This window comes from Schistocerca nitens, unplaced genomic scaffold (genome assembly GCF_023898315.1).
Source record: "Schistocerca nitens isolate TAMUIC-IGC-003100 unplaced genomic scaffold, iqSchNite1.1 HiC_scaffold_376, whole genome shotgun sequence".
Classification (NCBI taxonomy): Eukaryota; Metazoa; Arthropoda; class Insecta; order Orthoptera; family Acrididae; genus Schistocerca; species Schistocerca nitens.
Genome location: NW_026045910.1, coordinates 3,463,098 through 3,607,276, shown reverse-complemented (window position 1 = coordinate 3,607,276; position 144,179 = coordinate 3,463,098). Strand labels below are relative to the sequence as shown.

The following is a 144,179-nucleotide window of genomic DNA, read 5'->3' as shown; positions in this document are numbered from 1 at the left end:
CGGTGTGCCATTACAGACAACACCAGGCCTGTCTTTAATTTTGCTCTCCAGATCGAAAATTCTGCCTTGAATTTTCGTAGTATTCTGTTCACAGTTTCGAACACATCCGGTTACTTTTTTATCTAAATCCCTTTCAGTTTCTAAAACTACCTTTTCCAACTGTGATATTCCGTGCTGACATTCGTTTACGATCTCAGTTTTAAGACCGAAAACTTTTTCGTCTATCTTAGTTTCAACCAGAGGTTCTACTTTCTCTTGGATGTTGAGAATTTCAACATCGAACCTACTGTTAATGTTAACAATTTCCCCCTGCATAGTATCCATATTCTTGTTAATGGTATCAACTTCAAGTTTCAGAGTATTTACCACAGAATTTAAATTACCCACTTTCTGTTCTACTTGTTCTATTTGTTTACTAATTTTAATTCCCTGTCCTTCGACCTGTGCTTTAATTTGATCCACCTGTGTTTTGAGTTGCTCGTCAACGTGTGTTTTAAGCTGCTCATTCTGTATTTTGAGCTGCTCACTCTGTCCTGCAATTTGTTTGGTTAATTGTTCAAATAAGTCGTTCATACTTAAAATTTTTATACGTTTTTGTTCTACAGGATCGATGTGTTCCGATTCTACTTCAGAAGTTTCTTTCGGTTCTTTCTTTATCTGCGGAGAATCAAACATGTCAGTGGATTCGTTGACGTACCCACTATCATCTACAAAGTCACCCTCTACTTCCTGTTTTGTCCCTTGCTGTGTTCGAGACGATCTCGACATTTCAATCTGTTCGTTGACGTGTTCATGGTACTGTATGTACGCCAATTGTCTTCCGCTAACGCCATCTGTTATCTGGCCGCGTAAACTCCTGCTACTGCCAGCCGCATTCTCCATTTCGCTTGGCGCATCTACCCTGCCTACGTTTCTGTCCATATTGAATGTCAACTACACCACACTATTATACTTGACTCCCACTGCAGTTTATTTTACTGAATTTTATTGCTATTCGTGCCACTGAACATCCACTGTTCGATCTTCACGTTAATTTGTAATCGACAACAACTGGACGTCCTGTCACCGGGAAGCCACGTGTAACGCTACCGCCCTAAAACGGACGTGCGTTAGCTGTATAAAGCCTGTACTGTAATAAGTTCACGGGCTTCACCTTATAACCAAGGATTTTAGTACATAAATTGACCGCGTGTACCTAATAGAAGCAAGATCGGACTTGTAATCAGTCAATAACTACAGTGATTCACCAAGCATATGTAAAGTATAATTACTCGTTCGCATGGACAAGAAGTACACACAGTAGATGCTACCGTTAATTAATAATTCGGTCGCCAGCCTACTTAGGCAATGAGTGAGTTTTTCCTTGTACAATTGGGTGCATGTACAAGCATAGTAACACGTAGTAAAGATGCGTTATACGGCAAAGTTTGGCACCAGAAAAATCCACTGAACTAAAGCTTTCTCTTTTTGTACTAATTTGGACGAGCTAAATTCACACAACACCACACATCAATGATTACTACGAACTGCATTTTGTATATTGATCAGACTGAAATCGGGCATAGATTTTCCTAGAATAAGCAGTTCTGAAAGCACACATACAATGTCACTATTAAAATTGGAAAACAACACTAATACACTTAGGATTAACATAGAATTTAGCTTTACTGGTCAAATCTGATCAGCACATTTCAAGGTTTGAAAGAATGGACAAGAGAAGAGGGGGGGGGGGGGGGCCTGAAACTGTTATGGTCGTTATACTGAAACTGTTAAGTCTTAAAAGGCAAATTAACACTCAAAATTATCTATTTATGGATAACTACTCTTTTGTCTTACTTCTGAATAATTTAACTGTCATTAGTTCTGTCTCAAATTAATTAAATAACATCGCTAACTCAATTCAAAAAACTCTCTTCCAAGTTAGTCATACTATTGTTCTTTACCAACTTTTACAATAACACATAGACTTTTTAAACTTCTTTATAGCATAGAGAGATCTACTGATAATTCTTATTAACACTGATTTTAGATTTTCAGTTCAGGATACTCGGGTTGCACAATACGAGGTAAGGATCCTGTCTAGGTCAGTGATCAGGATAAGACATGGCTAAAGCAATTCTGGTAAAAGTCACATTATTATTGAACAATTAGAAACAGTTTCGACACTGGTCCACACAGATACACTTCTAAAGATGAAATAAATGTTTGACCTGTGCAAGTCGGTGCGGCGGTTGGCGGGCAGCGAGGTAGCGGGCAGCACGGCACACATACAAGCACGGCTAAGGCTCACACCACATCGGCACTTTCCATCTTCTTAGCGTCGTAATCTTTCCAACTTTGTGCCTCAGAATATAGCCATGCCAAGTAGTCATCGGAATCGGTGCATCCGAGGCTCAATGGAATCCACTTTTCCTGGGTAGCCGCCTCGGTACAGTACGTGTTCCTCTGACCAATTCACCACTCCGACTCTTACTGATGCTCGCCTCCGACTGACTTACTGAGCTCGTTGTGCCGAACCGCGCCCAGTGTGCGTTTTCCCGCGCTCGCCTTTTCCCGCTCCCCTACAGGTAGGGTATTCACCACAGGTTTTCTACTACACATATCCTACTGCATTACCTACGTATGGACCAAGTGTTTAAATTACAATTTTCACATCTAACAATAGTTTTAACATTAAATACACTTCCTTTTGATTATCACATTATTTGAAATCTAACATAAATAATAATATTCATTACAAAAGTTGCTCACTGTTTCTTTAACATGACACGAAAAGAGAAAGAAATGAAATCACACTTTGTTCACACTAATTTATCGAAATTCATACAGAAAAAAATTATTATATGTACAGTTGTCGTTACAGTCTCCATTCGTCCCTCTATTCACGCCTGTCGCGACACCACTGGAGGCGGGCTGCACGATGTTGGGGCGTGAGCGGAAGACGGCCTAACGGTGTGCGGGACCGTAGCCCAGCTTCATGGAGACGGTTGCGAATGGTCCTCGCCGATACCCCAGGAGCAACAGTGTCCCTAATTTGCTGGGAAGTGGCGGTGCGGTCCCCTACGGCACTGCGCAGGATCCTACGGTCTTGGCGTGCATCCGTGCGTCGCTGCGGTCCGGTCCCAGGTCGCCGGGCACGTGCACCTTCCGCCGACCACTGGCGACAACATCGATGTACTGTGGAGACCTCACGCCCCACGTGTTGAGCAATTCGGCGGTACGTCCACCCGGCCTCCCGCATGCCCACTATACGCCCTCGCTCAAAGTCCGTCAACTGCACATACGGTTCACGTCCACGCTGTCGCGGCATGCTACCAGTGTTAAAGACTGCGATGGAGCTCCGTATGCCACGGCAAACTGGCTGACACTGACGGCGGCGGCGCACAAATGCTGCGCAGCTAGAGCCATTCGACGGCCAACACCGCGGTTCCTGGTGTGTCCGCTGTGCCGTGCGTGTGATCATTGCTTGTACAGCCCTCTCGCAGTGTCCGGAGCAAGTATGGTGGGTCTGACACACCGGTGTCAATGTGTTCTGTTTTCCATTTCCAGGAGTGTATTATAGAAATTACTCTGGTAAAGTAAAAAATATATCTAGGTACAACATGGTCATCTGTCTAACCACAAAAACTACATTGAAATTTAAAAGTTTTGGAATCGAGAAAATTTTGTCAGTATTGTGGTTAATAGTCTATCTGTTACATTATTACTCTACTACACACCAACAATCAGTAGGTGAAATCAATTTAAGTAGAGGTAATATCGAAAACCAGTTAAAACTCAAATACATTCTGCAATAAAAGCTATCGTAAAATAACACAGATTTCCATTCTCAAGGCTGATAAAATTGTCTAGACATTAAAGAACCTCATATGGAAGAAACTTTATGCCCACAATTGCAGTATAATATTCCTACTTATAATTTATCTTCTTTGGTACCACGAAATTTATCAGACACGAGAAGTATTGTACTGTGTTCTTGGTGCTCAAATAATACAAAGAGACGTAAATTTCCTATTCAGATATTTTGGAATTGATGGATATAATATCTGTAAGTGCAGAACTGGTTTATTTATCTAAAGTCGAGCAAAGCTGTTATGTAGAGTTACACATTTCGTCAAATCAAAAAAGGTATACCACATCCAGCTGAAGGCGTCCATTCGTGATGAGATCCCGTACAGCCACTGAATTGCAAGGCTGTTGATTGTTACGTTTTCATGCACCGTTCCAAATACTCCCAGGCGTTTTCTATGGGATTAAACAGGATGAATAAGTAGGTCTGTAGGAGTGCAATAGTGTGCCTGAGTATTCATGAAATCAGGAACATACGTGTGCAGCCATATAGGGTATGTCCAAACATGACAGCCCCTCTCTGACATTTTGTCACGTCTCCACATTGACCATGTTACTGCGCCGATTCCATACATCTGATTGGCAGAAACACAGCACTCCACTACCGTTACTTACGACAGTGGTGGAGGGTCACAAGGTTGGCAAGCGGGGTGCACTCAGCCCATGTGAGACCAATTGAGCGTCACTGGTCATGAAAACTGACAATGGGTGGGAGTACCACATGTCTCTACACACACGCAACCGATAATGCCTTAAGGCTAAGGATGACACGGAGGCCCGTCGGTACTGTTGGGCCTTCAAGGCCTGTTCGGAAAGTTTCTTTTTATAATCTGGAGGGTCACGTGACTGCACGGGACTATTCTGCACCATGTACAGTCCTCCAATTGGACGAGTGTGCTTTTTTAAGGAGGTGACAAATTATTTGTCGTTTGTTGCTTTCCAATGTTTGTCCCAAGAATGTACATAAAGTAACGCCTTCAATGGGCAGTAGAGAGGACACTAGGTGCTGCAGGAACCATATGCATTCCCAACAGTTGTAGCAACAATCACCAACGTTGCCGCCACAGCTGTCACCAACTCGCGCTCACTTCCACCTCCACAGCTGCCTCCAAAAACCCCTGCTGTCCGTCAGAATCACGACAGCACCAGCGGACATACCATGCTCAGCATACCTCGTTCTACCCTGCTCGATCCCACTCACCTACGCAGTATTGCTGCCAGGTACCTTGCAGAAAATTGGGACTTACGAACTGGTGGTGGTTAAAAATCGGCGGGACCAGGAAATAAAAGTTCGGAGAAAATTTGGTATAATGAAATGAGTTATTGTTCTGCTCTTGAAAAGCACCAATTATATTTTGGTAATGAAAAAATTCGTCATGCTTCGGCAAAAGTGCGGCTAGCCAGTGGGCGAGACGGGGAGGGGGTTACAGAGGTGCAGGATAAGTTGAAACACTCTTCCGAAAGCAGCGGCGTATTAATGGTACAACAATGGAACCCATGCGGCTGAGAGTGTTCGAAACATAGAGTTTTGGCACACGCTGAGGCGATCCTTTTAGCTGAGTGGTTCCGAACCTGGGGTTTTATTCCCTGAGGGTAAAATGTCATTTTCTGAGGGGCAAAAACAAAAGGTTAGATTCTTTCTAAAAATCATTGCTGTCATCACTATGTATAAGGCTGTAATGCTGATTACATAAATTGCCAGTAATTACATATCTCAATATTAGTGCTGGGTTGCCAGAAGAGCCAACACCGTGTTACTAGAGGAGGCCGAAATGCACGCGTTTTAGCTCACGCAGGCTGGCGTGAGGAGGGAAGGACTATACTGCCGTGAGGTCTGGAACATGACAAGGAATTAGAATCCAGAAAGCGGACGTAATTAGTTTCATACTTAACTTTAATCCATTAATGATGAACGTCGCTCTTGACGGTACATGATTCACAATATTATCTGTTCAGAATAGTAACTGAATATGGCGCCTTGCTAGGTCGTAGCAAATGACGTAGCTGAAGGCTATGCTAAACTGTCGTCTCGGCAAATGAGAGCGTATGTAGTCAGTGAACCATCGCTAGCAAAGTCAGCTGTACAACTGGGGCGAGAGCTAGGAAGTCTCTCTAGACCTTCCGTGTGGCGGCGCTCGGTCTGCAATCACTGATAGTGGCGACACGCGAGTCCGACGTATACTAACGGACCGTGGCCGATTTAAAGGCTACCACCTAGCAAGTGTGGTGTCTGGCGGTGACACCACAATTAGCATTAATGCATAACACAATGTGGTCGACATTACAGCTTGTGAAAATAAAGTATTAACATCTTTCTCACATAGTTCACTGACTAAACACAGACTTTGTACTTTCCATCATACATCTTTCAACACTCCCCTTGCGTTAGCAAGACGAGTCACAGAACCTATTGGTCATAGGTCGTCTGAATTCTGCGAGGTTGCTGGCAGAGACACGCACGGCCGTAGTATCTCGCTGTAGGTACCTGAAATACCCTTACCTGCGACTTTTAGATGATGATGTCTCCACTGCACAGCAGAAGCGCTAGTCGTGGATTCGCTGGGCTCAGGATCTGGATGAATGGCTGTAACTGCTAGAATTACGTAATGTCTGACAGGGTCGAATAATAGCGCGCAAGTTTTCTGAAAGGTCACAATTCTTAATGCTAGTAATTTCCTTTGTAGTGATTTACAAAACACGCTTACATACTTATCATCCATCTGCGCTTTAAGCAAATTACACTCGCGTCTCCCGCTAAAACAATGAGAGTTACATTTAGCAAACTCTGCACAGTGCCACAGTTTAAGTGATGAGGCATATTCCACCGTGATTCGCAGGATCTACACCCAACACACAACCTATTACCTCCAGCATCCCTTCCCGACTGCTACTTTGTTACCCTGACACAGGGTAGGAATTGCTTCCTTGTATTTTGGGCCAATCGGACCCCTCCGTTTTGTTGGCTATATATATGTTGCCTTCTGGGGTCGACCAATGGCGATCTGCTTACATGGCTCATGTAATGCTATGGTACAGGGATGATATGGACGAACTCTCTGTCCCTCCATTTATTTACTCTCTCGCTCTCTCTATCCAGTGGCAACACATTGCCCAACATTGCGTGATCTTAGGTATTACTCATCAAGTATCCCAATATTAACATAATCATTATAATCTGTGACAGATATACATCACATACGATTAAATGCCTCATGAAACACTGTTACAAAGCACCCTCTGCCACGCATCACCAGTAGGAACAGCCCTCTGCCTAAGGACATTGTTACACAGCACCCTCTGAAACGCAACATCGGTACAAAGCACTTTCTGCCACGCAAAACCGGGAGCACCGCCTGTCATGCAACATTGGTACAGAGAATCCTCTTCTACGCAAAATTTGTATGAAGCACCCTCTGTCACGTAAAACTGGTACAAAGTACTTTTTGCCATGTAAAGTTCGTACCCAGTTGACAGCATCAGGCCATGGGAGCTAATGAGAATCCAAAGTGTTCTTCCATTCACGCTAGACGGAAGTGTAATCGTTTTCACACTGGTGGGGGACTTTTAATTCATCACCTTTCAGACTTTTGGCACGAAACCAGTCTACGTATTAGGTAAAACCATATTAAAATCCATACTGTTGTTCCTAAGATTAGCCTGAATACACAGAGAAAACTGCAGTAGAGGACTTCAGTTTACTTGTGTAAAGACAAGACAGAACAAAGATACAAGAAGAAGATATACAGGGTGTTAACATAAAGGTACGGCCAAACTTCCAGGAAACATTACTCACACACAAAGAAAGAAAATATATTATGTGGACATGTGTCTGGAAACGCTTACTTTCCATGTTAGAGCTCATTTTATTACTTCTCTTCAAATCACATTAATCATGGAATGGAAACACACAGCAACAGAACGTACCAGCGTGACTTCAAACATTTTGTTACAGGAAATGTTCAAAATGTCCTCCGTTAGCGAGGATACATGCACCCTCCGTCGCATGGAATCCCTGATGCGCTGATGCAGCCCTGGAGAATGGCGTATTGTATCACAGCCGTCCACAATAAGAGCACGAAGAGTCTCTACATTTGGTACCGGGGTTGCGTAGACAAGAGCTTTCAAATGCCCCCATAAATGAAAGTCAAGGGGGTTGAGGTCAGGAGAGCGTGGAGGCCATGGAATTGGTCCGCCTCTACCAATCCATCGGTCACCGAATCTGTTGTTGAGAATGTGCAGGAGCTCCATCGCGCATAAACCACATGTTGTGTCGTACTTGTAAAGGCACATGTTCCAGCAGTACAGGTAGAGTATCCCGTATGAAATCATGATAACGCGCTCCATTGAGCGTAGGTGGATGAAACTAAAATGAGCTCTAACCTGGAAATGGAGCGTTTCCGGACACATGTCCACATAACATCTTTTCTTTATTTGTGTGTGAGGAATGTTTCCTGAAAGTTTGGCCGTACCTTTTTGTAACATCCTGTATAAAAATCTTCTTCATAAACCAGTCTATGCCGGCCGCGGTGGTCTAGCGGTTCTAGGCGCTCAGTCCAGAACCGCACGACTGCTACCGTCGTAGGTTCGAATCCTGCCTCGGGCATGGATGTGTGTGATGTCCTTAGGTTACTTAGGTTTAAGTAGTTCTAAGTTCTAGGGGACTGATGACCACAGATGTTAAGTCCCATAGTGCTCAGAGCCATTTGAACCATTTGAAACCAGTCTATACCCGCTCCCCAGGGTCCCCCTTTTCCTCTCCCCTCCTTCTCCCAGAGCGGATTTCCCTCCTTCCCCCTGAGTCCCTCCACCCCCTCCTTGGCTGTTTTCCTCTCCCGTCCCTTCACTCCCCAGCCCTCCTTCGGCGTGCCCCGAGATTAGCCCAAATACACAGACAGAACTGCAGCTGGAGACTTCAGTTTATATTTGTATAGATAGAAGATGAAAAGAAGAAGAAGAAGAAAAAGGAGAAGGAGGAGGAGATAGATGGACAGATAAATAGAAGATGACAAGATAAGATTAACTTTATGTCATAAATAAGATCACCTGAGAACAATTAAATTTTACAATATTTTAAAAATTACTCATTATTTTTCTCTAAGAATAGCTCTTGGCTCTTTAAACAGGTCCATTTTAAAACATATTTGCTCATATCATTCGTTCATATAAAAGTGAACTTAAAATTTTATGAGCTCCTCTTAGTTCTCATTATGTAAACAATCTTTATATCAAAAATTTGGTTCTGTTATTGTAACAGTGCAGAGTAACTGTTAGCTTAGCAGTATGTGATTTCGTTTTAAATTTTATACTAAAGGGAGACAAATGTCCCGTTCGTCTCATTATTTAAAATAATTTTATCTGGTGTGATAGGCTTGAAACCAATAAAATAAAAATAACAGAATTGCCCCGTTTGCAATATGTCGCTGGAACAAGAAATCGTTCCACGTGACCGGAGAAAGGCGCAGAACTGACGTGCAGAACTGTAGACTCATTTACCCGATGGGAACTGAAAAATACATTATGGCCATTATAAGGACTACTGGAGACAGAAATACTCTCACGAAGAAATCAACACCACTTCTGCAAGCACCAGGTAAAGTTCAACTTGTTGAGTTCATTCATGACATCCAGCAAGCAGTTGTAACGGAGTTCCGTTTTTTGGCGTCCAGGAAGCTCTCTATACCGTTTTGCATTGTCACCTAGCAAACGAAATATTCCCTTACAGCATATCCTAACAGAAATGCGATTAGATTGAAGAATTCCTTGCGAATACAGCTCAAATGTTTGCCATTCAGAAACTGCACGAGAATGTTGGTTGTTTGCAAGAAGTTCATGGTATGCCTCATCACGCATCTGTGTGTGACATACAGAAAACAGAGCAAACACGCTGCAACTGTAGAATATGCGGTTAGAGGTGACTGGATGCACTCGAGTACAGTACTATGCTATGCTGCCCGACCAGAAAAATAGTGCATTTGCGCTAGGTTTGGCAGCTGTATTACATTTACAATCAATTTAAGAACACGGAACGGGAAGTGATGTGATCGCATGAACAGAAGTGACATGAAATCGATAAAATAACAGAAAATACGTATAAATTAAGGTTAAATACGCCTAAATGCAGGGAATTGAGGTAGTACTTGCATGTCTTCTGATTGGTGCAGAACAATTCTTGTACATGGGAACGAGTGTACGACAGCAAGAGGAATACGGGAAGACGTTGAAATGGAAGCACCGGGAACTGGGGAAACAATCTTTTATTTTTCGTCGAGGCAACATTCTACTGTACACCTGTTGAGGTAATAGTGACACACGCGAGTTGACTGCTGTCTTTGATGCTTTCCTGGAAAAAAAGAGAACCACCTGCCTCTAAACTTACTTCCATACGCGTTAAAGGATGACAGACAGTGAATGGACTGATCGGTTGAGATGGAATTGTGATGAAATAGGATTTAATGGTAGACTGATGACGTATTCTAGAGAGAGAGGAACATGTTGCTGTAGGTCATTTGACCATTTTTTTCCGTTGTTCTGTCGGGATGCTTCAGTTGTGAGACATAATCTGCGTTCGACTCGCACACAACTGCCTGTTCTGTGTGTGACGTAGAGCACTGTCTACTTGCGATCATTAACAGCAAACCTCTCGGTCATCAGAGGACTTCCATCCTGAATGAGATTTTCGCTCTGCAGCGGAGTGTGCGCTGATATGAAACTTCCTGGCAGATTAAAACTGTGTGCCCGACTCGGTCGGGCACACAGTTTTAATCTGCCAGGAAGTTTTGACTTCCATCCTGTTTCGACACATTCCTCTAGACGAACGAAGATTTATGCGACGTAATCCATCCCCCTGCCGCATCTTGGGCATAAAATCGAGTCTTCAGTTTCAAAATTACAGTGATTCTAAGTTTGCGACAGGTGTTTGTGAGGTACTACAATCCCCTTACATACATACATCTACTTGACAGATGTCCTGTTTACAGAGTTAGCGACCGAGCGAGGTGGCGCAGTGGTTAGCACACTGGACTCGCATTCGGGAGGACGACGGTTCAATCCCGTCTCCAGCCATCCTGATTTAGGTTTTCCGTGATTTCCCTAAATCGTTTCAGGCAAATGCCGGGATGGTTCCTTTGAAAGGGCACGGCCGATTTCCTTCCCAATCCTTCCCTAAACCGAGCTTGCGCTCCGTCTCTAATGACCTCGTTGTCGACGGGACGTTAAACACTAACCACCACCACCAGAGTTAGTGGCGGCCTGACGTGTAATTTCATATGTCAAACACCGCTGCTATGCGTTTGCCTCTTCTCTTTAAGAGGCATTCTCTGTTACTAACGATCATTTTATATGGGACTGATGCGAGCATAGTAAAATTTCTGAACCGTGATCGGATGTGAACAGTAGGGGCTTTACGCCTCTGGAAAGCTATACTGTACATTTATCACAAGGAATGTAGTCAAACATTTTACAGGTTGTCGCCATAGTTTATCGTAGAGAAACCTACAAGGAGAATGTGTGTTATGCGCTGGAAATACACTCCTGGAAATGGAAAAAAGAACACATTGACACCGGTGTGTCAGACCCACCATACTTGCTCCGGACACTGCGAGAGGGCTGTACAAGCAATGATCACACGCACGGCACAGCGGACACACCAGGAACCGCGGTGTTGGCCGTCGAATGGCGCTAGCTGCGCAGCATTTGTGCACCGCCGCCGTCAGTGTCAGCCAGTTTGCCGTGGCATACAGAGCTCCATCGCAGTCTTTAACACTGGTAGCATGCCGCGACAGCGTGGACGTGAACCGTATGTGCAGTTTACGGACTTTGAGCGAGGGCGCATAGTGGGCATGCGGGAGGCCGGGTGGACGTACCGCCGAATTGCTCAACACGTGGGGCGTGAGGTCTCCACAGTACATCGATGTTGTCGCCAGTGGTCGGCGGAAGGTGCACGTGCCCGTCGACCTGGGACCGGACCGCAGCGACGCACGGATGCACGCCAAGACCGTAGGATCCTGCGCAGTGCCGTAGGGGACCGCACCGCCACTTCCCAGCAAATTAGGGACACTGTTGCTCCTGGGGTATCGGCGAGGACCATTCGCAACCGTCTCCATGAAGCTGGGCTACGGTCCCGCACACCGTTAGGCCGTCTTCCGCTCACGCCCCAACATCGTGCAGCCCGCCTCCAGTGGTGTCGCGACAGGCGTGAATGGAGGGACGAATGGAGACGTGTCGTCTTCAGCGATGAGAGTCGCTTCTGCCTTGGTGCCAATGATGGTCGTCTGCGTGTTTGGCGCCGTGCAGGTGAGCGCCACAATCAGGACTGCATACGACCGAGGCACACAGGGCCAACACCCGGCATCATGGTGTGGGGAGCGATCTCCTACACTGGCCGTACACCACTGGTGATCGTCGAGGGGACACTGAATAGTGCACGGTACATCCAAACCGTCATCGAACCCATCGTTCTACCATTCCTAGACCGGCAAGGGAACTTGCAGTTCCAACAGGACAATGCACGTCCGCATGTATCCCGCGCCACCCACCGAGCTCTAGAAGGTGTAAGTCAACTACCCTGGCCAGCAAGATCTCCGGATCTGTTCCCCATTGAGCATGTTTGGGACTGGATGAAGCGTCGTCTCACGCGGTCTGCACGTCCAGCACGAACGCTGGTCCAACTGAGGCGCCAGGTGGAAATGGCATGGCAAGCCGTTCCACAGGACTACATCCAGCATCTCTACGATCGTCTCCATGGGAGAATAGCAGCCTGCATTGCTGCGAAAGGTGGATATACACTGTACTAATGCCGACATTGTGCATGCTCTGTTGCCTGTGTCTATGTGCCTGTGGTTCTGTCAGTGTGATCATGTGATGTATCTGACCCCAGGAATGTGTCAATAAAGTTTCCCCTTCCTGGGACAATGAATTCACGGTGTTCTTATTTCAATTTCCAGGAGTGTATATTTCTTATAATGGGATAGTAACAGCGTTGCATTCCATACTATTAATAGGTCGAAAACTGCAACGATCTAACATTATAGCGTGTTTTAAGTGCAGAACCTTGTAGCCTTAGGAGTGCATGTGTTTGTGTTCTCTCCTACATATATCTCCTTGGTAATGACCCTAGAGACTAGAGCAATACTTTAGAATCGATAGCGCAGTTCGTTTACTAAAAATGCTGCAAACTTCGCCCGCTGGAGCTCCATCATGCATAAAAACCACCCGTTTCTTGTTCTTAACTGTCTGTTATATCATCACAACAGTGTCATATCTACTATACACCGATAAGGGGTGCTAACCTCCTCGACATTCGCGCATCTGGAGAAATCTTTGAATGGGTGCGGGACACCAGTTACGGCCTCGGCTCGCACTATTCCTACATGAAACGTGGAGTGTAGCGGTTTACTTCTGGTCAGCTGCCGATTAAATCAGTACCAGTGCCGCAATGAGCGTTTGTCAAAGACAGTGCGAGGAGATCTTTCGGTCTTTAACTTTATCCTAAGAATGTGAGAATGCCCTGCGACTCCCATTCACATAGAGAAAGATCGTAAATTACGCACTACGAGATATGCAGGTCGCTGTCTGGTATACTTTGGTGTACATGTTCGAGAATTAACAATGAATAAACTTGCTGCAGTCTTCTACACTCCTGGAAATTGAAATAAGAACACCGTGAATTCATTGTCCCAGGAAGGGGAAACTTTATTGACACATTCCTGGGGTCAGATACATCACATGATCACACTGACAGAACCACAGACACATAGACACAGGCAACAGAGCATGCACAATGTCGGCACTAGTACAGTGTATATCCACCTTTCGCAGCAATGCAGGCTGCTATTCTCCCATGGAGACGATCGTAGAGATGCTGGATGTAGTCCTGTGGAACGGCTTGCCATGCCATTTCCACCTGGCGCCTCAGTTGGACCAGCGTTCGTGCTGGACGTGCAGACCGCGTGAGACGACGCTTCATCCAGTTCCAAACATGCTCAATGGGGGACAGATCCGGAGATCTTGCTGGCCAGGGTAGTTGACTTACACCTTCTAGAGCACGTTGGGTGGCACGGGATACATGCGGACGTGCATTGTTCTGTTGGAACAGCAAGTTCCCTTGCCGGTCTAGGAATGGTAGAACGATGGGTTCGATGACGGTTTAGATGTACCGTGCACTATTCAGTGTCCCCTCGACGATCACCAGTGGTGTACGGCCAGTGTAGGAGATCGCTCCCCACACCATGATGCCGGGTGTTGGCCCTGTGTGCCTCGGTCGTATGCAGTCCTGATTGTGGCGCTCACCTGCACGGCGCCAAACACGCAGACGACCATCATTGGCACCAAGGCAGAAGCGACTCTCATCGCTGAAGACGACACGTCTCCATTCGTCCCTCCATTCACGCCTGTCGCGACACCACTGGAGGCGGGCTGCACGATGTTGGGGCGTGAGCGGAAGACGGCCTAACGGTGTGCGGGACCGTAGCCCAGCTTCATGGAGACGGTTGCGAATGGTCCTCGCCGATACCCCAGGAGCAACAGTGTCCCTCATTTGCTGGGAAGTGGCGGTGCGGTCCCCTACGGCACTGCGTAGGATCCTACGGTCTTGGCGTGCATCCGTGCGTCGCTGCGGTCCGGTCCCAGGTCGACGGGCACGTGCACCTTCCGCCGACCACTGGCGACAACATCGATGTACTGTGGAGACCTCACGCCCCACGTGTTGAGCAATTCGGCGGTACGTCCACCCGGCCTCCCGCATGCCCACTATACGCCCTCGCTCAAAGTCCGTCAACTGCACATACGGTTCACGTCCACGCTGTCGCGGCATGCTACCAGTGTTAAAGACTGCGATGGAGCTCCGTATGCCACGGCAAACTGGCTGACACTGACGGCGGCGGTGCACAAATGCTGCGCAGCTAGCGCCATTCGACGGCCAACACCGCGGTTCCTGGTGTGTCCGCTGTGCCGTGCGTGTGATCATTGCTTGTACAGCCCTCTCGCAGTGTCCGGAGCAAGTATGGTGGGTCTGACACACCGGTGTCAATGTGTTCTTTTTTCCATTTCCAGGAGTGTATTTACATTCGCAATGGTACTCGCAAGTAGTGGAGGGAAACTGGGAAGCATGCTGCCGCGTCATTACTCGGTGCTGAAATTACGGTAAAATTGCTAAAATTGATCTCACTATCAACTGTGATGCTTATTATTGAAGTACACTGACGGTGCCTTTTCCATCCCATCCAACCACAAGTACACTGCTGATTACCACATAATGACTGACTGACGTCGCTTGTCTGAGATGGAAAAAGAGTCCTGGTGGAGGGGGCTATACCTTCTGGGGGGTGGCTAACACCGAAACAGTGATGGTGTACATGGCAGCCATATGTGGAGTCGATCAAACGGAACACAGCGCGATCAGCTATCTCGTCACCGTAAATGATGAGTTTAGATGTAAAGGTCGTCAATCGCCTTCGGACAGCAGTTTGGAAATGCTCCACAACGCCTCAAAACTCTTCCAGTTTCATTGTGTTGTGACTGTCTTTTATTTCAGTCACTCAGTGTGTGTGTGTGTGTGTGTGTGTTTATTGTGTGTGTGTGTGTGTGTGTGTGTGTGTTTTGTGGGAGCAGCAGCAACAACATGATTTACACTGTGCAATGTCTAGTTTTCTGTGAGAGCCAATAAATCAAAAGATGTTAATGTCAGTTTAGAGCCTGAAACATACGTCGAAGTTGTGGCGGAAAAAACAAAATGTGTGGTAGTGTACAAAGCGTGTTACAGCAGAAAAAGCGGTATATCAAACAACAAAACAAGGACCCTCTCTTGCGACTGATAATCTGTAGGAGATGGTCCTCGTACAGATCAGGCAAAGAAATTTTACACTGGTCTATGCAAGCGACGTCGATCACTGGCCACCTGCTCCTGCTTGGGTCTGGAGCGAATTCGACATTCTTGTTCATCCCAAAGGCGATCCATCGGTTTCAGGGCGGGATTTGGGCTGGCCAGATCATTTCAGGAATGTTCTTGTCCACAAATCATTGCCTTAAAGATTCCCTGTTCACGACAGGGTGTATTGTCAGTCTGATATGGTCTATCATCGTCTCTGAATGGTCTTCTAATGTATGCAGTGTTGTAGATTGTGTTCATATCCTTCCGGATTTAGCAATTTCTTAAGTGCAGTAAGGGGACTGCAGCCTAACCACGAAACACAACACCATGTTGTTGTTGTTGTGGTCTTCAGTCCTGAGACTGGTTTGATGCAGCTCTCCATGCTACTCTATCCTGTGCAAGCTTCTTCATCTCCCAGTACCTACTGCAACCTACATCCTTCTGAATCTGCTTAGTGTATCCATCTCTTGGACTCCCTCTACGATTTTTACCCTCCACGCTGCCCTCCAATGCTAAATTTGTGATCCCTTGATGCCTCAAAACATTTCCTACCAACCGATCCCTTCTTCTAGTCAAGTTGTGCCACAAATTTCTCTTCTCCCCAATCCTATTCAACACCTCCTCATTAGTTATGTGATCTACACACCTTATCTTCAGCATTCTTCTGTAGCACCACATTTCGAAAGCTTCTATTCTCTTCTTGTCCAAACTAGTTATCGTCCATGTTTCACTTCCATACATGGCTACACTCCATACAAATACTTTCAGAAACGACTTCCTGACACTTAAGTCTATACTCGACGTTAACAAATTTCTCTTCTTCAGAAACGATTTCCTTGCCATTGCCAGTCTACATTTTATATCCTCTCTACTTCGACCATCATCAGTTATTTTACTCCCTAAATAGCAAAACTCCTTTACTACTTTAAGTGTCTCATTTCCTAATCTAATTCCCTCAGCATCACCCGATTTAATTTGACTACATTCCATTATCATCGTTTTGCTTTTGTTGATGTTCATCTTATATCCTCCTTTCAAGACACCATCCATTCCGTTCAACTGCTCTTCCAAGTCCTTTGCTGTCTCTGACAGAATTACAATGTCATCGGCGAACCTCAAAGTTTTTACTTCTTCTCCATGAATTTTAATACCTACTCCGAATTTTTCTTTTGTTTCCTTCACTGCTTGCTCAATATACAGATTGAATAACATCGGGGAGACGCTACAACCCTGTCTCACTCCTTTCCCAACCACTGCTTCCCTTTCATGCCCTCGACTCTTGTAACTGCCATCTGGTTTCTGTAAAAATTGTAAATAGCGTTTCGCTCCCTGTATTTCACCCCTGCCATCTTTAGAATTTGAAAGAGAGTATTCTAGTCAACATTGTCAAAAGCTTTCTCTAAGTCTACAAATGCTAGAAACGTAGGTTTGCCTTTGCTTAATCTTTCTTCTAAGATAAGTCGTAAGGTCAGTATTGCCTCACGTGTTCCGACATTTCTACGGAATCCAAACTGATCTTCCCCGAGGTCGGCTTCTACCAGTTTTTCCATTCGTCTGTAAATAATTCGCGTTAGTATTTTGCAGCTGTGACTTATTAAACTGATAGTTCGGTAATTTTCACATCTGTCAACACCTGCTTCCTTTGGGATTGGAATTATTATATTCTTCTTGAAGTCTGAGGGTATTTCACCTGTCTCATACATCTTGCTCACCAGATGGTAGAGTTTTGTCAAGCCCATCAGTAGTTCTAATGAAATGTTGTCTACTCCCGGGGCCTTGTTTCGACTCAGGTCTTTCAGTGCTCTGTCAAACTCTTCACACAGTATCTTATCTCCCATTTCGTCTTCATCTACATCCTCTTCCATTTCCATAATATTGTCCTCAAGCACATCGCCCTTGTATAAACCGTCTATATACTCCTTCCACCTTTCTGCCTTCCCTTCTTTGCTTAGAACTGGGTTTCCATCTGAGTTCTTGATATTCATACAAGTGGTTCTCTTCTCTCCAAAGGTCTTTTTAATTTTCCTGTAGGCAGTATCTATCCTACCCCTAGTGAGACAAGCCTCTACATCCTTACATTTGTCCTCTAGCCATCCCTGATTAGCCATTTTGCACTTCCTGTCATCTCATTTTTGAGACGTTTGTATTCCTTTTTGCCTGCTTCATTTACTGCATTTTTATATTTTCTCCTTTCATCAATTAAATTCAATATTTCTTCTGTTACCCAAGGATTTCTATTAGCCCTCGTCTTTTTACCTACTTGATCGTCTGCTGCCTTCACTACTTCATCTCTCAGAGCTACCCATTCTTCTTCTACTGTATTTCTTTCCCCCATTCCTGTCAATCGTTCCCTTATGCTCTCCCTCAAACTCTCTACAACCTCTGGTTCTTTCAGTTTATCCAGGTCCCAACTCCTTAAATTCCCACCTTTTTGCAGTTTCTTCAGTTTCAATCTGCAGTTCATAACCAATAGATTATGGTCAGAATCCTCATCTGCCCCTGGAAATGTCTTACAATTTAAAACCTGGTTCCTAAATCTCTGTCTTACTATTATATAATCTATCTGATACCTTTTAGTATGTCCAGGATTCTTCCAGGTATACAACCTTCTTTTATGATTCTTGAACCAAGTGTTAGCTATGATTAAGTCATGCTCTGTGCAAAATTCTACAAGGCGGCTTCCTCTTTCATTTCTTCCCCCCAATCCATATTCTCCTACTATGTTTCTTTCTCTCCCTTTTCCTACTGACGAATTCCAGTCACCCATGACTATTAAATTTTCGTCTCCCTTCACTACCTGAATAATTTCTTTTATCTCGTCATACATTTCATCTATTTCTTCATCATCTGCAGAGCTAGTTGGCATATAAACTTGTACTACTGTAGCAGGCATGGGTTTTGTGTCTATCTTGGCCACAATAATGCGTTCACTATGCTGTTTGTAGTAGCTAACCCGCACTCTTATTTTTTTATTTATTATTAAACCTACTCTGCATTACCCCTATTTGATTTTGTATTTATAACCCTGTAATCGCCTGACCAAAAGTCTTGTTCCTCCTGCCACCGAACTTCACTAATTCCCACTATATCTAACTTTAACCTATTCATTTCCCTTTTTAAATTTTCTAACCTACCTGCCCGATTAAGGGATCTGACATTCCACGCTCCGATCCGTAGAATGCCAGTTTTCTTTTTCCTGATAACGACGTCCTCTTGAGTAGTCCACGCCCGGAGATCCGAATGGGGGACTATTTTACCTCCGGAATATTTTACCCAAGATGACGCCATTATCATTTAATCATACAGTATTGCTGCATTTCCTCGGGAAAAATTACGGCTGTAGTTTCCCCTTGCTTTCAGCCGTTCGCAGTACCAGCACAGCAAGGCCGTTTTGGTTAATGTTACAAGGCCAGATCAGTCCATCATCCATACTGTTGCCCCTGCAACTACTGAAAAGGCTGCTGCCCCTCTTCAGGAACCACATGTTTGTCTGGCCTCTCAACAGATACCCCTCCGTTGTGGTTGCACCTACAGTACGGCCATCTGTATCGCTGAGGCACGCAAGCCTCCCCACCAACGGCAAGGTCCATGGTTCATGGGGGGCACAACACCATACCTTAACAATTATCAAGTTGATATGAAAATTAAGGAAATTGATAAATTAATTCCCTCAACCACACCCACCTCCACCACGAAGATGACATCACGTGTTTTTCTCAGGCTGCACGTGGGCCCCAGCACCCTCCCCCTCTCCTCCCCCATGTATCCTATTGGTGGAAATTTCGAATTTTGGTAGGAATTTCTTTGTCCTAGGGCAGTGCTGACGTCCCACCCCACCCCTCACCCACGAATTGGCGGTAAATTAAAATTAGCGGTGCCCTTTCTGGGATTCAAACCCTGGTCCTCCTGGATGGAAAGCCCAAGTGCACCCCCCTAACACAGTTATACCAGCAGAGGTGCTTGGAATTGATGGGAAATTAAAAATGGTAGTGCCATTTCTGGGACTCGAACCCTGGTTCTGCTGGATGGAAAGCCCAAGTGCTCCCTCCAACACAATGAAACTGTCCAGATGCAGAAGAAAAAGTTAGGTTTAGTGTACTTTATTTATTTTGATCGAGAAAATTAAGTAAAGATAGGTCCTAATTACATAATTAATCATGAGGATTGGGCCTAATTACACAACTACATCTGTAGCGCTACACAAGGAGTGCCTAAAATCGTAATACAGCTCAAAAACTGACGATACCATACAACTGGTGTTATCGTTCTGGGAAAAATTTCACAGTACCACTTGAAATTAGTGACAGACACACTCAAACCCTACCCTTCGCCTGGCAGGAAAAAGGCAGGGTATAAGGTACTAGCTTTATTCTTTTTGGCTGGAAATACGCTCAACTGACAAGATGCTGGTGTTGGACAGACAGGAGTTTAAAAACTGTATTACCTGTAGGCATACAGTTGAGGACAGTATTTATCATTGTTTGATGTCAGAGTTTGCTACAGTTGCCTGCTCAAAATCCACCTTGCAGCCCAGGTAACCAAAGCCTACATACTATCACAACGGATGGAAAAAATGCATCACAGCTCTAATTACACTTCGAAACTGTCATGAAAAGACCAGCACTCATAATGAATGGATCATAATGCAACACATGTACTGGGGAAAATCGTCCTCCTAAAAGACTGCAGTAGTCAAACATGCATTATCGATAGGCGTCCACAAACTGCCGAAAATCGAGGCCCTCTTCCTCATGCCTCCCCTCCCTCCCTCCCACTATCCACCTATGGGGGGGGGGGGGACAGGCTTTTTTAAATGGCCAGCTGCTCCACCGAGCATCTCGTAGTTCTTCTGCGGTCAACAGCCAACCCCAAGTGGTCACTGGTCACACTTGGCCTTGAGGCGGCGGCCTTAGCCAACACAAAACGGAAATTTAACAGCACCACCACACGCACCTCTGCAGACCATTCTACATGGATTTTTCAAAAGTCGGCTGCTTGCGGAACAGGAAGCCTTCCGCCTAAAGCAACCGCAACCTCAAACCACAGTGTCTTCAGTTCAAAGCACTCCCGCGAGCACATTGCTGGGTGGTCAGTGTTATCGATACCGACAAAAGCTACACATACAATAGAGCGCGACGCCGGCATCCCTCAGAACAAAACCGTGGCAAATGAGGGCTATCAAGACCATGGGTTGTTTCTCTAAAGGGACAGCCACGACCTCTTAGGGAACTCGTCCACCATGCTGTTCCGAGCGCTGGACCGTAACATTTGTATTTAACATCAATGTGACTCCTATAATGAAGCAACTAGCAGAAAATGAAAACACAATGGCGACGATAATAAATGTCCTCTTTCCAAAAACATAGGCACAGTCCATTTTCTTTTAGTTTTATGAGCAAAATCAGTATAGTTTTTACATTCAACTGCGGGATACAATTCGCATCTCATTATTTTGCGACATCCAGCGAAGTGCACCGCCACCGATCACAGATGATCACCTGTGTATTATAAACATTTCAGACACGTGAAATAACATCAGAGAATACAATCTTTCACGCCATTAGCTCACATGTCGGAAAAAAACACTATAATTTTAATTAATTTTGTGTTTATACTGGTTGCTGCTGAGGAGGAAATTTAGTTATTAGTATTTTATTAATGATCTCATTTATAAGCAGCCATATCACAGTCATCATAGTCGCTCTCGAAAGTTATAATTAAGCTTTACTTGTTTAATCAGAATCGGACGATGACTCTCCATGTCCGCAGTCTCGATGTTTGGAAGCGATCTGCAATCCTGTGTAAATAAAATTTCCTGGTTTTCTTGCGTTGCGTAGTCAGTCGGGAAACCTCAGATCAAGCGGAAAGTTTGCATTGATAGAGTTTAATTATCCGATGAAATAATGGAGGTCTTGGATCTAATAATTGCAGGTTCGTTTCCAATTCATCGGATGTTCCCTTCTGATTACCAACGAAACGACACATCCGTGCAAATTTCCAATTAGAGAAAACATATACAATTAAATTCTTTACAAGACTTTTTATGTAAATGCTCAGTATATATTCTCTTGATTAGCATACAATATATTTTCAATCACTTTCTTCCAGTAATCTCGATAGCAAAATTACAATTATTCAATGCGGCTATTCGGCACGGAGAAGATCCTAGAAGTCCTCTCAACACACACCAGAGTGAATATTACAAAGAGTAATTATGCGCTCATGGAATAGTAATAGTACTGTACTACTTTTCGCATCCATTCTGCGAGTACATAGATGGTCAAGTAGGAAACGTAATTCACTCATAGAATTGTGCAGGGATAATTAATAGAATATAAAGAGATATTACAACACAATCATTTTACGTTCAACAACCAGAAGCTATAATTCAAGAGGACGTAGATGGTTTGCACACTATGTCAGGTTCCGTTTTACCATTATGATACAAATCGTGGGAGTGTGCTTTATAATAGAACCTCCTATAACAGTTTACCACACGTGTCTTCCGTTGCATCGAAACCATTTACCACCTGCATGCATACATTTGACATTTTTGATGCATAACGCACCTCTTCCAACATGTCTGCAAAGTTTCTGTCGTACAGCATCAGATTCTTGCGTTCTAGTTTTGTAAGCAATTTGATCATCACAACCTGTTTTACGCAAACTCCACACATGTCAGAAAAAAAACAGTATCATCTCTAGATTTCACAACGAGCTATAATTCAAGTGGTGTCTGCTTTATAATTAGAGGCTATGAAGTACGAAATAACACCTACTTTTTAAAGATACAATCATGACGATAATAAAAGAAAAAAAAAACAGTCATGAGTCGACGAGAATAGAGACAGCCGATTCCTACTAGTTCAATGAGCAAAGTCAGTTTTAAGAGAACTATCTGCTTCAAGACTTTAACCAGTTGTAGCACTCCTCGTAATAGTACCTCCTATAAGACTTTAACATGTTTCCCTCTCCCAATACATCAAAAAACAATTACGATCTGCGTGTTGTCATTGAGCATATTACATATACCGTATTGCTTCAATGGAGCTGGAGGCCAGTGCTCAAAGTCCTTTGCGCAGATCTGCACAACATTTTGACATCTGTACTGGAGGAAGACCATATCCAGCAAACTATTAATCACACGAGAGGGTTTCTGTATTGTTCCCTCATAAGCAGTGTAAAAAAAAGAAAAAAAAAACTTTCATTCTCCTTACAGCCATCGCAGTTTTCCACGTCAAGTCCTTATCTTCCCTTACGACAGGACATAGTAATTTTCTTTGCACATGTCGGAACACCCATATACTTGTATCACTCATCCCCTACTACTACTAAGTATAATACTTCACCAATACTTCAGCATAACTGAATGCCGGCGATATGAAACAATACTGAGCGAAAATCAGCGATGGATGGACATGTCTGATAAGTTTTTTCCTTGCACATGGTACCACTGTGTCTCAGAAAGAGAGGTGTAATCGTCTTACAAGCCACCAGATGTTAAAAGCACGATTGCAACAGGCATGTTACTGTCACATGCGGTCTTGGTTCTACAGGTGCTCACAAGTATCACTAATGATATCCATGTTAAAAGCTATAAAATCCAAATAAATCAAGGTATGGCATTACCTTGGCACTGAATATAGACGGTGAACGACGGAGTGTGTATTAACGGACCGACAGTGCTGTTACACGTCCCCAAGAGTGTAAGCTCGTAATAAAATCACCTAATTTAGACAGTGATTCGGCTAAGGAACGCATTATGAAGCCAGTATTTGCAACTCCCTCATGCCGCCGCTAGATGTTTCTCCGGTATTTGTAACTCATTGTGTCTCGATACCATGTCAGAGGTAATGCGATACATCCACTGCGTTATAGGCGATGGTTCATTGAGAATGTTTACATACAATAGATGGTGTGTTGATTGAGGTCGTAAGAAATGTGCACTGGCTTTCCGGTAGAAATGCTGCCTGCGATTGGGAATCAAATCTTTCCAGTAAACCACATTCATGCGTTGGATCCTATGGAGAAGTCTTTTAATGATTACAGCCACTAGTGAATCATATTCGTGGTACTCTCTTATCTCGAAACGAGTCACCTTTTTCGAACTTCCTGTTACAGTAAAATTACAGAATGGTTTTAGATAGTCTCTATGCATCTTGTAACTGCTCCTCAGACTCAGCCCCACCATCCCTGCACCATTATGCATGTGATCGTCCCAGTTTAGGTCAGAACTGAGCTTGGTGGAAATGGAAACATGTTGTCGTAGCTTCAATGTGTAAGGTCAGCGCCAAAAGAAGCCTGCTCCTGCGACATGAGGTAGTATAAAAGACAATACGAACATTTGCGGTGGTGTTTATAATTGGGAAAATTAGGAAGACGCAACATCATACAAGTACTGCAGTCTGAAGCTGATTTGGGTCCCTCATGGTCCATTCACTTCCATCACCCAAACATTCTGTCATTGTTATTCTGTACCATCCAACAGAGAAAAATTACAAACTATAAAAGCTCTGCTAACTTCGTTCAATATATTTTTACTGCATCTCTTTCTTGTGATATATCGAAAACAGATACTATTTGCGTGCTAGCGATCCTATTAAACATACAGGTATGAATGTCGAATTCGCTCCAGACCCAAGCGTCCTACATCATTATCTTCACCAAATTCGTCTCTTGATGGAGAATGGCCTGCCATTTCTCAAATCAGACACACTGAAAGTTTCGTTGGCTGATTTCAAGTCGTCATAAAGGCTAAGGATGGACACACCCGATATCAATGTCGACTAATATTTGTCTGATACTTTTGATTAGGTTTTGGAAGTGATTTTGACAAAAACCACGTTGTTACGGTCCGAAGCCTGGCAAGCAGCATCTCGGAAACATTGGAACTGGTCAGTAGATCACACTCTGATGTCTAGGGCATCTATGAAAAGTGGTCGAACGGCAGTAAACGTTTCTTGTTAAACCATGTTTATGGCTGTCTGCAGTTACGCTGTCATCAAGGCGAATGGTTGGTAGAAACATGCACTGTGGCATGGACACAAGCCAGTGGGTGCTATTATTTTATGGGGGAGATTCACCTCGGCTTCCATGGGATCTGTGGAAGTAATCGAAAGCACCATGACAGCTGTAGACTAAGTGAACATTATTGCAGACCATCTGTATCTCTTCATGCCTTATTTTTTCCACTAAGTCGATGGCAGCTGTCAGCAGGATAACTGTCGATGTCTCAAGATCAGACTCATGCTCCAGTGGTTTGAGCGACGTGACAGTGAACCCGATGGAACACATAAGGGGCGCTGTCAGGAGTAATCTCGGAGCCAGCAAACCACTAGCTCTTAATTTACGGGAACTGCATGTCTGCATGTACACATGGGATGCCACATACTACCCCAAAGCTACCAAGGACTTGCCGAACCTATGCTGCCCAGTGTAACCTCCCCACAAAAATTTTAAAAGTCAATAATAGTGAAATTGTAACCTCCCAGGAAGAATATGAAAGTCAATGTTAAGTGGAATGTTGTCTTCCCACAAAACTGCATAATAAAAAATGAGCCATGCGTAACCTCCTTGCAAAATTAAAGAATAACAATGGCCCAAATGTAAACTCCACACAAAAGTTAAAGAATGATGATTGATCATGAACCCACAATAATATTAATTAAATAATGAAGCATGAACTGTATATAACATGTGAACAGGAATAATTAAACCTGAAAAATTTTATAAGGGCAGCAACGCTGACCTTCGGCCCTGTGAAATAATTAAACCTGAATAGGGAAACCAGAATTCTTACCTCAGTAAAACGGCATCTATATCTGCTCTTATTATTCGGCACAGCTCCGTGCAATGCTGGCCCATGTTTAATTTTGATTCTTGGAGGGAATGCATAGGAAGTATTATTTAACTTGAAATGAATCTTTTTGTTTAAAACAGTTACTTTATAAGAAAATTATTATTGGGGGCAATTCTTGAACAAATTAATTACAATTAACATATGTTATTAGCTGAGCGCAATGCTGCTTCATTACCTTCGATAACAATATACCTCGTCCTGAATCGTGACCAGAGGTGCAAGTAGAGCACGCCGCCGACCCATGTCGACGCCCGCTCAGTACAACCGTCCACTCCCTACTACTACTGCCGACACACTGCTACGGCAGACAGAGTGCAACTCGCAACTGACAACTCGCAACTGACTACTCCCTCTGCCGACTCCACACACACTACTGAACTCTCGCGCGGTCAAGCGCAGACTAGCAACGATAAATAACTCTCTGGTCAGAGATTCTGTCATGCCTCGCCATCGCTGGTACTGAATACATACAGGGTGTTTCAAAAATGACCGGTATATTTGAAACGGCAATAAAAACTAAACGAGCAGCGATAGAAATACACCGTTTGTTGCAATATGCTTGGGACAACAGTACATTTTCAGGCGGACAAACTTTCGAAATTACAGTAGTTACAATTTCCAACAACAGATGGCGCTGCAAGTGATGTGAAAGATATAGAAGACAACGCAGTCTGTGGGTGCGCCATTCTGTACGTCGTCTTTCTGCTGTATGCGTGTGCTGTTCACAACGTGCAAGCGTGCTGTGGACAACATGGTTTATTCCTTAGAACAGAGGATTTTTCTGGTGTTGGAATTCCACCGCCTAGAACACAGTGTTGTTGCAACAAGACGAAGTTTTCAACGGAGGTTTAATGTAACCAAAGAATCGAAAAGCGATACAATAAAGGATCTGTTTGAAAAATTTCAACGGACTGGGAACGTGACGGATGAACGTGCTGGAAAGGTAGGGCGACCGCGTACGGCAACCACAGAGGGCAATGCGCAGCTAGTGCAGCAGGTGATCCAACAGCTGCCTCGGGTTTCCGTTCGCCGTGTTGCAGCTGCGGTCCAAATGACACCAACGTCCACGTATCGTCTCATGCGCCAGAGATTACACCTATATCCATACAAAATTCAAACGCGGTAACCCCTCAGCGCCGCTACCATTGCTGCACGAGAGACATTCGCTAACGATATAGTGCACGGGATTGATGACGGCGATATGCATGTGGGCAGCATTTGGTTTACTGACGAAGCTTATTTTTACCTGGACGGCTTCGTCAATAAACAGAACTGGCGCATAGGGGGAACCGAAAAGCCGTTGCAGTCCCATCGTCCCTGCATCCTCAAAAAGTACTGGTCTGGGCTGCCATTTCTTCCAAAGGAATCATTGGCCCATTTTTCAGATCCGAAACGATTACTGCATCACGCTATCTGGACATTCTTCGTGAATTTGTGGCGGTACAAACTGCCTTAGACGACACTGCGAACACCTCGTGGTTTATGAAAGATGGTGCCCGGCCACATCGCACGGCCTACGTCTTTAATTTCCTGAATGAATATTTCGATGATCGTGTGATTGCTTTGGGCTATCCGAAACATACAGGAGGCGGCGTGGATTGGCCTCCCTATTCGCCAGACATGAACCCCTGTGACTTCTTTCTGTGGGGACACTTGAAAGACCAGGTGTACCGCCAGAATCCAGAAACAATTGAACAGCTGAAGCAGTACATCTCATCTGCATGTGAAGCCATTCCGCCAGACACGTTGTCAAAGGTTTCGGGTAATTTCATTCATAGACTACGCCATATTATTGCTACGCATGGTGGATATGTGGAAAATATCGTACTATAGAGTTTCCCAGACCGCAGCGCCATCTGTTGTTGAAAATTGTAACTACTGTAATTTCGAAAGTTTGTCTGCCTGAAAATGTAGTGTTGTCCCAAGCATATTGCAACAAACGGTGTATTTCTATCGCTGCTCGTTTAGTTTTTATTGCCGTTTCAAATATACCGGTCATTTTTGAAACACCCTGTATGAAACGTACACGTTTCACCAGAACTGCTGCAGTAGTGCGTAGTAAAAGCGAAACAGGAAGTTATTAAGCAGTTGGTCATAAATTTTGGGTTAATATATATATATATATATATATATATATATATATATATATATATATATATATATATATATGTGTGTGTGTGTGTGTGTGTGTGTGTGTGTGTGTGTGTGTATGTGTGTGTGAGAGAGACTATAGGTTTTCCTATGCTGCCATCTAGGATAAGTCCTGGAGAGTTATACCACATTTTCTTATTCGGCATAAAATTTGTTTTCAACTTGTTTTTACTTCTGGTAACATGTTCGTATAGTGTGTCACATAAACTTAAGTGAAATATATTACTGAGACACTGTCACTTAAAATACAAGAGATACGATAAAATGAAAATATACATTAGTGGTGCATCTCGCACATATATTGTATGGGTGAGATGAACCAGTGTACTGGGAGAGATGGACCATACAAAAAGAGTCAATCAGTGTCTCGTATTTTTAGTTTAAATATGTTATAACGAATACAGAGTTATGTTATTAAATATTTTAGTCCAAAACAATTTTATCAGTTTATTATAAATTTTGACTGAACATTGGCTTTCGTAATGACTTGATGGTGTTGAAGCATTAGTCCGTCTTTCTCTCACCACAACAATTCCACTTATTGCCAAATAATGAATAACATTCGTGTGACTTCATAACAGGAAATATACTTTTTTTTTTACAGATTTAACATTTTCAGCAGAGGATAGCCCTTTGGATACGGTTTCTGCATCCCTCTTAAATTTCACTTTTTTAAGAATCAGTATAAGGAGCAGGTGATACTTCTTCCAAAAGATTTGTATGTGGAGTCTGAAGTGTCAGTGAAAGAATTTGACTTGTGCAGATAACTCTGCCCTTTCGGTGTGGTTGGGATCAGTATGTCTTTTGACGATCTTTGAAGTGGTTGGTGGGCCAGTGTATCAGATTTTGCTCTTCCATTTGTTGCCACAGACATATCTTCCGACAAATAAGCATTGTCTGAGACTTTGGCCATCTTCAGTGGGATAATTGCATAAGGTTTGAAGTTAAATTTAATTGTGCTCCATTTGTCTCATTTTAAAACAAGTGTTCAATTTCTCCCAAATACACAGACGGGAAAAAAATCAAAACATCGAAAAATAATCAGTAGAGAGTAATGAAATTTCGAGAACACATTCGTCTAAGTAGCATATTTAAGCGATTAACATAGCAGAACCACAGGTTAATGTCTGTGCGAGATAAGCCATGTTGTTGTTGTGGTCTTCAGTCCTGAGACTGGTTTGATGCAGCTCTCCATGCTACTCTATCCTGTGCAGGCTTCTTCAACTCTCACTACCTACTGCATCTACATCCCTCTGAATCTGTTTAGTGTATTCATCTCTTGGTCTCCCTCTACGATTTTTACCCTCCACGCTTCCCTCCAGTACTAAACTGGTGATCCCTTGATGCCTCAGAACATGTCCTACTAACCGATCCCTTCTTCTAGTCAAGTTGTGCCACAAACTCCTCTTCTTCCCAATCCTATTCAATACCTCCTCATTAGTTATGTGATCTACCCATCTAATCTTCAGCATTCTTCTGTAACACCACATTTCGAAAGCTTCTATTCTCTTCTTGTCTAAACTATTTATCGTCCATGTTTCATTTCCATACATGGCTACACTCCATACAAATACTTTCAGAAACGGCTTCCTGACACTTAAATCAATACTCGATCTTAAGAAATTTCTCTTCTTCAGAAACGCTTTCCTTGCCATTGCCAGTCTACATTTTATATCCTCTCTACTTTGACCATCATCAGTTATTTTGCTCCCTAAATAGCAAAACTCCTTTACTACTTTAAGTGTCTCATTTCCTAATCTAATTCCCTCAGCATCACCCGATTTAATTCGACTACATTCCATTATCCTCGTTTTGCTTTTGTTGATGTTCATCTTATACTCTCCTTTCAAGACACGGTCTATTCCGTTCAACTGCTCTTCCAAGTCCTTTGCTGTCTCTGGCAGAATTACAATGTAACCTCAAAGTTTTTATTTCTTCTCCATGGATTTTAATACCTACTCCGAACTTTTCTTTTGTTTCCTTTACTGCTTGCTCAATATAGAGATTGAATAGCATCGGGGATAGGCTAATTGCAAATACGAAATGCCGGTGCATTAATAATCGGTGTAATCACCAGAATGTTGAATACAAGCATGCAAACATGAATGCACTATTTTGTGCAGTGCCGGATATCACATTATGGGACGGAATTCCATGCCTGTTACACTTGGTCAGTCAGTACAGGGACGGTGAATGCCGTCTGTGGATGACGCTGGAGTTGTCGTCCGATGATGTCCCATATTTCCTCGATAGACGAAAGATCTGGTGATCGAGCAGGTCAAGGCAACATGTCGACATCCTGTAGAGTATGTTGGGTTACAACAGCGGTATGTGGGCGAGCGTTATCCTGTTGCAAAACACCCCCTGGATGTTGTTCATGAATAGCAGTTCAACAGGTCGAATCACCAGACTGACGTACAAATCTGCAGTCAGGTTGCGTGAGATAACAACGACAGTGCTCCCGCTGCCATACGAAATCACACCTGAGACCATAACTCCAGGTGTAGTTTCAGCGTGTCTAGCACGCAGACAGGTTGCCTTCTTCTAACCAACACAGGGCCATCACCGGCACCGAAGCAGATCCAGCTTTCATCAGAAAACACGACAGATCTCCATCCTGCCATCCAATGAGCTTTTGCGTGACACCACTGAACTCGCAGATGGCGGTGATTTGGGGTGAGTGGAATGCGCGCTACAAGGCGTCTGGCTCGGAGCTGTCCTTGAAGTAACCGATTTGCAACAGTTCGTTGGGTCACTGTGGTGCCAAATGCTACTCAAATTGCTGCTACAGATGCAGTGCGATGCGCCAGATCCATACGCCGAACACGATGGTCTTCCCTCTCTGTAGTGACACGTGACCGTCCAGAACCTGGTCGTCTTGCGACCGTACATTCTCGTTAGCACCGCTGCTAGCAATCATGTACATTATCTACATTCTTGCCAAGTCGGTCTGCAGTATCGCAGAAGGAACATACAGCATCTCGTAGCTCTATTACGAGACCTCGTGTAAACTCGTTGACGGGTTGATAAATGCGTCTTTGTCGCCCTAAAAACTGTGTTGCATTCTTGACTAACATAAACTCACCACGTCCAAACTCAAAGGTTACACGACTGGCGTGAAATCTGAATGACACCATCTTTCTTTCTTTCGTTTACGCCATAGTCTCGCAGCGATCGCAGGGTCGGCGTGGTTAGAACGGATTTGGCAAGGTTAGTTTTAGGGGTGGCCAGATGCCCTTCCTGCCGCCACCCCGCACCCCAGGGATTTAATCCGTGTACCCCAGCTGTCTGCATCTAGTGTATATCGTGAAACAGTGCGAACGTGTTTGAAATGTCAGCGACGCGTGTAACTGAGGCGGAACGTGGGGACCAGCCCGGTATGCACCTTGCGGGATGTGGAAAACCGCTTAAAAACGACATCCAGGCTGGCCGGCACACCTGCCCTCATTGTTAATCCGCTGGGACGATTCGATCCGGGGCCGGCGCGCCTACCCGAGTAGAGGAAGCAGCGCGTTAGCGCTCTCGGCTACCCTGGCGGGTGAATGACACCATTTTTCAGACGTAGAAACACGCCTACCAACCTTCATTTATGTCATACGACTCCCTCTTGGTGCTGCTGGTTTTTTTTTTTTTTTCGGTGTACCACCGGTCTGTGTCTTTCGATAGTCTGGACCAGATAGACTACCCCGACTTTTGTCTGTAAGCGGCGAATGTGCAAACGAAGCCTGAACACTAAAATTATGTAACTACACGATAAAACTTTTCCGGGTTACCAGAACAAAGAACGTGATTTTTTACCCCAGAATTAACACGGCAAAGACAGAAACACTTCTACACCATGTTCGTTCACGAAAGAGTTTCCTCGCAAGTAGAGAGCCTATATACAAAGAGAGAGGAGAGAGAGACAGACAGAGAGAGAGAGGGCAATGCTCCTTAGACCACAGATAACACGCGCAGGCGGCCGCCATTTTTTGCCACGATTCGAGCGGGATATACTGCCACCTGTAGACTATTACAAGACATGAATTTGACGAAGTTAGTAGGCTCTAATTTTTAGGAATGTCTTTCCTTCCCACCTTAATATACTATGAAGCGCCAGAGAAACTGGTATAGGCATGCGTATTCAAGTACAGAGAGATATGTAAACAGGCAGAAAACGGCGCTGCGGTCAGCTTGTACCTTGTCAATGTCTGTTCTCAATTGATTCTGACCTGTTATTAAGTTTCCTATCACTTCTCGAGATTTTTTTGCCTCGTCTTCAATATGACTTAGGAGTAACTGAATTTTTTTGTTTTGTTCTTTAATCTCACGCATTTGTCTCATAGTTTGCGCAATTTGTTTCGTCGTTTCTGCATTCTGAATTTTAATTTGGTTCGCAATTTCTTTATTTTGTCTTGTCATGGTTACCGTCATTTGTTGTAATAATTCTGCCAGATTGGTGGGTCCTATTGCGTTTTCTTCCGACGTTCTACGCTCTGTACTTTCGCTCAAGTGTTGGTTTGCAACCGATTGCATTGAACTGTGCGGTGACACGTTTCTGCTCGAATTCCTTGTACTCTGTGGTGAGGGAGCTCTGATTACTTGTACTATGGGTTCTACGTATTCAAGACGCAAGTTAGAATCCTCATCGGCTGTCTCTCTACTTTCCTGTTCCTCTGTCGTATGCTGACCTAGGTTTTCTGTGCCTTGGCGTACATTATCCTCGTTATGGTGCGTTATCTGTCCTATTTCTCGCGATACTGCATCGTCTGTTGGACTGTCCTCTATTCTCTGTCCATCTTCATGATGGGTCTCTACCTCAATTCGGTCAATGTCTCGATCTGCCATTGCTAATCTTTCCGAATCCCTTATTTTCTGTTTTAAAAGCAATTCACGCGCCCTACTTCGCGTCAACATGCGCTCATACGATCCCACGCGTTTCATAAACTTTATGTACACACGACTTGACACTTATTATACCCAAGACTGACAATCCATTCACTTACTTGTTGGGTCAGAACAAACTTGTCAACGATGTATCCGTCACCTGTGCGCTTGCATTGGAGAGAAAACTTAATTCTAACAATATTAAAATTCATAACTTTATTATGCTATTGTCTCCGCTAGAATGTCTCACTTTCTACTGAATACTTTCTTACTATCTATCGCTGCAGCTACTGTTTTTGACTATTTATGCCTTTCAAAAAAAATTTTATTACGAAAATTTTTTTAACAGGATATTTTTCTGACCCAGTTGGGCATGTGGTCGACCTTCAATCATGGTATTTTACCATCCTGGCAGGGTCGCCATTCTCTAACATTCTGCGTGGTGTCTGTCTGTTCTAAGTAGTGTCTCCCTACCACTTTCGGGAAACGACGCTCTGAGCGTGTTTTTTAGGGAATGGACTAGTTTGAACCTGAGACCTGTTGCTGGTAAGGAGACGCCAGACCACACGACATGTAGAGTTCAGAAGAGTTCAGTGAGACTAGCGATGATATAATCAAATACTTAATGATTTCAGCGTCAGCTCCACTGCACTCCCTGTAAAAGAATCTTAATACTAACTAAATTTACTGGAAGGGGTTCAAGGCATTATTATTTTTAGTTAGCTGGTAAAATAACGTCAAAAAAGCAGTTAAGTTTACCATTCGAAATTTTATTCTACTCACAAAACATTGTTTATAAATTGCACTATTGATAAAAGGAAATATTTTAATACAGGATGATAAAAACCAACTGCGTTCAACAAAAATGTGAACGAATATTCCCTAAATGGGTTTCCAAGTTCTACAATGGATCGAAGGATGACCTATGCCATATCACATCTATAATCTAGATTTAAGTTAAGTTTCATAAAAGAGAATACTATCAAAATTATCTACAGTGACCCTCAATTACCTTTAATTACTTATCTAACTTGTCGTAAATTACAGTGGATGATGTGGCTTCTCAATAATTGTTGTTGTTGTTGTTGTTGTCGTCTTCAGTCCTGAGACTGGTTTGATGCAGCTCTCCATGCTACTCTATCCTGTGCAAGCTTCTTCATCTCCCAGTACTTACTGCAACCTACATCCTTCTGAATCTGCTTAGTGTATTCATCTCTTGGTCTCCCTCTACGATTTTTACCCGCCACGCTGCCCTCCAATGCTAAATTTGTGATCCCTTGATGCCTCAAAACATGCCCTACCAACCGATCCCTTCTTCTAGTCAAGATGTGCCATAAACTTCTCTTCTCCCCAATCTTATTCAATACCTCCTCATTAGTTACGTGATCTACCCACCTTATCTTCAGCATTCTTCTGTAGCACCACATTTCGAAAGCTTCTATTCTCTTCTTGTCCAAACTAGTTATCGTCCATGTTTCACTTCCATACATGGCTACACTCCACACAAATACTTTCAGAAACGACTTCCTGACACTTAAATCTATACTCGATGTTAACAAATTTCTCTTCTTCAGAAACGATTTACTTGCCATTGCCAGTCTACATTTTATATCCTCTCTACTTCGACCATCATCAGTTATTTTACTCCCTAAATAGCAAAACTTCTTTACTACTTTAAGTGTCTCATTTCCTAATCTAATTCCCTCAGCATCACCCGATTTAATTTGACTACATTCCATTATCCTCGTTTTGCTTTTGTTGATGTTCATCTTATACCCTCCTTTCAAGACACTGTCCATTCCGTTCAACTGCTCTTCCAAGTCCTTTGCTGTCTCTGACAGAATTACAATGTCATTGGCGAACCTCAAAGTTTTTACTTCTTCTCCACGAATTTTAATATCTACTCCGAATTTTTCTTTTGTTTCCTTTACTGCTTGCTCAATATACAGATTGAATAACATCGGGGAGAGGCTACAACCCTGTCTCACTCCTTTCCCAACCACTGCTTCCCTTTCATGCCCTCGACTCTTATAACTGCCATCTGGTTTCTGTACAAATCGTAAATAGCCTTTAGCTCCCTGTATTTTACCCCTGCCACCTTCAGAATTTGAAAGAGAGTATTCCAGTTAACATTGTCAAAAGCTTTCTCTAAGTCTACAAATGCTAGAAACGTAGGTTTGCCTTTTCTTAATCTTTCTTCTAAGATAAGTCGTAAGGTTAGTATTGCCTCACATGTTCCAACATTTCTACGGAATCCAAACTGATCTTCCCCGAGGTCCGCTTCTACCAGTTTTTCCATTCGTCTGTAAAGAATTCGCGTTAGTATTTTGCAGCTGTGACTTATTAAACTGATAGTTCGGTAATTTTCACATCTGTCAACACCTGCTTTCTTTGGGATTGGAATTATTATATTCTTCTTGAAGTCTGTGGGTATTTCGCCTGTCTCATACATCTTGCTCACCAGATGGTAGAGTTTTGTCATGACTGGCTCTCCCAAGCCCATCAGTAGTTCTAATGGAATGTTGTCTACTCCCGGGGCCTTGTTTCGACTCAGGTCTTTCAGTGCTCTGTCAAAGTCTTCACGCAGTATCTTATCTCCCATTTCGTCTTCATCTACATCCTCTTCCATTTCCATAATGTAGTCCTCAAGTACATCGCCCTTGTATAAACCCTCTATATAATCCTTCCACCTTTCTACCTTCAATAATTATATAACAGAAAAATCATCGCGTTTCAGATTTTTACTTCAAGTAGGAAATGTGAACACCATGAGATTTAATTGACGATCGACACTAGTATTACGCAAAAAGGGGATGTGACAGATGAGACTTCTGCAGTTCTGAGTGAAGCCTTATGCGCTCAAAAGTTCGGCATCACGTGTGTTCATTACCTTGTCGGTGTTCAGGCAGTGTCAGGGGAACACCATGAGATTTAATTGACGATCGACACTAGTATTACGTAAAAAGGGGATGTGACAGATGAGACTTCTGCAGTTCTGAGTGAAGCCTTATGTGCTCAAAAGTGCGGCATTACGTGCGTTCATTACCTTGTCGGTGTTTAGGCAGTGTCAGGGGACGGCGGGCGGCACAGCTCCATACAGCTCGCCGTCTCGGAAGCAACTCCCTCCTAACTTCTCCTTACTACAATTTACCGAAGTTGGTTTAAAAAAAGCTATCTGGCTGTGTTTTCAACTGACCAATCAGGGTCTCAATGTTAACCTTAAGCACCGCCTACAAAAATTCTGTCTATCCAATGAGAAACATACTTTTCGTGGTGGGGCAATGTTTTTATCGTTTGCAACGTAACAGAGACGCGGAAAAGTCTCTCGCTAAAACTTGCAGCTGGTGTGGCCCTTTTAGTGTTATCGTAAGGTCTATAGTGTTCTTCTGGAGGGCTCTATCTTTTAACATGGGCTGGGGGGGTGGTTCGGACGGTCGGCTGACGACGTGGGTGTCCGACCCTTATCGTAGGACCTCCCAGCCTACACGATTCTGCTCTCGGCTTCTGTTCTCATTTCTCCCCTCGGAACTGCGTCTGTCTCACGGTGGGAAGGTATGACATGCATTTAGGCATTCTTGTGTTAGTCTGTGGTATTCCATTTGCTCACTCGTTACGCGTATTACTTTGGTTAATTTAATGTCACGATTTATTCGGAGCTATGTGACATATTGCCAGATTTGCTTATCATGTCAGGGTTTTAGTGGAAGGTGTTGGATTTGCCTGACACCTTACAGGGTCATCAAAAAGTGCCAGAGTGCGAACCATTCAACGAACCATAATCGATATGGGTTTTCGGAGCCGAAGGACCATTCGTGTTCCCTTGATGACTGCATGACATAAAGCTTTACGCTTCACCTGAGCCCGTCAACACCGACATTGGACTGTTGATGTCTGGAATCATGCTGCCTGATCGGACGAGTCTCGTTTCAAATTGTATCAAGCACATGGAGGTGTACGGGAATGGAGGCAACATCATGAATGCATGGAATCTGCATGTCAGCAGTGGACTGTTCAAGCTAGTGGAGGCTCTGTAATGGCGTGGGGCGTGTGGAGTGATATGGGACCCCTGATACGTCTAGATACGACTCTGACAGAGGACACGTACGTAAGCATCCTGTCTGATCACCTGCATCCATTCATGTCCACTGTGCATTCCGACGGACTTTAGCAATTCCAGCAGGACAATGAGACACCCCTTACGTCCAGAATTGCTACAGAGTGGCTCCAGGAACACTCTTCTGAGTTTAAACACTTCTACTGACCAACAAACTCCCCTGAAATGAACATTATTGAGCATATCTGGGAAGCCATACAACTTGCTGTTCGGAAGAGGTCTCCACCCCTTCGTATTCTTACGGATTTATGGACAGTCCTGCAGGATTCGTAGTGTCGATTCCCTCCAGCACTACACCAGACACTAGTCGAGTCCATGCCACGTCGTGCTGCGGCACTTCTCCGTGCTCGCGGGGGCTCTGCACGAGTGGATCTAGAAACTACGTCTTATACCGGAAAAACACAGAAGACGTACTTCCGTAATGATGTTTATAAGCGCTGAAGAATTAAAGCATGGTAAAACAATATCGCAGTAGCTGACTTTCCAAAACTCATCTTACGTATTGCCAAATGTATTGAGGTTGACGGACATCATTTTGAGAATTTATTGCATTAATGTGGTATTTACAGGTAATCACGCTGTAACAGCATGCGTTCTCAGAAATGATAAGTTCACAAAGGTACATGTGTCACATTGTAACAACCGAAATAAAATGTTCAAACGTACCTACGCTCTGTACTTTAATTTAAAAAACCTACCTGTTACCAACTGTTCGTCTAAAAGTGTGAGCCACATGCTTGTGACTATAACAGCGCCATCTATCACAAAGCGAAAAAAGTAGTCAAAATAAAACATTCATATTTCTTTACGTACTACACGAATATGTAATAAAAATGGGGGTTTCCATATAAAAAAAACGCAGTTGTTGATATCCGTTGAACCTATGGCAGCGCGATCTATCGGGCCAACCATAGCGCGATCTGGTTTTCCCCTTCAAGCTAGACGAGTTTCGTTCTTTGTAGTTTTTTGGTTTGATGCTTATTTCGTGAGATATTTGGCCCAGTGACTATCAATGGACCACCCTGTATAATCTTGAATACTACACGCTACACGCAACAATACGACCGGCAGGCTAAATGTTTTGTAGCTAATAGCCTGTGTTTTTCCTTCACAAGACAAGAAATCTGTAGACGTGCTTTTCCGAAGGTCTTCAGAACAATAATATAGCTGCAATAAGCACTGCGAACTTAAGATTCGTGAGAGACCAGTGGCAAAAAAGGCGTAGCAGCTGATCAGCCAGTCACGTACGATTTCACCAATGGCCTCTCTCTCTCTCTCTTTTTTATATATATATATATATATATATATATATATATATATATATATATATATATATGTGTGTGTGTGTGGAGTCACCTAACATTACCGCTGGATATATTTCGTAAACCACATCAAATACTGACGAATCGATTCCACAGACCGAACGTGAGGAGAGGGGCTAGTGTAATTGGTTAATACAAACCATAAAAATATGCACGGAAGTATGTTTTTTAACACAAACTTACGTTTTTTTAAATGGAACCCCGCTAGTTTTGTTAGCACATCTGAACATATAAACAAATACGTAATCAGTGCCGTTTGTTGCATTGTAAAATGTTAATTACATCCGGAGATATTGTAACCTAAAGTTGACGCTTGAGTACCACTCCTCCGCTGTTCGATCGTGTGCATCGGAGAGCACCGAATTACGTAGGGATCCAAAGGGAACGATGATGGACCTTAGGTACAGAAGAGACTGGAACAGCACATTACGTCCACATGCTAACACCTTTTTATTGGTCTTTTTCACTGATGCACATGTACATTACCATGAGGGGTGAGGTACACGTACACACGTGGTTTCCGTTTTCAATTACGGAGTGGAATAGAGTGCGTCCCGACATGTCAGGCCAATAGATGTTCAATGTGGTGGCCATCATTTGCTGCACACAATTGCAATCTCTGGCGTAATGAATGTCGTACACGCCGCAGTACATCTGGTGTAATGTCGCCGCAGGTTGCCACAATACGTTGTTTCATATCCTCTGGGGTTGTAGGCACATCACGGTACACATTCTCCTTTAACGTACCCCACAGAAAGAAGTCCAGAGGTGTAAGATCAGGAGAACGGGTTGGCCAATTTATGCGTCCTCCACGTCCTATGAAACGCCCGTCGAACATCCTGTCAAGGGCCAGCCTAGTGTTAATTGCGGAATGTGCAGGTGCACCATCATGCTGATACCACATACGTCGACGCGTTTCCAGTGGGACATTTTCGAGCAACGTTGGCAGATCATTCTGTAGAAACGCGATGTATGTTGCAGCTGTTTGGGCCCCTGCAATGAAGTGAGGACCAATGAGGTGGTCGCCAATGATTCCGCACCATACATTTACAGTCCACGGTCGCTGTCGCTCTACCTGTCTGAGCCAGCGAGGATTGTCCACGGACCAGTAATGCATGTTCCGTAGATTCACTGCCCCGTGGTTTGTGAAATCTGCTTCATCGGTAAACAGATAGAACTGCAACGCATTCTCTGTAATTCCCATTGACAGAATTGCACTCGATGATTAAAGTCATCACCATGTAATTGCTGATGTAGCGACACATGAAACGGGTGAAAGCGGTGACGATGCAGTATGCGCATGACACTACTTTGACTCAGTCCACCGGTTCTCGCAATGTCCCGTGTACTCATGTGTGGGTTCACGGCAACAGCAGCTAACACACCAACTGCCCCCGCTTCTCCTGACGGGCCTGTTACGGACCCGTTTGCGTGCTACGACCTTACCTGTTGCATACAGTTGGCGGTAGATGTTTTGCAATGTGCGGCACGTTGGATGCTCTCTGTCCGGGTACCGTTCTGCATACACCCTGCAGGCTTCAGCTGCATTTCGTCTTTCGTCGACACTCGCCATAGGTGAGTATCATCTCCGCCTTTTCAGAGTTCGAATACACCATGGTCACAGTTTCTACAACACTACACTATCACAGACGTCTGGTAACACGGTGTACTACAGTAGGTCTGCGTGCGGATACGAATGCAGAATAATAATAGCACCAAGCGCTACATGCGGACACTGCGACAGCTAGACCAAACCACAACAGTGCACTACAGCCACACTCGTAAACATGGTCGTCATCGTAAACATGTCCCTGCAGATGCTGCTCGCCGAACGTGGCCCGTGTTTGTTACAACACGCAACTGAACGTCGGAGGTTTCAAGCGTCAAAAAATGGTTCAAATGGCTCTGAGCACTATGGGACTTAACATCTGTGGTCATCAGTCCCCCAGAACTTAGAACTACTTAAACCTAACTAACCTAAGGACATCACACACATCCATGCCCGAGGCAGGATTCGAACCTGCGACCGTAACAGTCGCGCGGTTCCGGACTGAGCGCCTAGAACCGCGAGACCCCCGCGGCCGGCTCAAGCGTCAACTTTAGGTTAAAATATCTCCGGATGTAATTAACATTTTACAATGCAACAAACGGCGCTGATTACGTATTTGTTTATATGTTCAGATGTGCTAACAAAACTAACGTGGTTCCATTTTAAAAAACGTAGGTTTGTGTTAAAAACATTCTTCCGTGCATTTTTGTATGGTTTGTATTAAACAATTACACTAGCCCCTCTCCTCACGTTCGGTCTGTGGAATCGGTTCGTCAGTATTTGATGTGGTTTACGAATATATCCAGCGGTAACGTTAGGTGACTCACCCTATATATATGTGGTGAACATAATAAAACCGACAAACTGCAGGGACTGATTCCTGACTGGAAATGAAGAAAAAAAGCCCTATGAACATGTGTCCGGAAATGGATGGTGTGCATGCGACGACAACAAATTGTCTCAGAACACACTACAGAGCAGCATCCCATCCACAACAGATGCTCAGATTGGCCTCCATGGGATTGCAGGCAATACGGATAGTAGCCGCTATGATGCAGGATACACATAATCGTACTTTGCCTTACACCATGTTGGTGGGCAATTTGCCTGAAGCATGTACTGGGGTTCGTCTCAATAACCCGTAGAACCCTGTCCTCTAAATGTGGTGTATGCATAGTCCGCCGCATTCTAGCAGGTTCCTCTGTCTGAAAGGACCCATGAGCACACAATCGCCCAAGAACTGATGAAATGTGAGATGTGGTTGGAATCCTTGAGGATACTTGTTTGGTATAGCCGTGCTGCCTCTCGCCCGTTTCCATCTGCTTGGCAGTACACGAAGACCGTCTCGGATTGTTCGCGACATGAATAGTGAACCATTCTGCTGCTTACAGTATGCTGCGTCAATCACATAGCCTGCAGCACACAAGGAACACACGGCATGTGGTCAGAGAACCTCTCATTCGTCAGCGCCATCTACCGTGGCAATGATGCATTCCCGGACACATGTCCATAGGACCCATTTTTCTCAGTTTTCAGTCATGAATCCCTCCATGCAGTTTGTCGGTTTTATTAACGTTCGCCCTGTAGAATACCGCAGTTTTCCTAAAGTTTTCAAAACCATAACCCAACTTCAGAAAGCACTGCGAAGCACATGTCCGAAAGAACAGACGCCATATGCGGAAAGCAAGAGAATGTAAACCAGTTTCATGCATGAGAAGCATATATTTCGGTAATTGTCTGTTGATGTTATCACAGGCTCTTTCCATGGCATTTAAAATTTTTTTGTGGAATCCAGCAATTCGCCGTTTCTTATACGGGGTGATCAAAAAGTATCTCCGCAGTTCCGTATGATAGCCTCGCGTGCCGTATGCCGCAGTGAATATCAGCAAGAAGTGAAATTGAAACGCGAGATGTATGCGTGGTTGCACCATCTTGTTGAAAATAACCGTTCAGTATTTCACTTTCACAAGTTCTCCTATGAATGGGTACAGAATATCACTGCAGTGTCGTTGTGCGTTTATTGTTTCGGTTAAAAATATGGGACCCACAATCGACGTCTAGAAATTGCAATCCCAACTCCTATTTTCACAGAATGAAGTGGTTCCTCATGAATACGCAATGAATTTGCAATACTCCACATACGAGAATTTTTCGAGTTCATGTACCCGGATAAATGAAACCACGTCTCATCAGTGAAAAACGATTCATTAAGAATATTCCTTCCATTTTGTTGAACGAAATTTTTGAACCATTGACAATAATGCAGTGTTTTGCCATGATCAGTGTTTTTGAGTTCTTGCACGACTGTCTCTTTATATGGGCACCAACATCGATTTCCTAGACGAGTTTTCTTATTGACTTTTTCGGACTCATGGACATTTTATCGGAAATATCGAATAGTTTATACTCAGACAGAACGCTAGGACGACCACTTCTCGGTGCATCTATCAACCCGTACTTCGAAATTTGTTAAGCCAAATCTCGCACAGTAACGCGATGTGGGAGTGTTGTTTCCGGGAAAACTGAATTAAATGTTTGATGAACTGAAAATGCGTATTTACCGCCAGCTTTGAACATTTGTTCGACTAAAAACACACGTTCTTCAACGGTAAGCATTTTAACAGTGACAAAAACGACCAACGAACAAAGGAACTAAACTTATATGTTCACGTCAACACGTAACGACACACACCAACGATACTACTGACGCTGGCTGAGTTAAACGAAACATTGGAATGTTGGGAGAGTCCGCTCATAGACTTAATAAATAAAGAAGTCCGCTTGAAGGGAAGTAACCCAGGCAGGTGAACAATCACACGCTACGCGCGGCTAACAATCATACGGCACTGCGGAGAGACTTTGAAACCCCGTACTTCACTCGATTTTCTAATACACGAGTATTTTCGTGAATTAACTTTTGCTTCAAAAGCGAATATGTCGAAGATCCTTGCCTTTTGTGGCCAAGATTTAGCAACTATTGTGGAATTGGTTTCTCGTCTGTTGGAAAACAGTTTCATTGCTTTTGACGGTTTATTATCACGCCTGTGAGGTTCTCTCTTAAGCTACAGTTGTAGTGGCTTATTTGATACGTTAAATAATGTAGGTGTTACATTCCATATAGGTTTCCTACGCTCCACTTCACTGATTTGGCCGAAAGTGCAGTGAACAAAACTGTACTTTATTGGATGGATAAACGATGTCTTTGTGTAAAATGTCAGTTCTTCTGGTGTTTCATTAGTATTTTTTGTTATTAACGAAAAATGACATTATTTAGTAAATGTGTGTACGTTACAAGAGAATCGTAAATAAGCTATCCTATAATTCACAATTTCGTATCTCTCAGGGCGCTTACGAAACTAATTAACCACAAATCTTGTGTAATTTTTTTAGTTATTGTCGATTTTTGTGGCATTACCTACACTCCCTATTGTAAAAACTGTGTAACAAATAAATACAAACATTAGTATTCGCATTCAACCGATGTCGTATTCAGAAGTGTTGCTTCCTGGCAACTTACGGCGCTGCTGTCGCTGGCGGTAACAAAAACTAGTGTCGTGGCTGTTACACTGTGCAGCGAATTAACGATTCGAGAGAGACGCGTGGAAAAAACAAATGGCGTAACAGCTGATGAGCCAATCTCGTGAGACTTCACCAGCGGCTCATCCCCCCCTGTGCCTCCTCCTCCTCCTCCTCCTCCTCTCTCTCTCTCTCTCTCTCTCTCTCTCTCTCTCTCTCTCTCTCTCTTTGTATATACACTACTGACCATTAAAATTGCTACACCAAGAAGAAATGCAGATGATAAACGGGCATTCATTGGACAAATATATTATACTAGAACTGACATGTGATTACATTTTCACGCAATTTGGGTGCACAGATACTGAGAAATCAGTACCCAGAACAACCACCTCTGGCCGTAATAACGGCCTTGATACGCCTGGCCATTGTCAAACAGAGCTTGGATGGCGTGTACAGGTACAGCTGCCCATGCAGCTTCAACACGATACCACAGTTCATCAAGAATAGTGACTGGCGTATTGTGACGAGCCAGTTGCTCTGCCACCATTAACCAGACGTTTTCAATTGGTAAGAGATCTGGAGAATGTGCTGGCCAGGGCAGCAGTTGAACATTTTCTGTATCCAGAAAGGCCGGTACAGGACCTGCAACATGCGCTCGTGCATTATCCTGCTGAAATGTAGGGTTTCGCAGGGACCGAATGAAGGGTAGAGCCACGGGTCGTAACACATCTGAAATGTAACGTCCACTGTTCAAAGTGCCGGCAATGCGAACAAGCGGTGACCGAGACGTGTAACCAATGGCACCCCATACCATCTCGCCGGGTGATACGCCAGTATGGCGATGACGAATACACGCTTCCAATGTGCGATCACCGCGATGTCGCCAAACACGGATGTGACCATCATGATGCTGTATACAGAACCTGGATTCATCCGAAAAAATGACGTTTTGCCATTCGTGCACCCAGGTTCGTCGTTGAGTACACCATCGCAGGCGCTCCTGTGTGTGATGCAGCGTCAAGCGTAACCGCAGCCACGGTCTCCGAGCTGATAGTCCATGCTGCTGCAAACGTCGTCGAACTGTTCGTGCAGATATTTGTTGTCTTGCAAACGTCCCCATCTGTTGACTCGGGGATCGAGACGTGGCTGCACGATCCGTTACAGTCATGCGGATAAGATGCGTGTCATCTCGACTGCTAGTGATACGAGGCCGTTGGGATCCAGCACGGCGTTCCGTATTACCCTCCCGAACCCACCGATTCCATATTCTGGTAACAGTCATTGGATCTCGACGAACGCGAGCAGCAATGTCGCGATACGATAAACCGCAATCGCGACAGGCTACAATCCGACCTTTATCAAAGTCGGAAACGTGATGGTACGCATCTCTCCTCCTTACACGAGGCATCACAGCAAAGTTTCACCAGGCAACGCCGGTCAACTGCTGTTTTTGTATGAGAAATCGGTTGGAAACCTTCCTCATGTCAGCACGTTGTAGGTGTCGCCACCGGCACCAACCTTGTGTGAATGCTCTGAAAAGCTAATCATTTGCATATCAGAGCATCTTCTTCCTGTCGGTTAAATTTCGCGCCTGTAGCACGTCATCTTCGTGGTGTAGCAATTTTAATGGCCAGTAGTGTAGGTTCTCTGGTCGCAAGTAGCAGGAGGTTCTATCCAGTGGCGCATTTGTGAAATACGCCACTGGCCTGTGTCACACAGTGGTCCAGTTCTCCCCGAGTTGCCCTATTATTTCAGTACCTCTTATCTGTGAATGTGTGCGGTGGCTGCCTATGGTACGTTTGTGTGGTGTCGATTCATTTAGCTACGACTACGTTTCGTTTAAGAAGGCTGATAAATGGGCCCCATCTTCAGAAGAAGGGGAGGGACGTCGGCACAGCGCTGTGACAAGTACGAAGCGTCGGATCGTGCTGGCGGACGCGGCGAGGCGATGGGGCCACAGGGGTGGCGGTCACGTAGTCGCCATCAGCCATCAGCGCCAACGAGACCCAATTGGCGCAATGAGAGAGGGAGATCGCCGCAGCGGCTCGCCCACACACCTCACCTCACTCTGCGCCGAATCGCCGCCCGGGCCGCACACTCGCTCCTCCTGATCGACGCCTACACGAGAGCGAAAATAAAAGGACAAGCCGGTGAGTACCGCCGGGGCCCGAACACGGCTGCAGCTGGCGCCTCGGTATTGACTGCCGCTGAGCGGCGCCTTCAACTGCTTGTCGTGAGATGACTAGAGTAGCATCTGTCGCGAGATCTTCGTGCTGTCCTCAACTTAAGCCGGGTTCACACAGGCAACAAAAGTATCGCCACTGCTAATGGCGAACTGCAGTTGTTTTGTAGTTGCATGTGTGAACTCCTAGTTTTCGGTGGCGCCATTTAAGAAGCGCAACTTTTGTCACGCCACCAAAAGTTGAACTTGGTTCTACTTTGTTGCGCCATTTTGCCTCTACACAATCGAATAGCGTCATTCGATTGCTACCTCGCGGCTGGATTCCAACCTTTCTAGTGCGTATTCGTTCGCAGATAGTGCTTTTGTTTGTGCGTTTGCTGTTAATATGTCGACAAAGTGGTCAACAGCGGCAATTATGAGATTCTTGGAGGTGTATCAAGAACGAGAATGCCTTCGGAACCACAAAAGCGAATCATACAAAGACAGAAATTTGAGAGATGCTGCATTAATTGGCTCAAATGGCTCTGAGCACTATGGGACTCAACTGCTGAGGTCATTAGTCCCCTAGAACTTAGAACTAGTTAAACCTAACTAACCTAAGGACATCACAAACATCCATGCCCGAGGCAGGATTCGAACCTGCGACCGTAGCGGTCTTGCGGTTCCAGACTGCAGCGCCTTTAACCGCACGGCCACTTCGGCCGGCTGCATTAATTGAAATAGTAAACAGTATGCGTGAATATGTACCTGGAATTGATGTAGCTACAACAAAATTAAAAATTCGGAGCATTCGAAATCCTTACACGAATGAACATAAAAAAGCACTGAAATCACTTAAGTTTGGTGCGTCTACAGACGGTGTTTATAAACCCAGCCTTGCTTGGTTTGAAGCTGCAGACCGCTTCTTAAAACATGCAGTCGAGACAAGAAAGACGAGAAACACTTTGGTAAGTAATATTTTACATTTATTATGTTTCCAAAACATCTTATTTAGTAAGATGTACAGCCGTTTAATCAGCTGAGATAGGTGACGCCATTTTGCAAACTGCGCAATTACGAAGAATTTGTGGCGTCCTGTGTGAACGGTAGCTCACAGCGCCACTCCAGAATGACTTCACTTGTGGCGATACTTTCGTTGCTTGTGTCAACCCGGCTTTACTCCAAATACTGTTCCTACCAGTCGCGTTTTGTGCGCCAACTCTGGCGCCACAGACCAGAAGTAACTATGTGTCAGTAGCATCAGGACGTCAGACGGTTAATTTGTCTGACATAGCTCACGTAAATAATAGTGATAAACGAGTAAAGGCGCGTTTCCATTGAGCACAGAACATGTTTTTGTCCGGAACATTGTGTGCAACTTGTTCCCTCAACATGTTGACAACATTGTTCGCATTCCCGTTTACACTAGCAACCAACATTTCTACGTATTCGCATAGTCTGCTGCGGTGAACTGACAGGTTACTTTGTGTATTCACATCAAGAGATACGCTATGTCAAGTGAAGAGGAAGAATTAATGACATTTCGTGATGCATTAATAATACTTAACGAAATGAACAGACGAAGAAAACGACGTAGTCGTCGTTGGTGGACCAAAACATACTATAGAAGACGTGGCGGGAATGACATGCTTAGTGAGCTGAATTTGGAAGACGGTTCTGGCTTTTGTAACTTCACGAGGATGTCGCCGTCAGATTTTGAAATGCTGTTGAATATTATAGGACCAGTTGTTTCAAAGAAAGACACAAATTTCAGAAAAGCAATCCCTGTGTACCAAAGACTTGCTGTTACTCTTCGTTTTCTGGCATCAGGAGACTCCTATCAAAGCCAGCCTTATCTGAAATAGTTCCAAATCATCCAGGAAACGTAGATATTTAAATCCAAACCACTTCGTTTCGTAAATTGTGTCAGTACCACATCCAGATTTTTTAATTTCCTCTATTTTTCTTTTCTCTCGTCAGTACTCAGACAAGAGACATTTAATTTTTTTGTCCACGTCACTGCACCAGCAGCAACTTTTTGTAATGAATGATGTTTGATTTTAGTATTTTTGTAACCTGCGCAACGTACATTCCACAGGCACTCCTCTGCCTCATAGAGCGATATCAACTGGAAAATTTTGTCTCGTGACCACTCCATTTCAAATAAAAATGAAGGGACATAAAATAACCGCACCACTACACTCCAGCAAAACAAACACCAAAACACTCACTCAGAGCAAACGAACACTAGCGCTGCGTAGCGGAATTTAGTGGTAGCAGGCCACGAACAACGTTTCTTTGATCTCTACCGACGCAGCCGTAGAACACTGATTTTATGTTGCGAACATGTTGCCAACTTGTTGCGAACATCGGTAGTCTATTACTAGCCACGAACAATGTTGCGAATAATGTTGCGAACTCAGTGTAAACGCGCCCTAATACGTGCAGTGTAGGCAGCAGCGGCAGTCAGAACGCCAACAGTGTCCGAGAATCCAGCAAGAACAGCCCCGTGGGGTAGCCGCGCGGTCTAATGCGCCTTTTCACGCGGCTCCCCCTCGTCCGAGGTTCGGGTCCTCCCTCGGGCATGGGTATGTGTGTGTGTCGTCCTTAGAGTAAGTTAGTTTAAGTTAGATTAAGTAGTGTGTAAACCTAGGGAGCGATGACCTCAGCAGTTTGGTCCCATAAGGCCTTACCACAGATTTCCAGAATTTTTCCAGCAAGATCTCAAGAGAGTCGTACTCTGCGAGTTTAAACTTCTCGTGTAGAGAGTCGCCTCCATCTCTCGATAGCTATTCGCCGTATCTCTCTCACACAAAAAAAAAGCTACACCGGCATTGTCGGGAGAGCAGAGAATACTCGGAGGGTGCAGAATGGCCATAATGCGTCCCAGATTTGTGCCGTATTCCACATTTTGTACACTACCATACCCTGGTAATATACTTTGCCGTACTCATGTTCACTTTAAATAAAAGCACCCACGAAAGGGCGTGTTTTGAGCCATAATATGTAGCCGTGTCATGTTTCTGAGCGAAAAAATCGCCCGTTTTACCTCCTAAACGAACAATGCCAGCAGTTAGCCTGTTCCGAAAGTTCCAGATTTAAATAATGTTACGCGGTAAGTATCATATAAACACTTCACAGACAATTACATAGAATTAACAAACGAAAATAAAAAAATTGTCGCTGAATATACTCGGTCTCGCGTTATGTTACGACAATGTGAAAGAGAGACTGGTGCGCTACGCACTGTGTCACATCGACTCTGTAACACGATGCTCTAACAATGTGTACCGCCATTGCCGGGATACGCACAGTGAAGTGAATATCAGCGATGAAGAAAGAGGCCAAGAAGTGGACTCCGGGCGAAGTTTCGCATTTAATTAGTTTGTACGAGGACGGGCCAGCGTTATGGAATGTACAATTACTCAGGTACAAGAACAGAGGTAAGAAACAAAGTTTGCTGGCCGAAATGGCTACAGTTTTTAACACCTCCACAGAGTAATTTACCATAATATGAACACTTTAATGAATCAGGTATAAGAATTTTATAACTTAAGTTAATTAACATAAACAAGTGAAATTATCTTTGAAAGTAATCGTTTTGGAACTCGGAAAACTGCCGTTTAACCTCAGGTGACACAGTTGTATCTACAATTTTATGTGACATGGTGTTTATTGATTATATTATTGTTCTAGGTGTAGAAAAACAGACCTTCAGGAACTGACGAGCGATTCCTTAAGTCAATACACGTAAAAACGTTCAAATAACTGTATGTCCAGAAATTCTTCATATATCAAATATCCACCCTATTTGGAATTTGAACGTCTATGGGTATCAATATAAAATTGCTGTAATGTTATTTCGTTACAGTTGTTACTTCGCCAAATATTAATGAGAGTAAACGACTGATGCTGTAAATATTAGTGTCACAAGCCGTTTGTCATTAATAGTAATGGATTTACGAGTACTAGTATCCAGACTGTCAATTTTGGGCCAGATTATAAAAAGTATTTCTTCCTTCTCCATCGCTAGCATTTTCGTGCAGTTTCGATATTGTGAATTTTGCGTCACAAGCTCTGCAATGAGATTCTTGCGTGTTCTCAGCACGAAAAAGGTAGTTTATGTTTTTCTCTTGCCACTATAAGTATGAAAAGTGCAGCTGCACCCCGATGCTCTTCCATCGTCAACCTCTCCCTTCAAGCACGTAACTACGACAGAAAAATCTCGCGGAGAGTGAGCTCTCAGCTCTCACAGACATTCTCACCCTGTTGTGTATAAAAACTTCTGACATCATTTCTTGGAAGACTCACAGGCAGCTCTCACAAAGAAGTATCATACAGTAATTATAATCGAAAATTCGTCCCGAGTATAAACCGTTCTGCGAGTACTATCTGAGAGTACCAAAGTGACTGACAGCAAAATACTCCAACTATGATTGTCTAAGCTGCGTACAAATTATTTACTATTCGATCGGTTTTCGTAATAGCCTATCATCTGGATCCTTAGCACTGGGATTTACGTGACATGTTTGCTCTCAGTCAGTTCGATACTCTCAGACTGCACTCGCAGATTTGTTTTGTGCTAGGCGCACATTTTCGCTGATAGTTACTGTCTGATAGTTGCTAGTACTTCTTGTAAGTGTCTGAGAGTCTTGCGAGAGCAGATGTCGGAAGCGTTAACACGTAGCAGGATGAGAGTGTCTGATAGAGCTGACAATCACGTTCAGCGAGATTTTTCTGTCGTAGTTCTGTGCAGAAGCAAGATGTCGCGATGGAAGAGCGTTGGGACACAGTTGTACTTTTAATACATCTAGTGGCAAAGAAAAAAAACGTAAACGGCCGTGTTCGTGATGGATAAGAGAGTGAATTAGGCAGCGGGATGATTTTGGAGCATGCAAGAATCTCATTATACAGCTTGTGATGGAAGATCCACAACAATATCGAAATGTTACGACAATGACAGCGATGGAGATGGAAGAAATACTCGTTGTAAATGGACACAAAATTGCCAAACAAGACACTATTATGCGTAAATCCATTATTATTGAAGACATACTGCTTGTAGGACTAACGTTTCTAGTTTCAGGTACGTTAATTCTCTTTGATATTTGTAAGGTAACAATTACGATGAAACATTATTATACCAGACTCCATCATGATACCCATACCGCTTCAAAAGCCAGTGCGGATGTCTGATAAATAAAGTATTTCCGGACATATATTTATTTCAATGTTAGGAACCACTTGTAAATTCCTGAAGGTCTGTTCTTCAGCATCCAATATAATAATGTAATCAATAAATAAGTCATAAAATAATAGATACAGCTACATTACTTGAAGTTACATGGCAATTTTTCGAGTTCCATGCCGGGTACTTCACTTGTTTCTCCGTGTTAATTAATCTATGTTACGAAACTACTTTGCCTGGTTCCTTAAATTGTGAATATTCTGGTAAAGTTCTTCTGCGGAGCTGTTAAAAGCTACATCTACATCTACATTGTTACTCTGCAAATCACATTTAAGTGCCTGGCAGAGAGATCATAGAACCACCTTTAAAATTCTCTGTTATTCCAATCTCGTATAGTGCTCGGAAAGAACGAACACGTATATCTTTCCGTAAGAGTTCTGATTTCCCTTATGTTATCGTGGTGATCGTTTCTCCCTATACAGGTCGGCGTCAACAAAATATTTTCGCATTCGGAGGAGAAAGTTTGTAACTGGAATTTCGTGAAAAGATCCCTCCCCAACCAAAAACGCCTTTGTTTTAATGATTTCCATCCCAAATCCTGTATCATGTCAGTGACACTCTATCCCATATTTCACGATAATACAAAACGTGCTGCCCTTCTTTCAGCTTTTTCGATGTACTCCGTCAATCATACCTGGTAAGAATCCCACGCTGCGCAGCAGTATTATAAAAAGAGGACGGACAAGAGTAATGTAGGCAGTCACCTTAGTAGACCTGTTAAATTCTCTAAGTGTCCTGCCAATAAAATGCAGTCTTTGGTTAGCCTTCTCCACAACATTTCCTAAGTGTTCCTTCCAATTTAAGTTCTTCGTAATTGTAATTCCTAGGTATTTAGTTGAATTTATGGCCTTTAGATTTGACTGATTTATCGTGTAACCGAAGTTTAACGTTCCTTTTAGCACTCCTGTGGACGACCTCACACTTTCCGTTGTTTAGGGTCAACTGCCAGTTTTCGCACCATACAGATATCTTTTCTAACTCGTTTTGCAATTTGTTTTGATCTTCTGACGACTTAATTAGTCGATAAACGTCACCTTCGACTGCAAACAAAGACGGCTGCCCAGATTCTCTCCCAAATCGTTTATATAGATAAGGAACAGCGAAGGGCCTGTAACAGTACACTGGGGAATACCAGAAATCACTTCTGATTTACTCGATGACTTCCCGTCAGTTACTACGAACTGTGACCTCTCTGACAGGGAATCACGATTCCAGTCACATAACTGAGACGATATTCCATAAGCTCGCAGTTGCTGTAGCCATTTCAGCCACCAAACGTAGCTTCTTATCTCTGTTCCTGTTGTCCAGTAACAGTACAATTCACAACGCTGGCTTTTCCTCGTAGAAACTAATTAAATGCGGACCTTCTTCCCGTTTCCACTTCTTGGCCGCTTTCTTCATCACTTTGTTTTTTATTTTATTTTTATTTTTTTAAGTCGTCACCGACTTTCCTGACATTCACTTCAACATGCGTAGGGATCGCGACAGTAGATTCAAGTTTCAACTGTCCCGACAATTCCGGTACACGTTTACAGAACAGCTGCTTGCACTGTGTGTGTGTCGCAATGGGTGATGCGTTATTCTTTCGTTCAGTGTAAGTTCGAATCTCCTCGGCGACAATTTTTTTTCTGTGTGATATGTTTATGATGATTTTACAGGTTCTTTCTTGCGTTGCATTTTTTAAGTCTAGAACTTGCGAAACAGGCTAACTGCTCGTGTTGTTCGTTTAGGATATGAAGCGGTCAGAAAGATGCCACGGCCACAAATTATGGCTAAAACACGCAGTTTCATAAGTACTTTCATTTACTGTTTGCGTAAGTATGGCAAAATATATTATTTAGGTGTGGTAGCGTAAAAACTGTTAAATGCGGCGCGAATCCTGGACGCAATATGGCCTCTCTGCACTCACAGGGCACTCTCTTCTCTCCCGACGATGCCGGTTTACTTTTTCTTGTCTGAGAGCTACGGCGACCAGCTCTCGAGAGATAGAGGTTGCCGTCTAGACGAGAGTTCTAAATTCACAGAAAGCGACTATCTGAGGTCTTCCCCGCTCTATGACACTGCGGGAAAGCTGACTCTCGGCGGTGTTTACACGGCATTTAGCTACATCTACATATATATACTCCGCTAGCCACCAAGCGGTGTGTGTCGGAGGGCACAATAAGCACCAAAGTCGTATTCCCCCCTCCCCTCTGTTCCACTCGCGGATCGCGCGAGGGAAAAACCACCATCTGAACGCCTCAGTACGAACTCTAATTTCCCTTATCTCTGAATGGTGATCATTGCGCGATTTGAAAGTTGGTGGTAATAATATATGCTCTACATCCTCGGTGAAGATCGGCTTTCGGAATTTAGTGAGCAGCCCCTTCCGTTTAGCGCGCTGTCTATCTGCAAGTGTGTCCCACTTCAAGCTTTCTATGAGATTTGTAATGCTCTCGCGATGGCTAAATGTACCAGTCACGAATCTTGCCGCTCTTCTTTGGACCTTCTCAATTTCTTGAATCAGACTCAACTGGTAAGGGTCCCATACAGACGAACAGTACTCTAAGACTGGACGAACTAACGTGTTGTAAGCTATTTCCTTTGTTGAAGGACTGCATCCCTTCAGGATTCTACCAATAAACCGCAATCTAGAGTTTGAGATCATTTCGAATAGTCACACCCAGATACTTGACGGATGTTACCGCTTCCAAAGACTGGGCATTTATTTTGTACTCTTACATTAATGGGGATTTTCGCCTTGTCATACGCAGTAGGTTACACTTACTAATATTGAGAGATAACTGCCAGTCATTACACCACGCATTTATTTTCTGCAAATCCTCATTGATTTGTTCACGACTTTCGTGTGGTACTACTTTCCTGTAGACTAGAGCATCATCGGCAAACAGTCTAATGCCGCTGTGAATACCATCAACCAGATCGTTTATGTATATCGTAAAAAGCAGCGGACCTATTACGCTGCCCTGGGGCACACCTGAAGTTACGCCTGTTTCTGTTGAAGTCACCCCGTTCAGGACGACATACTGCTACCTGTCTATTAGAAAACTTTCTATCCAACCACATATGTCATCGGATAGACCGTAAGCGCGCACTTTTGTGGAGCAAGCGACAGTGCGAAACTGAGTCGAACGCCTTTCGAAAGTCGATAAATATGGCATCAACCTGGGAGCTGGCATCTAGAGCCTGTTGTATATCACGCTCAAAGAGGGCCAGCTGTGTCTCACATGACCGCTGTTTCCTAAAACCGTGCTGGTTTCTGCAGATGAGCTTCTCAGAGTCTAGAAAGCTCATTATGTCTGAACACAAAATATGTTCCATGATTCTACAACAAATCGATGTCAGTGAAATTGGCCGGTAATTATGTGCATGCGATTTTCTACCCTTTTTATAGATTCCCATGACCTGGGCCTTCTTCCAGTCCCGTGGAACTTTCCGCTCTTCCAATGATTTATTACTCGCAAAAGCTCTCTGAGAGTGCAAAACTCACACGTGTATGCATAGCTTATACTCGTACTAATAATATCCAAGTGAGCATCACATGTACTGACTTAGGAGCCGCCAGCGTGATGCTTGTCAAGAGGAAAACTTTAAAAATAACTCTAAACCAAAAGGGAAAAAAACGATGCATCATGAAGGAGTTAACCGAATGGGCCGGAAATCTAGATGTGAAGTACATGTACAGACAAACAAATGATTACCATTTCAGAAAAACTGGATGATTTATTCAAGAGAAACAGCTCCATAAATTGATCGAGCCAATAACGCGGAGGTCCACCTCTGGCTCTTCTGCAAGCAGTTATTCGTCTCCGCATTGATAGAGTTGTTTTGACGGATGTCCTGCTATATTCTGTCCAAGTGGCGCGTTAGATCGTCAGAATCTCGAGATGGTTGAAGGGCTTTGCCCATAAAGCTCTAAACGTTCTCAGTTGGGGAGAAATCAGACGGCCTTGTCTAACGAGGCCTGGTTTGGCAAGCACGAAGACAAACAGTAGAAACTTCTGCCGTGTGCGGGCGGGCATTATCTTGCTGAAATGTAAGCCAAGTAAGGGATGCCATGAAGGGCAACAAAATGGGGCGTAGAATATCGTCGACGTACCGCTGTGCTGTAAGGGTGCGGCGGATGACAATCAAAGGGATCTTGCTATGAAAAAAGATGTCACCCCAGACCATCACACTTGGATTTCGGGCCGTATGCTGGGCAACAATCGTGTTGGTATCCCGCCACTGTCCGAAGCGCCTCCAGACGTGTCTTCGGCCTGGAATCTCACGGGATAGAGTAGAACTGTCTTCAGTGATGAGTTCCGCTTCCAACTGAGTCCCGACGACGTGTCTGGAGATGCTTCGGACATCGGTGGGTTACCAACCAGACTGTCGCCGGCCATACTGCCCGACAATCAGGAGTGAAGGTCTGGGGTGGCTTTTTTTTTCCACAGCAAGACCTCGTTGGTTGTCATCCGCGGTACCCTTACAGCACAGCGGTACGTCGAAGATATTCTACGCCCCATTTTGTCGCCCTTCATATATATAAAAGCGTAATAATGAATAGTAATTGAATACCGTTCCAATAAAGCGGGATTTGTATAATTACTATTTATAAACGCTTGTCAGATACTGAAAAATTTTAGGAAATGTGTGTTTGTTACGAGGGTCACTCCAGAAGAAATGCACACTTTTTTTTTAATCCAGCTTTTATTCTAGGTGGTTGAAAGTTTTACAGTGTGTAGATACATCCCTTAGGAACAATATTTTCATTTCTCTACATAATTTCCATCCCTCTCAACTGCCTTATGCCATCTTGGAACCAGGGCCTGTATACCAGCACGGTAAAACTCTGGACCAACCTGTTGGAGCCACTGTTTGGCAGCGTGCACAAGGGAGTCATCATCTTCAAACCTTGTTCCACGAAGAGAGTCTTTCAGTTTCCTAAAGAGACGATAGTCACATGGATCCAGGTCAGGACTGTAAAGCGGGTGTTTCAGTGTTGTCCATCCGAGTTTTGTGATCGCTTCCGTGGTTTTTTGACTGAAATGTGGCCGTGCATTGTCGTGCAACAGCAAAACATCCTGCTTTTGCCGATGTGGTCGAACACGACTCAGTCGAGCCTGAAGTTTCTTCAGTGTCATCACATACGCATCAGAATTTATGGTGGCTCCACTTGGCATGATGTCCACAAACAAGAGTCCTTTGGAATCGAAAAACAACATAGCCATAAATTTTCCAGCAGAAGGTGTGGTTTTGAATTTTTTTTTCCTTGGGTGAATTTGCATGATGCCACTCCATTGATTACCTTTGTCTCTGGTGAAAAATGATGGAGCCATGTTTCATCACCTGTCACAATTCTTCCAAGAAATTCATCTCCACCATTCTCGTACTGTTCCAAAAGTTTGCTGCATACCGTTTTTCTTGTTTCTTTGTGAGCCACTGTCAACTTCCTGGGAACCCAACTGGCACAAACCTTTTTTAACGGTAACACTTTCACTATTCTGCAAACACTTCCTTCCCCTGTCTCAACGTAGCGCGACAATTCGTTCACTGTGATGCGTCTGTCAGCAGTCAACAATTCGTTAACTCTCTGCACATTGTCTGGAGTGTCTGCAGTACGAGTCCTGCCGCTGCGAGGACAATCCTCAATATTGCCGTGCCCGCTTTCATCACGTAACCTGCTTGCCCACCGACTAACTGTACTGCGATCGACAGCAGCATCTCCATACACCTTTTTCAACCTCTTGTGGATATTTCTCACTGTCTCGTTTTCACAGCACAGGAATTCTACGACAGCACGTTGCTTCTGACGAACGTCAAGTGTAGCAGCCATCTTGAAGACATGCTGCGACTGCGCCACTCACGGGAACAGGTTGAACTAAGTGTGAAAACAAGGGAATTATAACTATGTAATATTTTTTAAGTATTACTATACAGAATATGATCCAACTCTGCTTGTCTAATTTACGATCCGCGCGCTTTAGGAAAGGCATTAAAACGTCGGACAAATCTTTTCTGTTGAAAAGAAATGTGGAACTTGTTGTGCGGCTTCGTGAAATGTTTCTGCTTCAGCGCCTTTAGTTTCATGAAGTTCCGATAGGTGGCGTCTGTACACTGAGTTTCTTTTGGCGGCAAAGCAGAGCAATGCAGATATTCACAGACACTTATAGAATGTCTACAGAGGCCTGGCAGTGAAAAAGAGCACGGTGAGTCGTTCGGCGAGGCATCTTTCATCATTGCAACACTGTCGTGCAAATCCTTTCGATCTCACTCGTGCCTGTGACTCCTGTGTTCGTGGCCACAGAAATGCAAACGAACTTTCTCTATGGTAACGCAAGGCCTCACACAAGTCTGCCCACCTGAGAGGAGCTCACAGAACTTCTTTGGACTGTTATTTATTTATTCCTCATCCATTCTATAGCCTCCATCTCGCACTTTTCGACTTCTGTCTGCTTTGCCCATTGCAGGATGCATCAGCAGAAAGAAAGCAATATGTGGATGATGGGGAGGGGGGGGGGGGGGTTATTGATGCAGCAAGACGTTGGCTCCGAACGTCGACCAATAGAGTGGTATTATACGTACATACTGGATCTCTTAGTAAGACGGCGTAAGGTCGTCACATTGAACAGAGATTATGCTGAAAAATAGGGTCTTGCAGCCAAAAGAGTGAGGATTAATATGGTGTACTGGAATCCTGAATAACACCAACCTGCTTGTAGAAAAAAAGGGTTGCATTACTTACTGAACGCCGCTCGTAAATCGGGCAGGCAAACTTACGGAACATACTCTTAGCTTTTCGAGTCTAAGATGACGGTTCAGCTGAAGAAAATAATTTTTGATCAGTGTACGCTACCAGTAATAACTTAAGGCTATGAGAAATGAGCATTAACTGAGTTCATTATTAGGAAACTTATAGTAGCTCAAAGAAGAATGGAAAGATATGTGCTAAGCTACGCAAACAGAAAGAAAGCAGTAAATACCAGACGCAGGGCCGGCGCTAGGATTTTCGTGCACTGAGTAAGCGTCTTTAGGCCCCTTCCCCAAATCTTTTATTTTAAACTTCGTTTTTTTTTGCGTAAAATCAGAAAATTTTAATGTAAAAACCAAAACTCATCTTTAAAGAAACTTTTTAATGCTCACAGCTTACATAAATTCGATACCTTACAAAATTATTTTTTCTTACTAGCATTTTTAGATGCAAACTCTTTCATAATTCAGGAATAATATAATAAATATGTTAACTGTGACTGTATTGTGATCAGAGCTGATCCAAGAAGCCGTTATTGCCCTATTGTAGTTCTCAAGCAATTTATTCTTAGCTCCTCCAAGAAAGCTGAATGACCGCTCTACTTCGGCAACAACAGGCAAAGTGCAAAAATACTAAAGGCTACCATTATATCTGGAAACAGCATATGTTACTGAAACTGTACTTATGAAGACCCTAGAGAGGGCGCAGAGGGAAAGTGGCTCCGACCCGAAATTAGCTGCACTGATCTTTTTTAATTGGATTTTTTTTTCTTTCAGATCTTGTTTATTTACTTCTATGCTGTAAAAAGGTTTTGGAAAAAACGACATTCCGTTTGCGGAGACGGTGATTGCCTTATTGTAAGGCATCATCTTTTTTATTTTTTATTCAATCACATTCTTATGATGCAGTCATAACCTGTTTCGGCCCTCAAAGGCCGTCTTCAGATGGCTTGGGCGGCATCTGATAAGTTTCAGTTGACAACTCATGAACGCTTGTTCATCAAATACCGCCTGTAGCACCTGAAGATGGCCTTTGAAGGCCGAAACCGGTTATGATTGTATCGCAAAAAAGTGATTGATTCAAAAATAAAAAATACCTTACTGTAAAAAGATGCCATGTTTTCTGCGCAATCTGATAATGAAGAATCGTCTAGACATTATATGGTTCCATAAGAACCCATATGTGTGCATGGCAGCGTAACTTATTGCCAAGTTTCCTGCAACTGAATCTAGAATAACATTGAAATTATTTAGTTTAAAACTGTCCTTTGGGGGTCACGTAAAATATTCTTCTGCTGTTTAATCCACGAAACGTTTTCTTTTGCGTTTCCGTTTCTGTGTGCTACGATTAGCTACAAACAAGTTAGGTTATATTCCCATACTTTCTGCTACCTTGCATCTTTCTGCATAAACAGTATCCCATCTCTTTCTTTAGTTTATTTAATTCTTCCGCTAGACTCTTAATACCGGCACTGTCTATATCTGCATCCACATACATACTCCACAAGCTACCGTGTGGTGTGTGGCAGCGGGCACCCTGTACCATTACTAGTCATTTCCTTTTGTGTTCCACTCGCAAACAGAGCGAGGCAAAAACGACTGTCAATATTCCTCTGGGCGAGCCCTAGTCTCTCTAATCTTATCTTCATGGTCTATACATACATGCTGGCGGCAATAGAATCGTTCTTCAGCCAGCCACAAAATTCCGGATCTCTAAATTTTCTCAACAGTGCTTCGCGAAAAGAACGTCGCCCTTCCTCCAGTGATTCCAATTTGAGTTCCCGAAGCGTCTACGTAATACGACGCTTGGAACGTAAATAGTGGTAGCTATTTATTCACAACCGATACAAAAGATTTACATGTTTGCACCTGTTACTGTTCTTCAAAGTAGTCACCAGCGTTGTGTAGAACCCGTTGCCAGCGATGTGGGAGGCGTAGTATACCGTTAGCAGAGCCTGTTCTGTTGATGGTGCGAACGGAGCGGTCTGAAGTTATGATGATTCTCGTGTACGACTGTGATGGTGTTATCCTAACGCATTACGTTCCTCCACGGCAGACCGTCAATGCACAGTATTACTGTTCGTTTTTGGAGCATCACCTGCGACCAGCTTTGCGAAACAAGCGGCGACACTTTCTGCGCAACCCACTTGCACGATAATGCGCGGGCACATACAGCGCAAGCTGTGGCTGCTCCATTTGGTTGGTGGGACTGGGAAGTACTGTACCATACACCATACTCCCGGACTTAAGTCCTCGTGACTTTGATTTGATTCCGAAGATGAAGAAACCACTTCGTGTCATTCGCTCCAGAACAGGCTCTGCTAGCGGTATACCACACCTTCCACACCGCAGGCAAAGAGTTCTACACAACGCTGGTGACTACTTCGAAGGACAATAACAGGTGCAAACGTATAACTCTTCTGTATCGGTTGTGAATACACAGTTGTCACTATTTAAGTTCCAACCCTAGTACTTGCGTGTTCTTCGTACCTACCGATAACAAATCTAGCAGCCCAGCTCAGAACTGCTTTGATGTCTTCGATTAATCCGACACGGTGCAGATCCGAAACATTCGAACAGTACTCAATAATGGGTCGCACTAGTGTCCTATAAGCTGTCTCCTTTATACATGAACCACACTTTCCTAAAATTCTCCCAATGAACCCAAGGTCACCATTCCCCTTCGCTACTGCTGACCGTACGTGATCACTCCATTTCATATTGCTTTGCGACTTTACGCCTAGATATTTAATTGACGTGACTATACCAAGCAGCAAACTATTAATACTGTATTCGAACATCATGGGTTTGTTTTTCCTACTCATCTGAATTAACTTACATATTTCTACCTTTAGAGCTAGCTGCAATTCATCACGCGAAATAGGAATTTTGTGGGAGCCATCTTGTATCCTCCTACCGCCACTCAACGATGACACCTTGCCGTAAATTACGGAATCAGTAAGCAGCCGCTGCTTACCCTGTCCGCCAGATCATTTATGTACATGGAAGATAACGGCGGTCCCGTCATACGTCCCTGGTCACTCCTGACGATACCCTTGTCTCTGATGAACACTCGTCGTCGAGGACAACCTACCGGGTTCTGTTACTTAAAAAGTCTTCGAGCCACTCACATATGTAGAACTTATTCCACATGCTCGTACCTCCGTTAACAGCCTGCAATGGGGCACCGTGTGAAATGCTTTACGGTACTCTAGGAATATGGAATTCGTTTGTGCCCTTGCTCTACGGTTCGCAGGATCTCATGAGAGAAAAGAGCGAGCGAATTTCCGCACGAGCGATGCTTTATAAAACCGTGCTGATTAGTGGTCAGAAGCCTTTCCCTCACAAGGACATTTATTGTATTCGAACTGAGAATGTTTTAAAGGATTCTGCAGCAAAGGGATGTTAAGGATATTGGTCTGTAATTCTGCGGGTCCGTTCTTTTACCCTGCTTATATACAGCAGTCACCTGTTCTTTTTTCCAGAGTCTTGGAACCTTGAGATAGACGAAAGATTCTTGATAAAAGCAAGGTAAGGAGTCAGTGATGCAGAGTATTTTCTGTGAAACCGAACTGGCATCCCATCAGGACCTGGCGACTCATTTGCTTTCAACTTTTCAGTTGTCACCCTACACTAGTGATGTTTATTATACGCTCCTGGAAATGGAAAAAAGAACACATTGACACCGGTGTGTCAGACCCACCATACTTGGTCCGGACACTGCGAGAGGGCTGTACAAGCAATGATCACACGCACGGCACAGCGGACACACCAGGAACCGCGGTGTTGGCCGTCGAATGGCGCTAGCTGCGCAGCATTTGTGCACCGCCGCCGTCAGTGTCAGCCAGTTTGCCGTGGCATACGGAGCTCCATCGCAGTCTTTAACACTGGTAGCATGCCGCGACAGCGTGGACGTGAACCGTATGTGCAGTTGACGGACTTTGAGCGAGGGCGTATAGTGGGCATGCGGGAGGCCGGGTGGACGTACCGCCGAATTGCTCAACACGTGGGGCGTGAGGTCTCCACAGTACATCGATGTTGTCGCCAGTGGTCGGCGGAAGGTGCACGTGCCCGTCGACCTGGGACCGGACCGCAGCGACGCACGGTTGCACGCCAAGACCGTAGGATCCTACGCAGTGCCGTAGGGGACCGCACCGCCACTTCCCAGCAAATTAGGGACACTGTTGCTCCTGGGGTATCGGCGAGGACCATTCGCAACCGTCTCCATGAAGCTGGGCTACGGTCCCGCACACCGTTAGGCCGTCTTCCGCTCACGCCCCAACATCGTGCAGCCCGCCTCCAGTGGTGTCGCGACAGGCGTGAATGGAGGGACGAATGGAGACGTGTCGTCTTCAGCGATGAGAGTCGCTTCTGCCTTGGTGCCAATGATGGTCGTATGCGTGTTTGGCGCCGTGCAGGTGAGCGCCACAATCAGGACTGCATACGACCGAGGCACACAGGGCCAACACCCGGCATCATGGTGTGGGGAGCGATCTCCTACACTGGCCGTACACCACTGGTGATCGTCGAGGGGACACTGAATAGTGCACGGTACATCCAAACCGTCATCGAACCCATCGTTCTACCATTCCTAGACCGGCAAGGGAACTTGCTGTTCCAACAGGACAATGCACGTCCGCATGTATCCCGTGCCACCCAACGTGCTCTACAAGGTGTAAGTCAACTACCCTGGCCAGCAAGATCTCCGGATCTGTCCCCCATTGAGCACGTTTGGGACTGGATGAAGCGTCGTCTCACGAGGTCTGCACGTCCAGCACGAACGCTGGTCCAACTGAGGCGCCAGGTGGAAATGGCATGGCAAGCCGTTCCACAGGACTACATCCAGCATCTCTACGATCGTCTCCATGGGAGAATAGCAGCCTGCATTGCTGCGAAAGGTGGATATACACTGTACTAGTGCCGACATTGTGCATGCTCTGTTGCCTGTGTCTATGTGCCTGTGGTTCCGTCAGTGTGATCATGTGATGTACCTGACCCCAGGAATGTGTCAATAAAGTTTCCCCTTCCTGGGACAATGAATTCACGGTGTTCTTATTTCAATTTCCAGGAGTGTATGTCCTCCCATGCAGGAGTCTGTGCGATGGTGAAACGACGGTATGTTTGTACGGTTCTCCCTCGTGAACGATTTCTTAAACGCGAAACTTAAACATCGGCTTTCCTTTTGCTCCGTTATACTGGATAGAAGCGTTCGAGAATGGAGGAAGGCCATCAGTACTAAAGGGATTCAACTAGGAAGGAATCCAAACAAGATCACTGTCGACTGTTCAGCCTTCGCAGATGACATGGCATTGATTACAGATAGATAATGCCCAAGAACAAATAAGAAGATTGCAAAAACAAGCAGCCAAAGTAGGACTACAAATATCCTTTGAAAAACAAAGTTCATGAAAAACATTTGTGATGCTCCTCAAAATATTGCAGTTGACAACAGTACAATACACAAAACAGATTCCTTTAAATACCTAGGAGAGTGGATTACATACAATACAAAAGAAAAGACAGCTATAGAAACTAGAGTGCATAAAATGGAATGAGTGTTTCATATGACCAAAAACGTTTATAACAAAAAATCCTTGTCCTGGAACATGAAATTAAGACACTACCAAACAGTGGCCATACCTGAAGCTCTGTGTGCGGCAGAAACACTTAAACTAACAAGAAATGGAGATCTTGAGAAACTAGAGAAGGTAAAAAGAAGAATTTTAAAGAAAATACTGGGAGCTAAAAGAAACGATAATGCTGAATACAGGTTAAGGCCAAACAGAGAGCTATGCTTGAAAACTGAAAAACTAACTGATGTAGTGAGGAAGAGTAGACTACAGTTTTTTGGACACAGAATGGATAACAACAGACTAACCAAGCGGATGTTCACATTGGTCAATAGCTACAAATCCAAGTCCGCGTGGTTCATAGAGACCGAAAAGGACATGGAAAACGCTGGAATTACAGTAGTCACAATAGAAAACAGAACATATTTCAGAAAGGCAGTTAAAAAGGCAGAATTTCAGGAGAGAAAGAAAACTAGGCGAAAGTGGACTCAAGAAAAAAGGAAACAACACTCTAAAAGGATGAAGGATATTTGGAAACTACGGAAATCTAACATAATGAAGAATAGCCAAAGTTGATTCATCGTACCCTCAAAATGGATTATTCGAAAGAAGAAGCAGCCTTCGACCCACTTAGCTATTAATGAAACTTCCTGGCAGATTAAAACTGTGTGCCGGACCGAGATTCGAACTCGGGATCTTTGCCTTTCGCAGGCAAGTGCTCTACCAACTGAGCTACCCAAGCACGACTCACGCCCCGTCCTCACAGCTTTAATTCCGCCAGTACCTCGTCTCCTACCTTCCAAACTTCACAGAAGCTCTCCTGCGAACTTTGCAGAACTAGCACTCCTGGAAGAAAGGATATTGCGGAGACATGGCTTAGACACAGCCTGGGGGTTGTTTCTAGAATGAAATTTTCACTCTACAGCGGAGTGTGCGCTGATGTGAAACTTCCTGGCAGATTAAAACTGTCTGCCGGACCGAGACTCGAACTCGGGACCTTTGCCATTCGCGGGGCGTGAGTCGTGCTTGGGTAGCTCAGTTGGTAGAGCACTTGCCCGCGAAAGGCAAAGGTCCCGTGTTCGAGTCTCGGTCCGGCAAACAGTTTAATCTGCCAGGGAGTTTCATATTAACGCACACTCCGCTGTAGAGTGAAAATTTCATTCTAGAACCACTTAGCTATTTTTCGTAGTACCAGAATTTTCTCGGGTTTTCGGCAAGGTCTGCTACTAAGGTGTGACTCTGGTAGTCGTATGCTTCAGGCATCGATGCTTTTACAGACGTTGGAACTCCTGTAAATTTTTGCGACTTTCAACACTTGTTGTCGTTTCCTTGGCTTGAAGCACAACGTTACGTATGTCTATTGCATGTAATAATTTGTACCACACTGAAGACCTCAAGATGTACTGAAACGATCTCAAATATTTCGGAATGACCTTTAGTTCAACATGCGCCTCCACATTCAAATTAAAGCTAAAAGCAAGTTCATTCGACTTTTGTAATCCTAGCGATTGCTTAGCAAACGGACCTGTGGCATCCATCCGTGCGCACCAACTCGTTTCCAGCAGCGCGTGAAGGGGCGATCCAATATTTTCTTTTCAAAGTTTCCATCTTTGGAGACTAGACTGATACACTTCATCAGTATCACTTGATGGAAATTGATTATAACACCTCCATGTAGGCCTAGGTAGCAACAATATTTTTTTCTGCAGTGTCTGACGTACTGGTCGCGCCTTACAAGCAGAAACATAATGTTTTGCATTTATTTAACGGCTAGTTATGTAGGTATATGATCTTTAAAAACAATCCAACATGAGCAGTGAGGGCCTCCAGCGCTCTCGCCTCTTATCCAAAACCATATGTGTAGATTTTAAAATTTGCGTTTGATTCTTATTTGTATTGTGTATTGTACGGGTGACCTAGAAACAACGGAGAGGCTTCGTCCTGGCATAGCCCTCAGTGGTTCACAACCCCACAACAGGCCGCAGCTGTTCACTCACCTCACCGCCGCCCCAACATGAACCGAGGGTTATTGTGCGGTTCGGCGCCCACTCCCAGTGGACCACACCCCTTTCCCGGGAGGGGGGGGGGGGAGGGGGGAAGTCTCATACCACACAAGTGTAGACCCAATGTTTGCGTGGTAGAATAATTATGGTGTACGCGTACGTGGAGACAGTGTTCGCGCAGCATTCGCCGACAGAGTGTAACTGAGCTGGAATAAAGGGAACCAGCCTGCATTCGCCGAGGCAGATGGAAAACCGACTTAAAAACCATCCACAGGCTGGCCGGCACGCCGGACCTCGACACCAATCCGCCGGGTGGATTCGTGCCGGGGACCGGCACGCTTTCCCGCTCGGGAAGCAGCGCGTTAGACCGGACGGCTAGCCGGGCGGGCGTTGACTCTTACTTAGTCAGACACCTGAGGCCCGAATCACACATACAGCAACAGTGACGTAATAGAAGGAGTAAACGAATGTATGAATTCTCCACCCTGCGAACTTTCCGCCCCACTAGAAATCTGCGAATTCTCCGCCTTGTACCTGCGTCCATTGTGTCCCGTCCTACCTGCAGCCGGACCGTCCTATCACCTTGCTCTACCTTTTCCCTGGACTCGGCCGAACTCCACCCGCACTGTCCCGTCTGCCTGTTAGCATGGCTCTAGTTTTCGTAGACTTCACATCGTGCCACTTGGATATTACCATCTCAGTAGTTGTGGTATGGAATTTTCAACGACAATTCGTGGCAAGCCTAGTTGCCACTATGAAGGTTATTCTTACACACTGAAGAAAACGAAGGAAGATGGGACTGTGATTTGGCGCTGTTCAAAACAGAAAGAGAAGCATTGCCGAGGAAAGCTTAAAACGAAGGAATCTACAGTGCTCTTTTCGCACGAGCATCAATGTGGAGCTCCGGATGACGCAAGGTTTCAAGTACAGAGGATTCAACTTCAACTAATACACCGTCTTCTTTTGCATGACAGTTATGTGCAAGATTTTCTACGTTTTCTTTAAGTCCTTCAGTTTTATCAAGAACGACCTCCTTAATAAATGTTAAAAAATGACGAAATTCCTCCAGCTGTATTAAGGTGTTGGTTTTATCGGCAACTAGTTTCGATGTTGTTACATCATCATCTTCAGGCCCATACTTGTTGACACAACCGTATGTGTCTAACACAGTAGTCAGTGGTGAGATAGGCGTGTTCCATGGAGAAGGCAGGTAGTAATCTCCTTAATATGTTCTTCATTTTTGTTAGTCTCGTCAATTTTTTGATCATCTACAAATCCACTCTTGAACTATAATATTTTTGCGCCTTCTTTCATATCATGTGGGTCGAGTGCTTCTCTGACCTAAGTTTAACAAATTTCAGCATTGAACCAGCCAACAAACGGCCCTTCAAAAACCTGACCGCAATTAACTTCCTTAAATTTATTTACTTATTTTGTGTTCCACTTGGGGCAACGTCGCTGTGTATTTGTTCGAAACCAAATTTCTGCATAAATTAATAGATTTTTTTTTACTTTTAATCAGTAAGAACTCTCTACGTAAAAACATATACATATCAGAACTATAACACTGAAATTGTTACATGCAACATATTGTAAAGACTTGTGCCGTATGGCTTGACCAAGCTAGCTCGCGTCCCCAGGGGATTAGTGGGCCCTTGCTAGACCTTTTCTGGGCGGAAATTTCACAGGGCAGAGAACACACGGAGGATTAGTGAACCCTTCCTCGACCTTTTCTGGGCGGAAAATTCACAGGGCGGAGAATACACGACACCGGAGTAAACACCTTGGAATGCCAGTGGGCTCGTCATGTCGCTCGAAGAAAGGTTGTCAGACGGTCAAAACAAACAATAGACTGGAGCCCAATTTACGAAAACTGTTCGAGGGGAACGCTATCGGACAGATGGGAGACAGAGACTTACGAAAAACAGCTGGATCCACTTAGCAATGAGAAGCCTGAGATCGGCAGCCCGCCGACTCAGGAAGGTCACATCACCAAGAAATTGAAGTGGCTGATGATGATGATGGTATGATGACCATATGATATGAAATTTAGGAGGTTAGGGACGTAGCACTCACTCCCCAGATACTGTCGTCATAACTGATTCACCGTTTCGTCAGCGCAGTGGTGCACGCTGCGTGAGAAACCTCCCACTCAGCAATTGCCGCCGGCGTGATTATGTACTTCTGCACCTCGAGCGGAGTGGAGTGAAGTGGTGGGATTCATTTATACCGTGCACCGCGAATCACTGCGCCTCACTGGTTTGACCTCCACACGTGTCGCTGATGGAATTAACCTTGCCGCGCTACGAGGCGACGGGGCAGGGGGCAGGGGAGGGGGAGAGCACCTTCACATCTACTTCTGCATACAATGACGGAACAAAAACGCAGTAAAAAAATGATTAATGTAGAGAGGATAATGGAATGTAGTCGAATTAAATCGGGTGATGCTGCGGGAATTAGATTAGGAAATGAGGCGCTTAAAGCAGTAAACGAGTTTGTCTATTTGGGGAGCAAAATAACTGATGATGGTCGATTGGATTGGATTGTTTGGGGGAGGAGACCAGACAGCGAGGTCATCGGTCTCATCGGATTAGGGAAGGAAGCCGGCCGTGCCCTTTCAAATTAACCATCCCGGCATTTGCCTGGAGCGATTTAGGGAAATCACGGAAAACCTAAATCAGGATGGCCGGACGCGGGATTGAACCGTCGTCCTCCCGAATGCGAGTCCAGTGTGCTAGCCACTGCGCCATCTCACTCGGTGATGATGGTCGAAGTAGAGAGAATATAAAATGAAGACTGGCACTGGCAAGGAAAGCGTTTCTGAGGAAGAGAAATTTGTTAACATCGAGTATAGATTTAAGTGTCAGGAAGTCGTTTCTGAAAATATTTGTATGGAGTGTAATCATGTATGGAAGTGAAACGTGGACGATAAATAGTGTAGACAAGAAGAGAATAGAAGGTTTCGAAATGTTGTGCTACAGAAGAATGCTGAAGATTAGATGGGTAGATCACATAACTAATGAGGAGGTATTGAATAGAATTGGAGAGAAGAGAAATTTGTGGCACAACTTGACTAGAAGAAGGGATCGGTTCGTAGGGCATATTCTGAGGCATCAAGGGATCACCAATTTAGTATTGGAGGGCAGCGTGGAGGGTAAAAATCGTAGAGGGAGACCAAGAGATGAATACACTAAACAGATTCAGAAGGATGTAGGTTGCAATAGGTACTGGGAGATGAAGAACCTTGCACAGGACAGAGTAGCATGGAGAGCTGCATCAAACCAGTCTCTGGACTGAAGACCACAACGACAACAACAACAATGTAGAGAGACGAAATTTCGGGAATACATTTGTCTAGGTAACATATTGTAGTGATTGACATTGCAAGATCTCAAGCTAAAGTGCGCGCGAGATAAGCCGCTGCAAATGTGAAATGCTGATGTGTTAATTAACGGTGTAACCACCAGAATGCTGAATGCAGGCATGCAAACGTGCATGTATTGTGTTATACAGGTACCGGATGTCAGTTTGTGGGATGGAGTCCCATGGCCGTTGCACTTTGTTGGGGCAATAAGGGGATAGTGAGGGCTGTTTGTGGGTAACGCTGGAGCTGTCGTCCGATGATGCCGCATATATGCTCGATTGGAGACAGATCTGATGATCGAGCAGACCAAGGCAACTTGTCGATACTGTACAGCATGTTGGGTTCCAACAGCGGTATGTGAGCGAGCGTTATCCTGTTGGAAAACACCCCCTTGAATGCTGTTCATGAATGGCAGCACAACAGGTCGAGGCACCAGACTGACGTAGAAATTTACAGTCAGGGTGCGTGGAATAATCACGAGACTGCTCCTGCTTGTAACGTCCCCCTTCCCTTCTATCGACAATGTTAGAAATATATGACCGTGTAAGCATGTGCCTAAACAATTGGAATAAAATTTTGAAAAGGCTATCGTTCCGAAGATTCAATATAAATTCGATAAATGAGGGGGGTGGGGTTAGCAACAAGATGCCTTCTAGGACAACTTATTCCGCCTACTTAATTACTGTAAAATTTAGTATGGTTGTTCGAAAGGTTTGTGCTATCATTCACGTACTGTGCCAACGAGAAGGGGTACCACTGGATCGGAACACGGTCGCCAGCCGAGTTGGGCAAAATTTATGTTCGGTAGGTGAATCAATGAGACGAACAGTCAATGTCAAGAATTACTCGAACACGCGCGGCAACAGAGGGCTGCACGCACGTTAGCAAAAACAATTGAAACATTTACGTAATAAAGCGAGAAAGAAAATAGTTTGCACTCGAAATAACATTAACTAATAGAGCTGATATTTTGAAAACATACAAGATAACTTAGATTAATGGTTACTTACTGTTGTAAGTGACAATGGCGCTACCTCACAATAACGTCTACTATTTTGATATGAATTTTGGAAAATGGCAAAAAATAATTAAAAGAAAGTCTATTGACTTCTGAACAGGGAAGTAGAAATTGATAATTACTGTATTAAAAGGTAATTATTATACTTTAGCACGACTGCAAGTCAAAATGTGAACCAGAACTTTACTAACAACAAATTACAATAATCACTGATATTTGCATTCACTCATTAATTCTAGTTAGTGCTTTTGTTCATAGTGCCAGGAATCATTTGAATTTGATTAGTTGATTTACTATTTGCAACAATTAGATCGCTTCAGATTAAAGTTCAAATTTAAAGTTAGGGGGACTGAAATTACTGAATAGTTTAATTTCAAATCTTTAATCTAACTGAATCATTTAGTTCATAAGCAAAATTAAGTGGCCCTGCAATTTTCATTTTTCATAAACGGTACTCGGATTATTGTAACAATAGGACAGGACAGGAACCTACTTGGTGAATAATTTTAGGAGATTCACGGGTAAACAGTTTTGATTAAACTATGATAATTATTCACTCGCAAAACACCACAAAGCTGAGTAACGCCGTTACAAAACTAGTTGACAATAAGCTGTGATACAGCAATCTTACTTCAGTCCATTCTCGCCGTGACGAAGTTGCTGACAACGATACTGCTGCTGGCTCCATTCCATGATAATTGGCGAGCACGGGAGTTATTGGCAATGATATTGTCGTGACGGGTTCTTGATGTTGCTGCAGCCAATATTTCCACCGCCCACGCTCATCACTTGCCACGTGCCGCCAAACAATCACTCCTCCAGTACAGTGCACGCCATCCACGCATCTGCACTTCACCAAGTCTCACACCAGAGTTCTCTCTCTGTGTAGCCCGCGCTCTGACGTAACATCCTCCCGCGTCCAGAGACGCTGCTACCCTAACGATACTTATTCTTTGACAAAAACCTAACGTTTCCCTAACACTCCCTCAGCGATTACTCACAAGGGAACATCCCCATCGCACCCCCCTCAGATTTAGTTATAAGTTAGCACAGTGGATAGGCCTTGAAAAACTGAACACAGATCGATCGAAAAAACAGGAAGAAGTTGTGTGGAACTATGAAATAATAAGCAAAATATACAAACTGGGTCGTCTATGTGTAATATAGGCAATATTAAGGGCAATGTGAGACGAGGAGCGCCGTGGTCTCGTGGTTAGTGTGAACAGCTGCAGAACGAGAGGTCTTCAGTTCAAATCTTCCCTCGACCGAAAATTTTAACTTTTTATTTTCAGTTTATGTGAAAAACTCTTATGTTTTCATCACTTGTTTTGGAAGTGATTATCACATCCACAATAAAACCTAAATCGGGCAAGGTAGAAGAATATTTTTACCCATTCGCCAAGTGTACAAGTTAGGTGGGTCGACAACATATTCCTGTCATGTGACGCACATGCTGTCACCAGTGTCGTATACAAAATATCAGACGTGTTTTCCTGTGGAGGAATCGGTTGACCTATGACCTTGCGATCAAATGTTTTCGGTTCCCATTGGAGAGGCACGTCCTTTCGTAACTAATCACACGGTTTTGCGGTGCGGTCGCAAAACACAGACACTAAACTTATTACAGTGAACAGAGACGTCAATGAACGAACGGACAGATCATAACTTTGCGAAAATAAAGAAAGCAAAATTTTCAGTTGAGGGCAGATTTGAACCAAGGACCTCTCGTTCCGCAGCTGTTCACGCTAACCACGGGACCACGGCGCTGCTTGCCTCACGTTTCCATTAATATTGCCTATCTTACGCATGGACGACCCAGTTTGTATATTTTGCTTATTTTTTCATAATTCCACACAACTTCTTCCGGTTTTCTCGATTGATCTGTCTTCAGTTTTTCAAGGCCTATCCACTGTGCCAACTTATAACTAAATCTGAGGGGGGTGCGATGGGGATGTTCCCTTGTCAGTGATATTTACATAATATACATAACTGATTATACAGCAAAATAAACAAATTAATGCATACATTGTGTACATATAAATTTACATAAAAGCAAGTATATATACAATAATAAATGGTCAAAGCGCACATCGGCATGAAAGTGTTACATGCTCACAATTGAAATCGCACCCCTGACCATAACTCTAGGTGTAGGTCTAGTGTGTAGATCGTCTGGCTACAGGCCCTCAACTAGCCTGCTTCTAACCAACACACGGCCATCACTGACACCGAGGCAGATCCAGCTTTCATCGGAAAACACAATAGACTCCCATCCTGCCCTCCAAAGAGTCCTCGCTTGACACCATTGAAGTCGCTACAGGCTGTCTGTCTCTGAGCTGCTCTCGAAGTAACCGATTTTTACAGTCCGTTGTGTCACAGTAGTGCCAATTACTGATGAAGTTACTACTGCAGATGCAGTACGATGCGCCGGAGCCACACGCCGAATACGATGGTGTACCCTCTCGGTAGCGCCACGTGTCCGTCGGGAGCCCAGTCTTCTTGCGACCGTACATTCTCCCGTGACCATCACTGCCAACGATCATGCACAGTGGCTACATTCTTGCCAGGTGCAGTCATGGGCCGTGCGGCTGGTCCCGGCGGAGGTTCGAGTCCTCCCTCGGGCATGGGTGTGTGTGTTTGTCCTTAGTATGATTTAGGTTAGGTAGTGTGTAAGCTTAGGGACTGATGACCTTAGCAGTTAAGTCCCATAAGATTTCATACACATTTGAACATTTTTTTTTTTTTTGTCCAGGTCTTTCTGCAGTATAGTAGAAGGAACATCCAGCTTCTCGTAGCCCTATTGCACGACCTCCTTCAAACTCAGTGAGGTCCTGCAGAATGAGATTTTCACTCTGCAGCGGAGTGTGCGCTGATATGAAACTTCCTGGCAGATTAAAACTGTGTGCCCGACCGAGACTCGAACTCGGGATCTTTGCCTTTCGCGGGCAAGTGCTCTACCATCTGAGCTACCGAAGCACGACTCACGCCCGGTCCTCACAGCTTTACTTCTGCCAATACCTCGTCTCCTACCTTCCAAACTTTACAGAAGCTCTCCTCTCATTCTAGAAACATCCCCCAGGCTGTGGCTAAGCCATGTCTCCCCAATATCCTTTCTTTCAGGAGTGCTAGTTCTGCAAGGTTCGCAGGAGAGCTTTTGTAAAGTTTGGAAGGTAGGAGACGAGGTACTGGCAGAAGTAAAGCTGTGAGGACCGGGCGTGAGTCGTGCTTCGGTAGCTCAGATGGTAGAGCACTTGCCCGCGAAAGGCAAAGGTCCCGAGTTAGAGTCTCGGTCGGGCACACAGTTTTAATCTGCCAGGAAGTTTCGGTGAGGTCCTGATAATGGCGTCTATGTCGCCTTAAAGGCATTCTTGACTAACATCAACACACCGTGGCCAGTCTCAGTCGCTCACGACCGTTGCTGCGCATATTTAAAGCCAAAATGATTTTCATCCTCATACTGGCGCTGCTAACACCACTCCTTTGCGTCTGCAGCGAAATTTAACTAAACGTCATCTTGCAGATGTGGAAACATGTCTACCAACTTCCGCTTATGTCGTACAACTCTTTCTTGGTGTCAGTATGTAAAGGGTGATTTAGCTAAGCTCTCACCTCAAATGCTTCCGAGACCATTTAACATATCGTGAATCTATTTTCACAGAGATGAGTTGTGAGAAACTGCTTACCAAACGATGTTAGGTCTCTTGTCATAGCTATATTATTGTATTTACACAGACATGTTTATCAAGTTCGATTTTTCAAATAGAACTATAGATTTTTAAATGCATGAGACGGCGCTGTTTGTCTTTTATCGTAACTATCAGTTTCCGCTTACACCATGATCAAGGTTCCTGAATACAGCAAACAAAGCACGAAACAAGTAGAAACGCCTAAGGTCCAATCAGTTATGCATAAGTGCTATAATTTAATACTTGCGGAAGATCAAATACACTACTGGTCATTAAAATTGCTACACCAATAAGAAATGCAGATGATAAACGGGTATTCATTGCATTATATTTTCACGCAGTTTGGGTGCATAGATCCTGAGAAATGAGTACCCAGAACAACCACCTCTGGCCGTAATAATGGCCTTGATACGCATGGGTATTGAGTCAAACAGAGCTTGGATGGCGTGTACAGGTACAGCTGCCCATGCAGCTTCAATACCATACCACAGTTCATAAAGAGTAGTGACTGGCGTAATATGACTAGCCAGTTGCTCGCCCACCATTGACCAGACGTTTTCAATTGGTGAGAGATCTGGAGAATGTGCTGGCCAGGGCAGCAGTCGAACATTTTCTGTATCCAGAAAGGCCCGCACAGGACCTGCAACATGCGCTCGTGCATTATCCTGCTGAAATGTAGGGTTTCGCTGGGACCGAATGAAGGGTAGAGCCACGGGTCGTAACACATCTGAAATGTAACGTCCACTGTTCAAAGTGCCCTCAATGCGAACAAGAGGTGACCGAGACGTGTAACCAATGGCACCCCATACCATTACGCCCGGTGATATGCCAGTATGGCGATGACGAATACACTCTTCCAATGTACGTTCACCGCGATGTCGGCAAACACGGATGCGACCATCATGATGCTGTAAACAGAACCTGGATTCATCCGAAAAAATGACGTTTTGCCATTCGTGCATCCAGGTTCGTCGTTCAGTACACCATCGCAGGCGCTCCTGTCTGTGATGCAGCGTTGAGGGTAACCGCAGCCATGGTCTCCGAGCTGATAGTCCATGCTGCTGCAAACGTCGTCGAACTGTTCTTGCAGATGGTTGTTGTCTTGCAAACGTTCCCATCTGTTGACTCAGGGATCGAGACGTGGCTGCACGATCCGTTACAGCTATGCGGATAAGATGCCTGTCATCTCGACTGCCAATGATACGAGGCTGTTGGGATCCAGCACGGCGTTCCGTATTACCCTCCCGAACCCACCGATTCCATATTCTGCTAACAGTCATTGGATCTCGACCAACGCGAGCACCAATGTCGTGATACGATAAACCGCAATAGCGATATTCTAACATCCGACCTTTATCAAAGTCGGAAACGTGATGGTACGCATTTCTCCTCCTTACACGACGCATCACAACAACGTTTCAGCAGGCAACGCCGGTCAACTGCTGTTTGTGTATGAGAAATCGGTTGGAAACTTTCCTCATGTCAGCACGTTGTAGGTGTCGCCACCGACGCCAGCCTTGCGTGAATACTCTGAAAAGCTAATCATTTGCATATCATAGCGTCTTCTTCCCGTCGGTTAAATTTCGCGTCTGTAGCACGTCATCTTCGTGGTGTAGCAATTTTAATGGCCAGTAGTGTATTTTCACAAAGTTGAGTTGTGAGAAAGTGCTCACCAAACGATGTTTAGTCTCTTTTCATAGCTATATTATTGTATTTACACAGACATGTTTATCAACTTCGATTTTTCAAATGGAACTATAGATTTTTAAATGCATGAGACGGTGCTGTTTATTTGTCTTTTATTATAACTATCAGTTTCCGCTTACACCATCATCAAGGTTCCTGTATACAACAAACAAAGCACGAAACAACTAGAAACGCGAAAAGTCCAATCAGTTATGCAAAGGTGGTATAATTTAATACTTGTCAAAGATAAAATATTAATAACATATCACACCGTATCATATCATATCAATACGGCAGGCCATATAATCTAAATTGTTGAACATCCACAGAACCAAACTTTGGGCTAGAGGTGCAACAGAACCGTTGCACAAGGGGTGATATTTCCAAAGACCAATCTGAAATCACAGTTATAGCTAATCATTAGCTGAATGTAAGCCATAGATGTTCGTTATGGAGGAAAAAAAAAAAAAAAAAAAAAAAAACGATATAACTAACAATGTGACACAGTTATGTAATCGAGTTACTAGTTTCATTCCTTACACGAGTTCGTACGTAATGATTCCAGCCTACTACTGTGCTAAATTTTAGACATGTATCTTTTTAGGAGGATACACTATGACTTAAATAAAATTTCTAGTTGGAGCGTTGTTGGGAGCTAGCTCTAAATGTAGAAAAATGTAACTTAATGCGGATGAGCAGGAAAAACAAATCCGTGATGTTCGGATACAGGATTAGTAGTGTCCTGTTTGACACAGTCAGATCTTTTAAATACCTGACGTAACGTTGCAAAGCGATATGTAATGGAACGAGGATGTGAGGATTGTAATAGGGAAGACGAATTGGTGTGTTGAGGGGACCTCACATGTCCCAAAAATATGCCTGTACTTATTAATTCGTCTTAATGAAAGCAAGATAAAGCTACAACACTCATATATTCTTTGCCACACCATACTTCGGGTACAAGGGGGACCACCCTGGTGAGTAGCCGTATGTTTGACACACTACTGAGCGTAGACTTCCCTTCGATGATTCACAACTGTTGCGACGGAATCAGGTGGAACGTAAAAACATCCCGCATTTAACGTAAATTCGCCTAGGCCTGCTAATAGTGTCGTGATAACTTCACAGTCAGACTCAATTTCGACTACGATACACACAATATTTTTGTCCACAGCAATAAACACCCCTATGACGTCTAATCTGTCTTTTCGATATACGTTTCGTGCCTCGCTAAATATTTCGGAGCTTTCTACTTCGGGTTTCAGCATAATTTGAGACAGGAAACATCGCCCGAGGGCAGTAAGTTCAGGAACTTTGTTACGAATACTTCGACAGTTTACTGTAAAAATTTTAAAATTTTGATAATCGAACTGTCTCTGCTTAGTACGCGACTGAGTTTGCTTTCTGTGTGTAGCGATCGCTCATCACGGGTCCTCAAACTACGGCACACACACACACACACACACACACACACACACACACACACACACACACACACACACACACACACACACACACACACACTATATATATATATATATATACTAGATTGGGAAACCTATACTCGTCACATAACTGTATTATGCTACTACTTACACCTACATTATATTCTATTTACACCTGTATGCTATTCTATATTGTTCTTACGTTTCCCATGTTTACACTATTGGTTCTGAGATGTTACTATTATTTTTCTTTCTCGTTATTGTCTTGTGCAACTGACTTGTATTTTAGACAAAAAAGTCAATGCTGCATGTAATATGTTGTAATAACTTTCAAGATTGTATGGATGGAGAAGTATAAGTTATATCTTGTCTCCTTTTTGTTGTTCATAGCAAACATCTAAGGTTATTGGATACTCTTCGACAAGTTTACACACAGCTAATTATCAGTTATAATTGTTGAAACTGGATATATCACCTCTTGTGCTACAATATCAGTTTGGTTCTGTAGATCTTTGGCATTTCGGCTGGGGCAATAATTATATGAATTCCCGTATTGAATTGGTATGATATGCGATCTATATTTAATCTTTTTCAAGTATTACTTTATACCACGTATGTATAATAACTGATTGCACTTTACACGTTTCTAGTTGTTTCATGCTTTGTTTTGATGTGTACAAATATCATGGTGATGATGTAACCCATAAATGGTAGTTATAGTAAAAGAGAATTAAACTGCTCTGCGTGTCATGCATTAAAAAAAGGTAACAGCTGTTGTTGGCAATCAGAGAGAGAGAGAGAGAGAGAGAGAAGATAGTATTTTCCGCTGCTATAAATGTTAAAGGCACGCAACGTACAGCAGCTTATGGAGTATCTATGTAGTTACAGATGAATAGTAAAAGAATCTGGACAGAGGAAATGCCTAGAAATAATGTATTTATGTTAACAAACGGCTAATCCGATGTAAGGTACACAGTCGCACTTGCAGGATGCCTACCTAATGAAAAAATTTTATTTTCAGTATTTCACACAATTATTGATAGAACTTCAAAATTTAAAGTGTTGTAATAATCTACTCACTGAGAGGTATAATGTTACGTTAGAGGTCTTGTGGAGTGTATTACAGTTAGAAACTGTGTATACATCTTTCCTCTCAGGTAAGTCAAAATTCCTCCCCCCATGAACCATGGACCTTGCCGTTGGTGGGGAGGCTTGCGTGCCTCAGCGATACAGATAGCCGTACCGTAGGTGCAACCACAACGGAGGGGTATCTGTTGAGAGGCCAGACAAACGTGTGGTTCCTGAAGAGGGGCAGCAGGCTTTTCAGTAGTTGCAGGGGCAACAGACTGGATGATTGACTGATCTGGCCTTTTAACAATAACCAAAATGGCCTTGCTGTGCTGGTACTGCGAACGGCTGAAAGCAAGGGGAAACTACGGCCTAAGTTTTCCCGAGGGCATGCAGCTTTACTGTATGATTAAATGATGATGGCGTCATCTTGGGTAAAATATTCCGGAGGTAAAATAGTCCCCCATTCGGATCTCCGGGCAGGGACTACTCAAGAGGATGTCGTTATCAGGAGAAAGAAAACTGGCGTTCTACGGATCGGAGCGTGGAATGTCAGATCACTTAATCGGGCAGGTAGGTTAGAAAATTTAAAAAGGGAAATGGATAGGTTAAAGTTAGATATAGTGGGAATTAGTGAAGTTCGGTGGCAGGAGGAACAAGACTTCTGGTCAGGTGACTACAGGGTTATAAACACACAATCGAATAGAAGTAATGCAGGAGTAGGTTTAATAATGAATAGGAAAATAGGAATGCGGGTAAGCTACTACAAACAGCATAGTGAACGCATTATTGTGGCCAAGATAGATGCGAAGCCCACACCTACTACAGTAGTACAAGTTTATATGCCAACTAGCTCTGCAGATGACGAAGAAATTGAAGAAATGTATGATGAAATAAAAGAAATTATTCAGATAGTGAAGGGTGACGAAAATTTAATAGTCATGGGTGACTGGAATTCGGTAGTAGGAAAAGGGAGAGAAGGAAACTTAGTAGGTGAATATGGATTGGGCTAAGAAATGAAAGAGGAAGCCGCCTGGTAGAATTCTGCACAGAGCACAACTTAATCATAGCTAACACTTGGTTTAAGAATCATGAAAGAAGGTTGTATACATGGAAGAACCCTGGAGATACTAAAAGGTATCAGATGGATTATATAATGGTAAGACAGAGATTTAGGAACCAGGTTTTAAATTGTAAGACATTTCCAGGGGCAGATGTGGACTCTGATCACAATCTATTGGTTATGACTTGTAGATTAACACTGAAGAAACTGCAAAAAGGTGGGAACTTAAAGAGATGGGACCTGGATAAACTGATTAAACCAGAGGTTGCACAGAGTTTCAGGGAGAGCATAAGGGAACAATTGACAGGAATGGGGGAAAGAAATACAGTAGAAGAAGAATGGGTAGCTTTGAGGGATGAATTAGTGAAGGCAGCAGAGGATCAAGTAGGTAAAAAGACGAGGGCTAGTAGAAATACTTGGGTAACAAAAGAAATATTGAATTTAATTGATGATCGGAGAAAATATAAAAATGCAGTAAATGAAGCAGGCAAAAAGGAATACAAAGGTCTGAAAAATGAGATCGACAGGAAGTGCAAAATGGCTAAGCAGGGATGGCTACAGGACAAATGTAAGGATGTATAGGCTTATCTCACTAGGGGTAAGATAGACACTGCCTACAGGAAAATTAAAGAGACCTTTGGATATAAGAGAACCACTTGTATGCACATCAAGAGCTCAGATGGAAACCCAGTTCTAAGCAAAGAGGGGAAAGCAGATAGGTGGAAGGAGCATATAGAGGGTCTATACAAGGACGATGTACTTGAGGACAATATTATGGAAATGGAAGAGGATATAGATGAAGATGAAATGGGAGATACGATACTGCGTGAAGAGTTTGACAGAGCACTGAAAGACCTGAATCGAAACAAGGCCCCCGGAGTAGACAACATTCCATTGGAACTACTGACGGCCTTGGGAGAGCCAGTCCTGACAAAACTCTACCATCTGGTGAGCAAGATGTATGAAACAGGCGAAATAACCTCACTTCAAGAAGAATACAATAATTCCAATCCCGAAGAAAGCAGATGTTGACAGATGTGAAAATTACCGAACAATCAGATAGTCACACAATCAGAACTGGAGCCAGGGACAGAGACTCTTGTGACATTATCCTGACTGCCTTGTCCGAGAATTACTTCGAGCAGATAGTTAGAGAACCAACTCGTGAAGCTAACGTTTTAGACCTCATAGCAACAAATAGACCGGAACTTTTCGACTCCGTGAATGTAGAAGAGGGTATCAGTGATCATAAGTCAGTGGTTGCATCAATGACTACAAGTATAATAAGAAATGCCAAGAAAGGAAGGAAAATATATTTGCTTAACAAGAGTGATAGGGCACAAATCGCAGAATATCTGAGTGACCACCATCAAACGTTCATTTCTGAGGAAGAGGATGTGGAACAAAAATGGAAAAAATTCAGAAACATCGTCCAGTACGCCTTAGATAAGTTCGTACCGACTAAGGTCCAAAGCGAGGGGAAAGATCCACCGTGGTATAACAATCATGTACGAAAGGTACTACGGAAACAAAGAAAGCTTCATCATAGGTTTAAGAGTAGTCGAATCATAGCTGATAAGGAAAAGCTGAACGAAGCGAAAAAGAGCGTAAAGAGAGCAATGAGAGAAGCATTCAACGAATTCGAACATAAAACATTGGCAAACAATCTAAACAAGAACCCTAAAAAGTTTTGGTCATATGTAAAATCGGTAAGCGGATCTAAATCCCCTATTCAGTCACTCGTTGACCACGATGGCACCGAAACAGAGGACGACCGAAGAAAGGCAGAAATACTGAATTCAGTGTTCCGAAACTGTTTCACTGCGGAAAATCGTAACACGGTCCCTGACTTCAGCCGTCGCACGGACGCCAAAATGGAAAATATTGAAATAAACGATATCGGAATTGAAAAACAACTGCTATCACTTAGTAGCGGAAAAGCATCCGGACCAGACGAGATACCCGTAAGATTCTACAGTGATTATGCTAAAGAACTTGCCCCCTTTCTATCAGCAATTTATCGTAGATCTCTGGAAGAACGTAAAGTACCTAGCGACTGGAAGAAAGCGCAGGTCGTTCCCATTTTCAAGAAGGGTCATAAATCAGATGCGAATAATTATAGGCCTATTTCGCTTACGTCAATCTGTTGTAGAATAATGGAACATGTTTTATGTTCTCGTATTATGACGTTCTTAGATAATACAAATCTCCTTCATCAAAAGCAACATGGATTCCGCAAACAGAGATCATGTGAAACTCAGCTCGCCCTATTTGTCCAAGAAATTCACAGTGCCGTAGACACTGGCGAGCAGATTGATGCCGTATTCCTGGACTTCAGGAAGGCATTTGATACGGTTCCGCACTTACGTTTAGTGAAAAAAATACGAGCTTACGGAATATCGGACCAGGTTTGTGATTGGATTCAGGATTTCCTAGAAGAAAGAACACAACATGTCATTCTTAACGGTTCAAAATCTGCAGATGTAGAGGTAATTTCGGGAGTACCGCAAGGAAGCGTGATAGGACCTTTATTGTTTACAATATACATAAATGACTTAGTTGACAACATCGGTAGCTCCGTGAGGCTATTTGCAGATGACACGGTTGTCTACAAGAAAGTAGCAACATCAGAAGACTCGTACGTACTCCAGGAAGACCTGCAGAGGATTAATGAATGGTGCGACAGCTGGCAGCTTTCCCTAAACGTAGATAAATGTAATATAATGCGCATACATAGGGGCAGAAATCCATTCCAGTACGATTATGCCATAGGTGGTAAATCATTGGAAGCGGTAACGACCGTAAAATACTTAGGAGTTACTATCCGGAGCGATCTGAAGTGGAATGATCACATAAAACAAATAGTGGGAAAAGCAGGCGCCAGGTTGAGATTCATAGGAAGAATTCTAAGAAAATGTGACTCATCGACGAAAGAAGTAGCTTACAAAACGCTTGTTCGTCCGATTCTTGAGTATTGCTCATCAGTATGGGACCCTTACCAGGTTGGATTAATAGAAGAGATAGACATGATCCAGCGAAAAGCAGCGCGATTCGTCATGGGGACATTTAGTCAGCGCGAGAGCGTTACGGAGATGCTGAACAAGCTCCAGTGGCGGACACTTCAAGAAAGGCGTTACGCAATACGGAGAGGTTTATTATCGAAATTACGAGAGAGCACATTCCGGGAAGAGATGGGCAACATATTACTACCGCCCACATATATCTCGCGTAATGATCACAACGAAAAGATCCGAGAAATTAGAGCAAATACGGAGACTTACAAGCAGTCGTTCTTCCCACGCACAATTCGTGAATGGAACAGGGAAGGGGGGATCAGATAGTGGTACAATAAGTACCCTCCGCCACACACCGTAAGGTGGCTCGCGGAGTATAGATGTAGATGTAGATGTAGATCAGTTTAATAAGTCACAGCTGCAAAATACTAACACGAATTGTTTACAGACGAATGGAAAAACTAGTAGAAGCCGACCTCGGGGAAGATCAGTTTGGATTCCGTAGAAATACTGGAACACGTGAGGCAATACTGACCCTACGACTTATCTTAGAAGAAAGATTAAGGAAAGGCAAACCTACGTTTCTAGCATTTGTAGACTTAGAGAAAGCTTTTGACAATGTTGACTGGAATACTCTCTTTCAAATTCTAAAGGTGGCAGGGGTAAAATACAGGGAGCGAAAGGCTATTTACAATTTGTACAGAAACCAGATGGCAGTTATAAGAGTCGAGGGGTATGAAAGGGAAGCAGTGGTTGGGAAGTGAATGAGACAGGGTTGTAGCATCTCCCCGATGTTATTCAATCTGTATATTGAGCAAACAGTAAAGGAAACAAAAGAAAAATGAGGAGTAGGTATTAAAGTCCATGGACAAGAAATAAAACTTTGAGGTTCGCCGATGACATTGTAATTCTGTCAGAGACAGCAAAGGACTTGGAAGAGCAGATGAATGGAATGGATAGCGTCTTGAAAGGAGGATATAAGATGAACATCAACAAAAGCAAAACGAGGATAATGGAATGTAGTCGAATTAAGTCGGGTGATGCTGAGGGAATTAGATTAGGAACTGAGACGCTTAAAGTAGTAAAGGAGTTTTGCTATTTGGGGATCAAAATATCTGATGATGGTCGAAGTAGAGAGGATATAAAATGTAGACTGGCAATGGCAAGGAAAGCGTTTCTGAAGAAGAGAAATTTGTTAACATTGAGTATTGATTTAAGTGTGAGGAAGTCGTTTCTGAAAGTATTTGTATGGAGTGTAGCCATGTATGGAAGTGAAACATGGACAATAAATAGTTTGGACAAGAAGAGAATAGAAGCTTTTGAAATGTGGTGCTACAGAAGAATGTTGAAGATTAGGTGGGTAGATCACATAACTAATGAGGAAGTACTGAATAGGATTGGGGAGAAGAGAAGTTTGTGGCACAACTTGACCAGAAGACGGGACCGGTTGGTAGGACATGTTCTGAGGCATCAAGGGATCACCAATTTAGTATTGGAGGGCAGCGTGGAGGGTAAAAATCGTAGAGGGAGACCAAGAGATGAATACACTAAGCAGATTCAGAAGGATGTAGGTTGCAGTAGGTACTGGGAGATGAAGAAGCTGGCACAGGATAGAGTAGCATGGAGAGCTGCATCAAACCAGTCTCAGGACTGAAGGCCACAACAACAACAACAACAAGTCAAAATTTGTAATAATTGATGGAGAGGCATGGCGTAAGAAAGAAGTAATATCTGGCGTTCCCCAAGCAAGTGTTGTAAGTCCTCTGTTGTTCCTGATTCACACAAACGATTTACGATACAATCTGAGCAGTCGTCTTAAATTGTTTGCAGATGGTGCTGTGATTTATCGTCTTGTAAACTCATCAGATAATCAAACCTAATTGCAAAATGATTTATACACGATATCTATATGGTTCAAAATGTGGCAATTGACCCTAAATAATGAAAAGTGTGAAGTCATCCACTTGATTACTGAATGGAATTCGCTAAGCTTCAGTTTCACGATAAACCACACAAATCTAAAGCCTGTAAACTGAACTTAACACTTAGGGATTACAATTACGAATAACTCAAATTGGAACGATCACATAGATAATGTTGTGGGGAAAGCAAACCAAAGACGGAGTTATTGGCAGAACACTTAGAAAATATAATATGAGTACCAAAGACACTGCTTGCGCCACGATTGTCCACCATCTTTTGAAGTACTGCTGTGCAATGCTGGATCTGCGTTAGATGGGACTGATGGAGGACATCGTAAAAGTTCAAAGAAGAATAGCTCGATTTTGTACTATCGCGAAATAAGTGAGCGAGTGGCGCGAATTGGGGTGATACTTTTTCTCACTGATACCCATCCCTCTCCTACCACCTCCCCCCCCCCCCCTCCCCAACATAAAATGTCGGAAGGTAAAAAAATCTCGCTTACCACATTTTCGCCGTTCACGCAGCACAACATCAGACAAGACGTTTTACTTTATTACTTCTTTACTACTAACTCTGTTTGCAACACAGTATTCACATATACTACTGAATGTACCAACAAAATTATATTACTGTATAGTTCAAGAGATATGACGTCATAAACATTGAGCGCGTCAAACAACAGCTCCTTCTTAAAACGGAGCGCAAATCACCGAGACTAAATCCATTCAGTGTTTGATAATGAGAGTACTTAGTGACTTTCAACAAATGATAAACATAATTTGAGACCTTCCAAAACTTTTTCTAGCCTTCATGCTTAATGTCAAATATTTAACACACTAACTAATTTGTAAACTAACTAGGCGTCAGTTGTAGAATGAACACTGTCGAACATGCCTGGGCTAGACTGAAAATGGCTGTTTATGGACGACGTGACCCACCAACCACTCTGAGGGACCTACGTTGAATCGCTGTTGAGGAGTGGGACAATCTGGACCAACAGTGCCATGATGAACTTGTGGATAGTATGCCACGACCAATACAGGCAAGCATCAATGCAAGAGGACGTGCTGCTGGGTATTAGAGGTACCTGTGTGTAGAGCAATCTCTCTTAAGTTTCGCTGTATGGTGGTACAACTTGCAATGTGTTATTTTCATGAGCAATAAAAAGGCCGTAAATGATGTTTATGTTGATCACTATTCCCATTTTCTGTACAGGCGCCGGAACTCTCGGAACCGAGGTATGCAAAACTTTTTTTGATGTGTGTATTAGGGCTTGGAGCTCTGGTTCTTTCCCAACACAGCTACGACAATTTACAACTACAATACCGATCGTTTCTACAACTACCTTACTGCGTTTTACCTGCCTCCTTTTAAACGAACGCCTTTTCTGTGGTTTCCTGAGACTCTCTAACCTAAAAAACAGCCCAGTCCCTTCCACACCATTCCCACTACCCGTGTAGCCACTTCGTATGTGTAGTGGACTCCTGACCTATTAAGCGGAACCTGGAAACCCACCACCCGATTGCGCAAGTCAAGGAATCTGCACCCTACACGGTCACAGAACCGCCTGAGCCTCTGATATAGACCCTCCAATCGGCTCTGCACTTAAGGACTACAGTCGATTCTGTCGACGATGCTGCAGATGGTGAGCTCAGCCGCAATCTCGCAAGCAAGACTAGCAGTCTTCACCATTTCCGCTAACTGCCTGAAACCAGAGAGAATCTCCTCCGATCCAAAGCAACATACATCATTGGTACCAACATGGACTACCACCTGCAGCTGACTGCATCATGTACTCATCATTGCATCCGGAAGCATCCTTTCCACATCTGGAGTAACTCCCTCCAGTATGCACACGGAGTGCAGACTAGCTTCCTTCCCCTCCTTGACAGCCATGTTCCTAAGGGGCCCCATTATGCGCCTAATGTTGGAGCTCCCAACTACCAGCAAACCCACCCTCTGTGAATGCCCAGAACTTGCAGGCTGAGTAGCTTCCTCCGGAACAGGGTGGATGATTGCATCTGGCTCAGAGACTTCGTCGGCCATAGATAACCTGTTTGTCAAACGAACTGGGGAGGCCCAATGATTGGCCCCTCACAAAATCTTTCGCTACCTGCCAGACTGTGGAATGATCTCCCACTCAACCACGGGTGAGGCATCAACCTCAGTGCAGGTAGTACCTGGGGCAGCCACAGCAGCGAACCAATTGGATGACATGTGGGACGTGCTCAACGTCCCTCGCATACCCGCATCTGATCCCCTGCAGTGATGCCCCTTGCTAGCAGGCTCAAGCTGTGTGATGGAAGCCAACACAGCCTGGAGCGAAGGGTCAAGAACTCTGCTCGCATCTGTAAACTGTGGTCACAGCTCCTACGCATTACTGAATTCGCTCCTGTTTGAAGCTCCAAAAATATGTAATAAACAAATGGTGTACTCACCTTATTGGCAGCAGGACTCGCGGTCCTCTCCCATGGATGGTCTAACTGACACTGAGCTGTTCTAACCAAAAGAAACAAAAGCCTGTATGATATGAAGGTCGATACAAGGGTCGATAACAACAACGGTACTCTGTGCTTCACTGTTATTAAAATAAAAGGTTGTACCTAGTAATCTCTCAAACACGCAAGAAATTACGAAAATAAACTAGTAACTAGACAGAGACGGAAAATAAGTGCTCCTGTTTGGAGCTCGTAAAAATATGTAATAAACGAATGGTGTTAGCAGCAGGAACTCGCAGTGCTCTCTCACTGACGGTCTAACCGTATACAAGTTGTTACCTAATTCGTCTTATTAACTACATTATTATTTAAATCTGTTAATAAAAATGACGTAAATCCCCAATGTAGCATAACAAGTAGAATGGAATTAATTTACTATTGAATTCATATGGTGCCTCCGTATTCTTTCCTGAATGATCAGAACACTTTGTTAGCCCTAAAAATATACGAACCAGAATTTAAGAAATTCTACTTCAGTGGCACTAACATTGGTTACTCACTGACATTCAGAACGATTTCTGAGAGAGAAAAAATTTCTAGCGCCAACTAGTTAAGTGCAGTAGCTTACAAAGCAACAATCATGCAAACACAAACAAGTTCCAAAGAACGTAAACATGAACAAAACATACAATTGTTTACCAGCTATGAAGTTTGTGTGGTTTGTGTTGCAGCTCTTAGACAATGAGAAAAAAGTCAGAGATTATGGGAGGTTTGTGCACACACTGAATAATGGCAGACACCAAGTTTCATTATTTCAAATTTAGAAATATTTATTATAAACAAGATAATGCTTCGTAGCAGCTGAGGAGGGCTCCGCCTACCATCCTAAGGGAGCCATGGGTCTGATGATGGTTATGTAAAAATAACCGAAACCGGTTACCTATGTCACTGAAACATAAATGGTGTGATCAAGACTGAACTTTAGTCAAAATAGTTCTACATAGTATTCTACTTGAATAAAAACCACAGAACATTCATACAGTCATGTGAAACTGTCAAGAAAGTCTTCCTTTGGTATGTTTTTCAACTTTTGCATCACATTGACTTGCAAGTCTGTTATGTCATCAAAATATTGACCCTTCGTCCGCCCCTGGTAGCTGAGTGGTCAGCGCGACGGAATGTCATACCTAACGACACGGGTTCGATTCCCGGCTGGGTCGGAGATTTTCTCTGCTCAGGGTCTGGGTGTTGTGTTGTCCTTATCATCATCATCATTTCATCCTCATCGACACACAAGTCGCCAAAGTGGCGTCAACTCGAAAGACTTGCACCAGGCGAACGGTCTACCCGACGGGAGGCCTTAGCCACACAGCATTTCCATTGACCCTTCATGTGAATTTCTGCATTTTGTCGCTTTGTTTCGACAATTGTGCTGACTTTTTCCAGGAATGAACTGACAATGACTCAAAATAGACTTCGACGTTTAAAGCACTATTCAAAGACTGTTTCTTAAGACATCAACCACTTTCACTTGTAGGTGAAACTGTCTGCGAGTGATATTAATCTGAACAGCTCTAATAGTCTGAGTAACTGTAAGTGAGCTGTGAAATTTGTCAAGTGTACAGAAACATCGTAACCAGTACAGTCAGTGACTGTGTATGTCAAATTATACCAAATGAGCAGTAGCTGCATCTTGACCAGTGACAGCATATGCCAAATTATATCCAGTAAGCCAGTATGTCCTCTGTCCAAAAAGTTCATGTAGCAGTGTCGACGTTCTTGCCGAATCACAACACAAATAAAAGCCATGCACACTCACACCATGTTAGAGGCAGATAAGTGCATACACACCACAGATAAAGAGTTCTGTCCTGTGGCTCTACAGGAGCCCGCAGCGAGGGCAACGGTTCGAGTGCTCATCATGTTTCTCTTGTAAGTGACGATGGACGTAAGGACATCCTCCACAAAGTTGCGCAGCGTGTCTGTGGAGCACCACAATCAACCGGGTAGCGAACCTAACAGTTTCTCGCAGCTGTCGTAGTCGGACGAAAATGGTAAGTGCTGTCATAATTTCAACAGGGACTGACGACGGCGCCATCTTCTCAGTGTGGTAAAATTCTCAAGTTTACTATACTGCAATTCCTTAGTGGCCACAATAGCCCGCTCCCTGAACTGTTTGGGTTAGTAGGGTGAGTACGTCTGTACAGGCAGTAGATAAGGAGAGAGCATTGGGGGTTCATTCCTTGACACAGAAATAGCTTTTGATCGTACCTGGCATGGTCATTTATGTATAAGGTGGACAGCATACGTTGTGCAGGCCATTTGTTCAAAAAAGTTTCTCATTAACGGCAGACATTGCTACAGCATAAAACCAGAGTTGGCTGGGGACCCACAGGGCTCGGTTCTGGCTCCTGTGCTGTATTCTAACTACACCAGTGACATACTCAAGCAGGCAGGGGCAGGGAGCGGAAACCGTCCTGTATGCTGGTGAAAGTGCGCTATTCAAATGCTGACACGACATCATCATCATTGTTAGGCACTTTCAGAGAGAAAAATCACCCAGTAGTGCACTGTCTGGAAGGGAAAAATTAATCCTAAAAACATCTGAGCAATTTATTTTACCACCAAGCTCATGATCCCTAACTGCCAGCTTACAACTGATGACACAGACCTGGTGTAACTCAGTGAAGGACCTTGGTCTCACCAGAGAAGTCGCACATAACCATTGAAGCCAATAAGGTTTATTGCATGTGATACTAACTGTAGCAACTTTGTGAGTGTGGCACATTACTGTGCAGGGTAAAACTATTTGGCATGAGCTAATACTTCTGGCCACCTTATGGTGTGGTCAGTGGTAGCCAACAGATTTGAAGCAATTGAAGAGTAAACAGAACAAGGTCCCTGGGATGTAATGGATGCTCCCCCTAATGGATGCTACCCGCTATACTCCCATCATCCAATCTCTATTTAAGTCACCAAAAAGCACTAACAAATCATGTTCGATTTCATGGGAATAATTATGCCCCACGACTGTGATGTAATCCACAATAGAAAGATGATCAGCATCAGCTGTAATATTATACGTCTTTTTTATTGCAGATATAGATTTCAGCCACCAGTGTAGCGATTATCTGTGTTTTATAGGTAGTCATGTAGACTCAACATAATGACGACATATCTTCCAATGTAACTTAGGCATATAAATTATTGTTTGAACAAATGTTTGTATATGCCTAAGTTACATTGGAATATGTGTGGTTTTAATGACGTTGAGTCCATGTGATTACCTATAAGGCATGGGCAATAGCTGAACTGTTGGCTGAAATCTAGATCCGTGGAGGAAAAAGACAGATGACATGGTTGATTCTGACCTTTTTCATGTCCTGAATTTACCAAACTGTATCCAAAATCTCCTACTTCACTCCCACAACTTCGTCAGTTCATTTGGTCAAGAGCTCTCAGATTCACTTCGTAATGTCCGACGATGATCCTCACCTGATACTTTAGGAACTAACACACATTTACAGACAACACAAACAGTTCCCCTCTATACAGTCAAATCTCTTAATTTCCTAATCATCAATGGCATACTCTGAAATCAAACAGGCAAAAGCACAGTGGTGACTCAGATAGTTAGTTGTGATCATTTTATGTTTGGCTGGGGGATCATTTTAATGAAGATAGAGGCCATAGACGAGAAAACCCACTCTTACAAGTAACTTTAACAAAGGTCAGATTGTAATGACCAGCCGCCTAGAAATGAATATCTTGAAAATAGCGAAGCTGAACAGCTGTTTACAATGTACGTCATTAGCATCTATGAAAACTGATTGAAGGGTGGTGAAACTACAAGTAGATGCAAGGACGTAGCCAGGATTTTGCCAAAGGGGTTGGGGGATGGGGATCTGATTTCCTGAACAGAACCTTAGAAAGACTTATGGTTTTTCATTTATTCTGAAAACAAATTTATTCATTTTCTTAATTTTATGTAAATAATTTGCTTTCGAGATACCTCCATACAAATAGTATTCGGTCTATAAATTTAAGCAAGAAAAGCTTTTCTTAAAAAAGTGTAACACACTATATGTGTAGCTGTGAAACACCTAAGTGCACAATTAAATATTTTTTTTTGTTTGGCAACTCCACTCTATTGCCCAATGAATTAATATTCTAATATAACAACTGCTTCTTTGCTTAAACAAAAAAAAAAAAAAAAAAAAAAAAAAAAAAAAAAAAAAAACCCACAGGCCAGTCTTCTCAAATTTTATTGTTTATAAATTATTAAAGGAGCTTTCAATTCAATAAAATTCTTCAGTTTCCTTGTATTGTCCATTATAATTATCCGGGCTGTTATGCCGTGGTCGGTTGATGAATTCTGTGTCGATTCCCAACGTTTCGTCTCCGACTGCGGGAGACATCTTCAAGGGGGTCCGTAGCTCGATGGAAGGTCCAACACACCCACTGGCTCGCTACTGACTTTAGCGAGTTGGGAATCGACACAGAATTCATCAACCGACCATGGCATAACAGCCCGGATAATTATAATGGACATGATATTTCCGGCCGTGAAAGTCTACATTTTAGTTTCCTTGTATTATCAAGGAAGTCTTTTAGAAATATTATTTCAACAGTCAACTTAAAACTATAGCATCAAGATTTATATATTTTTTTTTTAAATAAGAGAAAACAGAACACACAAATACTATGATGTACAGTTTTGGTGTCTTCATTCTCATTCTTGCTTTGATTTCTACTAGACTTCTACTATATGTGACCTCGGTCAGTCAGTTTGTATTTATCCATGGTCATATGGTAATATGGCTTTGATGCCAATAAAACACTCCACAATGTACAAAATACATTGTTGTTTGTGTAACTTTTATTTACAAGTATGTTAGAGCTGTAATGGTTGGACTCAACTGTTCCAAGGATGTTACGAGTAAGACATTTCACTACAGAACATTATTCTTGTAGTAAAACTTGAAAAGATGATACATTAGTACATCCTTGTAAGAAGATGCTTGGTTGCCTTCGATGCAGCTATTTTCATTTAGGCATCTTTAAGGGAACTGGTATCTTTCAGGAAATGAAGGCACTTGGAAGGGGCTGACTGTGGCCCATAGTATGGGACCAACCCTAGTATTTTCCTAAACTGAAAATGGGAAACCACAGAAAACTATATACAAGATTGCCGGTGAGTGGATTTTAACCACCTTGCCTCCAAATACAGAGATTACTTACTCAGTGTCTCAATGCACAGAGCTACCCTGGTCGGTGGAGAGTTGGAAAAGAATTGGCTGTTGTACATGTTTTCAGAATGAAATGAAATAAAATGCATTACAACAAATTAAATTCTGAACTGTGCCGTTTTCCTTTAATTATGTATGTTTGGTCATTTGGTAATCCAGGAATGCATGCACATTTTAAGATTTAATTGTGCATGGAATTCCTGGCTTCAGTTATTATAATATTACAAGAGTGTAAATAGATTTTTGCCAAAGTGGTGGAAGGAGGAAGAGGACACAGGGTGCAGTTGGCTGAGATGAATTGAAGCAGCCTGCTGAAAAAATCTTTCAGAGACGAAGAAATGAATGAACTGTAGAATGTGCTGTCATCAATATCCCTTTCTGCTCTCCAAAAATCTCTCTCCATAGTTCCGTACCCAAAATGGTTTTTATACTTCAGTACCACATGCGTGGCCAGACTGAGTAGTATTTTGTCTTTTGGGCCATTGTTTAAAAATAAAAAAGAGTATCGTTTCAAAACGTATTAAATGCAGCCAAGGGCAAAACAGAGTTTGACGCATTAAATTTTATCATGTACATCGCAGTCGATGGTTCAAATCATATTACGTTCAGGGCAAGTTTCTCAGCTGTGTTATTAGCCCGCTCTTTTTCTTGCTGTTTCTGCTATTTTCGTCTTACAGCTCACAGTATGATGTTGCCTTTTGAAAGTTCTACCAGTCTTCAAATAACGCTAATATTAAACTGCTATAGATATGTAACGAGGCTATTTTAGTAGTGTTTACATATTTTTAACTACCACAACGCTAGTGTACGAATCAGAATCTGTTTTCCTCTTCTTTCTTGTTATAAACTCATCCATAATTAGAAACTATCACAACAGCACACAGTGCATAAACATTAAGCAGCAGCACTTACATTAAATTCAACTGCAACTAAGAATGGAACTGATCAATAAAACAACAGCTGAGATCAAGGACGACCATTAATATACAGAAGCTGGTCTTGTCTGAAGTAGGGAGGGGCGATAACTGATAGTGCTATCGATATATCTATCACTGGCGATATTTACTATCGGCAGAGCCGGATAGAGGGGGGCAAACTGGGGTATCTGCTCCGAGCAGCAATTTCAGGGGGGCGCCAAATTCATATTCCAGAAGAAAAATAAAAATTTTTTCACAAAGCGTCTAGCATCCAGCATATGTCGGTCTATCTATTGTTCAAATAATTTTGAAACAAACTGTTGGTTTTTGAACATGTTTGAACACATTCTAAGTTGATTTCTGAAAGAATCGTAAGCTGATTTTTGAATGTATGCATAGTATAAATCATGACTCTGCCAGGGGAATCGCCGTCGCATCTAGAAATACAAGACTTTCCCGTGGACAAAAGAGGACGGGACTATACGAACTGAGCCGAATAAACCTGAACGGGTGAATGAATGCCAAACACTGTTTGCTTATGTGGTTGATTGGGTGTGCGAATGATAAAGCTTTGTTATAACTCTCTGCGAAATCCCTTGATTCAGACCACCACAGTGAAAATAAACGACTAACAGGAACAGCAGGTGAAAAAGATTACATATCCACTTGGTGTATCCAAGAAAGTGAAAGTTACAAAAAAAAATTTTGCCAGCTCGTTACATTGCGAAGGGCCAGTTGTACAGCAGTCCCTGGCTATCAGCCGCTTAATTCTGTTTCTCGGAATAAAATGCGGGATAACTACACCGGTGATTTTTGCAGACTTAGTGAAGTTAACCAGATAATAAGTTTTGACAATGGCAGGAGTAGTTACAAAATTAGCGATGACAAGATTCATTGTTAGAACTAGGAAGGACACGAAACAGGGATATTGCACAAATTATATGGGAATATGACGATACTAGATTTATACAAAATTTCGTACTACTACCACTTTTCGATCTCATGCCTGAGAAACTGGAACATACGAATGAAATGTGGAACTATTTCCTAACATTCAACTTTTTGCATGTGATAGGCCTTTTGATATTGGTACTTCGTGAATTATGTTCTGTCTTGTTATTTATGTAAATGAGGTCGATAAAGATTATAATTTACGCCAAAACAGGCTGGCTTATTTGGCATGTGTTACAACTGCTGTAATATTAGAAAGGTCTATTTCGTTTTCTCTAGCAGACAGTGACAAAACAGACGTAATCAAATCGAGAAACCACGCGTCTTGGGTACTATTCGTATTTAATTTGTGCGGGACAATAGGTTGGGAATGTGGGCCTCACGGGAGGCGTGTCAGAGATAAGTCCCTACAGTCGCACTATCTTCTGTGTCCTCGGTGGCTCAGATGGATAGAGCGTCTACCATGTAAGCAGGAGACCTGGGTTCGAGTCCCGAGCGGGACACACATTTTCAACTATCCCTGTTGACTTATATCAATGCCCTTTCGTAGCTAGGGGGTATTCATTTCATTTTAATTTCATTCTAACGAGCTGCGTGGTCACCGATGGTATCTGTTCTTTCGGACACATAACTACTCGTATTAACAGCTTTTCCGGTGTAAAACAACAACATTCTGATTTTTCATGTAGCAAGACGTTTGAGGAATGTTGATGAGGTAATAGAGTCTTTCGCAGAAAGAAAAGCAGGCCTTGTAAAGCTGTAGCAAGGTCAGAGAGAGAGAAAATTCTGGGACCTAAGGATCGAAGAAATGTGTACTGTTTTGCTTGTCTCTTGTCTTTACTGCTTTTACGTTTCGTATATTTACTTTTGTGTGAGACAGAAGAGAAAGTTATTAGCTAATGGGCAATAAAGAGTGCAAATTTTCTGGAGAATTCTTATTCTTCCGGTCACAAATAATCCGACTCAGTATTAATTATGAGGTTTTTTTTTAAAGGGGGTAGGATGTCAAACCGGCCATCTGGGAGCAGGACACTTTAATTTCCACTGCCCTGAATATGGGTTTGATGGCTTCTATTACAAAATATAAATGTTTGAATTCCACAGAGCGAAATACAGAGACGCGTGACAGAATAATGCTGAGTGAAGAAGCGTGGCACTGCACTTTGGCACACTTAAGACCAGATAACATGTCTTACATTTCCTCGATCGTATATGTTGTATACATTAAACTCTCTAGAAAGATGTGTGACATAAAATGAACATAGTTTTGAAAAAAAAATTTTTTTTAATTTTTGACGTCCTACTTCAAATGCTCGAGGATGAGGAGGGAGGGGGCGCCACAATCAAGTTTTTGCCCCAGTTCGGAAATATCATTCGTTGAATGACAGAAAACCAAAATATTGTTCAATTTCACTACATAGCAACTGGGTTGTGTTTAATTTCATTTAGGTGATTTCGGAGGTGGGGGTCGGACCCCCGGACCCCACCTTTAGCTACGTCCTTGGTAGGTGACAGGATGTTTGATGCCCGCTTCTCACCGCAGCACAGGACAATCTGAGGCTTACCCACTTCATTAAGCAAGGTTGGGGGTGATCTGTGATAGGTCTGACGACAGATTACAATGCTGGTACAGGCAAAAGTGTTCTGAACATACTGTTTAGCACTCAATTTTGAGCCTGGGACTCGACAACACACTACTCAACGTCTTTCCATGTTGACCCATCCACAACACCAATTAGGTTTGCAATGGGTATGAGGTCGTTGATCAATAGTAACGTGTCGCCTGTTAGATGAATCACGTTTCCTGTTATATTAGGTCGATCGTCGTGTCCGGATTCACCTTCATTTAGGTGAACATCTGCTAAAAACATGAACCGCGCCACACAGCCTATGAACGCCAGCGGAGATCGGGAGACATTCGTCTGGGTTTCAGTGGGTCCTGTAGTACTGTACAGGGTGGTCGAGATGAACGAGGTCTCGTGTTATACTGAACGTGATATTTGAAGCTATCTGTCACTATATTTACATGCAACACATCTTTCGAAAGACGAAAAGCGAATTTCGGAAACAATTTTTCGCTGTCGGTGTTTACATGTTAAATATCTGAATCAGATTTCCTAGCCCAGTTAAATATAGCGCCTGGAAAACAGCTGTTCCAGTTCCTGATTTAGTCAGAACAATCACTATTTCTGTCCAATTAGACGAAATGTAAACAGCTTCAATCTGATATTTCTACTTATCCTTCAATGTACAAAAGGCCACTCCGGCCATATTAGCCAAAATATTTTGAAAACAAGACGAAACCTGACAGCCCAAGCACTTTTCATAACGGGTTGCGTTTACAAGGAAGCGATAATAGATTGCGGAATTGGAAACCCGGCAACTAGAAATGTTTACGTGTGTGTGTGTGTGTGTGTGTGTGTGTGTGTGTGTGTGTGTGTGTGTGTGTGTGTGTGTGTGTGATTTCTTAACGCTAGGCCGGCACTCGATCGGAGTTATGTGATGTCGAGAGGCGATTTAGTGATCAGTGCTGCGTTGTCAATAATCAGTCTGCAGCTTGTGCGTACAGTTCTGCAGAATACCTTTTTGCAATCGAACAAAGCATGTTTACTGTTGAAACTTTAAAATGTTAAATGAAAGTTTCGTGATAAAATAGCGAGACAGAGTTGGACCTGCAAAAAGTGTTGTGCACAAACTAATCACTAAATTTACAGCAACAGATTGTCATTAACGCCAAACATAACTGTGTAAAGAAAGTGTGTTCACTGGGAAATATTGAACGTGTTCATGAGACCATGGTAACACCCACGTTCTTTGTTAACAATCCCAAGGAACGCTTTGAGATGCCTCTGCACTATTTGAAAGTAGGCGTTAGGTGTGCAGTTTCAGGCCAACGGATTGTAGGCCCCATTTTCTTTAACAACACCGTGAACTCTCAAGTATGTGTAACGGTATAGTTGCAACAGTTCATAGCGCAGCTAACTGAGGAAGAACGAGGGTGCTTTTTTCAACAAGATGGCGCTATCGTGCATACTTCGCGGTTTTCAGTGTCATGCGTCCATGAAGCTTTCGGACCAGGTTTATGGCCCCCAGATCGCCCGATCTGTCTACCTGTGATTTTTATTTGTTGGGTAATTCAAAGGGTAAAATCTACAGTAACAACCCGCATACAACAGAAGAGCTGAAAACAAATATTCGCAATGCGATTGCGGAAATCATAGCAAATGAATTATGTTGAGATGAGCTGATTGTGTATTGAAGTTAATAGTGAAAATTTTCAGCACCACCTGCAAACTATTGACCTACTGAATGTTCAGTGCCTTGTCTTTCGTAACAGTTATTTGCTACTCTGTAATTACAATAAACAAGGGAATCTTCTGTAAGTCGATTATAAAGCATGGGACCTCTTATTTTGACCACCCTATAGTAATCGAAGGCACCATGGCAACTAAAGCCTATGCTAACATTATTATGGAGCACCTGTATCCCTTCATACTTTATGTCCTTTCGAAAGGCGATGCAATCTTCCAGCAGGATAACTGTCCATGTGAGAAGGTCAGAATCATGCTTTGTTTTTTGAGGAGAATGGTAGTTAAATGACTATATCTTAGCCATCAAATTAACCATATCTAAAACCAATGAAAACGACTGGAACACTATAGTGCACCAGCTCCACACTCACAAGCCAATGGCCCCAAATTCACATGAACTGTGCATCGACATCAGGAGGTATCTCTATAAAACCTACCAGAGACCTTTCGAATTCTTGCTAAGCAGAGTCACTGCTATATTGCATTCCACAGCTAGACCACCACCATTAGGCAGGTGGTCATAATGTTTTGGCTCGTCAGAGAGAGAGAGAGAGAGAGAGAGAGAGAGAGAGAGAGAGAGAGAGAGAGAGAGAGAGCGGACGGCTGAGCCATATGCTAATTTCGTTTATACATTTGCTTCGCATGAAGCGGTATGTTACTTCAAATGGTTCAAATGGCTCTTAGCACTATGGGACTCAACTGCTGAGGTCATTAGTCCCCTAGAACTTAGAACTAGTTAAACCTAACTAACCTAAGGACATCACAAACATCCATGCCCGAGGCAGGATTCGAACCTGCGACCGTAGCGGTCTTGCGGTTCCAGACTGCAGCGCCTTTAACCGCACAGCCACTTCGGCCGGCGGTATGTTACTTCTCATTGCTGTTAATTTTATGCCTACGTGTACAAATCAAAAGAATCACTTATGCTTATACACATTACTTTACCTTAAAATACACTCCAGAAGAAAAATTACACTCATAATTGCGTACACCATATACAGGGTAGCGCACGAAATGTGTTACCATTTTGCTTTTGAATATAAACTTTATTGTCAGTACAATCTGAAAGGAAGAGCCGTCCATGGAGATTTGTTCTAACTCAGCACATGCTCAATATGTCCACCATTTCGTTTCCTCACTTACTTCAAACGAACACTGAAGTTAGTGATTACCCTACGGCACATGTCTTCCTTAATTTCACTGCAAGCTTGAAGAATAAGTCTTCTGAGCTCCATTACGTCACGTGGACGTTTCAGGAAAAATTTTTCTTTTAGGTACCCCCAAAGAAAAAAGTCACATGGATTGAGGTCTGGACTATTGGGGGCCCAATTTTGTCTGTCATTGAAGCGACCTGGAAACCTGAGTGAAATGATCTGCATGTCGAAATGCTCGTGTAAAAACTCCATCACAGTGTTTGCAGTATGTGGCCTTGCTCCATCTTGCATGAACCACTGCGTGTTGAAGGGCAAGGCAGTAGCAAGAAGCTGTAGAACGAAGCTATTGCGAAGCATGGTCAAATAATGCTCGCTGTTCACAGTTTCTTCAAAGAAAGAGAGTCCAATATGTCTGTGACTGAAAATTGCTGCCCACGCTGTAATCCTCGGAGCATAATGTTGTTGTTCATTAAGCACTTGTGGGTTTTCAGTGGCCCAAAAGCATACATTGTTTGTTAACCACACCGTCTAAATGAAAATGCGCCTCGTCTGAAAACCAAACATTGTTGAGAGTTTCTTCCCTATCCTCTGCCCACTGAGCAAACAGTAGTCTCTGCTGCTTGTGTTCTTCGGTGAGCTTCTGCGCACGGATCATCTTGTATGGGTACATATGGAGGTCACTTTTAGGAATGATTGAACGGAGCGTCTGGATATTCCCAGTTGCACTGCTGCCTTTCTACACGATTTCCCGGGACTTCTCTGTACAGCAACTCGTACCGCTTCAGTATTCTCCGGAGAACAAACAGGCTTAGGCCGAGGTCGCTTCGCTTCCAATACTGATCCCTCATGTACAAATTTATCGTACAGCCTGTGGATGGTCTTCTTGCAAGGGACCCATCGTGTTTTAAACTATTGTCGAAAACGCCTCTGAGTCACAACAAGGCTTTTTGTTTCATGAAAAAGTAACAATTGCCGATCGTTGCTGTGTCGTCAGCAGTGATCTCTATACTAAGGAGATCACTGGTCGTCAGTCTTCCATTGTCAGCCATTGCTGCTTACTAGTCTCCTAGCGGCAGTATCGTGAATTACACGTCATTTCGTAACTCATTTGTTTTTCCAAGCTCTGCTGGTACTGCTGTAGAGATCCCAGCGGGATACCTAATGTGCGTCGTAAATTGTGAAAGAAACCATTGGTAACATTTCGTGCGCCACCCTGTACAATTACCTTGCGATAAAAAAAGTTACGATGCTTCGTCATTCTATAAAGGCTTTTATATCTTCTCTCTCCCTGTTTTCTCATAGGCTAATCTGTACGTCCCAGGGTATGGTAATTTGGAAATTACATATGGTCCTGAACAGCGTACTTTACTTACTTATCCTTGGCTTGGGCCTTTGTGACCATATACCTGCTCCACACTCCTCTTCTATCGTTCACGGTTGCGAGCGTCCTGCCAACACTCGCCCGATCCTAGTTCCATGTCCTCGGTGTCCTTGTCAAAGTTGTCCTTCCATCTTGTCCGTGGTCGTCCCCAGTACCTGGTTCCAGCTACAGTTCCCAGAAACACATCATAGGGTATCCTCCCTTCATTCATCCTTGTTACATGTCCAGCCTAGGTCAACCTTATTCTTTTTATGTCAGGCTGTGAGTAAAGCTATTTTAATTCTTGTTTTTTTTTTTCGAATTCTCCATTCCCCCGTTTGTGAATCAATCACAGGACCATATATTTTTCGGAGGGCCTTTCGTTCGAAAACAAGTAGTTTCTCTTCATCTGTTCTCCTAAAGGTTAGGCTTTCACAAACGTACATAACCACTGGCATAATCATACTTTGGTACAGACTGATCTTAAAACGTCTTGACAGGGATCTTTTCTTCAGCACATTCTGAAGGCTAAAAGTATGCCCTGTTGCCTCCGACAATTCTTGCATTTATTTCGATTTCACAGTGGTTCTGATCACTGCAAAGACTACAAAGGTATTGGAAAGCAGTTCACCTTCTGAATCGGAGACTGTCCACCGTGAGCGGGTCCCCATCTCTCTCTGACTTGCTCAGGACCACGTTTTCTGTCTTAACTTCACTGACTTGCAGGCCTGCCCTACTGGCAATCTTGCAGTACGAGCCTGTCATTGTAACAGAGTAATTGCAACTTCTTATTTAGTTTGCCAATTTTTGTTGAATTAGGATGCGTCCTTGAGAGGACTCGTTGCCCTTCAAAAAGTTGTACAACACATTTCTGTTTCAGTTTCTTGTAACAAATTTTCTTTATATACTCGGCCCTGTTATCTAGTGTAACCATGGCTTGTTTGATTTTGTCTTGTGTCATATCTGTAGTGGGTGCCTTTGGTGTGGGCGACTCCTATTCATTCCTTTGTTTTGTCCGGAACATCAATTCATTAGGTGTGAAACCTGTTGAAGAATGTTTTTTTTTTTTTTTTTTTTTGTGGTTTTCGGGCGCACAACTTCAATGGTCATTAGCGCCCTGACTACTCTAAGAATGCACCGCGAGGCACAAGTTGACAACAACAACTAAAAGGGAAAACACAATAAAAGACAGACTGACAGGCATAGGATTAAAAAACATCATCAAATGTCCTTAGCGAGGTTTGTCAAATTGATAAAACAAAGAACACGAGCAGCTGCTCGTGGGTCATCCGCTAAAATGGCATCTAAAGTAGTAGGCAGGTTAAGATCGAGGCGCAGTGTTTTAAGATTGGGACAGGACATTAAAATGTGACGAACTGTCAGCAAGTGCCCACATGGGCAGAACGGCGCCGGCGCAGCCGTCAGCAGATGGCGATGGCTGAACCGGCAGTGTCCAATTCTTAACCTTGCTAAAACGACCTCCTCCCGCCGAGAAGGGCGTGAGGAGGACGTCCAAGCCACGGGAAGAGGTTTTAAGGCCCGAAGCTTGTTGTCGGTAAGTGCAGCCCAATCGGCATGCCACAGCGACACAACGCGCCGACAAATGACCCTGCTAAAATCGGACGAAGGGACACAACAAGAAGCTGTCCGAGGCTGGAGGACCGCAGCCTTGGCCGCGGCATCTGCAGCTTCGTTCCCAGGGATACCGACATGGCCAGGAACCCACATAAAGCTAACCGGCGTACCGACGTCCACCAGCTGCTGAAGAGAGCGTTGGATCCGGTGTACGAAAGGGTGAACCGGGTACGGATCACTGAGGCTCTGGATGGCGCTCAGGGAATCTGAGCAGATGACATAAGCAGAATGTCGGTGGCGGCAGATGTACAGAACAGCCTGGTAGAGGGCAAAGAGCTCAGCTGTGAAGACCGAACAATGGCCATGGAGCCGGTATTGGAAACTTTGTGCCCCGACAATAAAGGAACACCCGACCCCGTCATTGGTCTTAGAGCCATCTGTATAAATGAAAGTCATGTTGTTGAACTTCGAACTTCGAACGAAGTTCCAAAAAACGGGAGTGGTAGACCGAACCGGAGGTGACCTCTTTTGGGAGCGAGCTGAGGTCGAGGTGAACGCGGACCTGAGCCTGGAGCCAAGGTGGCGTGCGGCTCTCGCCCACTCGAAAGGTTGCAGGGAGTGAAAAATGAAGGTGTTGAAGGAGGCGACGAAAGCGAACTCCAGGGGGTAGCAAGGCAGAGACATACAACCCGTATTGAAGGTCAAGGGAGTCGTCAAAAAAGGAACGATAAGAAGGATGGTCGGGCATTGACAGTAGCCGACAGGCATACCGACAAAGCAGTATATCGCGCCGGTAGGTGAGTGGCAATTCGCCAGCGTCAGCATGAAGACTCTCTACGGGACTGGTATAAAATGCTCCGATCGCAAGTCGTAAACCCCGATGTTGTATGGAGTTGAGGCGGCGTAAGATGGATGGCCGTGCAGAGGAGTATACGAAGCTCCCATAATCCAGCTTGGAGCGGACGATCGACCGATATAGACGAAGTAGGACGGTTCGATCCGCTCCCCACGACATACCACTGAGAACACGGAGGACATTTAAAGAACGGGTACAACGGGCGGCCAAATATGACACATGTGGAGACCAGCTAAGTTTCCTGTCAAAGGTAAGGCCTAAAAATTTGATTGTCTCCACGAGTGGGAGAGCAACGGGACCGAGTCGTAAGGACGGTGGGAGAAACTCTTTGTAGCGCCAGAAGTTAATACAGACCGTCTTCTCGGCAGAAAAACGGAAGCCATTGGCGACACTCCAGGAGTAAAGACGGTCAAGAGAACGCTGAAGACAGCGCTCCAAGACACGTGGACACTGCGCGCTGCAATAGATGGTAAAATCGTCCACGAAAAGGGAGCCTGATACATCAGCTGGGAGGCAATCCATTATTGGATTGATCGCGATGGCGAAGAGAGCGACGCTCAAAACTGAGCCCTGTGGCACCCCATTCTCCTGGCGAAAGGTGTCGGACAGGACAGAACCCACACGTACCCGAAACTGTCGATCCATTAAAAAGGAACGAATAAAAAGAGGGAGGCGACCGCGAAAGCCCCACGTATGCATGGTGCGGAGAATGCCCGCCCTCCAACAGGTGTCGTAAGCCTTCTCCAAATCAAAGAACACAGCCGCGGTCGGGCGCTTCCGCAAGAAGTTATTCATGATGAAGGTCGACAAGGTAACCAGATGGTCGACAGCGGAGCGGCGCCTTCGAAATCCACATTGTACATTGGTAAGTAGGCGTCGAGACTCGAGCAGCCAAACCAATCGAGAGTTAACCATTCGCTCCATCACTTTACAGACACAGCTGGTAAGCGAGATAGGTCGATAACTGGAAGGCAAGTGCTTGTCCTTCCCCAGCTTAGGAATCGGGACAACAATAGACTCGCGCCAGCATGCGGGAACATGTCCCTCAATCCAGATGCGATTGTATGTACGAAGAAGAAAACCTTTACCCGCAGGAGAAAGGTTCTTCAGCATCTGAATATGAATAGAATCAGGCCCTGGAGCGGAGGACCGTGATCGGCCAAGTGCGGTTTCGAGTTCCCGCATGGTGAATGGGGCATTATAACTTTCACAATTCGAGGAGCGGAAGTCACGTGGCCTAGCCTCCTCGGCCTGTTTGCGGGGGAGGAAGGCAGGGTGATAATGAGCGGAGCTCGAAACCTCGGCGAAAAAGCGGCCGAAGGCATTGGAGACAGCCTCAGGGGCCACAAGGACTTCATTCGCGACCTTCAAGCCAGAAATTGGGGAGTGGACCTTAGTGCCAGATAGCCGGCGCAGGCTACCCCAGACAACAGAAGAAGGAGTAGAACTGTTGAAGGTGCTGGTGAAAGCAGCCCAGCTGGCTTTCTTGCTTTCTTTAATAATACGACGACACTGAGCACGTAATCGTTTATAATTAATACAATTCGCCACTGTAGGGTGGCGTTGAAAGGTGCGTAAAGCACGTCGACGAGCACGTATAGCGTCCCTACATGCTGCGGTCCACCAGGGGACCGGTACGCGACGTGGAGAAGAGGTAGGGTGAGGGATGGAATATTCAGCAGCAGCGAGAATGACTTCCGTGAGGTGTGCGACCTGACGATCGCAGCTTGTGAAGGTTTGATCCTGAAAGGTCGCCCTGGAAGAGAAGAGCCCCCAGTCTGCCTTGGAGATGGTCCAACGAGAGGAGCACGGAGAGGGAGTATGCTGCAGGAGATGGATAATACACGGGAAGTGGTCGCTCGAATACGTATCAGCAAGGGCATACCACTCAAACCGGCGTGCAAGTTGGGGAGTACATATAGAGAGGTCTAAATGGGAATAGGTATGAGATGTGTCCGAAAGAAAAGTAGGGGCGCCAGTATTGAGGCAGACAAGATTGAGCTGGTTGAAAAGGTCTGCTAACAAGGAGCCCCTCGGGCAGGATGCTGGAGAGCCCCAAAGAGGATGGTGGGCATTGAAGTCTCCAGTTAACAAAAATGGTGCAGGTAGCTGAGCCACAAGTTGCGTCATGTCTGCCCTGGTAACGGCAGATGACGATGGAGCGTAAACGGTACAAAAGGAAAACGTAAAAGTGGGGAGAGTAATGCGGATGGCAACTGCCTGCAGGCCGGTGTGCAACGTGATGGGATCGTAGTAAATATCATCCCGGACCAGCAACATAACCCCTCCATGAGCTGGGATACCTACCACAGGGGGTAGGTCAAAACGCACAGAGGTGTAGTGTGCCAAGGCAATTTGATCGCATGGGCGTAGCTTCGTTTCCTGGAGGGCTACGACGAGCGGACGATGCGAGCGGAGCAGCAACTTCAAGTCCTCTCGGTTGGAGCGAACGCTGCGAATATTCCAGTTAATAAGTGCCATCGGAAGAAAAGGAAGATGAGAGAAGGGGTCACCTCGAAGGCCGCTGAAGGCCTGGCTTCGAGCGAGCACTGCCGCCGCTATCAGTAGGCGGACAGTCATCGTCCATTGGTTCTATAGGTTCATCGGCCATCTTGGGAAGATGGCCGGGAGGGGGAGCTTCCTCCGCCGGTGAACGGCCAGATGTTCGGCTACCAGTGGTGCGGCCAGGCGAAAGGGATGACGGCCTGGGGCGGCAACCGCTGGGTGGCGCAGGAGAAGAAATGCGCCGTGGCGGAGAAGGAGAACTGTGCTTCCTATTAGCCTTCTTGGATGGTCGTTTGGTGGAAGTACCGGACGAAGGCTGGGAGGTCGAGGTACGTAGGAAGTCTGCACGGGACGGTTCCTTCTTGAAGGCCCGTGCATCTGACTTCTGGGTCTTCGTCTTAGCAGAAGCTGATGAAGGGGCTGGTGTCTGTGGGGTGATGGGACGAAGAGGAGACGTCGACCTCGCGATCTTAGCACTGGCCGAACGGACGACCGTGGTGCTGAAGGTCAGATCGCATGTCTGGGTTGCTACCTCCCGGGTAGTCCGAGGAGAGGCGAGGACAGTGCTGTATTTCCCCGCTGGGAGCAGCGTGGGCTTCCTACTAGCCAATAGCTTGCGAGCAGCCGAGGTGGACACTTTCTCTTTGACTCGAATTTCCTGGATACAGCGTTCTTCCTTATAGACAGGACAGTCGCGGGAGGATGCGGCATGGTCACCCTGACAGTTCACACAACGAGGAGACGGAGGTGGACAGTCACCCTCATGGGCATCCCTGCCACAAGTGACACATTTAGCCGCATTGGAACAAGACTGTCGAGTGTGATTGAAACGCTGACACTGGTAGCAGCGCGTAGGTGTCGGGACATAGGGGCGAACAGAAATAACCTCGTAGCCCGCCTTGATGCGCGATGGCAGCTTAACACTATCGAAGGTTAAGAAAAGTGTCCGGGTCGGTACAAGGTCATTGTTGACCTTTTTCATGACCCGATGGACAGCCGTCACGCCCTGCTCAGCGAGGAAAGATTGAATCTCCTCGTCAGTCAAACCGTCGAGGGATCTAGTGTAGACCACACCACGAGACGAATTCAAAGTTCGGTGAGCCTCCACCCGGACAGGGAATGTGTACAGGAGTGTGGCCCGAAGCAGTTTTTGTGCCTGAAAGGCGCTCTCAGTTTCTAGTAATAAGGTACCGTTACGCAACCTGGTACAAGATTTGACAGATCCGGCTATGGCATCTACGCCCTTCTGGATAACGAAAGGGTTGACAGAGGAAAAATCCTTTCCGTCCTCAGATCGAGAAACTACGAGGAACTGTGGGGCAGGCGGTAGTATTTTTGTCACTGTTGGCTGGTCACGTTTCCGTTTGTGGGTCGAAGTCGAAAGCGATGGAGTAGAATCCATTGCGGAGGAATCCCCCATGATTGCCAGCGTCTCCGATGGCGCGCTCCTTCCTTGTGGGGACCCTCTCAGAGGGCACTCCCGCCTTAGGTGAATGTTTACACCTCAGGTCACACCTCCCGAGAAACAGACGGAGGGACCAATCGGCATGGTCAGAAGGTATCAGCTCAGGCAATCACCCCTCCCCGGGCCTGGCCTTTACCAGGGGGTACGCGCGTGCCTTACATGTCTACCCAGGGCGGGGAATTACGCGTTACCCCGTCACCGGCTACGCGTGCGAACGCGTGGGTCGGCCTTCAGACACGCACAGGGAGGAAGGAAGAAGAGGAAAAAGAAGAGAGAGGGAGAAAGAGGACAGACTGTCTCAAACGCCGAGGCGGAGACCAGAGAAGGCAAGGAGAAGAAGGCAATGAGAAAGCAAGGAGAAGGAGGCAAGGAGAAGGCAAGGAGAAGAAGGCAATGAGAAGGCAAGGAGAAGTCAAGGGAAAAAGTAAGGAAGACAGTGAAGTGGAGAAGAGCAAAGAAAGGAACCAACAAAAGGAAGGAAGAAACGAGAAGGAAAAACCAAAAAGACCACGATTATAGGTCGTGAAACCGTCCGTCTCCGGACGCAGGCGCTAACTACCCCCGTGAGGGGGATGGACTCCTTTTAGTCGCCTCTTACGACAGGCAGGAATACCTCGGGCCTATTCTAATCCCCGGACCCGCAGGGGGGGTTGAAGAATGTGGAAGGTTATTGACAATTTGCATGAAAGGAATTACGTATTCTACCCATCGGGAGTGTGTGTGTGTGAGGGGTGTGTGTGAGGGGTGTGTGTGAGGGGTGTATGTCCTAAAAAACCAGCTAAATTCTTTAAAGACTCGTTCAGTTGGGCTTGCTTCTGGGTGATAATGGCTTACTAATATTTGCTTTATGCCCTGTGAGGTCATAAATTGTTTCTACTTTTGCCCAACGAAATATGAAGCATTATCAGTTAGCAGTACCATTGGTTTACCAACTCTTCTCAAACTGTCTACCTCAATCCTTTTTCCGATATTTGTGGCTGTTGCATTTTTAATGGCATACATTTTGATATGTTTCGAGAAAATATCTTGTAGTGCTACTACGTATTTTACTCCTTTACTTCTTGGATATGGACCAGCTATGTCCAATGATACTATATCTAGAGGGTTTTTGTGAGTACTGAGAGTAGCTCAGTATTTTTTGACACATTGGACTGTTTTGATTTTTGACATATTGCACGTTTTCTTAATACCTGTAGGACTCGCCTTTTCAAATTGTTGCAATTTTTGCAGTACATTTGCTCACTCCATAATGTCCCCATACTTCATGTGTGTGTCTTACAAATTCGTCGATATAATCTTCAGGAATACACACACATCATTGATCAGATTTTTCATGTTTCCTAAGAAACAAAACGCTCTTGTACTCCTGATACCATTTACTTACCTTTCCACCTTCATCTTGCTTAAGGTTTTGCATGACTTTACTCCATCTGCTATATTGCTGTTGTATAATTTTCATCTGCATGCAAAACTTTTGGTGATCAGACTTGTGTTGCATTAATAAAGTTCCGGATTCTGCTTCTTGCTCTGTTAATTCACCAAACTCCTCTGAACCTTGTGGTAGCCTTGTGGTAGACGTTCCGACTTCCTTGGATATAAATGATTTCGAGATTGAATTCTTGTAAATATAGACACCACCTAGCTAATTTACAGTGCAATAGTTTACATGTTAAAAGAAATGACAGTGAGTGATGGTCACAGTAAGCTACGGTATTCCTGCCCCACAAAAATAGTGCAACTTTTTAAATGGCCACATTACCGGTAAACGTGCCAATTCTGACACAGACTAATACCTTTCCGCTTCTGATAACGTGCGACTAGCAAAAGTGATGACCTTGGGTACTTCCTTACCTCCTTCCTCTTGCATATGGAACAAGCATGCCCCAAGCCCTTGCGATGAGGCATCTGTGCATAGACAAAAATTCTTGGACATATCAAGATGGCTAAGAATGTTTACGTTGACTAATTCCTGCTTAATGTTATCAAAGTCCACTTGACACTTATCATCCCATAACCAAAGCGTATTTTTTCGTATCAAGTTGCGCAGTGCATCACTGTTCATGAGTTGCTGTGGTACGAATTTACGAAAAACGAAGAGCCCTAAAAAAGCTTTTAGTTGTTTTTTATTCCTTGGAGCTGGACAATTGTATATGGCATCAAGTTTTTTTATAGACAGTGACTTTGCTAAGCAATTATGGTCCTAAAACCTTTTCCAGTGCAGATTTAAACACTCCTGCGCTAATGTTCCGTCCAAAAAGTAGAATACGGAATTCATAATTTCTGCCGTCACAAACAAATGCTGTATGTATATTTTCCTCACGGAGTGTCAATTGCCAGTGGGACATTTTGAGATCGAGTATACTGAAATATTTTGTATTGTAAAACTTTAGAAGCTGTTTGTCCAGGTTGTCTGGTCTTATGCGTACTGGCATCTTATTGATACCTCTAGCATCGAGAACTAATCTTACAGAATCATCTGGTTTGCTTACTGGTAATATTGAACTACAGTAGAGTGAAAGGTTGTATAATTCCCCATTTAATCGTACGATTCCGTTACTGCCTCTCGTTTTACCCATGGAATAGGATATGACATTACACAAAACGTCCCATGTGGATAGACTTCAAATTTATATTCATAGTCTTTGTTTACTCCTGCCTCCTTACTGAAAACAGTGGCATACTTAAATAACAAGTTAGAAAGTTCTTGTCGTTGGATATCATTTAGTACCTGTGATTCACTTAGTTTCTTCTCTACCATTTCGTAACTAACCTCAGCGTTTGCTTCTTGTTCAGTATCAAATTTGTTTGTGAAATACACAGCTGGACAGGCACATTGTACTATTACATTTGACTCTGGTTTGTTTTTGTTGCTTTCATCAGGTGTTTTGACTAAACCAATAGCAAGAATCTGATCCTTTAAAAAAAGGTTCAAATGGCTCTGAGCACTATGCGACTTAACTTCTGAGGTCATCAGTCGCTATGCCCGAGGCAGGATTCGAACCTGCGACTGTAGCGCCTAGAACCGCACGGCCACTCCGCCCAGCGATCCTTTACACAAAAGTGGCATTTACTATTACCTATGTCAATAAGACAATTAACTATAAGTTTGTCATTTATAAGAAAGTTGCACTTCACTGTAAAATGTTCAATTTGTAATGGGATAAGTGTCTGATTCTTAACCACTTTAGTGTTACTGCCTGCAGCAGTCTGTACCGTTTAGTTTTGTATAGGAAATGTTGGGAATATGCCTCTCTTCTTCAGTTCACAAAAAATGCATTTGACATTAGATTGGTACTTGAACGTGTAACTAAAATTAACTGTGTGTCAATGTTAAATATTTTCACCTAAATGATTGCTTGTACGCGTTCTTCCTTGACTTTATCTACTATATCTAACTCATGCGGATACAAATCATCCTTGATTTCAACTGGTTTGTCAAATCTTATGAAACATGTTTGTAGTTCTGCCTTGCCCCCACTCCCTGAGAGGTCAATAGCCAGGGGCTTAACTACGACCGGTTGGTGTTTTCCGACGGCGTAGTGTGACTTCGTTCATTACCTGGAGAAATTTCAGTTAGTTGCACGTGTGTGTACTTCGCCAATTTGTGTCGTTGGCTACTGTGCAGTTATTTTGCTACCCAAAGGTCGGCTGTAAGTGCTGTACAGCGTAAGGCATGGCATTGTTGCCGCACGTCGGCCACTGCTGCGGCTGTCTGTATCTATTCATGATCGGCATAGGGCCTTGTGATGGTGAATTGCAATTCGCTCTTGCGTTGAAATTATTCCTGTTGTTTTGAACATTTCTTTTAAATCGTTTGTTTTTTATGTTCCAGTTACCGTACTCGTTACCTCTGGGAACGTACATTTGTTGTTGTGTGTATCAACCTTGCTATGTGTTTCAGAATGTTCAAAAGCGTGTGAATTCCTCAGGGACCAAACTACACAGGTCATCGGTCCCTAAACTTACACACTACTTAAACGAACTTAAACTAACATATGCTAAGGACACCACACACACCCATGCCCGAGGGAGGACTCGAATCACCGGCGGAAGTGGCCGAGCAGCCCGTGACAGGACGCCTCAAATCGCGCGGCCAGCAGTGTGTTTCAATCACGTATTGCTAACTGATTTACATAATTATGTTGTTGTTGTGCCTGATTTTCTGTTCCTTCGGTACACGTATTTCTTCATACCCTACTGGCCATTAAAACTGCTACACCACGAAGATGACGTGCTACATACGCGAAATTTAACCGGCAGGAAGAAGATGCTGTGACATGCAAATGATCAGTTTTTCAGAGCATTCACGCAGGGTTGGCGCCGGAGGCGACACCTACAACTTGCTGACATAAGAATAGTTTCCAACCGATTTCTCATACACAAACAGCAGTTGACCGGCGTTGCCCGGTGAAACGTTGTTGTGATGCCTCGTGTAAGGAGGAGAAATGCGTACCATCACGTTTCCGACTTTTATAAAGGTCGGATTGTATCCTATCGCGATTGCAGTTTATCGTATCGCGACACTGCTGCTCGCGTTGGTCGAGATCCAATGACTGTTAGCAGAATATGAAATCGGTGGGTTCAGAAGGGTTATACGGAACGCCGAGCTGGATCCCAACGGCCTCATATCACCAGCAGTCGAGATGACAGGCATCTTATCCGCATGGCTGTAACGGATCGTGCAGCCACGTCTCGATCCCTGAGTCAACAGATGGTTAGCAAGACAACAACCATCTGCACGAACAGTTCGACGACGTTTGCAGCAGCATGGACTATCGGCTCGGAGACCATGGCTGCGGTTACCCTTGACGCTACATCACAGTCAGGAGCGCCTGCGATGGTGTACTCAACGACGAACCTGGGTGAACGAATGGTGAAACCTCATTTTTCGGATGGATCCAGGTTCTGTTTACAGCATCATGCTGGTCGCATCCGTGTTTGGCGACATCGCGGTAAACGCACATCGGAAGAGTGTATTCGTCATCACCATACTGGCGTATCACCCGGCGTGATGGTATGGAGTGCCACTGGTTACACGTCTCGGCCGCCTCTTGTTCGCATTGACGGCAATTTGATCAGTGGACGTTACATTTCAGATGTGTTACGACCCGTGGCTCTACCCTTCATTCGATCCCCGCGAAACCCTACATTTCAGCAGGATAATGCACAACCGCATCTTTCAGATCCTTTACGGGCCTTTCTGGATACAGAAAATGTTCGACTGCTGCCCTGACCAGCATATTCTCCAGATCTCTCACCAGTTGAAAACGTCTGGTCAATGGTGGCCGAGCAACTGGCTCGTCACAATACGCCAGTCACCACTCTTCATGAACTGTGGTATCGTGTTGAAGTTGCATGGGCAGCTGTACCTGTACACGCCATGCAAGCTCTGTTTGACTCAATGCCCAGGCGTATCAAGGCCGTTATTACGGCCAGATGTGGTGGTTCTGGTTACTGATTTCTCAGAATCTATGCACCCAAATTGCGTGAAAATGTAATCACACGTCAGTTCTAATATAATATATTTGTCCAACGAATACCCGTTTATCATCTGCATTTCTTCTTGGTGTAGCAATTTTAATGGCCAGTAGTGTAGATTAAGTCGATAGAATCAAGTACTGACAAAAAATATTCAGTATCATGCCCTGGCGTTGTGACTAATTTTTCTCTAATATGCAGAGATAAACGACTTTCTAAAATTTTTAACACGTCTACCTGTGATACTGGGTTCGTCCAGTAGCGCCTCTTGTTCAGGTATTTTTCAAAGTATCCACGTAGACTACCATATTTGCCGTCGAATGGCGCGGGGTTGAAAACCTCGTGTCTGATTCTTTCTTGCACTGCCTCAGACCAGTCCTTGTCGAAGAAAGCTCGTTCAGACTGGATATAAGTGCTGCAACGTTCGGCCCCTTTTTTTTTTTTGGTGGGGTTTAAGGGCGCTCAACTACTGAGGTCATTAGCTCCCAGTCACAATTGTTAGAGCACATAGAATCTAGTAAAACTCAGGGGGAGGGGGGGGGGACACCAGAAAGTCCTTACGAAGATGCAGATAAAATAAGTAAAAGTGTTAGATGTCTTTGGACAAGCCAGTCAAAGTTATAAAACGAAGAACACGAGCAGCTGCTCGAGCGTCATCAGCTAAAATATCCTGTAAAGTAGATGGCAGAGACAGTACAACACGAGATTGACTAAAACGGGGACACGACAATAAAACATGGCGCACTGTTAATGCATGACCACAAGGGCACTGCGGGGCTGGGTCACCGGAGAGCAGGTAGCGGTGGCTAAACCGGCAATGCCCAGTCCGCAACCTGGTCAGAAGGACCTCTTCTCGCCCAGACGGTCGGGAGGAGGTTGTCCAAGCAGTTGGGAGCGGTTTTACTGCCCGGAGCTTGTTTCCTTGAAGTGATGACCAAGTATCCCACTACAACGACACAAGCCTCTTACAAACAACCCCACTAACGTCAGATGACGGGACACAATGGGAGGCTGGCCGAGGCAGGAGGACTGCAGCCTTGGCTGCAGCATCAGCAGCCTCATTCCCAGGCACTCCTACATGTCCGGGAACCCACAGAAAGCTGACAGGAGAGCCATCATCAGCGAAAGAATGGAGGGACTGCTGGATCCGTTGCACCAAGGGATGGACCGGATAGGGAGCTCCAAGGCTCTGAAGAGCACTGAGGGAATGAGAGCAGAGTACATACGATGAATGGCGGTGGCGGCGGGCATACTGAACGGCCTGATGGAGAGCAAAAAGCTCGGCCGTAAAGCTGGAACATTGGTCGAGGAGCCGGTATTTAAATGTGACGGCCCCGCAGACAAAAGCACAGCCGACACCATCGTCAGTTTTGGAGCCATCGGTGTAAATAAAGGTGTGACTGGCAAGTCGAGCACGAAGTTCGACAAACCGTAAGCAATACACTGCAGCCGGAGTACCCTCCTTTGGGAGTGAGCTGAGGTCGAGATAAATATGAACCAGAGCCTGGAGCCAAGGTTGTGTCGGGCTCTCACCCTCTCTGAAGGTGGTAGGGAGGGCAAAATCCAATTATCGAAGCAGGCAACAGAAGCGGACTCCAGGGGGCAGCAGGGCAGACACATACAACCCGTACTGACGGTCGAGAGAATCGGCGAAGAACGACTGATAAGAGGGGTGGTCGGGCATTGACAACAGCCGGCAGTACGTCGCGCCGGTAGGTCAATGGTAATTCGGCAGCTTCAGCATAAAGACTCTCGACGGGACTAGTGTAGAAGGCTCCGGTCGCAAGACGTAACCCCCGATGGTGGATGGAGTTGAGACGGCGTAAGAGGGATGGCCGAGCAGACGAGTAGACGAAGCTCCCATAATCCAGCTTCGATCGGACTATGGACCGATACAAGCGAAGCAGGACAGTGCGATCCACTCCCCAAGATGAACCACTAAGAACTCTGAGGACATTAAGTGAACGTGTACAACGGGCCGCCAAATAAGAGACGTGCGGATACCAACAAAGTTTCCTGTCCAATGTGAGCCCTAGAAACTTTGTTGTTTCCACGAATGGGAGAACAACGGGACCGAGATGTAAGGATGGCGGAAGGAACGCTTTATATCGCCAAAAGTTGATACAAACCGTCTTCTCTTCAGAGAACCGGAAGCCATTTGCCACGCTCCATGAGTATAGGCTGTCTAGACAACGCTGAAGGCAGCGCTCCAGGAGGCATGTTCTCTGGGCACTGCAGTAGATCGCGAAGTCATCAACAAAGAGAGAGCCTGAGACATTATGGGGAATGCAATCCATAATTGGATTGATCGCGATGGCAAAAAGGGCTACGCTCAAGACGGAGCCCTTAGGCACTCCGTTCTCCTGGAGGAAGACGTCGGACAATATGGAACCCACACGTACCCTAAACTTTCGATCTGTTAAAAAGGGGCAGGTGACCATGTAGACCCCACCTGTGCATAGAACGGAGGATATCCCCTCTCCAACAGGTATCATAAGCCTTCTCCAAATCGAAGAACACGGCTACCATTTGGCGCTTTCGCAAAAAGTTGTTCATGATGAATGTCGACAAGGTCACAAGGTGGTCAACAGCGGAGCGGCTGCGACGAAAGCCGCATTGGACATTGGTAAGTAGCCGTCGAGATTCAAGAATCCAGACTAACCGAGCGTTAACCATGCGCTCCATCACCTTACAGACACAGCTTGTAAGAGAAATGGGGCGGTAACTAGAAGGAAGGTGTCTATCCTTCCCAGGTTTTTTTTTTTTTTTTGTGGTTTTAGGGCGCACAACTTCAACGGTCATTAGCGCCCAGACTACGTTAGGAATGCACCGCGAGTCACAAGTTTAAAACAGCAACGAAACGGAAAACACGATAAAAGACAGACTGACAGGCATAGGATTAAAAAAGAAAACAGCATAATCAAATGTCCTTTGAGATGGTTGTCAAATTGATAAAATGAAGAACGCGAGCAGCTGCTAGTGGGTGATCCGCTAAAATGGCTTCTACAGTACAGGGCAGGCCAAGATCAAGACGCAGGGTGTTAAAATCCGGACAGGACGTTAAAATGTGGCGGACCGTCAGCAATTGCCCACATGGGCAGAACGGCGCCGGCGCAGCCGTCAGCAGATGGCGATGGCTGAACCGGCAGTGGCCAATTCGTAACTGGGCCAAAACTACCTCCTCCCGCCGAGAAGGGCGTGAGGAGGACGTCCAAGCCACGGGAAGAGGTTTCAAGGCCCGAAGCTTGTTGTCTGTAAGTGCAGCCCAATCGGCATGCCACAACGATAAAATGCGCCGACAAATTACCCTGCTACAATCTGACGAAGGGACACAACAAGAAGCTGTCCGAGGCTGGAGGACCGCAGCCTTGGCCGCAGCATCTGCAGCTTCGTTCCCAGGGATACCGACATGGCCAGGAACCCACATAAAGCTAACCGGAGAACCGACGTCCACCAGCTGCTGAAGAGAGCGTTGGATCCGGTGCACGAAAGGGTGAACCGGGTACGGATCACTGAGGCTCTGGATAGCGCTCAGGGAATCGGTGCAGATGATATATCCAGAATGTCGGTGGCGGCAGATGTAAAGAACAGCCTGGTAGAGGGCAAAGAGCTCAGCTGTGAAGACCGAACAATGGCCATGGAGCCGGTATTTGAAACTTTGTGCCCCGACAACAAAAGAACACCCGACCCCGTCATTGGTCTTAGAGCCATCTGTATAAATGAAGGTCATATTAATGAACTTCGAACGAAGTTCGACAAAACGGGAGTGGTAGACCGAACCGGGGGTAACCTCCTTCGGGAGCGAGCAGAGGTCAAGGTGGACGCGAACCTGAGCCTGGAGCCAAGGTGGCGTGTGGCTCTCGCCCACTCGAAAGGTTGCAGGGAGTGAAAAATTAAGGTGTTGAAGGAGGCGACGAAAGCGAACTCCAGGGGGTAGCAGGGCAGAGACATACAACCCGTATTGACTGTCGAGAGAGTCATCAAAAAAGGAAAGATAAGACGGGTGGTCGGGCATTGCCAGTAGCCGACAGGCATACCGACAAAGCAGTATATCGCGCCGGTAGGTGAGTGGCAACTCACCAGCGTCAGCATGAAGACTCTCGACGGGACTAGTATAAAACGCTCCGATCGCAAGTCGTAAACCCCGATGTTGTATGGAGTTGAGGCGGCGTAAGATGGATGGCCGTGCAGAGGAGTATACGAAGCTCTCATAATCCAGCTTGGAGCGGACGATCGACCGATAGAGGCGAAGTAGGACGGTTCGGTCCGCTCCCCACGACATACCACTGAGAACACGGAGGACATTTAGAGAACGGGTACAACGGGCAGCCAAATAGGACACATGTGGAGACCAACTAAGTTTCCTGTCAAATGTAAGACCTAAAAATTTTGTTGTCTCCACGAATGGGAGAGCAACGGGACCGAGTCTTAAGGACGGTGGGAGAAACTCTTTGTAGCGCCAGAAGTTAATACAGACCGTCTTCTCGGCAGAAAAACGGAAGCCATTGGCGACACTCCAGGAGTAAAGACGGTCAAGAGAACGCTGAAGACAGCGCTCCAGGAGACACGTACGCTGCGCGCTGCAATAGATGGTAAACTCGTCCACGAAAAGGGAGCCTGATACATCAGCTGGGAGGCAATCCATTATTGGATTGATCGCTATGGCGAAGAGAGCGACGCTCAAAACTGAGCCCTGTGGCACCCCATTCTCCTGGCGAAAGGTGTCTGACAGGACAGAACCCACACATACCCTGAACTGTCGATCCATTAAAAAGGAGCGAATAAAAAGAGGGAGGCGACCGCGAAGGCCCCATGTATGCATGGTGCGGAGAATGCCCGCCCTCCAACAGGTGTCGTAAGCCTTCTCCAAATCAAAGAACACAGCCGCGGTCGGGCGCTTCCGCAAGAAGTTATTCATAATGAAGGTCGACAAGGTAACCAGATGGTCAACAGCAGAGCGGCGCCTACGAAATCCACATTGTACATTGGTAAGGAGGCGTCGAGACTCGAGCAGCCAAACCAATCGAGAGTTAACCATTCGCTCCATCACTTTACAGACACAGCTGGTAAGCGAGATGGGTCGATAACTGGAAGGCAAGTGCTTGTCCTTCCCCGGCTTAGGAATCGGGACAACAATAGACTCGCGCCAGCATGCGGGAACATGTCCCTCAATCCAGATGCGATTGTAAGTATGAAGAAGAAAACCTTTACCCGCAGGAGAAAGGTTCTTCAGCATCTGAATATGAATAGAATCAGGCCCTGGAGCGGAGGACCGTGATCGGCCAAGTGCGTTTTCGAGTTCCCGCATGGTGAATGGGGCATTATAACTTTCACGATTCGAGGAGCGGAAGTTAGGTGGCCTAGCCTCCTCTGCCTGTTTGCGGGGGAGGAAGGCAGGGTGGTAATGAGCGGAGCTCGAAACCTCTGCGAAAAAGCGGCCGAAGGCATTGGAGACAGCCTCAGGGGCCACAAGGACGTCATTCGCGACCGTCAAGCCAGAAACTGGTGAGTGGACCTTAGTGCCAGATAGCCGGCGCAGGCTACCCCAGACAACAGAAGAGGGAGTAAAACTGTTAAAGGAGCTGGTGAAAGAGGCCCAAAAAGCTTTTTTGCTGTCTTTGATGACTCTACGGCATTGCGCTCGGAGTCGTTTGTATCCAATACAATTCGCCAACGTAGGATGGCGCCGAAAGGTGCATAAAGCACATCGTCGAGCACGGATAGCGTCTCTACAAGCCTCATTCTGCCAGGGGACGGAAACGCGACGTGAAGAAGAGGTAGTATGAGGAATGTAACGTTCGGCAGCATTGATGATAACAGCCGTGAGGTATTCGACCTGACTGTCACAACTGAGAAAATCGTGGTCCGGAAAGGTCGCCAGGGAGGAGTAAAGTCCCCAGTCAGCTTTCGGTATGTTCCAGCTTGAAGGACGTGGGGATGTAGTGTGGTGCAGGAGACGAACGACACAGGGGAAGTGGTCACTCGAATAGGTGTCAGAAAGAACATACCACTCGAACCGACGGGCAAGAGTGGTAGAACAGATCGAAAGGTCCAAGTGGGAGTAGGTATGAGTAGAGTCCGAGAGGGAAGTCGGGGCGCCAGTATTGAGGCAGACAAGATTGAGATGGTTGAAGACATCCACCAAGAGGGAGCCTCGTTGACAGGATGCAGGAGAGCCCCAAAGGGGATGATGGGCATTGAAGTCGCCAAACAATAAAAACGGCGGAGGAAGCTGAACAGTCAGGTGCATCATGTCAGCCCGACTAACTGCGGATGACGATGGAGTGTAGACGGTACAAACGGTAAAAGTAAAGGCAGAAAGAGTAATACGGACAGCTATTGCTTGAAGTGGGGTGGTCAATGGGATGGGATGGTAATACACTCATGGAAATGGAAAAAAGAACACATTGACACCGGTGTGTCAGACCCACCATACTTGCTCCGGACACTGCGAGAGGGCTGTACAGGCAATGATCACACGCACGGCACAGCAGACACACCAGGAACCGCGGTGTTGGCCGTCGAATGGCGCTAGCTGCGCAGCATTTGTGCACCGCCGTCGTCAGTGTCAGCCAGTTTGCCGTGGCATACGGAGCTCCATCGCAGTCTTTAACACTGGTAGCATGCCGCGACAGCGTGGACGTGAACCGTATGTGCAGTTGACGGACTTTGAGCGAGGGCGTATAGTGGGCATGCGGGAGGCCGGGTGGACGTACCGCCGAATTGCTCAACACGTGGGGCGTGAGGTCTCCACAGTACATCGATGTTGTCGCCAGTGGTCGGCGGAAGGTGCACGTACCCGTCGACCTGGGACCGGACCGCAGCGACGCACGGATGCACGCCAAGACCGTAGGATCCTACACAGTGCCGTAGGGGACCGCACCGCCACTTCCCAGCAAATTAGGGACACTGTTGCTCCTGGGGTATCGGCGAGGACCATTCGCAACCGTCTCCATGAAGCTGGGCTACGGTCCCGCACACCGTTAGGCCGTCTTCCGCTCACGCCCCAACATCGTGCAGCCCGCCTCCAGTGGTGTCGCGACAGGCGTGAATGGAGGGACGAATGGAGACGTGTCGTCTTCAGCGATGAGAGTCGCTTCTGCCTTGGTGCCAATGATGGTCGTATGCGTGTTTGGCGCCGTGCAGGTGAGCGCCACAATCAGGACTGCATACGACCGAGGCACACAGGGCCAACACCCGGTATCATGGTGTGGGGAGCGATCTCCTACACTGGCCATACACCACTGGTGATCGTCGAGGGGACACTGAATAGTGCACGGTACATGCAAACCGTCATCGAACCCATCGTTCTACCATTCCTAGACCGGCAAGGGAACTTGCTGTTCCAACAGGACAATGCACGTCCGCATGTATCCCGTGCCACCCAACGTGCTCTAGAAGGTGTAAGTCAACTACCCTGGCCAGCAAGATCTCCGGATCTGTCCCCCATTGAGCATGTTTGGGACTGGATGAAGCGTCGTCTCACGCGGTCTGCACGTCCAGCACGAACGCTGGTCCAACTGAGGCGCCAGGTGGAAATGGCATGGCAAGCTGTTCCACAGGACTACATCCAGCATCTCTACGATCGTCTCCATGTGAGAATAGCAGCCTGCATTGCTGCGAAAGGTGGATATACACTGTACTAGTGCCGACATTGTGCATGCTCTGTTGCCTGTGTCTATGTGCCTGTGGTTCTGTCAGTGTGATCATGTGATGTATCTGACCCCAGGAATGTGTCAATAAAGTTTCCCCTTCCTGGGACAATGAATTCACGGTGTTCTTATTTCAATTTCCAGGAGTGTAGACATCGTCCCGAACGAGCAACATACCCCACCATGAGCAGGAATACCGTCCACAGGGGTGAGGTCATACCGCTCCGAGGTATAGTGGGTAAAGGCAATACCGTCAGTTGGGCGTAACTTGGTTTCCTGGAGACCAAGGACGAGCGGACAGTGCAGGTGGAGGAGCAGTTGTAATTCCTCCCGATTAGATCGAATACCTCTTATGTTCCAATGTAACAAGGCCATCGCTAGTCAGAAAAAAAGGGGGGAACGTGACGGGGGAAGAGTTGGTCACCCCGACGGCCGCGGAGGGCCAGGTTTCGAGGGAACAACGCTACAACCGGCGGGAGGCGGATCCTGTTCCATCGAGTCGTCGCCAGCTGCGGCCGCTGTCCCGGGTTGCGTAGGAGGGGCAGCATCATTTGCCGACGAGAGGCCAGCTGAGCGCCTGGTAGCAGAGCTTCGCGGCGAAACTGAGGACGGCCGGGAGCAGCGACTCACGGATGGAGCGTCAGACGAAACGCGCCGGGGTGGAGAGGGGGATAGAGACTTCTTCTTGGAAGTCCGAGGGGGCACAGGGATGGTGGGCTGGACCCGAAGAAGGTCCTCACGCGCGGGGTCCATTTTGGAACGCCGGACCTCGGAAGCCGAGGTCCGGAACGTTTCCCCGATGGATGCCTGGGAAGAGGAACGCTTCTCAGGCGGCGGGGGGGGGGGGGAGTAGGAGGTAGGGTGGCCCCTGGGGCAGAGGGGGCAGGGGCCGCGGGGGAGAAGGATTTGGAAGGGAGGGATTTGGGAGGCGGATGCATAGACCCCGGATGGGGGGAGGAGATGGAGCGGGGACAGGATAGGGGTGAGGATACTGTGGAAGGAGTGGACACGACTGAGGCAAACAAAGTTGTCAACGTCACGGGATGGAGGCGGTCATACTTCTTCCTGGCCTCAGAATAAGAGAGACGATCCAAAGTTTTGAGTTCTTGAATCTTCTTCTCCTTCTCATACGCGGGGCAGTCTAAAGATCTAGGCGACTGGATGCCAGGACAATTAAAGCACTGAGGTGGTGGGGTGCATGTATGTTCCTCACGAAGAGGACGTCCACAATCGCCACAAAGGCGCTTAGCCTCACACCGTGACGACATGTGCCCAAAGCGCAAACACCGAAAGCAGCGCATAGGAGGCGGGATGTAAGGTCGCACGTCGCACCGGTAGCATATCACCCTTACCTTCTCCGGGAGAACGGCCCGCTTGAAGGCGAGGATAAAGGCCCCGGTGTCGATGCGACTGTCTTTGGGACCGCGCTGGACTTGCCGGACGAAATGCACGCCTTGGCGCTCCAGGTTGCCCCTGAGCTCCTCATCAGATTGCAGCAGGAGGTCCCGATGAAAAATAACCCCCTGTGTCCTATTCAGTGCCAGATGCGGGACAATGGACACTGGGATGTCCCCTAGTCGGTCTCACGCCTGGAGCGCCGCCGACTGTGTGGCGGAGGTGGTCTTTATAAGAACGGACTCTGAACCCATTTTACTGAGAGCCTCGATTTCCCCGAAGATGTCCTCTATGTGCTGAACAAAGAACATGGGCTTGGAGGTGGCGAATGTCCCCCCATCGGTCCGAGAACAGACCAATAGTGGGGGAGGTACTTTGCCCCAAGCCGGTGGGCCTGTCCTTCCTCCCAGGGAGTGGCCAAGGGGGAAAGGGCAGGAGAACCAGAACCAGAGACAGTACCTTTCTTTTTAAAAGACTCGGCCGCAAAGCGACCTGATACATGTTGATGTTTCATCTGCGAAACGTCCGCCCCGATACCACCCACTCAGACCAGGGGCTCTCCCCACGGGCGCCACCCAGCCTCAGCAAGGGCCACCTGGCAGGGTGACCGTTGCCGGGAGTCCTGATACCCCAAGGAGACGGGCATCTACTCCTTGGCCGACATGGGGAGGGTGCAGCTCAGGTATCGGCAGTACGATCCCTGTGTTGTCAGGGGGCTACAACCTAGGGGGTACATGACGACCCCACCACAACGGGCTGGCTACCGTGCTGGATTTCGGGTGCCATGGAAAGTCCATCATGATCGTAGGTGCAGATGGGGACGCACTATGGGCGTAACTTGTACAACCCATCAGGCGTTACAATGCTGAGTGCCAAGGTCTTAGTGCACGGAGGACCAGTGATACACCACGTAAGGCGTCCTTCCCCAAAAGGCTCGTACTTCTGTAGAATTTTGAAAAATGTAGGTCAAACCCCAATGGGGACCATCACATGGAAGGCCGAAACGGTTGAAACTCCTTTTAGTCGCCTCTTATGACAGGCAGGAATACCTCAGGCCTATTCTTACCCCGGACCCGCAGGGGGAGTCGGCCACTTCAGTTGCCCATAAAAGCACATCACCTTGCGTATAGCCCACGACAAATCTGATTTTCCGTGCTTCCATCCAGTTGCGTGGAAATACATGATGGAAAGCACTCATAAATACTACTGGATTCATTCTTTTACCTTCCACAGGAAACAGTCTATGTCTCAACAAACATTCGTCTGCAAAAGTAATTGATAGACACGTGGCACTTTCGGTCGTATTTATGTTGTTGTAGTTACCTGTAATTCCGGTTGGTAATTGTTCAGGTATCGGAGTTATGGGTATGTTTACTATTTGCACTCTACAACTGTCACTGGTACCTGCTGTGGGCCTCGTGACAATTTGTGGATGAATACCGACAGGTTGTGGGTTGTTCACTGTAGCCTGTGTATTATTTACATGCACAGTTCGAGATATGGTAATACTTTCTTCTAAAAGATTGCGGATCCTATTTTCCGTGGCTTGTGGGTTAATGTTTACCTTCTTCACGATTTAATTTTCTTTACTCTGAATAGCCTTTTCTGCTACATCTGTGTATAACTTGCAACCCGTTACTAACTTCTCTGCAATAGTAGTAACCTTATCTAACGTACCTGCTTCATCTTGACTAACGATATCACTCAGATTTTCATTAATGTTCTCTCTCTCCTTCTTAGCACATGCTGAGTCAACTTCTAATGTCGCTACCCTTAACGTTACCTCTTCTACAGTTAGAGGTACACCTTCGTAGTCTGTTTAGTCTGTTAACGACAGTTATTACCTTTTGTGCTGTCGAAACCAACTAGTTTTGTGTGGCTTCAATGTTTGTGTTTGTGTCTGTGATTTTCTTTATCTGTAGTTCTACTCGATAGTGGCGGTCATTAAAAGAATCTACCTTCTGTTTTACCTCCGTAATGTTACTGTTAACTTCAGGAAGTACTTCATGCTTTACGTATGTTTTCATATCATTCAATTTTTCATCTGTTTCAGTGCGAAAATTTTTGGCTGAGTCATCGAATTTCTGTGAGACCGTGTTTTGCAAATCCTTGAATACTTGTTCTTGTTTCATTGCATTTAGATCTTGTGTAACAGTGTTTTGTCGTTGTTTTACCGTGTTCATATCTTGTGTCAAATTATCAATTTGGGTATTTATATCTTGTTTCATATCGCTGAGATTGGTGTTTATATTATACGAGGGCTGTGCAGAAAGTAAGTTACGATCGGTTGAGAAATGGAAACGACTATGAAAATCCGATAAAGCTTTGCAAAGATGTGTTGGGCTGTGTCTCTAGTATGACTCTACATAGAATTATGTCACTCTTTTCGTTCCTGAGCTCTTAGTGAGCGCGTAAAGATGTTATAGAAAATAGTGTCTCCCGCCAAGTACGAGGGCCTGGTGAGAATTTTCCCCTGAAGCTATGCAACCAACATTACGTAACTGTCGTGCGAATTGTCTCCCACTGAGTTTCATCTCTGCTCAAACGGACCGCTGGCTATGAAGACAACATTTTGGCACAGACAACGAGCTTTAGGCCAGCGTAGAGAATTGGCGGAAAGCACTGGCGGCTGCCTTCTATGATGAGGGTATAGGAAAGTTGGTACAACGCTACGACGAATGTCTGAGTCAGAACGGCGACTACGTAGAGAAGTAGCTGAAAGGTGTAGCTAACTGTTACAAATGAAACATTTCTGATTTTCACTGTGATTTTCATTTCGCGATCAATCGTAACTTACTTTCTGGACAGCCCTCGTATAATAACTGCTACAGCAGTGCGTCAGTTTTACTAACGTGGTTGCTGTCCGCTATACTTCCCAAGTTAATGTTTTGTGTTGTGACAAGTGGTGTTTGTAACGTGTTATCAAGAATCATATTTGGATCGCTCTCCGACGTTTCATTCATGAGCGGTATGTCGCTCTGGTAGATGCGTGACATTGTCTCTTCAGTGGTAAACATTATGTCGTCCAGGTTATTCTGTTGTGGAGCGTCGCCATCATTTGTCACTCCTGCGACACTCTTCTATGATCTACTTGAACCTTCTGCAGTGGGCATGCATGGCACCTGAACTTCAATTGTTAGATCTCGCAATTCTACGCCATCTTGGATGATTGCGTTTTCGCTATCGCTATCAACAATGGGCATATACTTTTCAACAGTGTTATATGAATATGCAAAAAATTTAAATTTCACAAAAATGTTAAAATTTCATACGCTAATTATTACAGCTGATAAATGTAATGCTTGCTTTACGATTATTATAACGTGCAAACTATTATGTAGCAATTCTTTATGTTTTGCTGACGATGCGTATCACACTGAAAAACTCCTGTAAATTTTTCGCCAATAAAATTCAAGGAAGAGAATAGTGAGATAAAGGTTGCTATCTACATAAAAAAGAGTCGCTACCAACCATAAGCATACAAGCAATTTGCATAGCCGTCCTACCTTTGCAGCGCTGAATAAAACAGCTTACTACGGAAAATTTTACGTGACCTGTGTCCAATTCTTAGTCCTCTCAAAAATTTTCTCCTCAATTTTGCCTTTTTGCGTTACTTGCTCCCTGTCGTGATTCATGCAAACAGAAAATAGAGGCAATTAGTTTTTATAATTCATAACAATGTCATAGAAATTTCTTACTGTAACAATGATTAACAAACACCACTCACGACCGTTGCCTCTAAGCCCTCGCACACAGGTCGACAGTTGTAATATAAAAAAATTTAAATAAATATAATTGAATATGATTGCGTTATTAAAATGTCTGTGCTTATTTTAAATTTTCTTGGCGACCGGACTTCACTTCACTTTTTAGTTTAATGTGCAGGCAGCGGACTCTGGGAACACCGACACTTGTCGTAATCACGAAAATCCTCTTCCTATAATTTTCCTCTTCACTTCATTAAATAAATGCTTGATACTGTTTTTTAACATCATGTTACTCATGCACACATATGATACTTCAAGATCGCAATACTTCAATCTAAAATCGCACATCCTCATCGTCCTTCTACATACGAAAGCGACAGTATCTTTCTAAAACAAAAAACTGTACAAAAAATGAATGAAAAAATATTTTTGTTTGTCTGAACCTTACCGCGCATTCATAATTAACATCTTTGCTAATGCTTCTAGTCGATCGGTGTTTCAGTTTTGTTTTGTTCTTTAATAAGTAGTAACTTTGCGGCATCCTGGGGATCTTTCATCATGTACTTATACACTAACCAGCACACAGACCCTGGTTGTTAATCCAGCACGCAGATTCTGTTCAGAGATGGGGTATCTCCTGGAAGCAATGCTTTAATACGCATGAGTATCTGGGAAGGTGCCAATTTCCATTGATCATTCACTGTAAATCCATAAAATCACTTTCCCATTTCAAAAACATAATCAAGGCCTCATTGCACTTGTGGTTTAATGATTACATTCCATAAACTTCACATAATTTTTTTACCACCTACTGCATCTCTATTTCTCATGGAACTCTCCTGTTCAACTTATTACATGGTACGTGACATTGCTTTGCTGCTGTAGAAGAAGACATCTTATCATTTTTATTGCCTCTATCATATTCCATTGCGCAAGTGCCTCATGTTCGTTTTTATGATACATGCAAGACAACTTCAAAACTGAAACATAATCAAGTAGTAACAAGATAACAGTACTGCAAACCACTGTCCTATCTCCAGGAAACATGGCCCCACAAACGTCTGTACCAGGAAACACAGAACTCAGGTATTGTTTGTGTCTTTACCACTGCATCTGAGGCCTATTACTCTGTACTCTGCACAGCACAACATGTATATGACATTTGAAAAAAATATATACATGGTCAGCAAATTCATTATATCACCCATTAAAACTTAGTGATAACGGCATATCAGTATATTTATTCATTCTGTAGATATTTTGGGTGGCCTGCACCTGCTGGCTAACTCCAACATATACACAGTGTGCCTGTTATAAGTGCAGATATTTTTGTATGTTGTACTTTATATGTACACACACCAGTGGTTGGCCGTTTTTCCTATGCATCAAACAGTCTGCCCACAAAAAAGTCAAACTTTACAACCTGATGTTTTCTGCACAGTCATGCTACACCACTAAGCGGACTATGACTTTCAGTAAAAAAAAGTGATGTTCAGAATCTAACTATGTACAAATTAATTAATTTTCAATGTGAATGTATAATGAGTCGTTCCACGTCATTGCAATCTGTCGTGAAAAATGATAAAAAAAATGGTTCAAATGGCTCTGAACACTATGGGACTTAACTGCTGAGGTCATCAGTCCCCTAGAAATTAGAACTACTTAAACCTAACTAACCTAAGGACATCACACACATCCATGCCCAAGGCAGGATTTGAACCTGCGACTGTAGCGGTCGTGTGGTTCCAGACTGTAGCGCCTAGAACCGCTCGGCCACTCTGGCCGGCACAAAATGATTGATGGAACATATTACAAACTAATTTTTTGCATCCATGCACCCACACTTCAGCAGTTGACCTGCCACCCAGGGAAAAGTAAGCATTAATGGCTTGCTGTTGCCACATGTACCCAGAGGTACTGACCAACCTAAAAATATGACTTGTAATGGCTATAATTATTAGTCTGGTAATAATGTAAATACAGATGTGACATTGTTCAGTACACCGTCCTCAGTCACCAATATAAATTCCCGGACTTATACCCATTATACCCTGTACATGTCCTTCGATACTTGCATTCCAGAGTATCCTATGTAGAGCACAAATTTCAAATAAGATTGGTGTACTGTAATTACAATAAAAGTATTTGGATTTCAAGAACATTCATGTTAATTGTGTCCCTAACGGTTTTAGTACATTGCAAAAAGACATGAAAATTTGTATATTGAAGTCACAAGGCTAAATGAATCTTGTGATATTGTTTCAGATATGGAGGCACCATCTACGGTGTTTGCCTTCTTGCTGTCTCTTGCAGTTCAGTGTCTTCTCGTGACAGCCAATCTGAGTGGTGCCCCACCTACCACCACAACTGGCCTTGCTGCTGACACCACCAGTACAATTCCATATGGCGCACCTCAAATTGGAGAGAACCCCACGGCAGAGCAAGACAGCTTCACGGTGGATCTGGATGCACCAACCACAAATCAACAAGCCCACTCTGGAGAAGGAGGTACCTCCAACATGGCCCTATCTACCCTCACTGATATTCCATCCACTACCAGCAAAGTACAGGATGGTACAGGTGTTAACCCCACCACTGTTACAGTGGATCGAGATGGCATCACGGAACGCCCTACTGCTGCCACGACAGACCTGCGCCCGGTCACTACATCCCGTGGCTGTATCGCTCGTAATGCAGCTGGTGTCTCAGCAGTCAAGAGAGGCAGCAAGAGGCTGAGCGCACACAACAAGAACCCGTCCACTGTCACCACAGAAGCCACCACGAAGCCGGAGACTCGTACTGCCCGTCCCACAAAACCAAAACCCGAACCCATCTGTCCGGCCGGCTGCAAGTGTGAGAACCTGGAGGTGCACTGCTCACGGGCCGGGCTGGTGGCCTTCCCTGAGGGGCTCGATCCACGCACCACCTACCTGGACGTGGGCCACAACCGCTTGACTGCCATCGCCGATGACGAACTGGCCGAGCTGGGCCTCACCCAGCTCACCAGCCTCATCTGCGATGACAACGCCATCGAGACAGTCGGGCTGTATGCCTTCCGGGGCCTCCACGACCTGGCACTATTGCAGCTGTCTGGAAACCGCATCCGCAAACTGTCCCCATTCATCTTTGTAGGCAACACGGACCTTCGCCACATTGACCTGACAGGTAACCCCTTGCAGCTGGGGCACGGGCCGCTGCTGATGGTGCAGCAGCTCGAGTGGCTGGACCTCGACCAGTGCAACATCACGTACCTGGCACTGGACGCGTTTCGCGACATGCGAGGCCTGCGCTACCTCAACCTGAGTGGCAACCGCTTGACTTGGCTGAGATTGTCACACTTCTCCGGGCTCAACTACCTGCGCTACATCAAGCTGAATGGCAACCCACTGGTGTGCGACTGCAGCACAAAATCCCTCTGGCGCTGGTTCAAGCAGCAGGCAGTCCACGTGGACGCCAAGTGCATTGCCCCTAACAATGGCACCACGCATTCCTGGAATTTCTTGGAGGTGCTGCACTGTGTTGATGAGACCGAATATTATCCACCATTATCATGAGAATTGTCAATTTTACAAATACTCTCTAAAAATCACAGCTCTGAACGCTGTGTTGTATTACTGTTTCCCTTACTTAACCTGCACATTTGCCAACTTCTGTGGTGTTTTATCACTCTATCCTCAGCACAAAGCTGTTCTGAAACAAAGGATAACAAGAGATCTTGAGCCCTTAAGAACTCCCACTCTTTCAGAGATGCCACATGCAGACCTCAATATGGTTTCTTGAGTGACATTTATCGTGACTTCCAAATATGATGTCTTGTCCTGGCATCTTATCTGCAGTTTCACTCAACCAAAAACAATACTTTTTATATGTTCCATTTCCTTTCTGGGCAGTTGACCCACAAATTCATTTTCTCCTTTGTCTTTCTTCTATATGGTACCTAGGGATAACAAAGCATGATGAAATGGCTAAGAGAAGTAGAAAATGAACGTGAGCTAGTACATTTGATATTCATTATTACTGGTATATCCGAATGCGCAGTTTGTCAGTATAGATCATATCGATAAATAAAATTGATTAATGTCAGAATTCACAAATGTTCTAAAGAATGTCAAAGATCACTTGCTTGTTTCTTAGTAGTCAAAATATGAAACTAATTTGTTCATGTACAAAATGCTCATGTAAAATGTATCACCTTGACTGTAAATGAATTAAACATTTACTAGTTGTTGTACAAAGGCAAAATATTTTGTTACAAATAAATGTTTGCAAAATTCTCCTTATGTGATCATATTGACCCTTTTACTATTTTCGAACTATTGTTCCATCCAGCACTGTTCCTCTTCCAGTGCTTGAGAAAATTACAGTTGAAAAATGCTCACCTCAGTTACTTCTGCCACTCTGATATTTCCTGAGATTAACTGGTTAACAGCAGAGGCGTAACTGGTAAGAACACCTTTTGACTGCATTGCATTTATTGATGGATCTGTATACGCACTGAAGGAGGTAGTAAAAATCCATTCTTGCAGGAATACTATACTTTTGTTATAGCTACATTGTGATATCTGTTTCAGTGAGTCGGCCAGCTGAGGGCTAATCACAGTTGTTTCTCCAGCACTGTGTGCTCGCTGTGTTGCATGTTTTGCAGGTACATATAGATCTTATTCACATGTGGCTGGCAGCATGCCAGTAACACTGTCTAATGCCACCATGCTACCCTCCTCCCCATTCCCCCTAACCCCGCAAATTTCGAGTGTCCCAAAAAAAATATGAGCATCTTACGCCCAAGATTTAAGTAACAATGAACTAATTACAAAATAGTAGTAACATTTAAAAAAAGGCATTTACCTGTTTACAAGAGATACTTGAAGTGGTTGCCATGGGCATGCAGGCATCACCGACTTCATGTGATGATGTTAACAGCAACACGCTGTAATTCTGCACACAAAATGTTGCTAAGTTCTCTAGTAATTTTACGTTTAAAATCATTATTGCCCGAGGATTGACAACATATACTTTGATTTTTAGTGTGTCCCATAAATAAGAATCACACAATGTTGAGTCTGAAGACCCTGGGTGCCAGAGGCCTCTGCTGACTAGTCTGTCTTCAGGGAACATGTTGATGATGTGAGCCATACTTTGGCTGGATGTGTGAGCTATTGCTCCATATTGTTGGAATACTGCACCAACTTCTCTGCATATGTTAATTGTGCAAAGTAAGAATCAAAGATCTCCAGATATCTAACACTGTTTAAGGTGTGACAGACAACACATACCACACACCTATCTTCTCCGAGTGGAGAGATTCTTCATGTTCAATATGTGGGTTGTCCCGCAGCCAATATCTGACATTCTGGGAGTATACATAACTTGACAAATGAAACCAGGCCCGATCTGACATGAAGTAAAGCAAGGCATCCAATTACTGTTAGTAACTGATGTTAACAGCAGTTACAATAGTGAATTGTACTCTTAGTACAAGACAATTCCTCATGAAACAGGATTGCTGCACGCTTCAACCAAGTTATACACCCACCTCTTCATCTTTGAAACCTGTTTCTGCATCATCATCATCATCATCATCATCATCATCATCATCATCATCATCATCATCATCATCAACAACAAAACTCCCACTTTCTGATCCAGTAGTACATGCAGACAACTACTTTTCTTACCATCTATTGTTTCTTCCTCACTGATCCCTTCACATTTCAAAGCCCGACTATCAATACCCTCATTTCCTATCCACTCATCAGCAGCCACTCTCCACTGCACACACATCCAAATTACTTTAAATCCTTCCCACAAGCTCTTGAAAAACAAATTACCTCTCTTTCTTCACAACCACCTATCTTACCATTTGATTTTACCAGTAGTAGTTAACATTTCTTTAGCAGTCCATAGTCCATAGTGTGTCAAAACCCCAATATCATCACCGAAATTTAAAAAAAAAATGTTATTTTTACTTAGAAAATCTGAGCTAATAGTTTGGCTATAGCTATGCTACTCATAGAACCAGTCAGCAGCTTTTGTCTGTGACTCACCAGTCTAGTGAAAGTAGCAGCACTTCTTTCACATAAAATTTTTTTCTACATTGTACTCGGATCCTGAAATTTTTAAACAGAGGCCATTGCACAATGTATCACCTTAAGTAAAAGTCCCTGTTTAATTGCTCAGTTCATATAACAACATTTTTAACTATTTTGACAAAGCAACAGAAACTTTGTCATCATTCACTGCACACGCATTTAGACAGTCTGGCAATGACCACAGAGTGGATGAAACCAGTAACTGCACTTTCAAATGTTTTTGTGAATGTTGTCACAAGAAAATAAATTAAGAGAGGTAGCCAATTATTCACCACTGACAATGTCATTTTCTCAACTGGTAGCAGGTATTACAGAATCATTTTACAGTCACAGACTTCTGCTAGTTGTAAATCGGTATGTAAACATTTCTTTTGTGACATAAACTATCTTAATTCACACTATTGGAAGTTTCCTGAGGGAACTCTCTGATCTCTCAAACATATTTTGAACACTAGTTGTTTATATGTAGATCTACACTTTTGTCTTAAATTAGTTTCTAATAGTACTTTGATTCTTGCGTAGTGACAGCTTTATAGCACATATTTTGACTCAATGCTTTAATGAAAAAAGATCAGTAGTTGCTTCCAGTTTGATTTTTTTTTTTTTTTTTTTTTTTTTTTTTGTCATCTTCTTCACAAGTGGGTCTCTTCAAATTTATTTTTCTCCTTTATTATCTCTGTTGTTGGCAATGCAATGTGATCACAGATTCCATTATGAAAGTGAATGGCAGCAAAGAGGATAGAGAGGCTTGTAGACTGCACTTTTAACACAGATCCATTGCCCTGAGATCCATGGCAGTTATCAGAAAAGATGTACTGTATATAACAGTGGTAGTCAACTTGGGCCCTACTGCCCAATAGTGGACATTCCAGCTTTCATAGTGAGCAGTAGGTGGTACTGGTTTTAAAAATATTTTCATTATGTTTTCGAAAAAAATTGTGTAAAGTATTTGAGAAGCAATTTTTATTATACAGGGTGTTACAAAAAGGTACAGCCAAACTTTCAGGAAACATTCCCCACACACAAATAAAGAAAAGATGTTATGTGGACATGTGTCCAGAAATGCTTAATTTCCATGTTACAGCTCATTTTAGTTTCGTCAGTATGTACTGTACTTCCTCGATTCACCGCCAGTTGGCCCAATTGAAGGAAGGTAATGTTGACTTTGGTGCTTGTGTTGACATGTGACTCATTGTTCTACAGTACTAGCATCAAGCACATCAGTTCGTAGCATCAACAGGTTAGTATTCATCACGAACGTGGTTTTGCAGTCAGTGCAATGTTTAGAAATGCGGAGTTGGCAGATGCCCATTTGATGCATGGATTAGCACGGGGCAATAGCCGTGGCGCGGTATGTTTGTATCGAGACATATTTCCAGAACGAAGGTGTCCCGACAGGAAGACGTTCGAAGCAATTGATCGGCGTCTTAGGGAGCACGGAACATTCCAGCCTATTATGACTCGTGACTGGGGAAGACCTAGAACGACGAGGACACCTGCAATGGACGAGGCAATTCTTCGTGCAGTTGACGATAACCCTAATGTCAGCATCAGAAAAGTTGCTGCTGTACAAGGTAACGCTGACCACGTCACGGTATGGAGAGTGCTACGGGAGAACCAGTTGTTTCCGTACCATGTACAGCATGTGCAGGCACTATCAGCAGCTGATTGGCCTCCACGGGTACACTTCTGCGAATGGTTCATCCAACAATGTGTCAATCCTCATTTCAGTGCAAATGTTCTCTTTACGGATGAGGCTTCATTCCAACGTGATCAAATTGTAAATTTTCACAATCAACATGTGTGGGCTGACGAGAATCCGCACGCAATTGTGCAATCACGTCATCAACACAGATTTTCTGTGAACGTTTGGGCAGGCATTGTTGGTGATGTCTTGATTGGGCCCCATGTTCTTCCACCTACGCTCAATGGTGCACGTTGTCATGATTTCATACGGAATACTCTACCTGTGTTGCTAGAACATGTGCCTTTACAAGTACGACACAACATGTGGTTCATGCACGATGGAGCTCCTGCACATTTCAGTCGAAGTGTTCGTACGCTTCTCAAAAACAGATTCGGTGACCGATGGATTGGTAGGGGCGGACCAATTCCATGGCCTCCACTCTCTCCTGAGCTCAACCCTCTTGACTTTCATTTATGGGGGCATTTGAAAGCTCTTGTCTACGCAACCCCAGTACCAAATGTAGAGACTCTTCGTGCTCGTATTGTGGACGGCTGTGATACAATACGCCATTCTCCAGGGCTGCATCAGCGCATCAGGGATTCCATGCGACAGAGGGTGGATGCGTGTATCCTCGCTAACGGAGGACGTTTTGAACATTTCCTGTAACAAAGTGTTTGAAGTCACGCTGGTACGTTCTGTTGCTGTGTGTTTCCATTCCATGATTAATGTGATCTGAAGAGAAGTAATAAAATGAGCTCTAAAATGGAAAGTAAGCGTTTCCGGACACATGTCCGCATAACATATTTTCTTTCTTTGTGTGTGAGGAATGTTTTCTGAAAGTTTGGCTGTACCTTTTTGTAACACCCTGTATACGTTAATTTGTTGTAACTCTGCTTCATAAATTTTTAAATATAAAGTTACTTCTCTAACTTATAAATCACATTTACTGTGGAACTGGTGGGTGGATAGACAATTTTATTACTAATGAAGATACAAAAGTGAGAAGTAGGAAAAAGAGGTTGACTACCCTGGAATATAATAACCTGTCTTGATTACAAACGGACTAACTAATCTCTTGGCAGATTATTAAAGAAAAAGAAATTATCTGCATTACATATGCCTTGGAACAGCTACAACCTTTGAGCTCCACAAGAACAGATCTGGCATGTCAACTTATCCAATTCCCTGATATGGCCCGATTTGTCCTTCATTGCACTTTGCTTTTTCTTTCTATTATATAAGAAAAGCTGAACTTTGCTTTCACAACTGTGTAAATCTCATGTTCTTTAAAGAGTGCTGGGGTGACAGCTACTGTATCTACTAGAAAAGAAGTGCAGCGCTAACCTAACTCTATACAGACATCACAGAAGAGTGTATGCAGAATGAATTACTCTAGCCTGCTCTTGTTCATCAGACTAGAATCATTTCTGACACATTCAGCTGAAGCAAAAATACGAGGGCCGTTCAGAAAGTAACCTCCGGTTGATTTAAAAAAATACACCAAGTTAAATAAAAATATTTTAATATATACATCTTACAACTACATCTTTGCACTATTTTTCTACATAGTCTCCATAGCGATTGAGGCACTTATCGTATCTCTTCACAAGCTTTGAAATTCCTTCTGCATAAAAATCACCCGCTTGTGCCTGGAGCCAGCCTGTGACCGCATCTTTGAGCTCTTCGTCGTCATCAAACCGCTGTGACCCGAGCCATTTCTTCAAATGCATGAAGAGGTGATAATCACTTGGCGCCAGGTCTGGGCTGTAAGGTGGATGGTTGATAACGTCCCACTTGAAGGACTCAAGAAGGGCCGTTCTGCGAGCAGAGTGAGGACGGCCGTTATCGTGCAAAAAAACGATACCGGAAGTCAGCATACCACGGCGTTTGTTCTGTATAGCCCGTCGTAACTTTTTTATTGTTTCACAGTACACGTCTTGATTAATGGTCGTACCACATTCCATGAATTCAACCAACAACACCCCTTTGGCATCCCAAAACACCGTTGCCATCAGTTTTCTGGCAGAAAAATCTTGCGAGGCTTTTCTTGGTTTGGTAGGCGAATTTGAATGTTCCCACATCTTTGATTGTTCTTTTGTCTCAGGGTTCACGTACTTAATCCAGGTTTCGTCACCGGTCACGATTCTGTTTAACAATGGTTCTCCTTCGTCCTCATAACGTGACAGAAAGTCTAATGCAGAGGCCATTCTTTGAGTTTTGTGGTGGTCGGTAAGAATTTTGGGCACCCATCGTGCACAGAACTTACGGTAACCCAATCTTGCTGTCACTATCTCGTACAAGAGAGTCTTAGAAATCTGTGGAAAACCAGTAGACAACTCCGACATTGAGAAACATCGATTTTCACGAACTTTTGCATCAACTGTCTGAACGAGTTCGTCAGTCACCAATGATGGTCTACCACTCCTCTCTTCATCATGAACGTTTTCTCGTCCACTTTTAAATAAACGTCCCCTTTCACGGACAACTCCTTCACTCATAACTCTTGGTCCATACACGGCACAAAGCTCACGATGAATAGCTGCTGCAGAATATCCTTTGGCTGTAAAAAACCTTATGACAGCACGCACTTCACATTTGGCGGGGTTTTCTATTGCAGCACACATTTCAAACTGCCACAAAAACTAAACTTACGCAGGTACGACGTTCACTCGACCACGGCTTGATGCCGACTGACCTGTTGGGTGCGTGAACGCACAGATGGCGTCGCTACTCCCCCCACAACCCGCACTGTGACCAATCGGAGGTTACTTTCTGAACCGCCCTCGTAGAACAAATTAGCACATGGTAAACAGCACAGGGCAGAAATCATAAGTTCCAGTAAAGGTGCCACAGGTAGTAGAAAGGTGTGTGTGTGTGTGTGTGTGTGTGTGTGTGTGTGTGTGTGTGTGTGTGTGTGTGTGTGTGTGTGTGTTTTTTTACTTAAAATCTATGATGTTAGAAGGAACTATAAAATTTCGACTGCCATTAAGAACTTCATCTTGACATAATAGTAAGTTTACTTTCTACTTGCCTGAATATAAAAACATTCTTATAGAACAGTGTACAGTGTATTTATTTGACAGTACAAAATTAAGTAATAACTTACCTACTGCTCATCCATGAGCAACCACGCCAAGGCAGACACACGGAAATGGGAATACAGAAATTTGAGATTTTGGTGCTATAGAGAAGCTCCATCTGGAACAAAAGAAGGTAAAAGCAAGATGATCTGATGAATGAAATGCATTAAGCCATGGTTTGAGGCGCTCTAATGTTTTTCTGTGCAACCTTTCTCTACCTGTTCTAGTTTCCATTCTACTTTTTTCATTCTAATGAATAACTATTTTTAATTTTCCAGAATGTCTAGTTCCAAGGATTGTTTCCTCTGTGAGCTTGTGATCAGCATTTATATGTTGAATGTCAGTGTGGTGAGCATAATTTGGCAGCTCTCATCATTGAACAGTACAGCTAACAATTACAAAATGGAATTCTTAGGGTGCCATTGGACATCACTTGTGATACTAACCCCTAGAGATTAGACCACAGGAGGTCTTAAGGTAATACTGCTACAGTACTACTTCAGAAAAATTACACCTTTTTCACCAGTTTGATTTGCTATATTCAAGTCAATGTTTAACAGAAATTGCTGCTGCTGTTGTAAATCCTTTATTAAAGGCACAACCGGTTTCATAATTGTGTGTATTCCAACGGAGCCCCCAGTCTTCACCATTGCCCTCTCCCTTACCGCACAGGTATGGGCAAAGTTACTTCGTGTGCACTCTTCGGAATGGGTCTTTAAATATGCTTACTCAGAGTTTTTATTTTTATTTATTTCATGTGGTTCTGTTGCCTACTATGCAGCTTTATTGGTACTGGTTTTTACTCATGCCATGGCCACAAAGTAATTTGTTACTTCCCAGTTAGTGCCACGGTGGCTCCCTCCCACCACACACTGCCTCGCAACAGCCACTCTTCAAGTACGTGCATTAGCCATGCCTGTCTATCATTTGACAATGTTCACCCCAAATCATGCATATGTTCATCAAGGAGTTCAGTATTTTAATTATTCCTTCAAATTATGTAGATTCATTACTGAAATTCATCTTAAATAATTCCTCACAAATTGAGAATATTTGTGTCCACAGCAAAGAGACCATTATTATTCAGTTCTAAAGCTGTCAGAGAATCACAAAAGAGTCCAAAATGCAGATGCAAAAAAACTGATTACTTGTGCAAAACCATAAAAACTGACAGGAAGAAAGAAAGTTTTTCAATCTAGCATAAAATCACTTTTTCTATATAACTACTATTCCACACACAAGTTTTCCATTAAAAACTGGTAGCTTGTAAAAAAGCACCACATTTTAGTGTACAACTGGTTACTAAGCAGTAGAAAAGTCTAATACAATAATTCCTATCAAATACACACTGAGGTGACAAAAGTCATGAGATACCCCCCTCATATCATGTTGGACCTCCTTTTGCCCGGCATAGCACAGCAACTTGACAAGGCATGATCCCAAAAGTCGCTGGAAGTACCCTGCAGAAATACTGAGCCATGCTACCTCTACAGCCATCGATAATTGAGGAAGTGTTGCCAGTGCAAGACTTTGTGTGCGAACTATCTCTCGATTATGTCCCATAAACATTTGGTGGGTGGCCAACTCATTCACTTGAACTGTCCAGAATGTTCTTCAAAACAATTGCAGACAAGTGTCTCTCAGTAACATGGCTCACTGTCATCCACAAAAAATTCCATCGTTGTTTGGGAACATTAAGTCCATAAATCATTGCAAATGATCTCCAAGTAGCTGAATGTATCCGTTTCCATTCAATAATCAGTTCAGTTGGACTAGAGCACCCATTCCATTCCATGTAAAAACAGCCCACTCCCTTATGGAGCCACCACCAGCTCAAACAGTACCTTTTTGACAACTTGTGTCCGTGGCTTTGTGGAGTTTCTGCCATACTCTAACCCTACCATCGACTGATGGTGATGGTGTCATTATCGTTGTCTTCAGTCCAGAGACCAACTTGATGCAGCTGCCCATGCTACTCTATCATGTGCAAACTTTTCATCTCCAAGTAACTACTGCAACCTACGCCCTTCTGAATCTGCTTAATGTATTCATCTCTTGGTGTCGTCCTACTATTTTTACCCTCCACTACTAAATTGGTGTTCCCTTGATGCCTTGTAATGTGTCCTACCATCTGATCCCTTCTTCTAGTCAAGTTGTGTCACAAATTTCTCTTCTCGCCAATTCTATTCAGTATCTCCTTATTACTTGCGTGATCTACCCATCTAATCTTCAGCATTCTTCTGTAGCACCACACTTTGAAAGCTTCTATTCTCTTTTGTCTGAACCATTTATTGTCCACGTTTCACTCCATACAACAACTTTCAGAAAGGAATTCCTGACACTTAAATCTGTACTCTATGTTAACAAATTTCTCTTCTTCAGAAACGCTTTCCTTGCCACTGCCTGTCTGCATTTTATATCCTCTCTATTTCAACTATCATCAGTTACCTAGTTTACTTTCCAGATAGCAAAACTCACTACTACTCTAAGTGTTTCATTTCCCAATCTAATTCTCTCACTATCACCTGTTTTAATTTGACTACATTTCATTATCCTTGTTTTGCTTTTGTTGATGAATATCTTATATCCTCCTTTCAACACACTGTCCATTCTGCTCAACTGCTCTTCCAAGTCCTTTGTTGTGTCTGACAGAATTACAATGTCATCAACAAACCTCAAGGTTTTTATTTCCTCTCTTTGGATTTTAATTCCTAATCCATATATTTCCTTTTGTTTCCTTTACTGCTTGCTCGATATACAGATTGAACACCATTGGGGATAGGCTACATCCCTGCCTCATTCCCTTCTCAACCACTGCTTCAGTTCCATACCCCTCAACTCTTATAACTGCTATCTAGTTTCTGTACAAATTATAAGTAGCCTTTCGCTCCCTGTATTTTACCCCTGCCACTTTCAGAATTTGAAACAGAGTATTCCAGACAACATTTTCAAAAGCCTTCTCCAAGTCTACAAATGCTAGAAACGTAGGTTTGCCCTTCCCTAATCTTTCCTCTAAGGTAAGTCTTAGGGTCAGTATTGCCTCGCGTGTTCCAACATTTCTACGGAATCCAAACTGATCTTCCACAAGGTTTTTCCGCTCATCTGTAAAGAATTCGTGTTAGTATTTTGCAACTGTGAATTATTAAACTGATAGTTCAGTAATTTTCACACCTGTTAATACCTGCTTTCTTTGGGATTGGAATTATTATATTCTTCTTGAAGTCTTAGGGTATTTCGCCTGTCTCATACAGCTTGCTCACCAAATGGAAGTTCTGTTATGGCTGGCTCAGCCAAGGCTGTCAGTAGTTCTAATGGAATGATGTCTACTCCCAGGGCCTTGTTTTGGTTTAGGTTTAGGTCTTTCAATGCTCTGTCAAATTCTTTGCACAGTATCATATCTCCCATATCATCTTCATCTATGTCCCTTCCATTTCCATAATCGTGCCCTTAAGTATGTCACCCTTGTACCGACCCCCTATATACTCCTTCCATCTTTCTGCTTTCCCTTCTTTGATTAGGACTAGTTTTCCATCTGGGTTCTTGATAGTCATACGGGTGGTTCTCTTTTCTCCAAATTTCCCTGTAGGCTGTACCTACCTTACCCCTAGTGATATACACTTCTACATCCTTACATTTGTCCACTAGCCACCCCTGCTTAGCCATTTTGCTCTTCCTGCTGATCTCATTTTTGAGACGTTTGTATTCCTGTTCGCCTGCTTCATTTTTATATTTCCTCATATCATACCTATATTTCATCTCTTGAAGCTACCCATTCTTCTTCTACTGTATTTCTTTTACCTGTTCTTGTCAATCGTTGCCCAATGCTCCCTCTGAAACCCTCTACAACCTCTGCTTTTTTCAGTTTATGCAAGTCCCATCTTCTTAAATTCCTAATTTCTTTCAGTTTTAATCTAAAGTTCATAACCAATAAATTGTGGCCCGAGTTCACATCTGCCCATGGAAATGTCTTAATTTAAAACCTGGTTCCTGTACTTCTGTCTTACCATTATGTAATCTATCTGAAACCTTCCAGTGTCTCCAGGCCTCTTCCCCATATAAAATCTCCTTTAGCTATGATTAAGTTGTGCTCTGTGCAAAATTCTACCACGCGGCTTCCTCTTTCATCCCTTACCCCCACTCTTAAATTGTTGTCTCCCTTAACTACCTGAGTAATTTCTTTTATCCCATCATACATTTCTTCAATCTCTTCATCATCAGCAGAATGAGTTGGCACAGAAACTTGTATTACTGTGGTAGGCATGGGCTTTGTCTACCTTGGCTACAATAATGCATTCACTATGCTATTCGTAGTAGCTTACCCGCATTCCTATTTTTTAATCATTATTAAACCTAATCCCGAAATGCCAATATTTGATTTTGCATTTATAATCCTGTATTCACCTGACCAGAAATCTTGTTCCTTGTGCCACCGAACGTAACTAATTCCCACTATATCAAATTTTGATCTATCAATTTCCCTTTTTAAATTTTCTAACCTACCTGCCGATTAAGGGATCTGACATTCCACGCTCCAATTCATAGAATGCCAGTTTTGTTTCTCCTGATAACTTCCTCCTGAGTAGTTCACACCTGGAGATCTGACTATTTTACCTCTGGAATATTTTACCCAAGAGGATACCGTCATCGTTTAACCATACAGTGGAGCTGCATGCCCTCGTGAAAAATTATGGCTGTAGTTTCCCCTTTCTTTCAGCCATTTGCAGTACCAGCACATCAAGTCCGTTTTGATTGATGCTACAAGGCAGATCAGTCAATCATCCAAACTATTGTCCCTGCAACTACTTCTTTTCAGGAACCACGTTTGTCTGGCCTCTCAACAGACACCCCTCCATTGTGGTTGCACCTATGGTACAGCTATCCGTATCGGTTGGTTGGATTAGAAGAGGGGGGAAAGGGACCAAACTACGAGGTCTTCAGTCCCTTGTTCCAAATAAAACAATGCCGCAAGTGTGAGAATAAAACAAACGAGACCGACAACTCAAAACGGAATGAAAGGAAAAATCACAAGAACGGTGAAGGGTAAAAAACATGTAAATGGACAAAAAGGGACAAGAAAACCACAGAAACGCAAGAAATGGGATGAAGAGATTAAAACAACAAAGCAGATTACCACAGCTGGCTGACCATGAAAATAAATAAGGAGAAGCCACCCACTCTGCAACACATTAAAACCTCGACCCCAGAAGCACTAGGGTGGACAACGGGACAAAGGACATGCGCTAAAACTTAGATCAAATGATAAAACCCACCCTCATGAATAAAACGTAAAACTAAATCAGCAGATGAGGCGTCGTCAGATAAAATTAGCGGCAATGAGTCCGGTAACCCAAGACTTCGTCGCTGGGCAGTCAAAGTGGGACAGTGGACCATAATATGAGCCACTGTCAACTGTGCACCACACTGACACTCAGGAGCGTCTTCACGGCGCAGGATGTACCCGTGTGTCACCCAAGCGTGGCCAATGCGGAGCTGGCAAACTGATTTCCTGCGAGAGGCCTGCATGGAAGACTTTTACACATTCATAGTCTCCTTAATGACAGGCACTTTGTTCTGTGTACTGTTATGCCATTCTGTCTTCCAAAGCTGAAAAACCCTACAGCATAAGTCAGAATGCAGGTCAGATTCAGAGATTCCCATCTCCAGAAGCGGTTTCCGCGTGGCCTGTTTGGCCAGCCTGTGGGGAAGCTTGTTGCCTGGGATGCCGACGTGTCCTGGGGTCCACACAACCATCACTGAATGACAGGAGCGGTCCAGGGCATAGATGGAATCCTAGATGGATGTTACCACAGGATAGTCAGGGTAGCACTGGTCAATAGCTTGTAGGCTGATCAAGGAGTCAGTACACAGAAGAAACGATTCCCTGGGGCACGAACAGATGTACTGAAGTGCATGAGAGATGGCCACCAGCTCTGCAATGAATACACTGCAGCCATCAGGCAAGGAATGCTGTTCAAAATGGCCTCTGTGGATGTAAGCGAAGCCAACATGACCATCAGCCATTGAGCCATTGGTTTAAACCACTTCAGAGCTCCGGAACACATCAAGAATTGAGAGAAAGTGACAGCGGAGAATGGCAAGAGTAACTGAGTCTTTAGGGTCCTGTGAAAGGTCCAGACGAATCTGCAGCCTAGGTGTACACCATGGAGGTGCATGCGGACGGACCTGGATGGGAGACGGTATAGGGAAGGACTCCAGTTCAGACAGAAGGGATTGCACGCAATCGTTAACCCTGACCTGGGCCGCCGATGCGGAAGATGAACTGCCGCAGGTGGAAAAAGGAAATGGTGATTGAGATGCTCAGGAGAACTACAAATGTGTGCAACGTAACTGGTGAGCAGTTGTGCATATCGGATCTGCAGTGGAGGGACTCTGTCCTCCACCAGGACACTGGTCACCAGACTCTTTCTAAAAGCTCCCGTAGCTGGGCGAACACCACAGTGGTGCACTGGGTCAAGTACACGCAATGCTGAGGGCGCTGCTGAACCATAAATCAGACTGCCATAGTCAAGGTGGGATTGAACAAGGGCTCTGTAGAGCTGCAGCAGCGTAAAGCGATCTGCACCCCAGTTGGTGTTGCTCAGGCAGCGGAGAGCATTGAGGTGCTGCCTGCACTTCCGCTTAAGCTGACACAGGTGAGGTAGCCAAGTCAATTAGGCATCGAAAACCAGTCCTAAGAACCGATATGTCTCCACTACAATGAGTGGATGTCATGAAGGTAAAGTTCTGGTTCTGGATGAATGGTAAGATGCCAACAGAAGTGCAGGAGACACGACTTAGTAGCTGAAAACTGGAAGCTGTGGGCAAGAGCCCATGACTGCACTTTGTGGATGGCTCCCTGTAGGTGCCTCTCAGCAACACCAGAGCTAGTGGAGCAGTATGAAATGCAGAAGTCATCTGCATACAGAGGGGGTGAGTTGGACGGCCCTACAGCTGATGCTAGACCGTTAAGGGCCACTAAAAATAGTGATACACTCAATACGGAGCCATGCAGGACCCAATTTCCCCTGGATAAGGGGAGAACTATGGGAGACACCAACTTGAACACGCAAAGTACTCAGCGACAGGAAATTCTGGATAAAAATCTTGAGCGGGCCTCTGAGACCCCACCTGTATAATGTGGCATGAATATGGTGTCGCCAGGTGGTGACATACACTGTGTGTGGATCAAAAAAGACAGCAACAAGGTGTTGGCATCTGGAAAAGGCTGTTCGGGTGGCAGACTTGAGGGACACAACATTATCAGTGGTAGAACGCCCCTGGCAGAAGCCGCCCTGACATGGAGGCAGTAGGCCACATGACTCCAGGACCGATCCCAACTGCTGACACACCATGCATTCCAGCAAAGTTGGTGAGGCTGACGGGCCGATAGCTATCCACATCAAGTGGGTTTTTGCTGGGTTTGAACACTGGAACAATGATGCTCTCCTGCCATTGCGATGGAAAGACACCATCGTACTAGATCGCTAGATCCAGTTGAAGATGACGAGGAGATGGCACTTGTAGTCAGACGAGAAACATTTAATCATCCGGCTGTGGATCTGATCAGGCCCAGGAGCTGTGTCGGGGCAATGTGCAAGCGCGCTGAGGAGTTCCCACTCCATAAATGGGGCATTACAGGGTTCACTGTGGCATGTAGAGAACGAGAGGACTTTCCTTTCCATCCGCCATTTGTGGGTGCGAAAGGCTGGGGGGGGGGGAGGGGTGGGGAGGGGGGGTTAGCAGAGGTTCGAGCATATTGCTCAGCGAAGTGCTCGGCAATCACGTTTGCATTGGTACATAGCATGCCACTGACAGTAATGCCAGGGACACCTTTTAAGGTCTCGTACCCAGAAAGACGTCTGATCTTCGTCCTGACCTGGAAAGGTAACGTATGGCACCCAATGGTCAACACTCCTGTTTCTGTCATTTTATAGGCTGGCGTACATGGGCACGGAGCCGCTTAAAGGCTATCAGATGCTCTAGGGAAGGGTGTCACTTATGTCGCTGTAGAGCTCGTCGACACACTAATTGCCTCAGCATCATCTGGCGACCACCTGATCACCAAGGGACTGTCTTTCCCCTGGGGGCACCTTAAAGAGCGAGGGATCGCGTATTCTGCCACAGAAACAATTGTTGTAGTCACCTGCTGAACCATCACATCAATGTTACCATGTGGGGCAGAGTCAACGGTGACATCAGGTGAAAGTTTCTGAGCCCGCCTTGTTTAAATCCCATCTGGGTAGGCGTCTGTGGGCCTGACACTGGGGCAGCGACAGGAAGATGGGGAAGTGGTCACCACCACACAGGTCACCATGTACTTTCCAGTGGATAGATGGGAGAAGTCCTGGGCCATAAATTGATAAATCAATGGCCGAGTAACTTCCTCAAGCCGCAATGAAATGTGTTGCGGCCCCAGTATTTGAGAGGCACAGGTTGAACTGAGATAGTGAAGTTTCAACATCTTTGCTTCGGCCAGTAAGCACGGTGTCACCCCCCAGGGAGTTATGGGCATTAAAATCTCCAAAAAGTAGGAAAGGTTTAGGTAGTTGATCAATCAGTGCAGCTAATACATTCAGGGGTACTGCACCATCCAGAGGAAGATATACATTGCAGACAGTTATTTCCTGTGACATCTGTATTCTGACAGCCACGGCTTCAAGAGGGGTTTGAAGGGGCACAGGTTCACCACAGACTGAGTTTAAGACATAAATGCAAACTCCACCTGACACTCAATTATAGTCACTATGGTTCCGGTAATATCCCCTATAAGCACTGAGGGCAGGGGTCTCCATTGCTGGGAACCAGGTTTCCTGGGGGGGGGGGGGGGGGCACTGCAGAAAACAGGTGTAAGGCTCAACAGTTGCCGTAGCTCAGCCAAGCGGTGAAAAAACCACCGCAATTCCACTGGAGGATGACATCATCGTGAGACTGGGAAGGCATGGAACATGCAATGAGGCAGTTTACGCCTCAGGGTCACCTGCTGCCACTGACGTTTTGCCTGAGCAGTCTATATGCATTGTATCTGAGGGTTCAGCAAGATCCAGGTCCTCAGCGGATATCAGAATCTCCTCCTCAGACTCAGAGCTTGTAGGCAGCAGTGGTGTGGGTGCCACAGCAAGTTCCTTATTCTTAGGAGTTTTCTTTTTCGATTTTTGCGCTGTTCTTTGGGTTTCCCTGGCTGAGAGGACTTCACTGAATCAGTCTCCGGGACTGAGGATGAGCGTGAAGCCATACTACCAGCTGTTTTTGGGCTCTTCAGCTGCTGGCAAGTGTCACCTGTCCCACTAGAAGAAACCTAGGAAGGGAGTGACGCAAGGGACCCCTTCCCAGCGAGAGGAGTCCAAGAGGCCTTACGCTTCTCTGGCTCAGAAGAGGGGACTGAAATCCCCGATGGTTGGGGGGAAAAGGGAGGGAGGGGGGGGGGCGGGGGTGTTGCTGCTCCCGAAGTAGGTGGTGCGGGAGCAACAGGGAGTGACGTGCCCACCACCATCAAGGGGTCAGGTGCAGTCTCCCAGTACTGACAGGTGACAGGAATTTGAGGAACTGATGGGGGCAAGAACTGTTCTGGTAGTGGCGGCATATGAGGTGGTCATAGCTACAGGCTGTAGGTGCTCAAATTTCCTCTTAGCCTCAGTGTAGGTCAGTCCGTCCAGGGTCTTATATTCCATGATTTTTCCTCTCTTTCTGTAAAATCCTGCTGTCTCGCAAGCAAGGTGAATGATGCTATTCATGGTTGACACAGAGGGGAGGCGGGGCACATGGAATATTGAGATGCGATAGACGTCCACAATGTCGACAGGTGGGGCTGGAAGTACAGCGAGAAGACATATGGCCGAACTTCCAGCACTTAAACCACCACAATGCGGGAGGGATATGGCTTGATGTCACAGGGGTAGACTGTCACCTTGACCTTCTCGGGCAATGTGACACCCTCGAAGACCAAGATGAAGGCACCGGTGTCAACCTGGTTATCACTCGGACCCCAATGTATGCGCCGGACAAAATGAACACCTCGCCGCTCTAAATTGGCGCACAGCTCATCGTCAGACTGCAAAAGAAGGTAGCTGTGGAATATAACAACCTGGACTGTAATTAAGCTCTTATGAAGAGTGCTGGTAACTGACAAGCGAGTAATGCACCTGACTGGGCAGAGGATGCTGTTTTTATCAAAACTGACCCAGAGCACAGTTTGGACAAGCCCTCCACCTCCCCAAACGTGTCCTCCAAATGCTCC

General features: G+C 44.5%; 1 protein-coding gene across 1 annotated transcript; it reads left to right on the top strand.

Annotated features, from left to right (window-relative positions):
* The first annotated feature begins 45,043 nt into the window (after positions 1-45,043).
* On the top strand, positions 45,044-127,363 carry LOC126229633 (uncharacterized). The gene is made up of 3 exons (XM_049942374.1): positions 45,044-45,245; positions 125,355-125,597; positions 125,694-127,363. Exons 1-3 carry the CDS (start codon positions 45,044-45,046, stop codon positions 126,641-126,643), a joined length of 1,395 nt encoding a protein of 464 aa, XP_049798331.1. The 3' UTR covers positions 126,644-127,363.
* The last annotated feature ends 16,816 nt before the right edge of the window (positions 127,364-144,179 follow it).

Bases quoted from the DNA above. Each gene is read 5' to 3' on its own strand.
- LOC126229633 (XM_049942374.1), top strand. From the start codon at position 45,044: ATGGGGCCACAGGGGTGGCGGTCACGTAGTCGCCATCAGCCATCAGCG. The intron at 45,246-125,354 runs GTGAGTACCGCC...ATATTGTTTCAG, and splicing joins GAAAATAAAAGGACAAGCCG to ATATGGAGGCACCATCTACG. The intron at 125,598-125,693 runs GTACCTCCAACA...CCACTGTTACAG, and splicing joins AGCCCACTCTGGAGAAGGAG to TGGATCGAGATGGCATCACG.